Source organism: Prionailurus bengalensis, chromosome D4, assembly GCF_016509475.1.
Source record: "Prionailurus bengalensis isolate Pbe53 chromosome D4, Fcat_Pben_1.1_paternal_pri, whole genome shotgun sequence".
Classification (NCBI taxonomy): domain Eukaryota; kingdom Metazoa; phylum Chordata; class Mammalia; order Carnivora; family Felidae; genus Prionailurus; species Prionailurus bengalensis.
The window spans coordinates 67,231,888-67,376,066 of NC_057359.1; the positions used below are offsets into that span (position 1 = coordinate 67,231,888).

At 39.1% G+C, this 144,179-nt stretch overlaps 1 protein-coding gene across 2 annotated transcripts; it reads left to right on the forward strand.

Annotated features, from left to right (window-relative positions):
* Positions 1–12,533: 12,533 nt before the first annotated feature.
* On the forward strand, positions 12,534–64,677 carry TMEM38B (transmembrane protein 38B). Of its 2 annotated transcripts, XM_043567147.1 has the most exons (7): positions 12,646–12,760; positions 21,650–21,797; positions 23,808–23,964; positions 36,700–36,884; positions 37,697–37,784; positions 41,461–41,578; positions 62,702–64,677. In XM_043567147.1, exons 2-7 carry the CDS (start codon positions 21,788–21,790, stop codon positions 62,912–62,914), a joined length of 771 nt encoding a protein of 256 aa, XP_043423082.1. In that variant the 5' UTR covers positions 12,646–12,760; positions 21,650–21,787; the 3' UTR covers positions 62,915–64,677. The 2 variants fall into 2 exon arrangements, with proteins under 2 accessions (XP_043423081.1, XP_043423082.1); XM_043567146.1 differs by lacking the exon at positions 21,650–21,797 and having other exon boundaries at positions 12,534–12,760.
* Positions 64,678–144,179: the final 79,502 nt, after the last annotated feature.

Below are 144,179 nucleotides of genomic sequence, written 5' to 3' on the forward strand. Positions count from 1 at the left end.
ATGCTATACAGTCTGTTCATTTGTCTGTGCACCATCTACAGCAAGGCTCCCAAGAGCCTGGAAGTATTCTTCATCTACACACAAAGTTGAATAGATGCATGAACCAGCCTATTGGAATTTTCTCACAAATATCTCACAAGAGTCTAACGTAGGCAGAGATGGTGGTGGTCATTTTATAGGATTATTGAACCATTCGCTATTCTTCTGAATGGCAGTCTTTAGGGGAGTTGATGTATTCTCATCCCCACTCTCACTGGTTCTCATGATCTAGCAGCCTGGTGGAGAATAGATGTTTAATGAATTTGAGCCTGACTTCAGGTACCCTTTCCACTCAGCTCTAAGTTCTAAGTGCCCACTAAAATTGTTATATATGGAGCCCAAAGTATATGTTTGTTCAAGCAACACCATAAGAATCTTACCCCTACTTAGCTGAAAATACTTCCCTTTCAGGAAGGAAAAGAGAGCTCTTGTAGCATCCAGAGGCATACTTCAGGGCCCCACAGTGGACTTGGTATCTGACCCTTCCCCCTACTTTTTAAGTATCTCTGCTCCTGAATATATATTTAAAAAGTAGATGTTATAAAGAGTGAACCATTCTTAAGGCCCAAGATTTTTGGCACCTGAAGATTAACTCCAAGATGATTATTAACTTCATCTTCTCTGGAGGGACTTCTTTAGGAAACAGACTTCAGGAGAGTATGAATTAAGAAAATTGCATGCAATTAGCTATTTTTTTGTCAGGGTTCCAGAAGAAACCTCTGACTCAGCTGGTAACATAATAGTGCCTTTGACTGAATTCGGATAGACTTATACCTTGGCTCATCATGCTACTCCTACAGAGATTGGACTTCTTCTGGAGAATAGAAAACACAGTCAGGGCCAGCCTGTGGCCCCAAGGTGCCTTGTAAGTTTGTTAGAAAATATCATTCTTCCTCTTTAATTGAAAAAAAATTTTGAGGTGTAAAATACACATTGAAAGTGCACAAATCTTAAAAGTGTAACTCTATTTTCAGTAAAGTGAACATACCGATATAATAAAAAATTAGAACTCCAGAACGCTCCTTCTCCTGCCTCCAGGAGAAACTACTCGTCCTGACTTTTAACTCTACAGATTAGTTTTGCCTGTTTTTGATCTCCATTAATTTTATTATTTTTTAATTAAAAAATTTTTTTTAATTTATTTATATTTTGAGAGAGAGTTAGAGAGAGCATGTGCAGAGGAGGGGCAGAGAGAGAATCCAAAGCAAGCTCTGCACTGTCAGTGCAGAGCCCCATGTGGGGCTTGAACTCACGAACCATGAGGTCATGACCTGAGCTGAAACCAAGAGTCAGATGCTTAACAGACTGAACCTCTCAGGTGCCCCTGAACTCCATTTAAATGGAACCATGCAGAATGTACAATTTTTTAAACCTTTGGCTTCTTTCTCTCAACATTATGTTTGATATTCATGATCCACTGATGTTAATGCAAGTAGTAGTATTCCATTCATTTTCCTTGCTGTACAGAATGTTTGTGTGTGTGTGTGTGTGTGTGTGTATGTGTGTGTGTGTATGTATATATATATATATATATATATGGCAAGTGTATATCTGAATTTATTCATCCATATTTTCTTTAAAAAATATTTTTAATGTTTATTTATTTTTCAGAGACAGAGAGAAACAGAGCACAAGTCAGGGAGGGGCAGAGAGAGAGGAGACACAGAATCCCATGCAGGATCCAGGCTCTGAGCTGTCAGCACAGAGCCCAACATGGGGCTCGAACTCAAGAAACATGAGATCCCTGATGGTGATTAACCAACTGAGGCACCCAGGTGCCCCATCCATATTACTTTTGATACACATTTGTGTTGTTTTCAGTTTTATGCTATTTTAAATAATGCTGCTATGAATATTTGTGAATGGAATTTGTAGGTCTGAGGATGTCAGTTTTCCAAGGTGGTTGTGTCATGTTAGATTCTTACCAACAGTGTATGTGAGTCCAAGTGGCTTTATATTCTCACCAGTGCTTGGCGTTGTCTGTCTTTTAAATTTTGGCAATTTTAATAAGCAGTTTTAATTTGATTTTCCATGATGACTGTTGAAGTTGAGCACCTCTTCATATATTTATTATTTGGTTAGCCTCCTTTGTAAATTATCTGTTCAAGTTTTTCCTTGGTTTTATCCTGAACTTAGAAAAAAAACTAATTGACTTCTATTAATTTATATGAATTCTTTATATTTTGAGGGTAAGATTTTTCTGTTGGAGATAAATATATATAGTAAGCATCTTCTGTCACTTTGTGTTTGCCTTTTTATTCTCTTAATGGTATCTTTTGATAATTGGAAGTTCTTAATTTTAATATAATCCAGTTTATCAAATTTTTCTTTCATAGTTCGAGCTTTTATTGAGGAGGTGTGTTTAGGAAAGGAAATCCTTTTTGGTCCAACTCTTCACCCATGTGGGAGAAATCCTTGTGTGGCTCCTGCCAAGTGTTAGCATCAGTAGGGTTACAATGGCTGGTCATCTATACTTTGTCCCTGAGGTGTTTCTTGCTTCATTGGCTTAATGTTTTTCACCTGACATTTCTGTTCTGGTAATGTTTGACTTTGTTCCTGCTTATGTCAGCTGACTAATCCTCACCTGGCCCTCAGGTTGGATTTCTTAGTCTCAGCTATGATCTGACTGACCACACTTGCCAATTATCCACTCTATTACCTAGTCTCAATGTCCCTAAATCTAATTTTATCCCCAGCCTCTCTCCCGGTTATGGATATGCAGCAACTGTTGGCCTAGTTGTTCTACCTCTGTGTGGTAGGGAATGTTCCCAGCCCTTCTTTAGAATATGCCCTGGTTAACCCCGACTTTTTTCTTTTTTCTTTTTTTACTTTGGCACCTCAAAGTTAGGTGAGTTTATAGGATTGGAAGTCCTGTTAAAGACTTTTCTGACTTGAACTGGTAGACTCCAATGTAGATGGCTTCTAGCTGAGAAAATGTGATAAGAGAACCCAAGAAAACCTCAAAAACATGACTTTAGTCAAAGCAATAGCATTGCCTTCATATATTCAGAAATGCATTATTGTTATTACTATTTGGGCACACGTTATTATTACTAGGTACAATGCTAAAGAGAAGGAAATAAGCATAAAAAACAAAGCACAAAACCAAAAGGAAGCAAATAAAGGAGGAATGCCTATTTTTTTTTGTCGTTGTTGGAATGCTAGAGAGAACTTCACTGAAATTTCTAAGTCTGTTACCTAAGGATTCTTTTTTATTGCACACAGATGATTTTGTTCATTATTTAGGTTAATATACTAGATCACAAATTTGAGAGTGTTTTTATGTGGTAGGTATTTTTCAAATAAATTAGGTCCCAACTGAATTATATACATGATAAGAAAACGTTATTAAAGTCCTCATAATGCTGGTTAAGTAAATTCTGAATAATAACTGACATTTATTGAGGGCTTTCTATGCACTAGGCACTGTTCTTTGCATGTATTAATATATTTAATTCTCACAAAACCCCATGAGGTCCACAGTATTATTTTGACCATATTAGAAATGAGAAAACCAACGCACAGAGAAACTTGCCTAAGGTCATTGAGCTAACAAGGGTCAGAGCCAGGATTTGACTCAGGATATCTGGTTTCAGCACCTGCAATCTTAACTACTACGCCTCTGCCTTTGCCTCTGCCTCTAAACTTAGTAGAATCTATATAACTTCAGTAGTAAAGAAAGCAGTAGGAAAGAATGTCTAAGTTCCTTCCAAGAGATCTGAATATCATAAAAGAAGACTAATAGCTAAGATTTATCAAGTAGGTACCCATGTGTTGGGTACTACACTAAGCAAATTATATGCATGTTTTCATAGTTTTGAAAACAACACTGTGAAGTAAGTACTGCTAATCCTAAATTATAGATGAAGGCACAGGATTAGAGAGATTTAGCATGCTTTCTATAAGGTTACACAATAAGTAGTCAGATTTGGGAGACTGTGTGTTTTATGTTACCACTATGCTATACTGTCTCCCAAGATGAAAAAGTTTCCCAGGTGAACTCCTTGGTATAAAACCAAAAATGCAATTTGATATGCTGCTACTATCTGGCTAAGCTTGATAGAGAAGTAGCTAAAGAGGTGGAGGGAAAGACTTTGCTATTATGATTTGATAGGGCCCATTTGAAAGAGGAGATACATATTGAGTGAATGAACATTATAAATAATCTGACAATCCAACTGAGTGTAGTAGAGACAGGAAGAGATTTATATTGGATTTTCCATGCTGGATTTCTAGTTTCATGAACTGCTTGCAGGGCAAAAAAAAATACATTTCCATGTTTAAATCACTTTGGGACATTATTCCCTTCTTAGATCATCATAATGCCTATATTAAGTTGTGCTGTTATTAAAAATATTCTCTTACCTTTTCTTTTTTTTTTCAGACTAAGGAAACTTGTTACTAATTTTTCCATGCAAAACTGCATAGAGTATGGATAATATATACTAATATATCTTCACATTTTACAGATTTTACATCTAACATGACTTACACAGATTTACAGATATTTAAAGAACATTCAGTGATTAAAGCAGTACCTGGAATACATATTCTGTCCACAGAAACATATAAAATTTCACTAATTGACATGGACTTTAAAAATAGACCTGGGAGATATGTAATGTAGATACATGCTGTATGAAAGCTAGACATCTTTGGGCTCAAGCAATGGAATATGGATTTATTGTCAATTGACATATAAGGGCAGCATTACATTGGATTGATTTGCCTCAGTGATTGTTACTGGACAGAGACCACCTGCAACTGCCTTTTACCCTCTCCATTTGTACTTATGGACCCTCCTTATCATTTATTCCCTGTTTGGACACATTCATTCCCTGTTTGAACACATTTCAGAATCTCTAGGTAGGATTCCTTTGGTTTGCTCAAATGTCAGGTGCACATTATGTTCTCATTGCTAATGTTTTGGTTTAATCAACCCATCTACACAGATCACTTACAGTTTGTGATTTCCTAGCTTTAGCTACATGAATTTTCTTTCAAACCTCACTCATTGACCTCATTTTCTAATCTCTCTCTTTTGCCTGTCTTCTGGTATAACAAGATGTTAATTGGGACTTTTCATCTTGGAATTCCAACTAACGCCCCTAAGACAAAAGATGTTACTTTCATATTCTAAAAAGAGGAGGTAGACAATGTAGCCAGGACTTAATTAATGATAATAACTCGTCCAGAGACTTTCACTCCCAACACGCCAAGATGTCAACAATTTGAAAGGAAATTCATAGAAGGGAATTCAGAGGATTAGAGTGCTTGCTTTACTACTCTTCTATGAGAAAGGAGATGCATTGCTCTCCTGCAAGCCAATTCAGTCTCTATTTAAACAGATAAAGGATTACTTTTTCTCACAAAACAGTAAGTCTGAGATAGCTGATATCTTCAGTTATCTGCTATTTTCTTGACCTTTCTCCCATGGTCACAAGATGGCTGCTCTAGCTCAAGGCAGAAAGAAAGAAGGCCCACCTAAAGGGCATAGGTCACACTTGTATAAGAAGCCACATTGTTTTCATTGATCTGTTTGTTCTTTTACCAGTACTACACTGTCTTGATTACTGTGGTTGTATAGTTAGGTCTTAAGGACAAGCAGTGTCAATCTGCTAACTCTGTTCTTCTTCACTTTGTTTTTAGAAGCACTCCAACAGACTCCCTCTTCAGTTTCATTTGCCAAAATTCTAATACATGGCCACCCGTTGCCTAGAGGCTGTAAAAGCAATATTTAATGGTTTAACTCAATGTGCAGCGTTGGATATACCTGTTGGGTTAGTCATCTGATGGTGTCTGCTGTAACCGTAGATGTTGGGAAACCTTGCCATACAGAGGTCCATGGCATCATTGTGGAGTACCGAAACATACCCCATGAATGAGTCAGCACTGGGAGCCTACCTTAAAAAAATAGCAATAGCCAAAACAAAACCCAAAAGTATAATGAACACTTGTTAACTAGAAGGCCTTTGTTTCTTTTCTATAATTTCCCTACCTCCTGCCTTGACCTTGAAGGGCACAGAAAATGGAAAGGGCAGAAGATGAGGAAAGGTAAAAGACCATACCATACCCTTTTCCACCAGTGCAAGTTTCTGGGCTAGGCAGACCTGAGCTGATAGAATGGGAAAAGCTCTGAATTAGATGCAAGATTGACAATTCAACTGCAGCAGGCTTTAATTTTTCATTTAATTTTATTTTTTAGTATCTTTAATGATAAGGAAGCAATGGGATCTGCTGAGATAAAGTTAAAGGATGGGAAGGGAAGATCTGACATAGGATCATAGTTGGGGGAGGTCTTGTATGAAGGAAGGTAAATCCACTTCCTGATTCTGTTCCACCGAGTTCAGCCCCTTCAACAAACTGGTTTTGCTAGAAACGACAAACTCCTTTAATCCTGGCTGTTGACCCTGTGCCCTGACTCCTAGTAAGTCTTCCTGACTCTTATCTGGTGGCCTTTTCATCACTGTAGAGATGTTGGGTCTGTTAGCAAAAGGCAACTTTAAGAGAAGTATCTCCTGTGGGACAGGAGAAAGCCTAGGAGGAATACTTAGGAGAGATTGCAACAAATCCTGGTCTGTCACTGACTGTCTTTGTGATCTCTCTGTAGCCCTGAGTTTCCTACTCTGTAATAAATGGGCTAAAGAAAATGATTGTAGTAGACACCTCTTGTGATGGTTGTTCTCAGGACATTGCCTCTGATACCTAGGGATGCTGTGGGTCCATGTGACCCAGTGTTTCTCCAGAGCTGATTAAGCAGGAGGAGACCTCTGTACCAGCCTGGACAGGCTCTCTCTCCTGCAGTATTGATAGGGGGACACAGAGATGGAACAATGTTGACATTGACTATCACTAGTAACTGAGAGAAACCCACCCCCACCTGCTGCTGCTGGCCCCAGAAATGCCAGCTTCTTGCTCTTCTTGGGGTTTAATGGCTCAACTCTTCCTTGGCTTACATGAGATTCCTGGTAGTTTTTCAGTAAATCCCCCACTTTGTTTAAGCTACCCAAAACTGTTTTCTATGACTTACAGTCTAAGGTAATTTTTTTAAAAGTTTATTTATTTATTTTGAAAGAGAGAGGGGCGGGGAGGGGCAGAGAGAGAGGGAGAGAGAATCCCAAGCAGGTTCTGGGCCATCAGTGCAGAGCCCGATGTGGGGTTCAGATTCATGAACCATGAGAGCATGACCTGAGCCAAAATCAAGAGTTAGACGCTTAACCAACTAAGCCACCCAGGTGCCCCTCTAAGGTATTTTTTTTAAATTTTTTAATGTTTATTTTATTTTTGAGAGAGAGAGAGAGAGAAACAGAGCATGAGCAGGGGAGGGGCAGAGAGAGACAGAGACACAGAATCCAAAGCAAGCTCCAGGCTCTGAGGTGTCAGCACAGAGCCTGATGCAGGGCTTGAAATCATGTACCATGAGATCATGACCTGAGCTGAAGTCGGCACTTAACCTACTGAGCCACCCAAGCGGCCCCCAATGTATTTTTTTAAGGGTCCATTCAATTTCTACAATGTTATTATTCCTTGATTTAATGGTACCTGTTAATCCTTCTTTTTTTTTTTTTTTTTTTTTGAGAGAGAGAGAGAGAGAGAGAAGGGAGGGGAGAGGCAGAGGGAGATGGAGAGAGAGAATCTTAAGCAGGCCTTTCTGCCAGCAGGAAGCCTCACCAGGCTCAATCCCATGCCTTGAGGTCACGCTCTGAGCCAAAATCAAGAGTTGGATGGTTAGCCTATTGAGCCACCCAGGAGCCCTGGTACCTGTTCATCTTTTTCTTTTTATTTATTTATTTTGAGAGAAATAGAGTGTGCATGGGAGGGGCAGAGAAAGAGAGAGAGAGAGAGAGAGAGAGAGAGAAAATCCCAAACAGGATACCCGCTGTCAGCATAGAGCCCAACTCAGGGCTTCGATTCCACGAACCGTGAGATCATGATCTGAGCCAAAGTCAAGAGTCAAACACTTAACTGACTGAGCCACCTAGGTGCCCTGGTAGCTGTTAATCTTGAACAGAGATGAGTTGTAACCTTGGGCATTGGTAACCACAGATACCTGATAGCTGTGCACTGGTGAGTAACTCCCTTTTTGGCATTCCTTACACTGATGGATACTAGAGATATTCCTTTTAACAACATCAGACTTTTAATTAGGTAAATTTGCATTTGTTACACATGAAGAACATTTTTAGTTTGACAGTTTATATTAAAGGGATAAGTGATATTTACAGAAAAGAATTCAGTGCAAGAAATAGGTGAAGCAAATCTTATTTTACAAGTCACCATATCAAAGGTACTATTATTAGATACACACTGAGTCTAAAAATTGGGTGTATACTTGAATTGGTTTAGCACTTAAATCTCATGCACCAGCATCTTGCTGAACTGACTGAATTGAATCTAGGGTATTTTGAGGGCAATTGATGCTTTGTCGTTAATTCTCCAAGGTAATACTGGATATTAAAAAAGTTGAATTCAAATTAAACATATTTTGTAGTAAATGTCATACATTAATACACTATAATTTGATATGGCATAGTTATCCAATACCTATCCAATAACTTTAAATTTTTTTAATGTTTATTTATTTTTGAGAGAGAGACAGAGCATGAGCAGGCAAGGAGCAGAGAGAGGGAGACAAAGAATCTGAAGCAGGCTTCAGGCTCTGAGCTGTCAGCACATGTCAGCACATCTGAGCATATGTAACTGGAGTACCAAAGTTTAGAATTGTAATTAGCCCCTGAAACCTCCTAAGTATGGACTCTATGGTTCTTTTTTTTTAATTTTTTTTTTCAACGTTTATTTATTTTTGGGACAGAGAGAGACAGAGCATGAACGGGGGAGGGGCAGAGAGAGAGGGAGTCACAGAATCGGAAACAGGCTCCAGGCTCTGAGCCATCAGCCCAGAGCCCGACGCCGGGCTCGAACTCACGGACCGCGAGATCGTGACCTGGCTGAAGTCGGACGCTTAACCGACTGCGCCACCCAGGCGCCCCTATGGTTCTTTAAAAAGTTATTGTTAGGGATTTCCCAAAGTGAAAGGCATGCCACTCAGTGGATAGAAAGCAGTACTGCAGCGAAGGAATAGCTAGGATTACATTTTGGAATTTTGCCAATTTGACCTGAGGGGGGGATGAGTGAGCAAGCCAAGACTAAGGAGGTTTATGTGAGTTGTTCTAGAATTAAATTTGATGATTAATATTAGTGGCATGACCATCATGTTTGTACAAATAGAGACACAGACTGCAAAAAATTTATTTGTTTATAACAGTCATTCTGAATGAGGGGCATTTTGACCCCAGCCTTACACTGGGACACTTGGCAATGTCTGGAAACATTTTTGGTTATCACACACAATTGTGTGTGTGTGTGTGTGTGTGTGTGTGTGTGTGTGTGTGTATTACTGACATCTAGTAGGTAGAGGCCAGGATTGCTGTTCAACATCCTATAAGGCATAAATAAGACAGTCCCCACAACAAAGAATTGTTCAGCCCCAAATGTCAATAGTATTGCTGCTGAGAAACATGCTTTTTAAAAATTAGTTTCACATGTTTTTTAACTCAAACGTTTCAAATGGGTTTAGTCAAAACTCTTCCAGATGTTCACACAATTAGACTAGCCTTACTTTCTAATAGATAAGCAATACCTTACAACACAGATTCATTTTATCTGCAATGATTATATAACTTTGTAAACTGCTTCCAAAAATCAGTAAAAGTTTTAATTTTCACATATAATTTCCCCCAATGTTGCCTTTCCCTGTTACCAACTCAAAGCCTTTTCTCCTTTCATTGCCCATTTCCTTCTATTCTGTATTATTTCATTAGACTAAGTAACTGAAGCACTGACCACAAGCAAATACAGTGAGAATATTTAAAATTTGGATAGAACTTATCTTTTGATAAGATTATAATTTCATTTCCCTTAGATTAATTTTTTTTCTTTACAGTCTAGGCAGATGGAGACCCAGCTTATTCTTACAGTTTTGAAATGAAACAAGTTTCAGATTACTAGTAGAGTGTGAGATGATTTCTTTCTTTCTTCTGGAATTAGTCTGTTTAGGGTAAGTAAAATGTTTGATTTATCTTCTTAAAAAAAAAAATCTCTGATGCTTTTTTTTTAAAACATTTATTTATTGTTGAGAGGGTGCGAGCAGGGGAGGGGCAGAGAGACAGGGAGACACAGAATGTGAGGCAGGCTCCAGGCACTGAGCTGTCAGCACAGAGCCCGATGCTGGGCTTGAACCCACAGACTGAGATCATGACCTGAGCCGAAGTTGGACGCCTAACCAACTGAGCCACCCAGGTGCCCGAAATCTCTGATGCTTTTTATGTTGTTCTATTGGTATTAATAATTGATTTAATTATACCTCAGAATGATAGTGGCATACACTATGGAGATGTTATAAAGATTACTTCATATGTACTATTTTTTTAAGCCCACGGACAAAACACGTATTTTGTGAAATTTAAGACTGTTGAAATGTAAAAACTTTTGGGAAATAATATCCAGGTTCTTCCCCTAAATTCTTAACACTATAATTCCAAATATAAAGGAATATATAAAAAGTATGGGAAGAATCAGCTGAAACATGAAAGTATAAATAATCACAGGTATTGCTTGTTTTTCTTTAGTTTTGCTAGAGATCTAAAAAACCTTTCTCTATGGAAAGTACTTACTTAGAAAACTACATATAAAAAGTATTTTAGCAAGTCTGTTCTTTCTTGATAAGTAATGAAATGTAGAGATTTACTATAGTTTTCCCACCTTCTGAACACTTAATGTTTAGGAAGGGGCTTCTAACATCCAGCAAAATGCCTGGTACATAGCAGATACCCAAAAAACATTTGTTAAATGAATGAAAATGAGCAGATAAATATTCAGATTTTTAAAAAATCAATATAAGGCTGCCTTGGTAGTGCACACTCCCATGAGGCTCTCATCTATCTAGCACCTCATTATGTATTTCTAATTTTCTGGTGCCAGCATGATCTGTTGGACACGTCAAATAAAAAATGTGCCAAACTAAACTTGTGTTTTTCTTACCCAAACCTGCTCCTCCTTCTTGTTTCCTATTTCTGTGAATGTAACATAATCCTCCTACTCACCCACTCCCCATATCCTTCTTTGAACAGGTGAGTTGACATCCAGGTTATTCTGCTTCTATTGCATCTTTCCCATCTAGGTCCCTTCTCCTCTTGTCCTCAGCCTCTACTACCTTTTACTTGGACGAAACTACCTTTGGTGTTCCCTGTCCCTAGTCTTTTCTCACCAATCTATTCCTAAACGTGTTGGCTGATTGCACATTACCCCTCACCTCCATCAAAAAGGAAAAATCCAGTTTAGTGTAACAGTTAAGAGACTGGATTCTGGCTCTGATTTGTCTGAGCATAATGTGGTGATCTAGAGCTTAGACTCTGAAGCCAAACCGCATAGTTTATGGTATGCTGTTCAAGGAGTTCTTTTCCAACCTCATTTCTCACTTTGTAGTCTCGCCAAAATACCTCCGTCCGTCTTTCCTCTAGCCTTTAAAGGCCAGTACACCTTATCACTTCCCTGAAATAGTCGTCCTCTTCTCAGAACTGCCCTAGCGTGGCACCGATAGTTCTACCTAGCAGCTTTGTACAAATTGTGTCCTTAAAAAATGTTTTTTAAATCTCTCTTGAGAAAACACAAGCTTACTGAGGGCAGGATATTATTGTATTCTTTTTTGTATCTCCACTAAATCACGTTGTGACTTGCACATTATAGTCGCTTGAGAAATGTTAGGTGAATACCAATTTAGATACATTAATCTGATTCTCAACGTCTCCCCTTCCGACTGCACATATTTCTAAAAAATAAGAGAACTTTGGGGCGCCTGGGTGGCGCAGTCGGTTAAGCGTCCGACTTCAGCCAGGTCACGATCTCGCGGTCCGCGAGTTCGAGCCCCGCGTCGGGCTCTGGGCTGATGGCTCAGAGCCTGGAGCCTGTTTCTGAGTCTGTGTCTCCCTCTCTCTCTCTACCCCTCCCCCGTTCATGCTCTGTCTTTCTCTGTCCCAAAAATAAATAAATGTAAAAAAAAAAAATAAGATAACTTTGTATTAAAAAGGGTGAATAAATGTATGTAACTTAAACCCTTAAAAAATTGAACTTAAAAAAATGTCTTGAGAACCCAAGAGTCAAAACTTTACATGAGTTACATTTACCAAAATTATAAAATTTTTAAATAGTTCTTTAGGTTTTCGCTTTAAAAGAATAAATGTGCTAAATGTTAACATGAGTCATGTATTTTTTAATTCATTATGTATGTTACATTCATCTGCCTATTCTGCTGGATCTGGCACACCCCCCAGCACGACGGAGCCAGACCCTTCCCTACTCGGAGAACCAGGCCCTGCCCCGCAGGAGCAGAAGGGAAGCTGCTCGCCCCGCCCACCCGCTCGCTCGCTCGCTCCCAGGACACGCGGCTCCGCCCCAAAGCGCGTCGGCGCCGGGTCCCAGGGCGCACGCGCAGGTTCCTCCTGGTCGCGCGGGAGGGCGCGCGTCTGCGGCGGCCCCTTCCCCCCACCCCTCGCCGCGCCCGGCAGGAACCCGTCGCCGGGTTTGCTTCGGCTGCCGGGGTCCGTCGTCGTCATGGACTCTCCGTGGGATGAGCTGACCCTTGCCTTTTCTCGCACGTCTATGTTTCCCTTTTTTGACATCGCTCACTACCTGGTGTCTGTGATGGCGCTGAAGCGTCAGCCGGGTGAGTGCGGGGAGTCTCAGACCGGCCCCCTCAGGGTACCTCTCGCGAAGAGGACGGCTGAACGGCCGAGCTGCCGCTGTCCCAGAGTCCTATAGCCGAGCTGGAGGGGAGGCGAGAGCCGATCCGCCTGACCCCTCGAGCGCAGATGGGGAAACTGAGGCCGGGAAGGGTGGTGACCCCGGTACTCGTCAAAGGAGGCGCGACGTAGGGTCCGCAAGGCCGCGCCGTGGGCGGGTGACAGGGCAGCCGCTGCCGCATTTGGGAGCCCGGGCACTACTTGCGTCCGCCCAGGATGTGCGCGGTCTCTCGGCGGTGCCGCCATCTCCTTGGAAAGTACGGTGTTTAAAAGTCACCTGGGGACGGAGCTCCCTGAAACAGCGTGTGGCACTTGGTCGCTTGGGATAATGAGTAGTTAATGGACTGTTCCGCAGTCATGAAAGTTGTATCGACACTTAAAGAGCCTCGGGCAGGCACACCAGTATTCCCCTTAACGCCGCGCTCTGTCATCTTGCTGGACAAAGTGATTGCTGGAAGAGAGTGGATTCCCATTTTCCGTCGTGTGAGTGACCTCGTACCAGAGTCATTTCGCATAGTTTCACTCTCTGTAGCCTGGGGGTATTGTCTTAATACAGGATTTTGAGTCTTTTTTGAAGTCTATACGATCAAGGAGCAGTATTTCCTTTCTTGTATTTTACATTCAGGAGATGTTTGCTCCTATATTGCTTTACTCTTGCAGCCATTCTACCGGCCTTTTCGTTTTATGGATCTCTTCTTTCTTTGTGGTCAGGCATTTATCTTCTTTTTCTCCTTTCTGCCTGCTCATGCTGCCTGGTCCTGTAGAGTTCATGAGTGAGGGCTTGAGGTGATGCTGTACCTTCTACCGACTACTGTTGTCTGTGTGTGGTTTTTAAAACTGTTTGGTCTCAGAAATATTCCTCATTTGCCTTGATGTCTGTAGCTCAGTCAGAATCATTGTTCGTTAGAGGTTTTGACCTGGATAAGGTGAATATTGCATTAAATCAGGACAGATAGCCTGCATAAGAAACGGTTTCCTTGATTTGAAAAGAATTATATTATTATGTCACATCCACGAGTTGAAATTTTCTCGTGTAGGCTAAATCACTTTCTCAAAGTGTGGTCCAGGAACCCTGGGGTTCCTCACACTTCCAGATCAAAATCGTTTTCATAACAACACGCAGATGTTCTTTGTCTTTGTTATGCTATTTTTCTCACAAGTGTACAGTGGGGTTTTCCAGAGGCTACATGACCAGCGATACTCTAGCAGATTGAATCCAGAAGCAGATATGAGAGTCCAGCTGTTTTCTATTTGAGGCCAGACATTAAAAGGGATTTGCTAACATATAAAACAGTGTGACTTTTCTCACTAAATGTTTTTTGCTTTGGGAAACAGTTATTTTTCATAAAGAGTACATAATTTATGTTAACATGTACATTTATTATTTTTAAAATGAGTACATAAGTACTGTAGAATTTTCTCAGTTAACAATCCTGTAACTCACATAAATAAAAGCTCTTTGAGGTCTTGAAGAATTTTTTTCAAGTCTTACTTAAAAATTTTTTTATTTATTTGTGAAAGAGAGAGAGAGTGTGTTGTGTGTGTCTGCATGTGCGCGGGTGGGGGAGGGGGTTGGGGGGAGGGGCAGAGAGAGACACACATAGAATCTGAAGCAGGCTCCAGGCTCTGAGCTGTCAGCACAGAGCCTGACATGGGGCTCGAACTCACGAACCGTAAGATCATGACTTGAGCCGAAGTTGGATGCTTAACTGACTGAGCTACCCAGACACCCCATTAAAAATTTTTTTTAGTGTGTATTTATTTTTGAGAGAGACAGTGCAAGCGGGGGAGGAGCAGAGACAGGGAGACACAGAATCCGAAATAGGCTCCAGGCTCTGAAGTGTCAGCACAGAGCCCAATGCAGGGCTTGAACCCACAAACCATGAGGTCATGACCTGAGCCAAAGTCAGCCGCTTCACTGACTGAGCCAACCAGGCGCCCCTCAAGTCTGACTTTTTAAAGGTTTAAATTACGTATCTTATACTTATGCTTTTAAATATAAAATTCTATGATTTTGGATAAGCACAGATATGTACCTACCACCATTGTCAAGATACAGTTTGATCACCCACCCCAGATTCCTTCTTGCTTGTTTGTGGTCAGCTCTCCCTCAGCCATTCACCTGCTCCAAAGTTTATTTTTATTTTTGAGAGAGAGACAGAGCGAATAGGGGAGGGGCAGAGAGAGGGAGAGGGAGGATCCCAAACAGGCCCCGCACTGTCAGCACAGAGCCCGACACAGGGCTCTAACTCACAAACTGGTGAGACCATGACCTGAGCTGAAATCAAGAGTTGGACCACCCACGCACCCCCAAAATATTTTATATTCCAGTACCAGTACTTGTAAACAGGTAAAAATGATAGAATTCATACAAAGGAGTGCTTCTATTTAAGCATTTACCAGAAGTGTGTTAGACTGCCTGTATCTTCCGCATTATTCACTATTACCAGTTTTTAAAATATGTTGTCATTCTGATGATCAGGAAAATAGTTTTCATTTGCATCTCTCATGGTTACTGAGTTTGTGCTTCTCAAGTTTATTGACAATTTGTATTTCCACTTATTGAGCTGATCATTTTTTTTTTCTGATTTGAATTGTAATACATTTTTTTAAATGATGAATTGGGGTGCCTGGCTGGTTGACTTAGAAGAGTGTGCGACTTGATCTCAGGGTTGTGAGTTCAAGCCCCATTTGGGTGTAGAGATTACTAAAAATAAATAAAAATAAAAACTTAAAAGAATGAATCATCCTTACATTCTTGGAATAAACTGTACTTGTTTGAGGTATTATTTTAATTCATTAGGGATTTTGATTTGCCAATACTTCATATAAATTTTTACTTAATTGGAAACTTTTTTTATCCCTTATTGCCTGATTCTCTAGAACTCAGACCTGTGGTGCAATAAAACTGCAATTCACCTATGTAGTACCAGGATTCTTCTTATCTTTATTTTCTTGAGCATGTTACTCCTTCAGACTCTTGACTTTTTGGGATGTACTCTACCACTGCTAATACCTCACTCCTCACTTTCCTACCATTTACATCTTTTATGTCTCTACCTAGATCTTTTAAAATGCTAGTGGAGACAAGAGGGTAAAGGGGATTAACTTTTTCTTTCTGTGGTGTGGATAAGGATAGCATCCCTTTTTTGTTTGGTTCAGGTTGTAGGCCTTCAAACCCAAGGAAGGTTGATGGTTTTCCTCTCCTTTTCCATGTGACTTGTGCTTCAAGCAAAGACATCAGGGTATTTAGTAAATTGGATTTTTAAAATTTCTTAATATACCTCCGTTTGTCAAATAATTAAATTTTAGTTCTTCCTAAACCCTGGTATCTGATTATGTATAGTTTTAAGTTTTGCTAGTAGGATAGATTTCGTTTGTTTTCCATTTTCCTGGGTATTTTATTAGAAGTTTGAAAACGGTGCTGTGAGGGCTCTTAGTCAGAAACCACTTAGCACAAATTTTATTTCTCTTATCTTACATTAAAAAAAATTTTTTTTAGCGTTTATGTATTTTTGAGAGAGACAGAGTGTGAGTCAGGGAGAGACAGAGAGAATGGGAGATCCAGAATCCAAAGCAGGCTTCAGGCTCTGAGCTGTCATCACAGACCCGGAGGCAGGGCTCGAACTCACAAGCCTTGAGATCATGACCTGAGCCGAAGTTGGACACTCAACCGACTGAGCCACCCAGGTGCCCTTCTTCTCTTACATTTTTAATCTGCCTTCTCGGTCTCTTTTCTTATTTAAATCTTCATTAAAATAAACACATTTCTTCAATCGTACATTCATACCCAGTTACTCTTTTCTGTAAGACTTCGTGAAAATTTAATCTACAATTATTTGTACTTGATTTTTACACACAAAATCTTTTATTTTACTCTTAATTCTCCTACTGCTGTTTTGCTCATCTCTCTCAAATCACAGGGAGTTCAGTTAAGTAAATATTCACGGAAACTCCACTGCATATCAGGCAGTATTTTAGATGTTGAGGATACCAAGATGAAAGATGCTCTTGTAGCCCTAAAGGAACTCAGCTGTGCTGTTGTCGTCGTCTTTTTTTTTTTTTGATAGTGTCACATAAGGTTGCACTACCTTCCTATACGATCATAATATTCATTTCAGATACATGCAAAAGCATTTTAGTATCTTGATTGTAATCCTCAAACATCCTTTTAAGGTAGGTATTATTGAACTCATTTTACAGATGAGGAATACACTTACAGGAATAAAATAACTTTATTTAAGTCACATAGGTTAATAAATTATGGAGCTAGTTCTTCAGCTAATTCTAAAGTTCTCAAATATTCTGTGCTCTCTTTTTGCAGGTCCATTTAATGTTTCTGGTTTCTCAATATTTAGCGATTTCTTAATAAGCTTTCATTTGACATGGTTATTTTCTCCCATGATTTCTGTCATTTCCTTATCACCAATGAGGTTTTCCTTTGCTTTCAGGAATTAAATCCAGGAATAAAGCTTATTAGTGTTCCTTCTTCTAATTTGTGGGAGGTGAAAGTATTCATGTATCAAGAATTTGTCAGTTCTAAGGATTCTGTAAAGGTGGCAACATTGTTTTGCTATCTTTATGAATCCACACATAAAAACATACAGAAAAGTACAAAAATCATAAATGTACAGCTCAATGAATTTCCAAAATGAACACATCTATTTAATCAGCATCCAGATAAAAATAGAACATTCATGATACTCCAAAAGCCCTTTTTGTTATGTTATGCTTTACAAAGCCAAAATATGTTCTGCCCAGTGTGGGATGGAAAAAGCATGTTTCAGAAATGACAGTTTATAATTTACTTCTATTAGTTTAAAGAGTCTTACTTAAATATTTTTAATAATTTTTAAGTGAAAGAATATTTGATTGACCTGACATAAATTATAGGCCAGAGTGTGGTGTGGTAGAAAGAGCTCATAAAATCAGGAGACCAGTGTTAAAACTCTGTAGTAGCTTGGGATAAGAACTTAAAACCCAGTATTTTATCTGTGCAGTGATGAGTAGGCTGGACTAGAACACCAGCTGAGCGGTGTTCCCTTCTTAGGAGTCTCAGTTTTAGCTCTAAAGAGATCTTTGTTCAAGCTTCTATGTTCTAATAATTTTAATCCTTTGTTTCCCCAGCAGCAGTAAACTACTTTTTCTAGTTGATACCTCTGTGATACTATAGTATTTACTTTTTACATTTTCAACAATCTAGTTAACAATTTTATAATTATGTCTTTATAGTAAATTCTCTGTTAAAATAACTGTGTATTTTCTCTTTCCTGACTGGACTCTGACTGGTACAGAATCCTAGCAATGGAGTTTAACTTCCTACCTTCTGTTTTGCATATGTTATATTAAGATATTTAAACTATTGGCTATTTCCTGCCCATAGATCCAGTCTGTATAATGTCATCAGTATAGTGGGCCAGTGTGATGTTATGTGGATTCTCAACATGATAAAAATTTCTGGACTTTGTTGGAGAGCAGGAGAGTTGACATAGACCTAAGGCAAGACTGTGATAATATACTGTTTACCTAGCCAGATAAAAGCAAAATGTTTCTGGGATTCTTTGCAAATTAATATGGAGAAAAAGGACTTGCTTACCAGGTTATAGGGATTATGTTGATTTGTTCCAGTAAAAATACTGCATCTTGAATACCAGTTGCAACTGGAGTCACTACCTGTCTACATTTATGATAATCCACAGTCATTCTCCAAGATCCATCTACTTATGTATAGACCAAATAGACAAGTTAAATGGGATGTGATAGCTGTCACCACGTTTTCATCTTTGATGTTTTTGATTATGGCAACCATGTTTGTGGTATTGCCTTTTTTTTTAAGTTTATTTATTTATTTTGAGAGAGAGCAGAAGCAGGGGAGGGGCAGAGAAAGAGAGAGAGAGAGTGAGAGAGAATCCCACTGACTCTGTGGAGCCCGATGTGGGGCTTGAACTCATAAACCATGAGATCATGACCTGAGCAGAAACTGAGCCCTGCATCGGGCTCTGTGCTGACAGCTCAGAGCCTGGAACCTGCTTCAGATTCTGTGTCTCCTCTTCTCTCTGCCCCTCTCATGCTTGTGCTCTCTCTCTGTCTCTCAATAATAAACATTAAAAAATTTTTTTAACTGAGAAGAAATTAAAGATATCCTATTATTTTTCTCCTACTGAAAATTACTTATATGTTCTAAAGATACACAAGCTGTTTCTGGTTAATTTCTGTATTTACACAGTTTAAGTTTACAATAAACTAATTCTGGTACTGAAATAACATATACAAATGAACATAACACCTAAAGAAATTTGTCATAAGAGGGGTGCCTGGGCGGCTCAGTCGGTTAAGCATCCAACTTTGGCTCAGGTCAAGATCTCATGACTGGTGGATTTGAGCCTCACATTGGGCTCTGTGCTGACAGCTCAGAGCCTGGAGCCTGCTTCAGATTCTGTGTCTCTCTCTCTCTGTTCCTCCCCTGTTCATGCTCTGTCTTTCCTTCTCAAAAATAAAAACATTTAAAAAGTTAAAAAAAAAAAAAGAAATTTGTTATAAGATTGTCTCATACTTAAAATGTGTGTCCATAATGTGTGTACACAAGAGAACTTTATAGAAACGGCTATTTGAGAGGTGCCTGGGTGGCTCAGTTGGTTGAATGTCTGACTTTGGCTCAGGTCATGATCTCGCTGTCTGTGAGTTCAAGTCCCTTGTTGGGCTCTGCTGACAGCTCAGAGCCTGGAGCCTGTTTCGGATTCAGTATCTCCCTCTCTCTCTGTCCCTCCCCCATTCATGCTCGCTTGCTCTCTCTCTCTCTCTCTCTCTCTTCTCTCTCTGTCAAAAATAAATAAACATTTAAAAAAATTAAAGAAAGGACTATTTGAATTAGAGAAATTTTTCTAATTGACATAATTTTGAAAATTACGCAAAAAAGACTGATCTGAGGGAGACCCTTCAATTCTGTTCTTCTCCTTTCTGTTTTGCTCTAATGAAATCTTAGTTTTCCTGATTTAAGTCTCTTAGGGATATAAGTACTTTTTTAAGGGCTGTGGTATGTCATTTTCTTTTCAGCCTTTCAATAAGAACTCAAAAAATTATACCTTGGGCTCAGAGAATAAAAGCAGCCCAAAGGCTGCATTTTGCTTACTTTCTCTGCTGGTAGTGATCAGTCTATTCAGCAGATAAATCAGCAAGTGTCTGCCAATGTACTAGGTAGTAAATATGTGTTTTGATCTATATTTTCTTATTTTAAATCCTTATAAGTTATGAACTATTCTCATTTAATGAAAGTTGAAACTTAAGCCAAGAGGGTTTAGTGTTCCTACCAAGAGGTCATGAAACTGGTCAAAACTGGTGTTTCAGCTGCTTCTTTGACTTATGACAATACAAAGGGAAATTAATGGTAGTAAAATCATAATACTTGAACTCTTGAAATGTTTCACATACATTTTTCTGTCATACAGTCAACATTTATAGGGTACCTACTCTGCACTAAAGTCTCTTAGAATTTTAACAGGTAAGAACTTTATAATGGAGCTAACATAAACAATCTAGAATGTGATATGTCTTAAGAGGAAAGAATAAAATGTGACAGTTGAGAAAACAGGAAAGTTATTTTGGCAGACTTAATCAGAAATGAATACTACATGAATGAATCATTTGTGTGAAAGCATTTAGTACATTTGATTCGGATTGTTGCAATGGTCAAAGGAAAACCTGAATATATTTGAATTTGGCTAAGCCAGTGAGTGGTATCAGATGGATGTAGGTAATGCTAAATCTTCATTAGAATAATATAAGGAAAACAGAGGACAGATAGCAGTGAGTATTCCTTATTGTATGTTTATCAGAAGTAATTAATTACCTTGGAATGTGATCTTCATAGTGACTGTGCTATGATGGGCTTGTTTACCTTTGTTACAGCTTTCTTGCAGTTAGAACTCCCATTTCCAGAATGTGTTGCTAGAGCTCACAGGGTATGCCTGTGAGAGAAATAGGGACACACACACACACACACACACACACACACACAGTAGGGTTGGGAGAGAGTTAAGAATAAGGGGGAAAAAAAAAAAGAATAAGGGGGAAAGTGGTGTGTATATGTAAATTAGCATAGGAAAAAAAAAAGTCTGGAAGTTGTCACCTCTCAAGATAGTAATATAATGGAATGGGAAAAGTAGAAAGGAAAGGGTAATTTGGCTTTTATTTTTACTTATGTGGTAATAGCGATAAGCTAATACTTATTGCTTACTATGTGGCAGACCCCCGTTCTAAGTGATTTAAAAGTACTCACTTGTAGTTGATCCTTAGTGGATCCTTACAGCAACCCTGTGATGTAGATTACTTTATTTCTTTTCCTCTTTCGTGTGTGTGTGTGTGTGTGTATATTTTTTTTCAAGATGTAGGAAAACAACTTGTTGAGTTCACACAAGGATTAAGTGCTGGTACCAGGATTTATACCTGAGCAATTACACTCTAGAGTCTATACTCTTAAGCAGTCTATATTGCTTTTTAATGTGAAGATGATGCAGTATGGAAGCTAGTGACCACTGACCAAACGATAAGATTATACCCATTTATTAGGCTGACTGACCAATGTTGTAATCACTTACACTGTGTGGGGCACTAGTGCCGATACACATATCCAGGAAGATTATATATACATATTAGAGACATAGTAGTATTACATCTGACATAGGGTTTGGCTGTAAAGATAGCATGATCATGCATTAAAATAATTCTTGAAAATTCTTAGGTTTAGAGGAAATTGCTACACTGAAGATTGATGTCCTGCCTTTTAGTACATTTCTCATAACTGATTTTTCTTCCAGATTGGAACAGGTCACCATTTCTTGAGTTATCACCAGTTGCATATCATAAAACCTTGGCATCACTTCACTTGACAGGATGTGTACAGCACAGAAAATGCCCATCTGCCAACTCATTTGCACTCCTGGGCACATTTTGTTATGTGGAATGGTGGGTTGCACTAATTGACTTTTATTTCCTCCTTTTATTTTTCCTGAGCACATATGGGTGATTTCCATGTTAATTCAAGTATGATGATATTACCCTACTGAACTCAACATATACATTTGTGTAGTTTTGTTTTTGTTGTTTGTTTTTGCATAAATGGGCCTTTTCCTAAGAGATAACAACAGTGAGTATTTTGGTTATATGTTCTTGCAGACCTTATTTTATGTATTAGTTGCATGTATATGTACTAATAGAAATATATGGTTTTCTGTTTCCCCCCGTAAATTATTTTTTATTGTATGTATTGTTTATATACATATGATTTTCTTTTTGTCATATAAGTGCATGTAAAGCACTTTACCCAGATTCACCAACCACTTACATTTTGCCCCATTTATTTAATTTTTGCCAGCTTTATTGAGGTACAGTTGACAAAATTGTATATATTTAAAGTGTACAGTTTTATGGTTTGATATGCATATGAATTGTTAAATGATTTTCACAGTCAAGTTAATTAGTACATCCATCATCTCACAATATTTAAATAACTTAAAACATTTTTTTTTTTTTTTAGTTGTGACTTAAGGTCTACTGTCTTAGCAAGTTTCAAGTGTACAATGCAGTATTAACTATAGTTGCTGTGGTATACATTAGATCCCTAGAACTTATTCATCTTACAACTAGAAGTTTGTACTTTAGCATCTCTCTCTCTGAATGTTTTTATTTATATGTATTATTTTCTCAAAACCACTTGAATGTAAATTGGAAGCACTTGCCCAGTTACTTCAAATTACTTAAGTGTGTTAATATTAGAAACCACAGTTTAGTTATGAAAGTCAGAAAGTTTAACAGTGCTGGATCACCTGGGTGGCTCAGTCGGTTAAGCATCGACTGTGGCTCAGGTCATGATCTCACTGTTTATTGGTTTGAGCCCCATGTTGGACTCTGTGCTGACAGCTCAAAGCCTGGAGTCTGCTACAGATACTATATCTCCCTCTCTCTCTCTGCCCCTCCTCTCTCTCTCTCCCTCTTTCTCTCTCTCTCTCTCTCTCAAAAATAAATGAACATTAAAAAAAAACTTTCAGAAAGTTTAACAGTGCTATGACACTATTATTTATGTAAGCCACAGCTCATATTTAGATTTCATTAGTTATCCCAAAGTTCATTTATAAATATTCTTTCCCATTCCAGGATGTGATCTAGAATACACATGCATTTAGTTGTTGTCTCTTTAATGTTATTTAATCTGGAGCATTTCATCAGCCTTATATTTGGTATTTCTTGACTTCAACATTGTTAAAATATAGGCCAGTTTTTTGTTTTTTTTTTAATTTTTTCCAGAAGAGCCCTCAATTTGGGTGTGTCTGATTGCATTAGTTCAGGTTATGTATTTTTGTAGAAATACTGTAGAAGCAAAGATGTGTTCTTAGTGCATCATCTTGGGAGTCACCTTATACTGTTTGTTTACAGTGATGTCTGCAAGGTTTCTCCACTCTAAAGTTATTATTTCCTTCTGTAATTAATAAGTTATTTGTTAGGAGACATTTTAAGATGATGTGTATACCTGTTCCTCATCAGCCTTTCACCTCTAGGTTTATTTTATTCTGTTTCTAGCCAGTCATGTTAAAAGCTTAGATTATTTATTTCAGCTTTTATTTGCTAAAGTGCTTAAGATGATAAATTTTTCTTAATATATTGCTTTGATATAGAACTGGAAGTACCTACAGTAGGGCTGGGAATGAAAGGAAAGAGTAGATAGGGAGATTGTTTATAATAATGTGATTAGGAAACTGGTTGTAGGAGCTGGACAGAGTATTTTAAAGGTGCTTCAGATTACCTCTGTCATAACAAAATGCTTAGAGTTTATGATGATCGTGATTGTCATACCCATGAGTAATAGTAAGTTTTTGAAAGTTATGAAATTAAGAAGTTTATTTCTTTAGTGACACTGGTACCTCAGGATTTGTTTAATATACAACTATCTCAGACCGCATTTTTACTTTACCATTTCAGGAGCTGTGGCAGTGGCATGGAAGAATCCTCTTTCAAGCTGGTTCACTGCTATGCTCCATTGCTTTGGTGGAGGAATTTTATCCTGTGTATTGCTTGCGGAGCCTCCGTTGAGGTTTCTTGCAAACAACACTAATATATTACTGGCATCTTCGATCTGGTAAGCTGCCATTATGGTGAACTATGAGACATTGTAAACTTTGTTCTGTAAATTATTAGTAAGTGAAAGTTTTTTCTTTAAAAAATATTTTATGTTCTTGAAAAGTTAATGCATGTACAAAGGAAGGAACCCAAATAAAGCCAGTGGTTTTAAGTACAAACTTTGTCTCTTTCTCACCCTTCTCTTTTATCCTCTCCCAGAGGCAAGTATTGTTACCATTGTCTTATGTATCTTTAGGGGAAGCTTTTCAGATATGAAAGGGCATCAAATATTTGGCCCCAAACAGTTTATCTAACTAACTCAAACACATAGATGTACAATAGGATAAAATCAAGAATGTGACCAACTACGCAAGAAGTTCCAAGTGATTATGATTCATATATAATCATTGTTCTTGTCTTATTCCTATTGAATTTTTCAGAGTCTTAAGAGATTCAACACTAACTTTGTTTTTAATTTAGTTCTGAAGAAAAAAATGTTAGCAGGATTTGCTTTGGATTCTTGCAAATCCAAATTCAGTTATCCTTAAGAAGATTGATTCATCAAGCTAAAAAGAAGTATAATACAAATCAGAGTGCTTTGATATATCTGAAACGAAAACTATACTTTTAACTAAAAGCCATATCAAATATATAATATTAGGAACACTTAAAAGTTCACTGTTATTTTGATAAATTTCAAATGAATATGTAATCAGTGATAAAAGGGAACATTATAAATAGTAGTGAGGTGCCTGGGTGACTCAGTCTTTAAGCATCTGCTTTTGACTCAGGTCATAATGGACAGTTCGTGGGTTCAAGCCTTGCATCGGGCTCTGTGCTGACGCTCAGAGCCTGGAGCCTACTTCAGATTGTGTCTCCCTCTCTCTCTGCCTCTCCCCTTCATGTGCGCTCTCTCCCTGTCTCTCAAAAATAAACATTAAAAAAATTAAAAAATAAAATAAAACAGTAGTAGCAATGGGAAGAAGTAATAATGGGAACCTGTGGCAGTGGAAACAAGTTGGAGTAGAATGATAAATGTGATAGCTAATATTTACTGATGTTCACTATATATCAGCTAAATTCTTTATATTCATATTTAATCATAAGGGTCCTATAAGGTAGCCATTATTTTTTGCATTTGACAAGTGAGAAAACTAGGGCATAGAGAAATTTTGCTAACATTTGCATACTTAGTAAGTGATTGAGCTAGGATCAAAACCAGGAAATTTGATTTTAGAGGCTTGACATTTAACAACCACTGGTTCTCATAGATTTGGGGTTTTTTTTGTTGTTGTTTTTTTAAGTAAACTCTACCACCAATATGGGGCTCGAACTCATGACCCTGACATCAGGAGTTGCATGCTTTACCAACTGAGCCAGCCAGGTGCCCCTATCTCAGATTTTGTTTAACCATCTCTTAAAGTATAGTCTTTCACTTCTATGGGTTTTTTTTTTCTTTTTTTTTTAAATTGAAGTATGGTGAACATACAGTGTTATATTAATTTTAGGGGCACAATATAATGTTTCAACAATTCTATACATTACTCATTGCTCATTAAGTTAAGTGTACTCTTAATCCCATTCACCTATTTCACCCATCTCCCTACCCACCTGCCATTTGGCAATCAGCAGTTTGTTCTCTGTATTAAAGAGTGTTTTGTTCTCCTTTTTTTTTTTTTTTTTTTTTTTGCGAGAGAGAGAGAGTGCAAGTGAGCGAGGGACAGAGAGAGAGCCCCACAAGGGGTGGGGGGGGGGGAGGGAGAGAGAGGGAAAGAAAGAAGTGGGGCTCACCCAAAGTAGGGCTTGTACTCACCTGAAGCAGGGCTCAAGCTCACCTGATGTGGGACTCAAACTCACAAATTGTGAGATCATGACCTGAACCGAAGTCAGATGCTTAACGGACTGAGCCACCCAGGTACCCTGTTTATCTCTCTTTTTTTTCCCCCCTTTGTTTTGTTTCTTAAATTCTACATGTAAGTGAAACCGTGATGTATTTGTCTTTCTTTGGCTGACTTATTTATTTAGCTTTATACCATCTAGGTCCATGTTTAACATCTCTAATTATCAGGGAAATGCAAATCAAAACTATAATGAGATATCACTTCATGCTGTCAGAATGTCTAAAATGAAAAACACAAGAAACAAGTGCTGGCAAGGATGTGAAGAAAAAGGAACCCTCATGCACTTTTGGTAGGAATGCAAATTGGTGCAGCCACTGTGGAAAACAGTATGGAGGTTCTTCAAAAAATTAAAAATAGAATTACCATATGATCTAGCAATTCCACTATCAGGTATATTTACCCAAAGAAAACAAAAAGATACATCCATTTTTTATGTTTACTGTAGCATTTTATATAATAGCCAAGATGTGGAAGCAACTGAAGTGTCCATCCATAGATGGGTGGATAAAGAAGATATGCCATATATATATAGTGGAATATTAGCTGTAAAAAAGAATGAGATATTGTCATTTACAACAACATGGATGGACCTAGAGGATATTGCTATATGTTTTAAAAGGCTTTCTCAAGGACTTTTATTTCTATAACAATATTTTAAAAAGATATTGGCATAGCATTTATTACAATTTTTTAATGTGTGGAGATGTTAAAGCTATATAAAAAGTAGGATATCCAGAATCTGACTCTTACTGTCACTTCCACTTCTGCTCCTGTGTACTAACCACCATTCTTTTCTTGCGTGGACAAAATGATTATTTAAAAATAAGTTAGAACATATTACTCTTATGCTTAGTAGTTTCTTATCCGATTAAGAACAAAATCTGGGGGACCTGGGTGGCTCAGTTTGTTGAGCGTTCCACTTTTGATTTTGGCTCAGGTCAGGATCCCAGGGTCATGGGATGGAGCCCTGTGTTAAGCACTACACTAAGCATGGAGTCTGCTTAAAATTCTCTCTCTTTCTCTCTTTCTCTCCCTTTCTCTCCCTTTCCCTCTCCCTCTGCCCCTTTTCCCTGCTTGCACACACTCCCTTTCTCTCTACCAAAGAAAAAAAAAAGAACAAAATCTAAAACTACCATGGCCCATAAAACTCTATAATCTTCTCTTTCATTCTTTCTGATGTAATCTTTCCACAGTTCTCCTGTTCAGTCTGTTCTAGCCACATTGGTTATGCCATTTCTTGAACACAAGGTGTTTTTCTACCTCAGTGCCTTTGTGCTTGCAGTCTTCTCTTTGTAATGCTATTTCCCTGGAAGGCTCATATTTTCTTTTTCAGAGAGGCTTCCCTGACTGAAATAACACCTCCTCTCTCTTGACTATCACATCCTCCTTCCTTCCTTCCTTCCTTCCTTCCTTCCTTCCTTCCTTCCTTCCTTCCTAAATTATTTATTTATTTTGAGGGGGAGAGAGAATCCCAAGCACACTATGCACTCACAGTGCAAAGCCCAATGTAAGGCTCGAATCAACGAACTATGAGGTTATGACCTTAGCAGAAGTCAGATGCTTAACTAACTAAACCACATCATCCTTCTTTATTTTTCTCCTTAGACTAATTATTATCTGACATATTATCTGTTTATTTCTTTTTATGTTGGTCTGTCTCATTCCACTAAATAATAGCTTCTCAGAGCAGAGACTTTGTTTTGTAAACTATATGATAATTACTTTTCTTGGTTCAGTAAATATATTGCTAAAGAAATGGACTGCTGTGTATTGTTATATTATAAGGCATTTCTGTAATTGAGTAGCAAGGAAGTACAGGTCTTGATTTTTGATCCCTTAAATGAAATAAACTTACTTGTCTGGGGTGCCTGGGTGGCTCAGTTGGTTGAGCATCCAACTTCAGCTCAGGTCGTGATCTCAAAGTTTGTGAGTTCAAGCCCCACATCGGATTCTGTGTTGACAGCCCAGAGCCTGCAGCCTGCTTTTGAGTCTGTCTGTGTCTGTTTCTGCTCCTCCCCTGCTCGTGCTGTCTCAGAAATAAATAAACCTTGACATTTGTGGGGAGTCTGATTACAGTTGTAGGAGAGTATTGATCCTGGTGATGCTGGGCTCGCCACTCCTGGATTTACACCTTCTGATAGCTCTTGCAGGGAGTAACCGCTAACCTGGCAACAGATTTTGAAGTCACGAGTCTTGAAATCCTTCTGTCTCCATGGGCCATCTGACTTCGGTCTTTATGCTGTGAAGCCCCCCCCCCCCTTTAGATGCTTTTCCTTTAATATTCTATCATTAAAAATATATGTATGTCCCATGGGCACCTAGGTGGCTCACTTGGTTAAGTATCTGAGTTTGCTTCAGGTCATGCTCTCACGGTTTATGAGTTCAAGTCCCTCGTCCCAGCTCTGTGCTGACAGCTCGGAGCCTGGAGCCTGCTTTAGATTCTGTGTCTCCCTGTCTCTGCCCCTCCCCTGCTCTCTCTCCATCTTTCTCAAAAATAAATAAAACATTTAAAAAATTTAAAAAATATAAAAATAAAAAAATATAAACCTTTAAAAAAATTACTTGCCTATAAATGTATGCTTTCTTGGATTAAATGAAAAGGTGTGTTAGAAATGGAAAGTAAGAAATGCATTTTTATATAGTGAATAGAATAATATTTAATTATTTGTTAACCTTGAATCTTTTATTATCCCAATTTTATATTGGAAGAAATTGAGGCTTAGAGAATTGGTGAATGGCAGGGTCTGACTTCAACACCACAAAAAACAAATATTTGGCCTAATGAATTATTATAAAGTATAACCTTGAAACCACTAGCCAAGTCAAGAAATAAGGCTTTGCTATTCGTCCATTCTAGAAGTCTCTTATGTGTGTCCCATGTTCTAATCACAATGATATTCCCACCTTATATAACCATTACAATAGAACACCATTGTCCTGACTTTTATGGTAATCACTTCCTTGTATATTTTTATAATTTTGTCATCCAAATCTTCATCCATAGACACTATAATTTAGTCTTGCCTATTAAAATATTTGAGGTCTCTTAAGTCACTTTTGTTTTATAGATTCCCTCTCCATTCCTTTTTTTTTCCTTATAATTTATTTCTTGAAGAACCGTGCCATTTGGCATGCAGAGTTTTCTAAAGTCTGGAATGTGCTGATTGCATACTGATGGTACAGATCATTATATTCCTGTATTCTCTGTGTTTCCTGAAAATTGGTAGATTGATCCAGAATACAAATCTGATTTAGGTTAGATCTCTTTGGCAAGATCATAAGAGGCCCAAAATACTTGATTTGCTTTCTCTTTTGTTGACCTTAGACCTCTTACACTTAATGACTATTTTAAGTAATTGGGAAATGCAGAATGATAATAGTCTAATTCTATCCTCTTGTGTATTAGATGGAATAGTATTATAAATAGATATTTCCCACTAATCTATTATTTAGTTACTCAGTTGTAGTATTCATGATAAATCCTTGATTCTTTGTCTGTCAGTTTTCATGATAATTGGTCCCCTGTCATCCTCCAAAGGTAACTAGTTTTTTTTGCTTTTTGTTTTTTGGGTAATTATGAACTCATGGATTTAAGCGTATTTCATAGGTTTCAATAAATTGTAGTTGTCATTATTGAGGCTTAGATTATTTCATCTTTGGCTGGTGGGAGCTTCTTCACATTGGCTCATCAGACTGATTAGCTCCTTGCAACTTAATATTAGGTTGATTGATCTTCTTTTCTTTTGGAATCACTTATTTCTCTAAGGAGCTCTAGTGTCTCTTAGTGAGAAATGGCATTTCAAGACCACAATTTGAGGTAGAAATAGTCATTGTTATTGGATTGATTACTGTTTCTAAGCTTTCTCAGTGGACAGAGCTAAGAAAAATAAGGATAAAATTACTCGAGTTCATATTGATATTTCTAATTTAAATTCAAGAGCCTTTATTAAACTTTTCTCTGTTACATATATATCTCCTTTCTTCCACACTAAGAATTTTGTTTCTTGAGGGCACAAGACATAATAGAATTAGAATACTCCAATGTTACTCATTGATTTTACTCTGTATTATACACATAATACACAATAACTTTGGCGTAACGGTACTAATACTACCAGTGATGTGATTACTGAAAATATATATATTTTTGCATATATACTTCTCTATTCCCATTTTAAAAATAGATGTACTATTCTATATTGTCATAGTTACAATTATTGCATGCTATTACTCTTCCCTTCTTACTCTTCATTCAGTCTTAGTTTTACAGCTAATTGTATGTTTAATGCTTTTTACCAGTCCTTATGTCTGTGTCTCTCTAGTAATTTTGGTTGTTTGAAGTTGATTCTCTAGGAGATTCATCACTGAATTTCGTATGCTGGTGTCTGTCTCTTTTGTACTTGAAAGTAGGTATTACTGGATATAAAATAATTGGATCATACTATGTATCTTTGAGGATTTTAAAGTGTTACTCTATTTTCTTGTGTCATAAAGCATTGATGTGATAAAGTCTGATGATCATTTAATTTTCTTTCCCTTAAAAGTCATATACTCTTTTTCTCTAGATGCCCAAAAGATTTTTTTCCATTAAAGCCTAATAATTTAAATAAAATAAGTCTTGGTGTGGATCATTCTGAGTCAGTATTTTTAGGTGTGTGGTATGTTCTTTATAGTAAGTACACATTTTTTTTATTGGCCAACTTGTTTTAGTATTTGTACTCTTCTTCAGGAACTCCGATGATTGGTATATGACTCTTTGTCTTTCTAAATCAGTGGACTTTTTAAATCTTTTTTTAAATTTAAAATGTTTTTCCCTTTCCCTTTCTATTTCTTTGAAGATAGTGTTATATTTATTTCTCTTTGTTTTCATTCTGGTTTGGTTTTCATTAATGAGGTGATTTCTTTTCCTTAAAAAAAATTTTTTTTTAATGTTTATTTATTTTTGAGAGGGAGAGAGACAGAGTGTGAGCAGGGGAGGGGCAGAGAGAGAGACACACACAGAATCTGAAGCAGGCTCCAGGCTCTGAGCTGTTAGCACAGAGCCCAACACAGGGTTCAAACTCGCAAACTATGAGATCATGACCCTGAGCCAAAGTTGGACGCCTGACTGAACCACCCAGACGCCCCTTCTTTTCCTTTAACAATTTTTTTTTCCCGAAGGATTATATCTTCAGTTCTCACTTTTTCTAAATCTGATGTTTTTCTTTTATGTGTTGTATCAGTTTTCTTCATGTCTTTAGCTTGTTTTGAAATAGTGGGTTACAGTTTTGATCTGTTTGGTGGACACATTTTCCTGAGTGCTTTCATTGTCTATAGGGATTTATTCTGCTTTTCTTTCTTATAATAAACTTGTGTGTGATTTGACCTTGATACTTTTCCATTGGGCATTTTATGTTGAATTAGGTTTCTTAAACTTTTAGGATAAGGTGGAATTCAGGAAACATTTTCTGACTTCATAGATCTCCTGCTTCTGTTGTTTTTATAGTGTTCAAAAGATGAGGACCTGCTTTCTGAGATTTTCTGTCTTTTCCCCTTCCCCAGTTTGGTCTGAACCTTCTCTTTCTTCTTTTGCTCTGTATTGCTCAGTTTTGATTCCACACCAGTGTTTTCTTCACATGGGGCTTATTCTGGGGGAAAGCTTGGGTGGATCAGTTTTGCAAGTTCACGGGGACTAAATTGCTTCATCCCCTTCAGACCTTCTTACTATGGATCCTTTGTGTCACCTGGTATTGGAGAATGCCAGAATATCTCCCAGTTTCAGCTGTTGTTGTTTCCAAATGGGCCTGTTGTGCTTTCTAGTGAATACTCATGAACTGTTTTAGAGTTGTTTTGTTCTTGGGTCCATTAGTTGCCACCTACTGCATTCTTCTTTCTGCCAAACAATATAGGTCTTGTGGGTGTTGGTGAATTGTCTCTGCCCGTTTGCATTTTGGGATTTGAAGGGATACCTTGTCACATAGTTTTATTTTAAGTGTTGAAGATGGGATTTTGGTTTTGCCTTCTAGTTGTCCCGTTTTTATGTTGGGTTTTGAAGAGTTCTAAATCTGTGCAGACACTGGTGCCACCATCTTCCCCAAACCCTTGCTGTTAGTTTTAATGTCCCTTGTATGCAACCCCCCAACACCTGCCTGATCCCGTTTCCTTTCTTCCTTTCTCAGAGGTAACCATTAGCCTTAATTTTGTGCTTATGATTCCTTTACTTTTTTGTGTACTTTTAGCATATGTGTATATCCCTAAACTATAGTTTTTGAAAGTATTATATATGGAATTATACGTTTGTATTCTTTTTAATATATTTATTTTTGAAAGAGAGAGAGAGCATACAAACAGGTGAGGTGTAGAGAGAGAGGAGTACAGAGGATCCAAAGCAGGCTCTGTGCTGACAGCAGAGAGCTCTGCATGGGACTTGAACTCACGAACCGTGAGATCATGACCTGAGGTGAAGATGGGTGCTTAACCGACTGAGCCACCCAGGTGCCCCCATATGTGTGTATTTTTTAGTGACTTGCTGTTTTTGGTCAGCCTCTTTTCCTGAGATCTGATCTTATTGTATATGGTTGTAATTTATTAATTTTCACTGTATAGCATACTAGAATTAACTGTTATAGTTTATTCATCTATTCCTCTGTTGACAGAGACTTGTTTCCAGTTTTTCCCCCCCATTACAGTGTTGTCAAGAACATTCTTGTATGTACTTACTGGCACATGAGCAAGGTTTTCTCTTGGTATTTGCTTAAGAGTAGATTTATTGAGTTACAGGGAAAGTGATTCTTAAACTCTGCTAGATAATGGCAAATCATTTCTCATGGTAGTTAATTATTTTACATTTCTGTTGTATTGCACCCAACCTAAGAACTGGACTTTACCAATAATTTACGTATATTTCTTTTCCCCTATCCCATTTCTCTGCACTTTTCCTACATATAACCTCTATGTTTGTGTTTATCTTACTTTTCTAAAAAGTGTATCATACATATGATTATCTACACAGTAAGTTTTTAGTTTTACTTGTTTTTGGCCCTATTTTAAAATGGGGTATTGCACTGTATATAGTTCTCTGGGACTTGTTTTTTTGTTTTCACTCAACATTATGCTACTAAGATTTACATGTATTTACTCATGTGGTCGTTCATTCCTTCTCATGCTGTATAATTTATTATATGAATATTTATATTTTATTCTGCTAATGAGCATTGTTACTGGCTGTAAAACAATAACAGCTGCTGATGTAGTATTCACTATGTCCTAGACACTTTTCTTATTGCTTTGTATATATTACCCTGTTAAACCTTACAAGAACCTTGTGAGATAGGTACAATTTTATTCTCATTTTTCAGATGATGTAACTGAGGCAAGATGGGTTAAGTCACTTGCCCAAGGTGTCACAGATATCTAGTAGTTGGGGCCAGGATTAAAATCTAGGCTGTCTTTAGTTGGCTCTTATTGTTTTGGATTCTGGAAATACAGGCAATATCTCTGTCTTTTCAGACTCTTAAATATAAAAAATGATACTTGTTTAAAGACAGTATTTTTTACTGTTTTCTTTTTTAAGGTTTTAATAGTGAGAAAAAATGTTATAATGTTTGCTTTATTTGATTTTAATTTGAGAGATGAAATGATGTTTGGAATGTACTTCAAACTCTAGCAAGCTAAGCTACGGGATTCTGTGAATGCCCTTATTGGAAAGGCCATCTTTATTTAGCACAATAGCTCACAGTGCTCACATGTGGATATTAGCACCATCTACTGGCAACGGGAAACAATAACTTGTTATGTCATAGTACAGTATTGTTTGGAAGAGATGTATATACCTTTATAGGATTTTTCTTTTTGAAAACTATTTCTGGGGATATTAATATTTTGTAATTTTTCTGTGTATTGGGTTTTGTGCCCCAGTTTGATTTCCTTCAACTTCCAAGTATCAACTATTAAATATTGCACATTTGCATAACTGAGACTGCATTATTTTGAGGAAAAATAAAAGAAAAGGTATGGCTTTATAGGTCTGTAATTCTTTGTCTTTTTCAAAGCATACACAAAATACATAAACTTATTAATTTGTTGGAATAATAAGAGCAAGAGCAAAGCTGTCATATTGGACTAATATGAACTTTATTTAGTTTGTCATTCTGTTTTGGCTTAGTTAAGTAAAACTGTCTTTTGTAGTCAGAGGAGTGGAATTAGTAGTAGAATGAAAACAGAATTCTCTTACTAACTGTGGGAAGCTTCTCTCTGCTAAGCTCTTGGTATTAACCTAAATTCTACTTTTCATCTTTCAATTGTTTATGGCTTGGCATCTTATTATATCCTATTTAGACTAACTTCTATTATTTTAAACTTCTATTGTTTACTATTTTTCTCTCTCTTTCAACTTATGTGACTTAAAAATGTTTGAGAAATCAGTTGCCTTCTCATTCTATTTCTTGTCTGATATGTTCCATTTATTCCTCTTTTCCAATATGTTTTCTTTAGATACTTTACAAGTAAAGTATAGAGGAAGAATGGCTGTTTAGGGAGCCATTGGTCTGATACGTTTACTTGTGAATCTACTGAGAACAGCAATCAGTTGTTTTTTTACCCTGTGGCTATTTAACACTGTAAATGAGAACTGTTTTTTGTTTAAGATGTTAGATTATTGTAGGTATACTTTAGAAATATATGAATAAATAGGATAAAGACTTGTTTATTTGAAAACAGCAGTAATTACAGATTTTAGACCATGTACCATAATGTCACATAGTTGAATATAAAAGTCCAAGGTTGCTAGTAGTTGAGGTTTTTAACTTATTGTAAAGATAGTCTTGGTGTAGAGAATGAAAATGGGGTCATTTGTATTCTCTTTTAGCTTTTATTGTTTCTTTGAGTTGTTTACTTTGGAACATTCATTCCTGCTAAAGTGAAATCTAATTTCCTTTTCTTAATATGATCTGCGGTGGATACCAAAGTATTTTTATTATATTTTAAAATGTTTTTTAAAATTACTTAAGTGTAATTTTTCCCTCCAATACATAACTGACTAACTTATTTTATATTTAAAAAAGTTTTTTTCAACGTTTATTTGTTTTTGAGAGACAGAGACAAAGCATGGCGGGGGGGAGGGGCAGAGAGAGAGAGGGAGACACAGAATCTGAAGCAGGCTCCAGGCTCTGAGCTGTTAGCACAGAGCCTGATGCGGGGCTTGAACCCACAAACTGTGAGATCATGACCCGGGCCGAAGTCAGACACTTAAGTGACTGAGCTAATGAGGCGCCCCCCCCCCTTATTCTGTATTTAATGAGAGACGTGTATAGAGGCTCTCAAAATACATGAACATGTAAAATTTTTAAATTGAGTTGTTTCAAAATGATTTTTATTACCCTCAGATAATTTATTCCTTTCTCTCAAATTCTTTAATTATCAACTAATTCTTTGACTTGATATATTTTGTATTTTGTCTCCAGATTAACTGCTAATAAATGGTTTAATTTAGAGCTGTTTTTCATCGTGCTGAGTTTTAGGTGAGGGGGTAACAAAATGAATGATTACTGCCATCTAAGGACTATTGTAACTTATTATGTTATAGAGAAAAATGTATAAAGAGATACATTGAGGCATAAGAACTGATTTGTTTTAGTTGTACAGAGCCAGCAGAATTTAGTCTGAACTGAGAATATTAAAATGAAACTCCCAAAGTCAATGTACATGGTAGTATTTGACTGGGACCTTGGAGAATAGGAAGGAATTGGTAAGTGGAGATGAAGAGAGGGTGCTTCAGCCTGAACAAACCATTGCATCCTGCATTGGATCTCTGAGGTAGTATTTATAAAATTTCACATTCCATGAATACTTTTGGGAATTCTGACTTTATGAATCATGAATTGTGGTAAGGCTAACAACTTCTTTTGAAAGAGATAATACTTCATTCACGTCGTGTCTTCTGTATCACTCTGCTAGAAAGAAGATTATGTTCTGCTTTAAGCACACAATTGTCTGCCAGAGAGTATTGTAGGAATGGGAGGAAAAAACTAGTGTGTTTCCCAGTTGACACTATTGGTAAACTGTTTGAATGGATGCTTAGAATAAATGAGGCTTCAAAAAGTAATTTACCTGAGGAGTTATTCTTAAACTATTATCACAATTTAATTGAAGAACAGTTTCACATACCTTCACCTGTATGAAAAAATATTTTTCCTCAACACAAATCTGTCTCCTTGAGAGCTATGACTTTTCTTTGCATAGGTCTTAGTTTATGTAGAACACAAAAGGACACAGGTGAAGATGTTAATAGGGTTGAAATGCAGGGCTCTTCTGTAATTCCTTTTCCCAGAAAATGACACTCTAGTGCTAGAAAAGTCCCTATCCTAAAAGCGATTGTACATTTCCTTCATTTTGTTAGTGGATTTAGCACTTACCTTCTAGAAGAGTATAGGCACAAATGAGGCACTCCGTAAATACTTTTTGCATATATACAGTATTCAGAAGTCTAAATAAGATGAAATTCCCCTTTGATCATATATTTTGGGCAGATTATTACATATGCCTCCTATGATTAGAAAAATTGACTCTACTCAATCTGTGGTCTTCTTAGGTCAAATTCCTTGTTTATGTGGATAATTCAGTTTGTTGCATTTGCCACATTGTTATTGCATATATTCTGGGTTGTTCTTCTGATTTAATTGTTTAAAATCCAAGCTTACTCAACTAAATTGAGTATATATTTAAATATTTGTTAAATAATTTGTACTTACATTTATGTATCAAAACGTTTATATATTAACATTTATTTAAAATTTATAAAATGTGTCTTAAAATATTTTTATTATAAATATTTATATTTTATTTATATATTAAATCATTTAAATTTTTCATTTCAGGTATATTACATTTTTTTGCCCATGTGACCTAGTTTCCCAGGGCTATTCTTTCCTACCTGTTCAACTCTTGGCTGCAGGAATGAAGGAAGTGACCAGAACTTGGAAAATAGTAGGTGGAGTCACACATGCAAATAACTATTACAAAAATGGCTGGATAGTCATGATAGCTGTTGGATGGGCCCGAGGTAATATTAACAATATGTGTTTTTAAATAATCTGTTATTGATATACTACTGCTACTGAACAATTCTGTATTTACATTAATGAGGACAACATACTTTAGTAACTGTAGTTTTGGAAGTAGGGAGTCTTTTTTTCTGTTGGCTAGTAAAGTAAATTCATAACTGGCATTTTCACTAGTACTAGTCATCAACCATCATTTTGAGCCTATCTTACTATATAAAATTTTTACTATTGGTTTGATTAGTAGTCCAGAACCAGAGGGATTCATAGTTAATTAAGGTATAGTATAGTGCCAGTATAAATAAATTTACTTCAGATATTATGTAAAGAAATTATATAAGAAATTTCTTTTTTGTGTTTTTTTCCATCCTGAATAACTAAAAATAGTAAATAGGCTTGGTTATGGGTTCCTCTTCACTTTACATCACTTACCTTCATTGTTGAGTTCTTTTGTATGTAGAAATTGAATAAGTTTCTCTAATCTCTTGTTACGTTGTACTGCACCTAAAACTGATATCAGGGAAGGAAATAATAAAGCAGAAAATTTTATTTTTCAGGCAAAGAACATCTTTGTGCTTGAGGCCCCATTTTTTAACCTTAATTATGGTGCAGTAGACAGTTGCCACACTGATGAACAGGAAGAATTGCAATTGTCTCAGTACCATAAATGTACAAGGAAACTTTTTCTCCCTCCTCAAAATTATATTTTGAGGATCTTCTTGGAACTTTACATCAGGAGATAGAATTACAGCTTTGTTTCAAATGTTTTCTCCATAAAATTTGACTAAATATTCTTGTTTTATTTTATTTTTAGGTGCAGGTGGTAGCATTATCACGAATTTTGAGCAGTTGGTAAAAGGAGGTTGGAAACCAGAAGCTAATGAATGGCTGAAGATGTCCTAGTGAGTTGGTATAAACTAGACCGAGACCAGCTTTTTATCTTTAGATCTTACCAGATTTCTTAATGTGGAGACAATGGAACTGAAAAAAATTAACAGTCATAATAATGGAAGACAGTCAGGAAACTTGTTCTTTCAAGAAGTCTGCTCTCTCAGATGTAGTTTTTAAAATAAATACTGATTCTTTTCTCTGGGGATTCTTCCCCTTAGAAAATAAAACTAAACAAAAACTTTTGGATTGTTACAGGGTTGTGGGAATGGTGTGTATTTATGAAGAGAGAACTACATAGGAACCCACTTCTGTGGATGGAAATGAATCCATTGCAGGCTCTTGTCATTTTCATTAATGACTACAATATCACTCAGATTTCAAATTACACGTTCTGGTAGTAAAATGTCAAGCTTATGGGAACAAATCAATCCATTATCAACCCAAATCAATCCCCTGTTGCTTTAAAAATGAGAGTTGAGCTTAATTACACATAAGGAAAGATTAGAGGAAATAAACTATAATTGTTATAAATGGAGCAAACAAGGCCTTGATTGATAAGTTATAAGTAAGACATTAGTGATATTCAAGGGAAATTTTTCTCCTTTTGAGTATATGTCTCAAAATGTCTTCCATAAAACATTTCTTGGTGTTTTATAACCAAAATCAAATTGTTTCTCCTTTGTTCAGAACTTTGGAATGACTCCCCAGATGGCCTGTAAAACCCTCCAAGATCTGCCTTTCCCTCATACCGTATTTGCTTTGACTTCATTTCTTACTATTCTCTCCTCCTTTGCTTATATCCTTGAACAGGCCAGGTAACCTGCACGTATTCTTCAACAAATCTATGAGTAGACAATAAATATTAGATAAATGAATGAATGATCAGTTGGTCAAGTGAGATTGATCATTAGTTCATTATGCTATTTTGTGTTATGTGTGTGTATATATCTATTATCTATTACCAAATACTTTTGCATAGTAGAGAAAGCCTATATGATGTTAGAGAATACATATATTGTCATAAACAGAACATTGGTAGAATTATGAACGTTAAAGGTGCTGGTGAGTGCTCAAGGAAATGAGCATGATATTGGAAAGTGGAGGAGATGTGATACAGTTATATAGTGGCAGAAAAATTACTTGAATTGTGTGCTACAGTTGTGTGGAAAGTGTAATTTGTAAGCAGTGAACTTGTCTATTTGGCTGAGGAGATTTTGAAGCTGTGTTAAAGGTCTGACTGGTTTCTTCTTGATGCTTATAGTAAAGTGAGAGATGAAAGAGTTGAACTGCTGAACAAAGAAACCAAGACTGTAATAATTTGGAAAATTCTCAGCCTATCCAGATTGCAAAAGATGATAAAATTAAGAGATTGACTTTTAGGACAGTCTGTGGTGGGAGAGAAGGTAAAGGGTCTGTCTGGAAAACTTTTGCTAGTGTTAAAGAAATTAGGTGTGTGACTCATGGATCCATTCAGCCAACACAACACAAGCCAGGAATAGACATGAGATTATCCAGGAAAGGTATGTGGAGGACCATCTTAACTAATGGCATGGATCCCTGTGTCATATGCTGGAGACCCACAAGGTTTTTGAAAACATTGTATAGTAGAAACACTGTCAGCTTGCACTGAGAAGGACAGAGATAAGATGAAATAAAAGAAGGCTGTCAGCTCCGAAAATTCTATAGGCAGGAAACAGGCTTGATAAAACTGTTCAGCTGCAAACATGAGTTACCCTTCAAGGAAAAGGAAGAATGGATTTCAGCTGGGAGCCATGGGCCTATTTTAGTGTATGTGCTGCAGAAGCAAGCACTGAGAGCCGTGAGCCTAGAGCCCTGAGGTCAGACCCGTAGGCTGGAGTCCAGGTGCAAAATCCAGAGCCCTAAGTGCAGAAGTTCGAGTTGCGGACTCAGATGGTGGAGCCTGATGTCACAGAGGATTATTCCCAGGCTTTGAAACCTTGAAACCTAATTGAATTGGCTCTGCTGGGTTTTGAAATTGCATAGGACCAGTGACTTCTTTCTTCCTTTCCTTTCATTTTCTCCCTTTTGGAGTTGGAATGTCTCTAATTATTACCCTATACCTATTCCACTATTGTATTTTGGATGCAGATAAGCTCATTTTCTAGTTTCATAGGAAACTAATACAAGAATACTTTTTAAATGCATCCTGATCTTCCAAACCAGTCTCATTGACATTTTCCTAAATCTCAGCCCTTCTCCAATCCCCTGCCCCATTTTATTGTCTACAAAATCATTGCTTTTCAAATTCAGTGCTTCTGAATTTATGCTCTAAGGGAATGCAATCCAAAATGGAATGTGAGTGTGCTCAGAGGATACCCATGATGAGGCACTGTGGTACAGAATCTAAACTATTAGAAACAAAGATTAGTAAAATGACATAAGATAAAAGTAATTCCTTTTACCTCATCCTTTAAAAATGTTCATTTGATAAATAAATAAATAGTTTGGTGTACATTTTTAATACATTATATGTATATTTAATTTATAAATTAATTGATAAACATGTATTAGGGAGTGTCATAAAACTCCCTTTTTTTAACCAGTAGGGATGTGCAGTTAATAAGTTTTAGAGACCAGGTGGCCTGGTGGTTTCAGTCAGTTAAGTGTCCAACTTTGGCTCAGGTCATGATCTTGTGGTCCATGAGTTCGAGCCCCATGTTGGGCTCTGTGCTGACAGCTGGGAGCCTGGAGCCTGCTTCAGATTCTGTGTCTTCCTCTCTCTCTCTGCCCCTCTCTCACTTGCTCGCTCGCTCTCTCTCAAAAATAAATAAATATTAAAACAAAATTTAAAAAAAAGTTTGAGAGACCATTGTTCCAGAACATTAATGCTGCCCAGTCAATTGTTAAGCAAGGTCTAAAGCCCTGTTGCCCAAACCTAACCCTATTTTGAACTCAGTCCTTAGCTTGTAATAAATAAATAGGTAATTTTTCATAAAATGGCTTATAGTGACTTTTAAATTTGCCATATTTTGCAGTATGGCATTCTAAGAGTTTATCATTTATATTTCTCTAGTTGTAAACATAAGCTAAATAATGATCTGTTACTGAGATATACTTTAAATGTGTGGCAAATATATAATATGAAAGTAATGCTTTGTGCTGAAGTTACCCAAGTAATTGTGCTGGATGTGGCTTATACTGTTGTATGAGAGCTGGTTGTGTGTGTCTGTCTCTTCTCCATTCTGCACAGCAGCCTGAAATTGACTGCGATGGGAGTGTCTACACCATGGAAATGGGAAGATACTATGTAAATCAGGGCTTGCTTTTTTCCTTCTCCCACCTGACTGAAGGAGCTTTTTAGCACTATAAGGACTAATCTGCTTTTTTCTAAGTCATACTGTGGAACATGGGACTTTCATGTCTTTGTAAAAAAGTAGTATATGGTCAAATGTGTTTCAGAAGTACTGTAAATAGAAATGAACTCTTTTTATCAGAGTCACAATATGTGTGAACATTCTAAGATCTCTGATACTTTATCAGAGTGAAATTATACTTTATATAATGTAGCACTTGTAAAACTTGAGAAGTATATTCATAGAACTCTTTTTCATCTATTACTAACTCATGGGTATATTAAATTAATATTTTTCAGAGTACTCTTTGAGAAATCTAGAGATGGATCATGAATGTTTATACTTACTGACTTAAAATGCATTTTATTTTCAGCCCTGCCAAGGTAACCCTACTGGGGTCAGTTATCTTCACATTCCAGCACACCAAACATCTGGCAGTATCAAGGCATAATCTTATGTTCCTTTATACCATGTTTCTTGTGGCCACAAAGGTAAGAATTCAAAGTAGCTATAAATCCATATTACAAATGCTTTATAACCAGAATTCTGCATATTAGGCAAGTAACAGGAACATTTACTTTTTACTGTTGTTACAGTCTAAAAAGGTAAATTTTGGGTTGTTTATTCAGCGCATCCATGACTTTTTGAAACATAGCTCCTGGATGATTCCACATTTGATTTATGCTGAGGCTATCATGAAAGATTTGCAGATAGTCTAATAAATGTTGGAGGCCAGAATAGTGGAAATAGCTATAGCTGATCAGAGTGCAGACAGCAATGTCTCATTTGTAAAATGGGATACTTAGATGTTCTCTGAGGTTCCTTAAAGCTTTAACATTTCAAAATTTTATAGTGGGGCATATTTGTGTGTAGTCTCTTGTATTATTATTGCCTTGTTGGAAGCTTTATTCTGTCTTGAAGATAGGAGGTAGTGTGGTGTAAGATCACAGGTTTTGGAGACAGGCAATCTTAAGTTCAAATCCTAGCTTTGCTATTTAATTCCTGAATAGGCAAGTCACTTAATGTCTCTGAATCCTGATTTCCTCATCTTCATTATACGATTGTTGAGAGGATTGGAGATGGTGCATGTCTTTCTATTACTGGGACGTATCGTATGAATTTTATTGGCAGCTGTATCATGAGTCTAATTCTGATTATTGTTACTCTTACCATTATTAAATATTGTTCCCTATTCAAAAGTAGACAGTTGGTTTAAAAATACGAGTATTATTTAAATGTAGAGGAATTTTATAGCTAACTCTCAGCCCAGGTATTTTTGGGTAAAAACTTACCTATTGGATTCTTAAAAGGAAGACAGTATATATTAAATAAATTTATATCTTAGAAAGAACCAAGTCATTATAGGGATAGTTTATTGTTGTTTTAGTAGTCCTACTATGGAGGTGATCTGTGGCTGTAATTCAAGTACTTCAAATATCTGAGGCAAAATCTCTTCATATGTGTCCTCTTCCAGTCCTCAACATTTTGAGCTGTATGTATTTTTTTGTAACAGCTTATTGAGATATATGTTACATACTGTAAAATTCCTCCATTTATGTGTACATTTCAGTGTTTTTTTATATATTCACAGAATTGTGCAGCTGTCACCACAATCAGTATTAAAACATTTTCATCACTCCAAAAAAGAAACATCATGCACATTACCAGTTACTTCACATTTTCCCTCAGTCCCTCCAAATGTAGGCAACCACTGATCTGTCTCTATAAATTTGCCTATTTGACATTTCATGTGATTGCTATCATACAATGTATCCTTGTGACTTATTTCTTTCACTTACCATGTTTTTGAGGTTCATCCATGTTGTAGTATGCATTAGTATGTTATTCCTTTTTATTGCCAAATAATAGTCCATTGTATGGATATACCACATTCTGTTTATCCATTGGTTGATGAATATTTGGGTTTTATTTTTTTGGCTAATAGGAATAATGAGCTGTGAGCATTCATGTAGTTTTTTGTGTGGATATGTGTTTCATTTCTTTTGGGTGTAATATAGAAATGGACTAGATAATATAGTAATGCTGTGTTTAACCTTTGAGGAGCTAACAGACAGTTTTCCATGGTGGCTTCATCATTTTACATTCCCACCAGCAAAGTATGAAAATTCTGATTTCACATACCATCATCAATGCTTGTCTTTTTTATTAGAGCCATTCTAGTGGTTGTGATGACTGATGACTAATGGTATTGAACATCTTTTCATGTGTTTGTTTGTATATCTTTAGAAAAATGTCTATTCAGATCATTTGCCCATTTTTTAATGTGTCATTTATCTTTTTAATGTTGAGTTGTAAGAATTCCTCATATATTTTGGACCCTAGACCCTTACTAGATTTCTGATTTATAGATATTTTCTCCCATTCTGTGGGTTGTCCTTTCACTTTCTTGTTTTTGGAAGTGCAAATTTCTAAAATTTGATGAAGTCAAATTTACATATTTTCTCCTTTGTTGTATATGTCTTGATGTCATATCTAAGACACTGTTGCCAAATCCAAGGTCAAAAAGATTATCTCTATGTTTTCTTCTACAAGTTATATAGTTTTAGCTCTAATTTAGCTCTGTGATGTATTTTGAAATAATTCTTGGGTATGGTATGAGAAAGGATTCAATTAAACTTCATTCTTTTACATTCTGTGGCTATGTAGCTTTACATTCTTGAAGATTCTGTGGGTATCTATTCATCCTAGTATTATGTGTTGAAAAGACTGTTCTTTCCCTCATTGAATTGTCTTGGTACCCTTGCTGAAAATGAATTGTAAATGTGAGGGTATTTTTCTGGATTCTCACTTTTGTTCCCTTCGTCTATTTACTTATCCTTCTGCTAGTACCACATTATCTTAATTATTTTAGCATTGTAGTTAGTTTTGATATTGAGAAGTGTGAATCCTCTGAGTTTGTTCTTTCTAAGGATTGTTTTGACCATACTAGGTCATTTGCATTTCCATATAAATTTTAGGTTTAACTTCATGATTTCTGCAAAGAAGGCCAGATCATATTTTCATAGAGATTGCCTTGAATCTGCAAATAAGTTTGGAGTATTGTTGTCTTAACACTTTTAAGGCTTTCAAACAATCAACACAGATGTCTTTACATTTATTAGGTCTTTTAAAGTATTTTTTTCATGATGCTTTCAGTGTATGAGTCATACATATCCTTTTGTTAAATTTATTCATAAGTGTTTTATTCTATTTGATGCTATAGTAAGTGGAATTGTACATTGCAAACATGTAGAAATAAAATTGATTTTTGATCTTTCATTCTATAACCTTGCTAATAAACTTGTTTGTTAGCTCCAGTAGGTTTTATGGGGTTTTTTTTTTGGTGTGGATTCCTTAGGGTTTTGTATATTCAAGATCCTGTCATCTGCAAATAGAGGATAGTTTTACTTCTTTTTTTTTTTCAGTCTGCATGTCTTCTATCTAATTTTCTTGTGCAGTTGCCCTGGATAAAACCTCTAGTACAATGTTTAATTGAAATAGAATGAACATCCTTTTCTTTTTCCTGATTTTAAGAAGAAGCCAGTTAGTCTTTCACTATCTTAAGTCTTTATCATATTAAGTATGATATTAACTATGAATCTTTTATTGGTGCCTGCTATTAGATTGAGGAAGTTAGTTCCCTTCAATTCCTAGTTTGTTGAGTGTTTTTATCATGAAGGAGTATGGGGAGCTGTATAATTTCTGAAATTTTCTAACTTTAATCTTTAGAGAAAATGAACTTGTATTGTGGATTTATTAGAATAAGTACTACTGGTGTCTGTTGAATTTTTTAAATTACAAACATCAGTTTTTGTTGAAGTCCTAATTTGTGGAGTAAAAAGGAATTTTTCTTACAATTATTGCTGGATATATACTTCTTTATTATAATATTTAAACACCGTATTGCAGTATGATAATAACGTACAGTATTAAACTTGTCTCATAATATTTCCCAGCATTTTCCTATTATCCACCAACTTACTATTTTTAAAAATTTGTTTATATTTATTTATTTTTGAGAGAAAGGCAGAGCAGCAGCAGGAGAGGGGCAGAGGAAGAGGGAGACACAGAATCCGAAGGAGGCTCCGGGCTCTAAGCTATCAGCATAGAGCCTGATGCAGGGTTTGAACTCATGGACTGTGACATCACGACGTGAGCCAAAGTCAGATGCTTAATCCACTGAGCCACCCGGGTGCCCTTGTTATCCACCTACTTGTAAATAGAATGTGCATTTTTAACGCATACTTTTGCCTAAGTTCTGTTTAGATTTATACTGATTTTTTAAAATATTTATTTTTGAGAGAGAGAAAGAGAGCGCACTACTGAGCTGGGGAGGGGCAGAGAGAGAGAGGGACAGAGGATCCGAGGTGGGCTCCCCACTGATAGCAGTGAGCCTAATACGGGGCTCAAACTCATGAACTGTGAGATTAGGACCTGCTGAGCCACCTAGACATCCCTTACACTGATTTTTGAATGGCTTGTCATTTGTTTCTGAGTAGCTACTATAGTTTTTTTTTTTCTTAGATATAAAAAAATGAATTGACAGAATATTCAGGGAAAATTTGGCAGTAATTATTTTTTCTTTACTTCACTCTTTTCCTGTGGTATTTATATAGTCAGGAGATTTGCATTGGCTGTTTTGGATAATCAGTGCTTTGGCCTATACAAAGATACTAATAAATATGATTTCTCTTTTCAAAGAGAATAGCTCCCCAAAAGTAAAATAAGCACACAGAAAACTATGATGTAAGTATAAAAATAGTTCTGTAAGAGAAACAGAAAGTAAATGCCCCCAGCATTGCTCACCCTGTGGTATCTCTGATGGTATTGCAATCCACCAAAAGCCACTCTGTGCTAAGTCACAGTAGTCTCCCTCTTGACATGTGCAGGCTAGCCCTAAGCCAAGGACTTGTGGTACCATATAGATATCTGGAGTCTCCTCCTGGACCCCCAGAACATGCCCAGTTTCCTCCTCTTTGATACCTTACCCTGGTCAAGTCTATTTAGATTCACCAATACCAGTCTCAGCTACCTCAGTTTCAGTTCTAGCTCCCTGCTTGAGAAGTTGTCCTGAGACAGAAGTGAGGGTAAATGTTTGAGTCACTTTATCAGTTTGTCTCTTCTCATGATCAGTCTTACACTCTCTGTCGGCCAGTGCCCGAAAGTGTTTGCCTCATGTATTTTGTCAGGTTTATGGCTTTTATGCCTGGAAGGCTAGTCTAGAATCAGTTCTTGTGTCATAGTCAAGGAGAAAGTTCCTCTCTTCTTTTTTGATCAGTCTTGTCAGAGGTTTTTGTATGTTATCCTTTTCTGAGGACCAACTTTTTGGTTTTGTTGTTCCTCACAACACATTGTTTTACATTGCTGTGTCTCATATCACATGTTTTCGTGTATATTATTGTCATCCAATTTACATTCCTCTTAACTTACACTACAGTTTCTTATTTGACAAGCGTGTTTTAAAATTTCAAACGTTAAAAAAATCTTTAAAAATTTTTTCTTTAACAGCATTTTAGACAGTGTGTGTGGTATTCTATGGTGTTTGTTGAGACTTCATTTCTCTACTAGTATTGATGAGATTTTATAATTATTTGTATGTATGAAAAGTAAATATATTCTTTTGGAGGTGTAAGGAGTCTACATATATCTACACATATGCTTATGATGTTTCTTAAATTTTTTTTTTAATGTTTATTTATTTTTGAGACAGAGAGAGACAGAGCATGAATGGGGGAGGGTCAGAGAGAGAGGGAGACACAGAATCTGAAGCAGGCTCCAGGCTCTGAGCTGTCAGCACAGAGCCCGATGCGGGGCTCGAACTCACGGACCGTGAGATCATGACCTGAGCCGAAGTCAGACACTTAACCGGCTGAGCTGCCCAGGTGCCCCTATGATGTTTCAAATATAGTATATAGTTACTAATTTTTCCATGTCTGGTCTATTAATTTTTTTCCTTTTTGAGAGCATTATGTTAAATTTCTTCCTCTTTCTCTTGTCTCTTTCCCCCGCTCTTTTAAAAAATGTTTATGTATTTTTGAGAGAGAAAGCATGAGAGTGCACGTGAACAGTGGAGGGACAGAGAGAGAGAATCCAAAGCAGGCTCCAGACTGTCAGCAGAGAGCCTGATGCGGGGCTTGATCTCACAGAGTGTGAGATCATGACATAAGCAGAAATCACAAGTCAGTCAGTTGCTTAATCTACTGAGCCACCCAGGCACCCCATCTTTCCCTCCCTCTTATCTTTGTTTTCTTTCTTCCTGTTTCCAGAATGCAAGCAAGCTGAACATTCAGTGATGCTCAGTTCTTGTATGATCCCAGTTTCATTCAAGAAGGACTCTGTTCTCCTTTTCCAGCTCTCACAAGTCTTTTGTGATTGTTAAAATCCAAGTCTCAGAGGAAAGAAATATGTGCCAACTAAGACTGTTAGTATAGGGCAAAGCACATGGACTTTGGAGTAAGAATTTGAAATCTAGGCTTCACAGTTTTAAGCACATCATTTATCTTTCTTTAACTAGAGTTACACATATCTTAAGGGATATATGGCTTTTGTTTGGCACTAGCATACAAAGTCACATTATAAATGTGAAGCATTATGTACCAGTAGTTGATTTCAGTGTTAATGATTATAAACATTTTAAAGTTAAACAGGAATATATTATGGAACAGAATTCAAAATACACTTTTTTTAAAAGATAAAATAAAATATGACATTTTGTATTTGGCATGTCTTCATTTGAGGTTCTGCTAAGTTCACTTTCTTCCATCAGAGATGATTTGAGAAAGGTTTGAGAAGCATGGATTATCTTTTGGCTCCTCAGGATAAGGAGTTATCATGAAATAGTGTTATTGTGAAATGAAGCACAGGGAGACTTGAGTGGTTAAGAGGGATTAAAACTGAAAGGAGTTTGTTGGATTTTGAAATGGAGAGGTATTTGGTGACCTTGGTAAAAGCAGTTTCAGTGGACTGGAAGAGAATAGAAAAATGATTGTAATAGACTGAGGTGAATAAGAGAAATTGAAGACAAAGCATATAAACTATTTTAAAGGGATTTAGAGGGAGTATAAATAGAAACAGCCCAGGAGAGCAGTTTGGCAGTATCTGACAAAGTTGAAGAATCATATATCTTGTGAGTTGTTAATTCCATTTCTAGGTATAACCTCTATCAGTCTCCCAATATGTGATACAGAGACCAACTTCATCAGTATCTCTTTAAAAAAAATGTTTTAGTGAAGTAGCATTTTTTTTTTTTTTAAGATCCCTCCAATACCCAGGCCACCAACTTACTCTTTCATGTAAATACTCTGATTTCTCATCTTTATTATATGTGGTCTTTTATTCAGGGCCTCAGATCTGAAAAAATTGGGCTAAAGGATCTTATACAGAAAGTTAATCTGACAGTACATTTTCCAGAGATACAAAGAATAACTTCAAAGGGCTGTGAAGTTTGCAAAACACTTAAGAACAAGCTCTTTAAAAATTTTTAAAAAGTTTTTCATATAATAAAATATACTCATTCTAACATTATGGTTTGATGAGTTTTGACAAACTTATGTACCTGCATAATTATCACAATCAAGATATGGAACATTTCCATTACTTCAAAAAGGTCCTTGTGCACTACTCCAGTAAATCCCAACTACTGATTATAGCGACAGGGTACCACTTACCTACTTTCAATCACTATAGATTAATCTTTTTTCAAGTTTCATATAAATGGAATGATATAGTATGTATATTTTGTGCCTAGCTTCTTTTGTTCAGCATAATGTTTTTGAGATTTACCTATGCTGTTGCATATTCCTTTTTATTGCTAAGTAGCATTATACACCCCAGTTGGTTTATCCAGTTATCTGTTGATGGATTTTGGATTGTTTCTAGTTTTTGATTATTTGAGTAAGGTTTTTATGAATAAAGTTGCTATGAAACATGTACTTCATGTGAACATGTATTTTCATTTTTCTTGGATAAATAGCTGAGAGTGGAATTGCTGGGTTATATGGAAAGCATATGTTTAACTTTAAAAAAAAAAAACCTGGCACACTGTTTTCCAAAATGTTTGTACCCATCATCATTACTACCCAGCAGTGTATGAGAGTTCCACTTGTCCTACATCCTTGCTAATATATGTTATTGTCAGTCTTTAGCCATTTTATATGCATATGGTGGTATCTCATTGTAGGGTTTTTTGTTGTTTTTTTTTTTGTATTTCTCTGATAGCTAGAGATTTGAGCATCTTTTCATGTGCTTACTGGTCATTTTTTTTTTCCCGTGATTTTATTTTATTTTTTAATTTACATCTAAATTAGTTAGCATATAGTGCAACAATGATTTCAGGAGTATATTCCTTAGTGCCCCTTACCCACTTAGCCCATCTCCCCTCCCATGACCCCTCCCATAACCCTCAGTTTGTTCTCCATATTTATGAGTCTCTTCTGTTTTGTCCCCCTCCTTGTTTTTATATTATTTTTGTTTCCCTTCCCTTATATTCATCTGTTTTGTGTCTTAAAGTCCTCATATGAGTAGAGTCATATGATTTTTATCTTTCTCTAATTTCACTTATCATAATACCCTCCAGTTCCATTCATGTAGTTGCAAATGGCAAGATCTCATTCTTTTTTGATTGCTGAGTAATACTCCATTGTATATATATATACCACATCTTTATCCGTTCATCCATTGATGGACATTTGGGCTTTTTCCATACTCTGGCTATTGTTGATGCTTACTGGTCATTTCTATTATCAGTGTTCAAATCTTTGCCCATTTGTGAAAATTGTTTTTCTTATTATTGACTTGTAACAGTTCTCAGTATGTTCAGATACCAATTCTTTATGAGATATCTGAATTGCAAATATTTTTCTCCTAGTTTGTGGCTTTCTTTTTTTTCCTTAATATTGTCTTTAGAAGAATTGAAGTTTTTAGTTTCGATGAAATTCAGTTATCACGTTGTCCTTTTATGGTGTTGCTTTTAGCATCCTATGTAAGCAGTTCTTCCATACACCAGGGTTGTGAAGATTTTTTTACCTGTATTTTCTTCTTATAGTTTTTGCCTTTATATTTAGGTATCTGATCCATTTCAAATTAAGTTTATGATTGATACGAGGTAAGGGTCAGTTTTATTTTTTCCACATGAAGATGAATTTGTTCTAATACTATTTGCTGACAAGACTGTCCTTTCCCTTGTTGAATTATATTGGCATCTTTATTAACTATCAGTTGCTATTATATTTGTGGGTCTATTTCTGGACTATATTCTGTTCCATTGATTGTTTGTTCTGGCTCTGTGAAGAATGCTCATGATATTTTCATAGGGATTGGATTAAATGTGTTGATTGCTTTGGGTAATATAGACTTCTTTTTTTAATGTTTATTTATTTTTGAGAGAGTGAGAGAGAGAGAGAGAGTGTGAGCTGGGGACGAGGCAGAGAGAGGGAGACACAGAATCCAAAGCAGGTTCCAGGCTCTGAGCTGTCACCACAGAGCCCAATGTGGAGCTTGAACTCACAGCTGCGAGATCATGACCTGAGTCGAAGTCGGACACTTAACTGACTGAGCCACCCAGGCGCCCCTGGGTAATATAGACATTTTTAATAATGTTTGTTCTTCTAATCCATGAGCATGGAATGCTTTTCCATTTCTTTGTGTCCTCTTCAGTATCTTTCTCAAGTTTTCTTGGTTTTCAGAGTATAGATCTTTTACCAATTTAGCTAAATTTATTCCTAGATATCTTCTTGTTTTTGGTACAATTGCAAATGGGATTGATTCCTTGATTTCTTTTTCTGCTGCTTCATTATTCGTTTATAGAAATGCAACAGATTTCTGCATGTTGATTTTATATTCAGCTTTGCTGAATTCATACATTGGTTCTAGCATTTAAATTTTTTTTTAATGTTTTAGTTTATTTTGAGAGAGAGAGCAAGCGAGAGTGTGATCAGGAGAGGGGCAGAGAGAGAGATAATCCCAAGCAGACTCTGTGTGTCAGCGCAGAGTCCAGTGTGGGGCTCAAACCCACAATCTGTGAGATCATGGCCTGAGCTGAAATCAACAGTCATATGCCCAACTAACTACCCAGTTCCCCAGTTCTAATAATTTTTTGGTGGAGTCTTTTGGGTTTTCTACATAGAGTGTCATGTCACCTGCAAATAATGAAAGTTTGGCTTCTTCCTTGCTGATTTGTATGCTCTTTCTTTCTTTTTCTTGTCTGATTACTGGGGCTAAGACTTCCAGTACTATGGTTAATAGAAATGGTGGGAGTGGATATCTTTGTCTTGTTCCTGAGCATAGGGGAAAGGCTCTCTATTTTTCCCCCTTGAGGATGATATTAGCTATGGGTCTTTTGTATATGGCTTTTATGATGTTGAGGTTTGTTCTTTCTGTACCTACTTTGTTGAGAGTTTTTATCAAGAATGCATGCTGTATTTTATCAAATGCTCTTTTGCATCTATTGACAAGATCATTTGGTTCTTATCCTTTCTTTTATATTAATGTGGTGTATCATGTTGATTGATTTGTGAATATTGAACCAGCCCTGCAGCCCAGGAATAAATCCCACTTGGTTAGTGTGAATAATTCTTTTCAGGTACTGTTGAATTCGATTTGCTAGTATCTTGTGGAGATGTTTGTATCTAGGTTCATCCAGGATATATATTGGCCTGTAATTCTCCTTTTTAGTGGGGTTTTTGTCTGATTTTGGAATCAAGGTAATGCTGACTTTGTAGAATGAGTTTGGAAGTTTTCCTTCCATTTCTATTTTTTGGAACAGTTTGAGAAAAATAAGGATTAACTCTTCTTTAAATGTCTGGTAGAATTCCCCTGCGAAGTCATCTGGCCCAGGACTAGTGTTTGTTGGGAATTTTTTAGTTATCGATTCAATTTCTTTTCTGCTTATGGGTCTGTTCAAATTTTTTATTTCTTCCTGTTTAAATTTTGGTAGTTTGTGAGTTCCTAGGAATTTGTCCACTTCTTCCAGATTGCCCAATTGGCTGGCACATAAATTTTCATAGTATTCTCTTATAATTTATATTTCTGTGGTGTTGGTTGTGATCTATCTTCTTTCATTCATGATTTTATCTATTTGGGTCCTTTCTCTTTTCTAAGTCTTGCTAGGGGTTTATCAATGGTTTTTATTCTTTCAAAGAACCAGCTCTTAGTTTCGTTGATCTGTTCTACTGTTTTTTGTTTGTTTTTACATCATTTATTTCTGCTGTAATCTTTACTGTTTCCTTTTCTTCTGATAGTTTTAGGCTTTATTTGTTGTTCCTTTTCTAACTCCTTTAGGTATAAGATTAGGTTGTGTATTTGGGACCTTTCTTGCTTCTTGAGAGAGGCCTGAATTGCAATATACTTTCCTCTTAGGACTGCCTTTGCTGTATCCCAAAGGGTTTGGACTGTCATGTGTTCATTTTCATTGGCTTCCATGTATTTTTTTGTTTCTACTTTAATTTCCTGGTTAATCCATTCATTCTTTAGTAGGATGTTCTTTAACCTCGATGTATTTGTAGGCTTTCCAAATTTTTTCTTGTGGTTGATTTCAAGTTCCATAGCGATCTTTATGGTATGGTGTGATCACGATCTTTATGTACTTGTTGAAGGCTGATTTGTGACCCATTATGTGATCTACTCTGGAGAATGTTCCATGTGCACTAGAGAAGAATGTGTATTCTGCTGCTTTAGGATGAAATGTTCTTATTATATCTGTTAAGTCCATCTGGTCCGGTGTGTCATTCAAAGCCATTGTTTCCTTGTTGATTTTCTCCTTAGATGATCTGTCCATTGTTGTAAGTGGGGTGTTAAAGTCCCTTACTATTATGGTATTATTATCAATGAGTTTCTTTGTTTGTGATGAATTGATTTATATATTTTGGTGCCTCCAGGTTGGGGCCATAAATAATCACAATTGATAGATCTTCTTGATGGATAGACCCCTTAATTATGATCGAATGCCCTTCTTCATCTCTTGTTACAGTCTTTGTTTTAAAGTGTAGTGTGTCTGATATAAGTATGGCTACTCCAGCTTTCTTTTGACATCCATTAGCGTAATAGATTGTTCTCCATCCCCTGACTTTCAATCTGCAGGTTTCTTTAGGTGTAAAATGAGTCTCTTGTAGGCAGCATATAATTGGAACTTGTTCTTGTTGTTTTTTTTATCCATTCTGGTACCCTATGTCTTTTAGTCCATTTAAATTCAGAATAATTATTAAGAGATACGAATTTAGTGCCATTGTGTTGCCTGTAGAATTGATGTTTCTGGTGATATTCTCTGGTCCTTTCTAATCTTTGTCACTTTTGGTCTTTTTGTTTTGTTTTGTTTTTTTCCACTCAAAGAGTCCCCCTTAAAATTTCTTGCTGGACTGGTTTAGTGGTCACGAACTCCTTTAGTTTTTGTTTATCTGGAAACTCTTTATGTCTCCTCCTATCCTGAATGACAGCCTTGCTGGATAAAGAATTCTTGGCTGCATGTTTCTCATATTCAGCATGTTGAAAATATCCTGCTACTCCTTTCTGGCCTGCCAAGTTTCTGTGGACAGATCTGCTGTGAACCTGATCTGCCTTCCCTCGTAGGTTAAGGACTTTTTTTCTCCCTTGCTGCTTTCAGGATTCTTTCTTTGTCTGAGTATTTTGTGAATTTGACTATGATATGCCTTGGTGATGGGCAGCTTTTGTTGAATTTAATGGGAGTTCTCTGTGCTGCTTGGATTTTGATACCTGTGTCCTTCCCCAGGTTAGGGCAGTTTTCAGCTATAATTTGCTCACAACCTTCTGCCCCTTTTTCTGTCTCTTCATCTTCTGGGATGCCTATGATATGAATGTTATTCCTCTTTAATAAGTTGCTGAGTTCTTTAAGTCTTGTATTGTGATCTTTGGCCTTTGTATCTTCTTTTCAGCTTCATTATTTTCCATAACTTTATCTTCTGTGTCACTGATTTGCTGCTCTGCTTCGTCCATTTTCGCTGTCATTGGATCCGTTTGAGATCGCATCTTGGTTATAGCATTTTTAATTTTGGCCTGACTAGATTTTGGTTCCTTTATCCCTGCAGAAAGGGATTCTCTGTTGTCTCCTATACTTTTTTCAAACCCAGCTAGCATTCTTGTATTCGTGGTTTTAAATTCTAGTTTAGACATCTTACTTATATCTGTGTTGATTAAATCACTGGCTGTGATCTCTTGCCTATTTTTTCTTTTGGGTGAGTTTCTCCATCTTGTAATTTGTCCAGAAAACAAAAGAAATACACACAAAGAAACAAACAAAAAAGCTAGATCCTGAGTGTGTTTTGATCTGCTTGTTAAAAGGACGTAGATCCAAAAATAAAATAATATAAAAATAGGTATATATAAAAATAGTAAAAAGTAAAACAAACAAAAAAAAGGAATTGAAAAAATTAGAAAACAAATGAAAAAAAAAAAGAAAGTAAAACAGAAGTTGGATCTAATTTCCCCTAGAGTTGATACTTTTCAATACTATGGTAGTAGACTTGGTGCAAAAGAGTTATTTGTGCTGGTCTTCTGGGGGGAGGAGCCTGCCCCACTGATTCTCAGGCTCACTCCTTTTAGTGGAAAAGAGCCTCAGGGGTTCAGGGGTGCAGGTCTTGATGTAAGTGTCTCCGGCCTCCTCTGGGTGGCACTGTTTTACTCCCTGAAGGCTTTCAGCTATGAAGGACGGAATGAATGTGGCCAGCTTCCCCTCCCACTCTTGAATCTGGAACTAAATGTTGACACGCTTCAGGGAAGCCTCACAGAAGAGCAATTAATCACCCCTCTTGTGTCCAAGATTTTTTTTAAATTTCAGGTGCATGACTGAGTTTCAAAACTCCAAATTTTAGGGATTCCCTGAGCCGGGCCTGTGCTGCTCCTCTGGGGAAGGGTCTCGCCAGGCTTTTGTCTGCCTGGTGAAAAAAGCAGTGGCATGACTGTGCTGCTGTTCAGAATTCATGTCAAAACAGCAGAAAGCAGGCACCCCAGCTTGCAGCCCTCAGCCTGACTAAGCCCCTTCTCTTATGCCTGGAAACAGCACAACTTTTTGGTGCGACCACTCTTTCTTGTGACACAAGCGATCCTCAGACCATGCTGTCACTCCTGGGATTCTACCTGCTTCACCACTTGAGCACCCTTAAGTCAGGCACTGCTCCCACCATATGTTCTCTGCTGCTTATAATACTTCGTGATAGCCTCCTTAGGCTATTTCCCTCCCCGGCTGGACCCAGAGCAATATCTCACCCTGTAAACTCTCTGTACTTCCTACCTTCCAAACAGTGTTCCCCTTTCTACATGTAGTCTTGCAGTTTTTTTCATTCAGACCTCCAGTTGATTTCTTTGGTGTTTAGAATGATTAAATATCTAGCGGAGTTCAAGGGATGAGACAGGGTTAGGGTCTCCCTACTTTTCTGCCATCTTAACTCCACCCCCTCCTCTCTTTCTAAGTCAGCCCTACTAGATGTTTATAAGTTCCATTGATTTGTTTGAAAGACCCAGCCTTTGGGGCGCCTGGCTCAGTCGGTTGAGCGTCCAACTTGGGTTCAAGTCCTGATCTCACAGTTCGTGAATTTGAACCCCACATTGGCTCTGTGCTGACAGCTCAGAGCCTTCTTCAGATTCTGTCTCTCTCTCTCTCTGCCCCTCCCCTGCTCATGCTCTCTCTCTCTCAAAAATAATAAACATTAAAAAAAAAAGATGCAGCTTTTTGTGTCATTGTTTTCTGTTTTGTATTTCACTGATTTCAGGTCTATATTGTGTCCTTCCTTGTACTTACTTTGGGCTTACTTTTTTCTTTTTCTGTAAAGAAAAGGTTGACAAGTTTGACTGTAACATTTTTCAAAAAGTTGCCTGGATGGAAGCACCATGGACAAAATAAAAGTACAGTTGTCAAACCGTGATAAAAGTACTTGCAACATATATTATTGATGGTTTGTATTTGTAATACATAACAACCTCTTAAAATTAAAGGTTACAGGGTCAAAAACCTGATGGAAAAATTAAAAGGAAGCTGTCAACAGGCAATTCACATGGAAAAGATATGAAGATGTCTTTCAAACATATGAAAAAATCGAAGCATTCATAATTTGAGAAATGTTAATTAAAATAATCCTCAGATGCCATTTCTCATGTATGTTCTGTTTACAAGGCTATGGAGAATCAGGCATTCTTTGAATTTTTCATTTTTAGTGTTTTCTGAATATTCCTGCATGTTTGTTTTTCTCCTCAAAATTTTCCCAGCTATTTTTGTGTATGGATATGAACTTTAATAGCAATTTGTCTGATTCCGTAAAAAAAAACCTTGTTAGTATTTTTTTTTTTTTAATTTTTTTTTTTCAACGTTTATTTATTTTTGGGACAGAGAGAGACAGAGCATGAGCGGGGGAGGGGCAGAGAGAGAGGGAGACACAGAATCGGAAACAGGCTCCAGGCTCTGAGCCATCAGCCCAGAGCCTGACGCGGGGCTCGAACTCCCGGACCGCGAGATCGTGACCTGGCTGAAGTCGGACGCTTAACCGACTGCGCCACCCAGGCGCCCCGTTAGTATTTTTTTTTTAATTGAGATTGTATTAAATTTGTAAATCAACTTAGGGAAGCAGTTATACAGAGAAACAGAGAGAGGAGTGAAGACAGAGCCAGGAGATTCTTTAATATTTAGAGAAGGAAGATTCAGAACGGGAAACTGTAAAGAAGTTGTGAATGAAGCAAGGGGAAAACTGAGATACAGATTTAGGAAGGATGGACTGGGGAGTTGTGCTGAATGCTCTTGAGAGGTATATTCAGATGGTATATTATTGAAAACATGAATGTGGGACAATATTATTAGGCCCTTTGAGGGATACACATGAGCATATAAACTTTAAATAAGACCCAGACTTTGTCCTTAAGATGTTATGAAGAAACATATGAGACATGTACACTATGCTTTTAAACTTTATGAAGATAGGCACTAAGTTTGTTTTATTTATTGCTGTATCCCTATCAGTGTGTCTAGTGTATGTGGTAGATTTTAAATTTATATTTGTTGACTGATAAATGATCAAGATAAATACAGAGGTCTCTCTGTATTTAATTCCCTCATACTTAATTATCTAAGATTGTACTACCAGAAATAATTAATTTACCCAGTTTATTGAAAATGACATTTATAAAATGAAAATCTTGAGGCACCTGGGCGGCTCAGTCAATTAAGTGTCTGACTCTTGATCTCAGCTCAGGTCTTGATCTTCAGGGTCATGGGTTCAAGTCCCACATTGGGCTCTGCACTGGGTGTGAAGCTTACTTAAAGAATTGGAAATCCTAAGATTTTAATTTATTTGGTAGCCTCAGGTTAATGCTGACGAATGAATGAGTGGTATCACCGACGAAGAAAGTATAGATTAACAGAAAACATGGTTGAATATGCCACTTGCCATTGGGAGTTCATTCAGGGGCAAGGAGACTTTCACTGGAAGGTGTCCAAAAGGTTTTGGAGTTGACACATGAGTTGCACTACAAAGGGTTGTTTGATCTAGGCAGGTAGAGACAGAAAGAAGTATATTCTAGGTGGAGAGAGATTAATAATGTAGATATTATTTTGCCAGTGTAGATATATTGTATGATAGATTTTTTTTGCCTATGTAGATACATTGTATAATAGTTTTTCAGTTGCTCCTGAGAGGTAGAAGTTACGTTTATTGGTTGTACTCTCCATTCTAGACACTGTGAAGGATCTAAAGAACATTAAGTGCTGTTTGTGCCCTTAAAGACCTCAGATTGTATGTCACATTTGGGCATCTTTGAAATGATATGACATGAGATATTACATAAAGAATATGGTGGAGCTTTAAACAGTTTCTTTACTTGAATTAGTTTATATCTTAGGATATGTTGTAAATATCAGATTGTTGTTAAGGTTTCTACTTTCTTTTCTTTATTTCCCTTTTTAAGCAAGAGACCAGGAAGTCAAATGCTATTTAAATTATGTAATACACTTTTTCTGTTAATAGTTTACTAAATAAGGAGACAATTTTGTATTTTATTTGTAAAAGAATAAAGATTCGTTCCATTTGTCACCATTATATTTGTGTCACCTTGCTGAATCAAGACCTGATAAGAGGCTGAATTCACAGAAGTTTGTCCTTGAACCTCGTAAGTCTATCTCAGCCGTAATTTCTGATGCCAGCAATACTTCTCAGCTGAGTGATGAGTCTACTGGGAGTAGAGATTCTATTAAAGCACTCGACTTTGAAAAATACTATATAGTTCATGTTCTCAGGAAATACTTTAGATCCTGACAGTCTTTTCTTTAAGATTTTGTAAAAAGACATTGCTGTTTTCCTGATAGTGGACCATTGTTTTTATCTGAATTCTTTTATCTTTTATTGGCAGTTCACGAAGTCAAGTTATGACCAAGATAATTTTGCATTATAACTATTTATGCTAAAGAATAATTTAATATAAGGAAGTTCTTCTTATATCTTGTACAATAATGGCATAAACTTGTAGATTAACATTATATTAGACTCTCCTTTCTGTATGTTTTCTCTCCAGGTGATCACATTCATATTCATGCCTTTACCTTTTACTTGTATGGTAATGACTTCCAAATCTATATCTCTTACCTAAAAATTTGTGGCCACACCTCCATCACTGCATTTACTCTTTACTGTTCTGTAATTACTGATTTACTCTGTCTCTGACTAGCTTATCTTTGACTAATCTGTAAGGACTTTAAGGGCAGGGACTATATTCTGACATTTTTCTGGCAACCAGGTTTAATGCACAAGCAGATTATTATAATCCTGTTGATAGTTAGTTTTAGGTTTTGTTAATGCTGTTCTCTTTGGGGTTTGCCCTTCTGGAATGTGACCCTTTTGGAGTCTTAATTTAAGCCTGAGATGTATCCCTAGGCAGTTCCACTTTGGCTGGCTTTGTACTCTAACCTTCAGCTGGCTGCTGAAGTGTCTGCTCAGCTTTTGGCCTTCCAACTGTTGCTCTGCACTAGGTTTTTGAAATCTCTTCCTGTGTGTGCACAGTTTAGGGTAAACTTCTCCAGAGTTAAGTTATGCGTGGATCTTTGGGCTTAATGTTTTTCTGGTTCTCTCCTTTTTGAGCTTTCTTTCTCTCAAGTCCTAGGTGCTTTGGCCTTCTCAGACTGCAGGCTCTGTCTCCTTAGCCCATTTGGGACTTCTGTTTGCTATTCTCCTATGCTGTAAATTGACACATTTCATTAAAACAAAAATGCCAGATTGAATCTGGAGCTCACCTTGTTCAGTTAACTTTCTCTTAGGGATAGCCCCATTAGGTTCTGCCTGATTTGTTGTTCTCCAGTGCCTTTGTATGGTTGTTTTGTGTATTTCTGTTTTTAATACTGATTTTGGTGAGAGACTGAGTCTGATATAAGGCATTTATTTAGTCATGGCTAGCTTGAAGCCTGTGTGCATGCATTATTTAAAAAGTTTGTTATTTTTTTTGTTTCTTTTTATTGAGGTCAAAGTCACATAACAAAATTAGTTATTTCTTAGTATACAATTCTGTGACATTTTGTACATTCACAGTGTTGTGTGTACATGCATTTTTAATTTATCTAAATGATAGCACACTATAGCTCTTGTTCTGGCTTTCACCTAACAGTTTTTTTAAGAATTTCCCAATTACTTTTCTATTTATTACTTCTAACAATTGCACAGTATGGGTTTCACTTATCCATTCTCCTTGATGGAACCTATTCTGTCTCCTCACTACCTAGACCGTATTGCAGTTAATAAGAATTTTTTTTCTTGATTCCATTTTCTTCAAATAAGTGGATTAAGTAGGGGCCTCTTGTGGAGATTTGATTCCATAAATTTCTAATTTGATTCATTATCTTAGATTTGCTGGAAGAATTGTCTCTTAGAAATTCTTGGGCTTTTTGGGATCATTCTAGTCCTTAAAACTCTGTCCCCAGATCCTTTTGTACCAGTCTAATTTTTTGAACAAATCTGAACATCTCTGAACACTGCATTTTGCCAAATAAAGAATTGGTAGCACTTTATATTCTACCTCCTAATGTCTTAGTGCTTTGTGTATATATGTATATACATATACATATACATATACATATAGAAAGCATTGGATGATTAGAGACTTTCTACAGTCTTTCCTAAGGGTAGTATTCTGCATTTACTAAAAAATCTGTGACTTTAGGGGCGCCTGGGTGGCACAGTCGGTTAAGCGTCCGACTTCAGCCAGGTCACGATCTCGCGGTCCGCGAGTTCAAGCCCCGCGTCGGGCTCTGGGCTGATGGCTCAGAGCCTGGAGCCTGTTTCCGATTCTGTGTCTCCCTCTCTCTCTGCCCCTCCCCCGTTCATGCTCTGTCTCTCTCTGTCCCCAAAATAAATAAATGTTGAAAAAAAAATTTAAAAAAAAATCTGTGACTTTAGGTAATGATAGAATACAGTGTATTTAGTGATTGAACTCAAAATCTGGGTGTTCCAAACTGCTTTACTGCTTATTAGTTCTGTGACTTCAAGCAAGTTACTGAACCTGTCAGCCATGGTTCACATCTCTGTGCTGAGAGTAATAATGGAGTAATTGTTGGATTACACTTAAAGAGGATAAGATGGGGATACCTGGGTGGCTCAGTTGGTTAAGCATGACTTGGGCTCAGGTCATGATCTCGTGGTTTGTGAGTTCAAGCCCCACTTCGGGTTTGCTGGTGTCAGCTCAGAGCCCACTTCAGATCCTCCATCATCTTCTCTCTGCCCCTCCCCTGCTTGTGCATATGCTGTCTCTCTCTCTCTCAAAAATAAACATTAAAAAAAAATAAAGAAGATGAGATAATATAGAACACTTATTAAAGTTCTGGCACATGTTAAGGGCATAGTAATGACAGCTGTTATTGATTGTTTGGTGTTGACTGTAGATGATATTTTTTCTTCCTATTTCCTTTGAATACTAGATATATTTTTATGGTTGTACTGCTCATTTCCACCCCAAAATATGGTACCTTGTGTTATTGTTAACGAGTTATGTTCTTTTCCTTTGCTTAAGTATAAACTTACAGAGAACAGAGATTTTCTAGAACCTAGCTTAGGTTTTCTTCTCCTAAAGATTAAACAATAACATTTTAGCTCAGAAATAAACCCATGCACATGCGGTCAATTTATTTACTACAAAGGAACCAAGAATATATGATGGGGGAAGGATGGTCTCTTCAATAAATGGTGTTGGGAAAACTGGAGAGCCACATGGAAAAGAATGAAACTGAAATACTGTCTTATACCATACATAAAAATTAACTCAAAATGGATTAAAGACCTGAAACCATAAAACTCCGGGAAGATGAAAACATACTGGTAAGCTCCTTGACATCAGTCTTGGTGATATTTTTTTGGATCTGACACCAAAAGCAAAGACAAAAAAGGCAAAAATAAATAAGTGGAACTACATTAAATTGAAAAAGTGTACAGCAAAGAAAACTGTCAGCAAAATGAAAAGGCAACCTACTGAATAGGAGAAAATATTTGTAAATCATGTATCTGATAAGTGGTTAATATCCAAAATACAAAAAGAACTCATACAACTCAATGGCAAAAAGCCAAACAATCCAATTTAAAAATGGACAGTTCTGAATAGACAGACATTTTTCCAGAGAAGACATACAGATGGCCAGCAGGTACATGAAAAGATGCTCAGCATCACTCATCCTCAGGCAATGCAAATCAAAACCACAAGGAGATATCAGAATGTCAGAATGGCTGTTATCCAAAAGACAAGAAATAACAAGTGTTTATGAGGATCTGGAGGACGGGGAACCCTTGTGCACTGTGGGTGGGAATGGAAGTTGGTGCAGCCACTGTGCAAAACACTTTGGAGGTTCCTCAAAAAATTAAAAATAGAACTACCTTATGAGCTAGTAATTCCACTCTGGATACTTATCTGAAGAAATTGAAATAATTCAAAAAGATACATGCATCCCCATGTTCACTGCAACATTATTTACAATAGCCTGGATAACAGAAACAATGTGTCAGTTGGTGGATGAATAAAGAAGATGTAAAACACACATACATACTGGAATATTGCTTAGCTGTAAAAAGAATGAAATCTTGCCATTTGCAACAACATAGTCGCATCCTGAGGGCATTATGATAAGTGAAAGAAGTTAGAAACAAATAGTACATGATTTTACTTACATGTAAAATCTAAAAAAACAAATGAACAAACAAAACAAAACTCATATATAAGGAATAGATTGGTGGTTGCCAGGGGCTGGGGGTGGGGGGAGTGAGGGATGAAGGAACTCAAAAACTACAACCTTCTAGTTAACAAAATAAGTCATGGGGATACAATGTGAAGCATGGTGACTATAGTTAATCATAGTGTATTGCATATTCAAAAGCTGTTAAGAGAATAAATCGTAAAAGTTTTCATCACACAAAAGCTTTGTAACCATGTATGGTGACCTGTTGTGGTGATCGTTTTGCAATATATACAAATATTGAAACATGTTTTACACCTGAAACTAATATGTCCATTATACCTCAATAAAAAAATGTTTTAAACAGTAAATAAGAATGTGTTTTTAATCTTTCTCTCTTTTAAAATTTACTTTCTCCTCTCAGTTTTGAGAAACAGAAGACATTTGTGTTTAAATTCAAAATTGAACTTTCTTTTTCCAGATAACCATGATGATTACAGAGACTGCTACTGTGCCTTTTGCTCTCTTTGAGGACGCATTGAGCCGGATGCTGTTTGGTTGGCAGCAGCAGTTTACACCATGTGAAAAGAAAAGTGAAACAAAATCATCTTTTAATGGTACTGGTTCATCGACCTCAAAACCTATAGCTGTTGCTTCAGATACTGTTAAAAAGAAACATACCAAGAAGACTTAGTAAATTTACTGTATGAGCTCTAAAGGCAGAATTTTTTTTCTTACCTACCTGACAGATGGTGATAAATATTTGTATGTAAATGATGTGAAATAAAGTTTATATAAGGAATGGAGGTGACAAAAAGAAAGAACTTCTTTCTGTTTTAGGGAGATTGTCTCTTTCTGGATTGTAATTTCTGAGTGTTATGAGTGTATCATGTGAAATTGTTTTTCTAAGTTATATATAAAAGATTCTATTGTGATTATTTAAAATTTTTTATATTGATAAAGGGGGCTTGATTTTTTTTCCTAATGTTAGAAAAAGTAAACTTGCTATGATTGCAAACTAATAAAAATTAAAGCCTTTGTTTTATTTAGGTATTTTCAAACACATTTTTTATTTGAATCTGAGCTCTAGTTCCGCAAAATTAAACTTTTACTTTATGTGATCAGTATAATTCCTAGATATGGGAAACAATTCTTATTTAATTTTGAGCACTGGGAAAAGTAAACCTTCCCTAAATCACTTTATATTATGAATGAAAATAAATGACTAGTTTATATTTCAGGTATAAATACTGTATTTTTTAATGTACATTAAATGGAAAATATTTGAAATTTTATTTAATTTTTTAAAATAGTTCTATTTTTCATTGAGAACAGAGTATTGGTATGAGTCTCAATCTGACGTCTATTTCATGCCCTTGTTTATAATGTTCCTTTTTTTCAAAAGAAAATTAGGGGTGAAATTTTTAATAAATTACTAAACCCAAGTTTTGTTTTGTAAGTTTCATTTTAGAAAGTTATTTTTTCTCTTTAAAACATTCATTTTAATTGTAGAATAAATCATTCTTGTCAGCATTTTGCATATTCTTAACTTCTTTCTGATCTTAGTTGATCTATGTTGATGGTAGTAGCTTAATGATTCAGCAAAAAGTATTATTTCAGTTTAAAATTTTTCCCTATGTCTCCTTTCTAGTGGATACTTTTCAGTTTTCTAGGTGAATGTCTCTTACTAGTTTGCATATGTTTATGTTGTATTTTAATCTACATGTACATACATATGTTATTAACTTTATTTTAAATTAAATCTAATTACCCTTATGTGGAAATGTTCAGATCTAATGAGAATTGTCCTTGGGCATTTGATATTAACCAGCTAACAAAGAAGAACCATAAACTAAAACCTTGTATAATAGTCCATTTGAATGAAGAATGATGTTAAATCAGTCCTTTTTGCCCCCCCCCCCAACAAAAAAGAGAGAGAGGAGAAAAGGTACTAACTAAATAAAGTTAAACTTTCTTGTTTTATTTTATAGTTTAAAAGTCTAGTTAGAATTTTAAAACACTGTAACTAACATGATTTTTTCTACCAAGACCATGAACCTCCTACCTGCAAAGAGTTAGTATGTATATAAGGCATTTGGGGATGGCATAGAAGTATTCAAATCACACTGAAGTTAGACATTAAATTTTTTTTTTTTTATAAATATAAGCACGAACAGGGTACTATGCTTTAACTTATTAAATAAATAAATATTTGGGGGGAGGACCTTTGATAGCCTTGGGATGCTAAGAAGTTTATTTTTAATACTGTGTCAGCATTAAAATATTTGAGTTTTGTAGTATATTTGATACTCTTGTAGTTAAAAACTTTTCAGAATTAACGTGTTACTAATTATTGACTTAGCTTTGAAGTCTGGGTTTAACTGTAGTTGAAATGATAGGAATATTGTTTTATACTTGTATTAAAGACAATTTATTAAAGTAAGTTATTTAGCACCAGTGGAGTATTATATTATTTTTATGTTTTTGTTTTATATTTTTCTTGAGTTAGTAGTTCAGAACTTCTCTGGCATTTTGACTGATTTCAGTATATATTGAATGATTACTGTCCAAATGGGATATTGTTGCAAGCTTTATTAATCTAGTCATGCATCCTGTAACCTTCATTTCAAGTTTCTTAGGAAAAAGCTGTACTGGAGAACATGGCTTAGGCTTGAAACCTCCCACTCTGAATCTACTCATGCTGCCTAGAGACGTGACTAGATTTGCAAAGCAGATTGTTTAAACTTCTTTCCTAACGTGTAGCATGAAAGAGGCCTGTGGGCCTGTTTCACACAGCCAGTCATAGGGAGTTAGTGAGAAAGTCAAGACCTAGTAGGTCTTCTTAAGTAAGAGGAGACAAGATGCTGGCAAGAATATGGGCTGACTTAGCTCCGTGGTTTCATCCTTTAGTAAAATGTGGCCAAATTAATATCCAATTCTGGTTTATCACATCAGTCACTCTTTGCTGAGGGAGTAAGGGCTGGAGAGGGACCAGGTGTATGGAGTAGATGGATTTCAGTAGAAATTCCAGCTTCCCTCTAGGCAGAGACCAAAAGGTGGAGATGAGAGAAGAGGGGAGAGAGTCCCTCTTTACTGTGTTTATCTATTCCTTTGAGACCAGACACTATTCCATTAAAATCTCCCTCAAAGCACAAGTGGATTGCAGTTGAGTGATATATTGGAAATGGAATAATGTGTTCACTAATGCTCTCTTCCTCTCTACTGCTTTCTTGGAGTTTACATTCCACTGGTGGAGAGACATGAACAAACGAATGTGCTCTTGTGGTACTACAGGTTATGAATAAATACTAAGCAGGATAGAAAGTGAGGGACTTGGGGGTGTTTGTTGAAATAGTATTGCTAGAGAAGACTTCTCTGTTAAAATTGCGTTGTAGCAAGAGACCTGAAGAACACATCAGGGAGCAGGCCAGGAAGACATCCAGGTAAGTCCAGGGTCTTTCAGTTTCTGTATATACTTGCGTTAGATTATGTACTTTTTTTCCTGAAGATTATCAGATTTATTTTTCTTAATAAGTACAATTTCACTCTTGTTTTTAACATATATATTTCTTTAATTTGTTTTTGTTTTTACATTTTTTTCTTGAGGTAAAATTTGCACACAATGAAATACACAAATTGTAAGTGTACATTTAAATAGTTTTGACAAATGCATACAACTAGATATCCTATACTATCAAGATACAGAACATTACCAGCACCTTGGGAAGTTCCTTTCCAGTTAGTCTGCACTGCACCCCCCCCCCCCCCCACACACACACCCCAAACTGAATAGAATAAATAGAATCAGGTAATATATTCTCTTTTACATAAGACTTCTTTCATACTCAGCATGTTTTTGAAATTCATTCATCTTATGTTGCATTTATCAGTAGTTCATTCCTTCTTAATTGCTTAGTAGCAGGCATTCTACTGTATGAATATGCCACATTTTGGTTATCCTTTTGTTATCCTTTTGAATAAGCTGCTATGACCATTTTTGTATGATTCTTGCATTAAGCATGTTTTTATTTCTTTTGGGCAAATACATGGGAATAGAATTATGTTTAGTTTTTTTTTTTTTTTTTTTTTTTAACATTTATTCCATTTTTGAGAGACAGAGATGGTATGAGTGGGGGAAGGCCAGAGAGAAAGGGAGACAGAATCCGAAGCAGACTCCAGGATGTGGGTGCTGACAGCTCAGAGCCCAACACAGGGCTTGAATTCACAGTGAGATCGTGATCTGAGCCTACTGGGCCACCCAGGTACCCCGAATTACATTTAGTTTTATAAAAAAAAAACTGCTAGACCTTTTTTCCAAAGTGGTTGTACCATTTTACACGCCATAACAGTGTATGAGAGTTCCAGTGCTCTACATCCTTACCAAGGATTAGAGTAGTTAAATATTTTAATTTTGTCCACTTTTGATGGGTAGTTTGTGGTTTTTATGTTTTTAATTTGTATTTCCCTGGTGATTAATGATACAGAGCACTTTTTTGTGTGTGCTTATTGGCCATTTGTTTATTTCCTGTGAAGCATCTCTTCAGATCTTCTGTCCATATTTTATTGGGTTTACCTTTATATTATTAAGTTATAGGGGTTCTTATATATTGTGGATATTGATCCTTTGTCAGATATGAATTTTGCACATATTTTCTTTTTGGTCTGTGGCTTACCTACTCATTGTTATAATGATGTCTTTTAATGAGCAGTGGTTTTTAATATTGAAATCTAATTTCCAAGTATTTATTTTATAGTTACTGTTTTCTGTGTCTTAAATTTTTGCCTACCTCTAAGTTATGAAGGTATTTGCCTGAAGAACTCCAAATAAAGTAGTAGTGCCTAGCTTTTATTGTGAGAAACACTTAGAGGAGAAACACTTTATGTTGTCATGTAAAGTAATAATTTTGTCATTCAGCAAGGCAGTTGGGCCTAATTTTTGGTTCTGCTTGTTGAAAATTATTGGACACCTTCTGTGTGTGGTCACTTTTTCTGTGCTTCTACTAGTTGATATATTACAGGAGATCAGTATTTTTCTCTTTGTGTCTGTTTAGGGACTTGCTGCAGGCAGGCTTGACCTTGTTTCATCACAATCCTGATACATAGAAGAGATGGTGAATAAGAATGTGATAATAGAAAATATTTTAAGAATGAAATAAATCTCTAAGCTCAGTGTAGGTATGGGATTGGAATATATAATCTAAGTGTATATTTGTGATGACTTTCACATGGCAGTGATCTGGTATGCAAACTTTACATTAATTTACATGGCAGACTGTCTGGTGACCCATGACAGTAGTTCTCTGGCATGTTTAAAGATAAAAAGTATTACTTTCTTCTGTGTGTAATAAAGATATTTAAGGTTTAATTGGGATCAAGAAAAAGTCAATTCATATGGCAGGATTATTAGCAGCAGCAGTAGTTCGGTTGCGGAGACAGGATTGGAAGGACTTCTGCCTGACAAATATAGTAACTTCGTATGTATTTTTACCCCTGTAGAATTATAGTATTGGTAAAGAGGATAAAGTTGATAACGGGCATTTGTATTTCTATAAACATTTTGTGTGATCATACAAAGTTTGACTTAGAAATCATTCTAATCAATAAAAATAGACTCTAAACTGAGACTTTCCTTGAGAATAATACAAAATGAAAGGCTTCTGTTACAGTGGCTTTTAAATAACGTTTCTATATTTGGCATCTTAGCTGTGAGAGGAGGTACAGTGTATCTTAATTAAGTTTGCAAAGGACATTAGGTATTATGAAAGCCCATAATGACAGGAAAAATTCAAAGGACTGATAGTTCTGTTTGGTAAATGATTTGGCTTAAAAAAATACAAGTATGTAACAGGCGAGAATTATATCAGAACCAAATCTAAGGAAATATATATGCATTTTGTAAGAAACTTTGAATGACAACAATTAATAAAACATTAACTTGGTATAGCCTTTGTTTTGAGTAGTCTGACACTTTGAGGGGTACCTTACTGAGGAAGAGCAAGAAATTCATTTTAGAGGACAAACGGCAGTCTTTGCCATGATTGCTTACCTTAAAAGATGGTCTTGAAAATAGTGTATGTGAAACTGTTTTTAAAACATTATTTCACAAGAGAAGAGTCTAGTTAATTTATAGGTGAAACTGGAGCTCTGCACCTTTTCGAGAGCAAATAATGTGCCTCAGTCATTTCAATGTGTAATATTTGAATCCCACAAGTCAGAGTGAAGTTCAGAAGTCTATTCTCATTACGCTGTTCCTATGTTTTATTATTATTATGATGCTGTGGTGATGTAATGGTATTATTATGAAGAAGCTGAATCACTCTGCATGGCATTCTGACTCATGCGTTTCAATCCATCATGTTTATCACTGTTCTACTATGTCAGTTACCACATTCACATTCTTTGTCTGATCTTTCAATATTCTCAGTTGGATACATGTCCTCCCGGCTTCTGTTATTCTTCCCTATGACTGCAGATTATGTATTACGACAAGTTTTGTGGTAATTAAATCCACTTGAATACACTATTTGAAAAAAGTCCCTTCTCTCTCGCTCCAATCTTTTCCTCTATGTGGTAGTGTGTTCAACGGGCTTCAGGTTTGGTCCGGACTCCTTATCTTGAGCAGTGTTATAATGTTACTCCTAGTAAAGGAGACTTCAAGCTGAACTGTCCAGAATTGTTAAAGTACTTTCCAGTCACTCTCTGAACTCAATCCATATGATGCTACGCCACCCAAGGACAGTGGGAATGGCACAAATTGAGTTGATGGTCACTAATTTGAGTCAATAGGCGGTGGGTGAAGCAGTTGAGAAATGCGTAGAAGGTGTGGGCAGCAGGAACAAGGTTGAGAATTTTCTAGGAAGATGTGAGACTCATTAGAAAGGGCAGTGATTTCTGTGCTGGCACAGTTATCCCCAAATATTAGGTCTGAAGTAAGGTGGCAGAGAGGCTAAATTCTGCTCTACCTGTTACTAAGGCTGCCAAGGTAAAGTTCTTTCACAGCAGCTATTTAAAGGACAATCATCCTGGGGCGCCTGGGTGGCGCAGTCGGTTAAGCGTCCGACTTCAGCCAGGTCACGATCTCGCGGTCCGGGAGTTCGAGCCCCGCGTCGGGCTCTGGGCTGATGGCTCAGAGCCTGGAGCCTGTTTCCGATTCTGTGTCTCCCTCTCTCTCTGCCCCTCCCCCGTTCATGCTCTGTCTCTCTGTCCCAAAAATAAAATAAAAACGTTGAAAAAAAATTTTTTTAAAAAAATAAAGGACAATCATCCTGCGGTCTTAATATCCTAATAGATGTCTTAGAAATGAACTCTCTTTCGTTTAATACTACCTTCCAGTACACAAACCTAGAACCCTTATTTCCACTTCCTTCTCAGTGACTACCTCCACAAGAGATCATACTTAAAGCCATTCAAAAACTGTTAGTTTTGTTAATACGTAGTTTTCTAAGCCTTTCTCTGAGTACAGGAACCCACTGAAGAGATTCTTTGCAGAAAAGTGAAGATCTGCTTCAAGGTGACTTTTAATCCTTGACTATATCAAAATGCAGTTGACACCTCACCATGGAAGATAAATTAAACACACATTTCACCTCTGACAGAGCACTCCCCTCAGAAAGCACCCTACTACCTAAAGGAGGCAGATGAGTTCAATTCAGGTGAGGATGAGAGGAAACTGGCAAGGCAAGTAATCTATTAGAAACAGGAACATTTCCTCAAAAGGACATCTATCAGATTTGCGTTTAAACATTTTAATTGATGTAGAACATTCAGAAAAGTGTAAAGATTGTGTTTGTCTTGTTAAATTATCACAGAGACCATAGCCATGTAGCCAAAATGAACTGAAGCATTATTAATATCCCCTTGTTTTCTTTTCTAATCACTCCTCTTCCCTTCTCCTCACAGGTAACCAGTATTCTGACTTCTAAGATCAGATGTTTGTTTTGACTATTTCTGAATTTTATAAGAATGGAATTACACCACATTTGTCCTAGTGTGTCTGATTTGTGCATATGTTTGTGACTCATCTGTGTTACTTTGTGTAGCTTGTAGTTCACGTATCTTCATTGCCAGTGCTGCACTGTATGGCTACACCTCAGTTTGTGTACCCAGTCTATTGTGTTGATGGGAATTTAGATTTTTAGTTTTTAACTATTGCAAATATTGCTGCTACAAAAATATTCTTTTGCTTATCTTTTGATGCACATGTGTATACATTTTTGTTCCGTATGTTTTTAGGAGTGGGTCATAGAGTATGATGAACATAGCTTTTACAGATGGATCCAAAAAGGTTTACCAAATAGTTGGCTTAATTTGCACTCCTACCAGCAGTGTTTTGAGAGTTCCAATTTCCCTGCTGCCTTGCCAATACTAGGTATTCTCCATCTTTTACATTTAATAATTCTGGTGAGGTTACAGTAGTATCTCATGTTTTTAAATTTGTGTTTCTCTGGTAACTAGTGAAGTTGAACATGTTTCAAAGTAAGTTTATTGGCCTTTTGGATATCCTCTTTTGTGAAGTATCTGTTCTGGTTTCTTGCCCATTTTTTTCTGTTGGGTTGTCCTTTTGTCTATGTATAGGGTACTGTGTGTGTGTGTGTGTGTGTGTGTGTGTGTATGTGTTACATACACTGTGGTTATGAGCTGTTGGGCAGTTTTATGAATAGCAAATAGTATATTCTTTCACTCTGTCAGCTTGCATTTTCACTCTTAATAATTAAGTACCATGAACAGATGTTACTAATTTTAATGTCCAATTTAATAATATTGCCATTATGAATGATTAATACCTTTTGGTCTTACTTAAGAAATCTTTCCCTGTCCCATGATCATGAAGATATTCTCCTATATTATCTTCTGGAAGCTTTATTATTGTATCTTTTATTCTGAAAGCTTCTAAAATTCTACCTGGAGATTTATTATTTTTGTATGGTGCGAGCATGGGGTCGTTTTTCCTTCTTTTCTTTTTCTATATAACTATCCAGTTCATTCACGATCATTTGTTGAAAAGTGCCACTTCATCCCTAGAAGAAATATGGATCGAGGCACAATTGATAGACATTCTGCCTTTCCTCTGACAATATTTGTCTCTTTAAAGTGACAGACTGTGAGAAAAATTTTTGGCTAATTGAGACACAGAGAACAGCTTGCTTTTACCCAATATACCAGAGGCCCTTTTTGGTCGGGAGGGGTATGTTTGTTTCAATATTCAATAAATCATAAATTACCAGGAAAACAAACAAACAAAAAAGGCGCCACTTTGTCATAAATTGGACAGATGTGCATTAAAATATTCTGGACCCTGTTTGTTATATTGTTTTATTTGTCCTTATCCCGTATTACATATATGCTATATATGTATTATGTTAACTACAGTAGCTGGATTAAGTCTTCACATCCAGTAGAATAAATCCTCCCACTTTGATTTTTTTCATCTTCAAAGTTTTCTTGTCTATCCTTCCCCCATCCTTTTTTTCTATATCAATTTAGAGTTATCTTGTCAGGTTCCACAAAAATAACTTGGAGTCATTATTGAGATTTTTTTTAATTGGGATTAAAACATTTGTTGGGATTTTTATTTTACTTATGCCTTCTTGAATGCTCTTCCTTTCTTTATGTAGAGTTGAGTTTCTGACCTATTTTCTTCCTCCCTAAAGAAGTCCTTTTAACATTTCTTGCAAGGCAAATCTATCTACTGGCAACAAATTCCCTCCATATTTACTTATCTGAGAAATTATTTATTTCTCTTTCATGTTTGAAGAATAATTTTTCAGGGTACAGAAGTCCAGGTTGGTGGGTTTTTTCTCTCAACATTTAATTATTTCATTCCATTCTCTTGTTGCTTGCATAGTTTCTGAGAAATTAGGTGTAATTCTTATCTTTGTTCCTCTACAGGTAAGGTGTTTCCCACCACCCCCCACCCCTCATTTCCTTCAGGATTATTTGATTTTCTGTAATTTGAAAATGATATGCTTACTTGTAGTTTTTTTGGTATTTATCTGGCATGGTGTTTTCTGACCTTCCTGGATCTCTGGTTTGGTGTCTGACTTTAATTTGGGGGGAAGTCTCAGTCATTATCATTTCAAATATTTCTTCTGTTACTTTTCCCTTTCTCTTCTCCTTCTGGTTATTTGCATACATGTATGTTATACTTTTTGTGGGAGCAGTACTTGAATAATCTTCCTTTTTTTCAGACTTTATTCTCTTTGCTTCTTGGTTTCTAGGGATTTATTGATAATATCCTCTAGCTCAGAGATTCTTTCCTCAGTCATGTCCAGTCTACTAAAAAAGCTCATCAACGGCATTCTTCATTTCTGTTACAGTGTTTTTGATCTGTAGTATTTCTTTTGGTTCTTTTTTACAATTTCCATCTCTCTGATTGCATTGCTTGCCCATCTGTTCTTGCATGCTGTCTACTTTATCCATTATGGCCCTTAGCATATTAATCATAGTTATTTTAAATTCCTGGTCTAGAATTCCAACATCCTTGCCATGTCTGGTTCTGAAGCTTGCTCTATCTCTTCAAAATATGTTTTGACTTTTGGTATGCCTTCTAATTTTTTCTTTTTTTCTATTTTTTTAAATGTTTAATTATTTTAGAGAGAGAGAGAGATACAGAGTGTGAGTGGGGAAGGGGCAGAGAGAGAGGGAGACACAGTATCTGAAGCAGGCTCCAGGCTCTGAGCAGTCAGCACAGAGCCTGATGGGCTCGAACCCACGAACTGTGAGATCATGACCTGAGCTGAAGTTGGAGGCTTAACCAACTAGGCCACCCAGGCACCCCTCTAATTTTTTCTTGATAACCAGATGTGATGTATCAGGAAGAAGAAACTGCTGGAAATAGGCCTTTAGTAATAGAGTGGTGAGGTGTAGGGAGAGGGGAGGCTTTTTATAGTCTTGTGATTAGGTCTCAGTCTTTCAGTGAGCCTGTGCCTCTGGACTGTGAACATCACTCAAGTGTTTCTCAGTTTTTTTCTCCCCCTTTAAATAGGACAGAATGGCTAGCATGGGCTTACATTAGGTATTTCCCTTCTCCAGGTCAGTTAGGATCTGATTAATACTCCAGCAGTTTAGGCTCTGGTTAACTAGATACTCCTTAGGGCAGGCCTCATTAAGAACAAAGTCCTCTGACTTATATCAAAATGATTCCCCTCTCTCTGCTGGAAGCGCAAGGAGATTTTTCCCCAGTATTTATACTGTGGGAATCTAGTTGAGCGTCTGCAGGTAAATCTCACAATATTGTTGGGGCCCACTTATTACTGGGTACCCCTGAAGATTTTAACACTCAGAGTTGTCCCCACTGAGCCTTCAGCAATTCAGCAAGTACAGTTTAGGTTTTACTACTTAGCACTGATTTTGTTGGCAGTTTCTGCTGGTGAGCCCCCACTCTGGTAAACTGCGACTCCCTCTGTTTGTCTGTTTGTTTCTGCAGTCTTGGGGGCAGTGGTTTACTCTCTGTCTTCTCTTTTCTTATGGATCTGAGATGTGTTAACTTTTCAGTCTGTTCATCCTTTTACTTGTTAGGACAGAGTGGCTACTTCCAAGCTCCTTACATGTGGGATGGAAATTGGAATTGTCTCATTTTTTTTATTGTGTAAGATAAATGAAACATAATATCTACCATTTTAACCATTTTTAGTTGTACAGTTCAGTGGTATTAAATCTATCCAAAATGTTGTGCAACTGTCACCACCATCCACCTACATAACTATTTTAACTTGTAAAACCAAAACTCTATATCCATTAAGCAATAACTCCCTATTTCCCCCTTCCCCAGTCTTTGGCAGCCACCAGTCTACTTTATGTCTGTATGATTTTGACTACTCTACCTTGTATGTAGGTAGAATCATACAGTGTGTATCTTTTTGTGACTGGTTTATTTCACTTAGCATAAGGTCCTCTAGATTTATCTATGTTGAAGCATATGTTAGAATGGCCTTTTTAAGGCTAAATAATATTCCATTGTATGCATATACCACCTTTTATTTATCCATCCATCTCTAAATGGACACTTTGGTTTCTTTCACATTTTAGCTACTGTAAATAATGCTACTATGAACATGGGTGTACAGATATCTCTTTGAGACCCTGTTCTCAATTCTTTTAGGTATATACCCAGAAGTGGAATTGCTGGGTGATATGGTAATTCTATTTTTAATTTTTTGAGGATCTGCCATTGTTTTCCATGGTATAGTGGCCAAACCATTTTATATTCCTGACAGTGGTGCATAAGGGTTCCAATTTCTCCACATCCTCTCTAACACTTATTATTATCTGTTTTTAATTTTTCCTTTTTTTTTATAGTAGCCATCCTAATCAGTATGAGGTGATATCTTATTGTATTTTTGATTTGCATTTCCCAAATGACTAGTGATACTGAGAATCTTTTTATGAGCTTATTGATAATTTGAATATCTTCTTTGGAGAAATAATCTATTCAAGTCCTTTGTCCATTAAACTTTTTTTTTTCATTGAGTTTTAGGAATTCTGTATATATTCTGGATATTAGTTTTTTATTTGATATATGACTTGCAAATTTTTTCTTAAATTTTTAAGTATATTTATTTTGAGAGAGAGAGAGAGGGAGCAGGCAGGGGAGGGGGAGAGAGAGAATTCCAAGCAGGCTCCACACTGTCAGCACAGAGCCCGATGCGGTGCTTGAACCCATGAACCATGAGATCGTGACCTGAGCCTAAACCAAGAGTTGGTCGCGTAACCAACTGAGCCACCCAGGCTACCCTGACATGCAAATATTTTATCCTATTACTCTGTTGATATTATCTTTTGATGCACACAATTTTTAAATACTCATGAGGTCCAGTTTGTTGATTTTTTTTTATTTTGTTGCCTTTTCCTTTGATGTCATATCTAAGAAATCATTGCAAGATTCAGTGTCATGAAGTTTTTGCCCTCTGCTTTCTTCTAAGAATTTTATAGTTTTAGGTGTTACATTTAGGTCTTTGATCTATTTTGAGTATATAGTGTTAGGGGAGGGCCTAGCTTTTTTCTTTTGCTAAGTGGCCATTTAGTTTTCCTAGCACCATTTGTTGAAAAGATTGTCCTTTTCCAACTTAATGGAAGATCTTAGCACCCTTGCCAAAAATATGAGTTATTTTTATTTTGGGGCTCTCTGTTCTATCCAGTTGATCTGTATGTTTTTTATGCCATTACCACACTGTTTTGATCATTGTAGTGTTGTAAGTTTCGAAGTGAATGTCCTGGCTTTGTTCTTTTTCAAGATTGTTTTGGCTGTTTGGGGTTGCTTGAGCCTCCATATAAACTTTAGAATGTGTTTTTCTGCAAAAAAAAAAAAAAAATCATTGGAATTTTGATAGGGATTGCATTGAATCCGTAGATCTCTTTGGGTAGTGTTGACATATTAACAATATTAGGACTTCCAATCCATGAACATGAGATGTGTTTCCATTTATGTCTTCTTTAACTTCTTTCAGCAACATATTACAGTTTTTGTTGTGAAGTCTTTCACCTTCACGGTTAGCTCCTATTTTATTCTTATGCTACTGTAAATGGAATTGTTTTCATAATTTCCTTTTCAGATTGTTCATTGTTAATGTACAGAAATGCTATTTGATTTTTGTGTGTTTACTTTGTGTTTTACTACCTAGATGAATTCATTTATTATTTTTAACCTTTTTTTGTGTGCAATACTTGTGATTTTCTACATATAAGATAACCTGAGAGGGGTGTCTGGGTGGCTCAGTCGTTTAGGTGTCTGACTCTGACTCAGATCACGATCTCACAGTTCGCGGGTTTGAGCTCCACGTTGGGCTTTGTGCTGACATCTGAGAGCCTGGAGCCTTCTTCAGATTCTGTGTGTGTCTCTCTCTGCCCCTCCCCTGCTCATGCTCTGTCTCTATCTCTCAAGAATAAATAAACATTAAAAAAAAATAAGATTCCCTGAGAACAGAGATAATTTTACTTCCTTCTTTCCAATTTGAATATCTCATTTATTTATTTTATGTAAATCATTTTTATTTTTATTTTTATTTTTTAACTTTATTTTTTATTTTTTAAAATTTACATCCAAATTAGTTAGTATATAGTGAAGCAATGATTTCAGTAGATTCTTTAATGCCCCGTACCCATTTAGCCCATCCCTCTCCCACAACCCCTCCAGCAACCCTCAGTTTGTTCTCCATATTTATGAGTCTCTTTTGTTTTGTCCCCCTCCCTGTTTTTATATTATTTTTGTTTCCCTTCCCTTATGTTCATCTGTTTTGTCTCTTAAAGTCCCCATATGAGTGAAGTCATGTGATTTTTGTCTTTCTCTGATTGACTGTTTCACTTAGCATAATACCCTCCAGTTCCATCCATGTAGTTGCAAATGGCAAGATTTCATTCTTTTTGATTGCTGAGTAGTACTCCATTGTGTGTGTGTGTGTGTATGTATGTATGTGTGTGTATATATATATATATATATATATATATATATACACCACATCTTCTTTATCCATTCATCCATTGATGGACATTTGGGCTCTTTCCATACTTTGGCTATTATTGATAGTGCTGCTATAAACATGGGGGTGCATGTGTCCCTTCGAAACAGCACACCTGTATCCCTTGGATAAATGCCTAGTAGTGCAATTGCTGGGTCGTAGGGTAGTTGTATTTTTAGTTTTTTGAGAAACCTCCATACTGTTTTCCAGAGTGGCTGTACCAGCTTGCATTCCCACCAACAATGCAAAAGAGATCTCTTTCTCCACATCTTCGCCAACATCTGTTGTTGCCTGAGTTGTTAATGTTAGCCATTCTGACAGGTGTAAGGGGGTATCTCATTGTGGTTTTGATTTGTATTTCCCTGATGATGAGTGATGTGGAGCATTTTTTCATGTGTTGGTTGGCTATCTGGATGTCTTCTTTGGAGAAGACATTCATGTCTTTGTCCATTTCTTCACTGGATTATTTGTTTTTTGGATGTTGAGTTTGATAAGTTCTTTGTAGATTTTGGATACTAACCCTTTATCTGACATGTCATTTGCAAATATCTTCTCCCATTCTGTCGATTGCCTTTTAGTTTTGCTGATTGTTTCCTTTGCTGTGCAGAAGCTTTTTATTTTGATGAGGTCCCAGTGGTTCATTTTTGTTTTTGTTTCCCTTGCCTCCGGAAACGTGTTGAGTAAGAAATTGCTGTGGGCAAGATCAAAGAGGTTTTTGCCTGCTTTCTCCTCTAGGATTTTGATGGCTTCCTGTCTTACATTGAGATCTTTCATCCACTTTGAGTCTCTTATTTATTTTTTGCCTAATTACTCTTGCTAGGACTTCTAGTACTATGTTGAAGAGGAGTGGCAAAAATAGGCATCTTTGTCTTGTCCTTATCTTTGAGGAAAATATTTTAGTCTTTCACCATGGAACATGATCTTCTCTGTGGGTTTTTTATATATGGCTTCCAGTTTGTTGAGGCAGTTTCCTTCTAATCCTAGCTTATTGAATGTTTTTTATCCTGAATGGGTGTTGAATTTTGTCAAATGCTTTTTCTGTGTCCATTTAGATGATCATGTGTTTCCCCCCGCTTCTGTTAAGATGGTGTATTAAATTGATAAATTTTCATATGTTGGGCCATCCTTGTATTCTGTGAATAAATCTCGGTTGGTCATGGTGTATAATCATTTTAATATGCTGTTGAATTTGATTTCGGAATGTTTTGTTAAGGATTTTTGCATCAAAGTTCATAAGAGATAATGGTCTATGGTTTGTTTGTTGTTGTTGTTTTTCCTTGCAGTGTTGTAGTCTAGCTTTGGTATCAGGGTAATCCTGGCCTTATAGAATGAGTTAGCAAGTGTCTCCTCTTTGTTTTTGTTTTTGTTTTGGAAAAGTGTGAGAAGGATTTGTAAAGATAAGTATGTAGTTAACCACTTAACTCTAGTATAGATGTTAAAGAACAATAGTATTAAAAACTATAGTTACAATAATTTGTTATGAATACCCAATATAAAAAGAGGTAAATTGTGACATCGATAAAAGGTGGGAAGTAAAAGAGTAGCATATTTGTATGTGATTGAAAATAAGTTATTATCAGCATAAAATAGGTTGTTGTATCTACAGTGTTTTATGTGAACCTCATGGTAACTACAAAACAAAAACCTATAATAGATACATGAAAGACAAAGAGGAGAGAATCAAAGCATACCAAAAAGAAAAATCATCAGTTCACAAAGGAAGGCAGCAAGAGAAGAAAGGAATAAGGGAACTACAAAATGGCTAGAAAAACAATAAAGTGTCATTAATAAGTTCTTATATCAACAATTAATTCTAAGTATAAATGGATTAAATTCTCCAGTGAAAAATCAGAGCGGCTGGATGAATAAAAAAACAAGACCCAACCATATACTTTCTATGGGAGACTTAAGGATACACATAGACTGAAAGTGAAGAGATGGAAAAAGATATTCCATGGAAGTGGAAACCAAGAGAGCAAGGCTAGCTGTATATCAGACAAAATAGACTTTAAGCCAAAAACAGTAACAAGAGACAAAGAATGTCATCATATAATGGGGGTCAATATATTAAGATATAACAGTTGTAAATATATATGCACCCAATATTGGAGCACCTAAATATATTAAGCAAATACTAATATATCTGAAGGGAAAAATAGACAACAATACAATAATAGTAGGGGAACTTCAATCCTCTACTTTTCACAATGCATAGATAATCCACGCAAAATCAGTAAGGAAATGGTGGATTTGAACAACACTAGACCAAATGGATCTAACAGACATATACAGAATATTGCATCTAACAGCAGCAGAATACACATCCTTCTCAAGTGCACACGTAATATTCTCCAGGATAGATCATGTTAGGCCACAAAACAATTTTCAACAAATTAAAGAAGGTACAAAACATTGCTGAAAGAAATGAAAGGAAAACTGAATAAATGGAAAGATATCCCATGTTCATGCATTAGAAGACAATATTGTTAAGATGGCAGTATGTCCCAAAGCAATCTACAGATTCAATGCAATCCCTATCAAAATCCCGATTTTTTTTTTTTTGCCAAAATGGAAAAGCTGATCTTAAACTTTAATGGACATTATGAATCTATTAGCAACAAATGGATATCTACTTCTCACCAAAGCAACCTGACTGTAGCCTCTGCTGAGTGTCCAATCTGCCAACAGTAGAGACCAACACTGAGCCCTCAATATGGCACCAGTATGATCACATTGGACTGCTTCCAACATGGAAGGGGCAGTGATTTGTTCTTACTGGAATAGACACTTTGGACACAGGTTTGACTTCCCTGTACCATGCTTCTGTCAAAGCTATCATTCTTGGCTTACAGAATCTGCTTATCTATCTATCAATCTATCTAAATTATCTATCTATCTATCTATCTATCTATCTATCTATCTATCTACCATTATAGTATTCCACATAGCATTGCTTCTGATCAAGGAATTTCCCTCACAGAAAGTGAAGCCATGGGCCCATGCTCACAATAATTCATTGGTCTTACTATGTTCCCCATGTTTCTTGTGTCTCATCTCTTCCCTGTGCTGGTTCAGGGGCTCAATATTTAAGCCTCTATTAAGCATTGTAAGAAGAGCACATATTTGGGTAGCAACTCAGAACACCCCTGACAATGCTTTTAAACTAGGTTAACTGAAATTTTATCTGGTTTCAAGAGTTCTAATTACCCTAAAGAAGACAATTTTCACATTTCCTATCACAACAACCAATTAAAGGGAATCTGCTCCAGAAAAGTAAGGGAAGTCAATGATGTATTGGCATTCTTTTGAATCCTCTCATCTTTCACAGAGGGACACTGAAGTTGTTGACTTAGACTCTTCCTTGCTGAGGGATACCAGTCAAGCCATCTGGATGAGGAGACTGGGAGAAATAGGCTCAGAGCTGTGCATGTATGTGTATACTCTCACCTGCTTGCCATGAATCTAGCTTTCTCCATCCATGAACCCATAGGGTACTGTGCTTACTTAGAAGAGATTGGCAGATAAGATGCTGGGATCTCAGCCATACATGGTAGGGAAAACCCAGCAAGCTGGGATTGAGCACATGGCCAGGGAGGTTAACTCATCAATCTGGAGTGTCTTTGTGGAGGATTCTCTAGAGGATATTAGTGGATTGATACTTGATCCACTTCTATTAGCTGTATAAGCCCACTGCAATAACTGAAGTCCCTGGAATATATAATGGCTCAAATACACTCAAGTTTATCTTCATTCATATGAACAGTCTAAGACCTTCAGTGGTGGGGGAACTATGTTCTGCACAGGCATTCAGTGATCCAGGTTGATAGGTTCTGCCACCTTTAATACATGGCTTTCAAGTTTTCCGTGGAAATCAACACCTTGCCACTGGAAGGGGGAAAGAGGCACCTATAAGGTTTTGAAGGGCTAGACTTGGAATGCCATTTCTTACTTTCCTTGGTGGAGCTGAATTATATGGCCACGTCTTACTGCAAAAGAGACTAGGCTATGATCCCAAGAAGAAGGGAAAATGAATTTGGTGAGGACTAGCAATGTTGGATATATAGCATCTATATCAAAGGGATAGGGATGTGGTATCTGGAGCAGGGCAATAGGGTCTAAAGTCAAGCATTTGTTGGACTTCAGATAGGAGGCAGTATTCTCTTTGAACTGTTCTGGCCAATTTGAAGTAAGCCATTATCCACCTGCATGCATGGAGGTGGTTTTGGTGGTGGAAGTATTATTGATGCTAGACCCTGGGAAAAGGGGCTCCAAGAGGGTGGTGTCCTAGGACCTGAGCCAAGAACTAAGATGTAAGTCCAAGTTCTAATGGTGATATTGAAGGCCAGTAATAAGGACAGAGATTTGGGAGTAGGCTTACATGTGAGGCCTTGCCTTGGAGATTCTTTGCCCTTGACTGCAACACTTAATCCCAGGTCACTCCTGCTGGTGGGCATGGAAGTGTTTGGGCCAGGCATAGCTCTGGGACAGTATGAGGATGGTCATCTTCCTGAAATTTTCTTTAACATTGTCTTTTCCAGAGGGCGCTCACTTAAATTCTTCAAAGAGCTTAATCTTAAAAGAGAGCTGTCCTGCTATCTGTGGCCTCTTCAAACAGCCATATTCATACTCCCTAGCTTTTATGAATTTCCATTAAAACAATGCTGGGACACAGGTCTGAATTTCTGATGTCCTGTGATCTCATAGGACACATTCTGTCTCATAGTTTAGGCATGTAACCTACAGGCTAAATAATTACTACATTTTAAATAATGAATAGATTCTTTACAGAAAACTTACATGAATTACTTGCTTTGTTTGCTTTCTTCTTTGGAGGTAGCCAAAAAAAAAAAATCTTAACAATTGTTTAGGGCTTTCTGAAAATTGTCTTTTAAGGATGATACTGCATGTACTGTCTAGAGATGTTGTTGGAACAGATGTTGTGAGGCTCTTACACTATAATATGCTAAGAATGCCCATGTATCCCCCAGGTGTTATCACAGAAAGTCTGCAAACATATTCATTGCACTTCAGGGCGTTGCCTTCCACTTGACCCTTCCATTCTTTTGATTGTTCAATGCACAAGAGTTATTAAGAAGCTGAAAGATGATTATTATACTCTGTTGTGGTTGCCAGCCATATACTGGCAGATTTTTGAAAACATTCAGGAAACCACCGTAGGTTAATGACATAACAGAATATGAAGGTTCTAATCTTGGAATAAGCTAGCCTATTTCATAGAACAAAATATGGGCTAGGAAAGGAGGCAGTATATCAGAGTAGTTGAGCACAGACTGTAGTACATCTACCATTTTTTATTATTAGTTTTTAAATAGAGAACAGAGAAGAGGGGCAGAGAAGAATCTTAAGCAGGCTCCACACTCAGCACAGAGCCCAATACAGGTTATGATCCCATGACCCTGGGATCATGACCCAAGCTGAATCAAGAGTTGCGTGCTCAGCCAAGTCCCCCAGGTGTGCTGTAAATCTACCCTTTAATGGCAGCTTGATCTTGGGCTAATTTTAACCACTTCAATATCTCAAGTTTTCTCATCTGAGAAATGGGGATTATAGTAGTATTCCCCTCTGTAAGATTATTGATAGAACGAAATGAGACAATGCATGGACACTGCCTATCATGATGCCTGGCATATAGTATGCCTTTGAAAGATATGTTACCTATCATTATAGGATAAGGTTTTTAAAAAATCTATCATCTGAGTAAGAAAAAAATGGGAGATTAATCAGCCAATCCAAACATTTGTTCTTAATGGTTAGCAGTGAATCCTTGAAGTTCTGCTGGTAAAAGGGAACATCTTTGATCATCTCCACCTGCATCAGCCCTTCTAGTTACCCTCTCAGAGAAAATATCAGACCAAATAGGGAGAATAGCCCAAATAAAAGTCTAGAGCAGAGGTTCTCATAGTGTGAGCCTTAGGTCAGTCACATTAGCATCACAGGGAACTTTCTAGGAATACAAATTCTTTGGTCAGGTACCTTAGACCTACTAAATCTGAAAATCTGGAAGTGGGGCCCAGCAATCTGGGTGTTGATAAGCCCTCTAGATGATCCTTAAGCGCAGATTTGGGGACCACTGGCATAGAGCCACCAGCGGTAAATTTGTTGGTAAAACGCAGCCTGCAGTCATTGCAGAGAACTCATGGAGGGTCGTGAGCCCATGCCTGCACTTCCAGCTGCCTTCACTAATCTCCACCTGAGCCCTTCCTGCCCCAACTCTGCCTCCTGTGGCATCTTGGTTAATGGTCCTGCGCCACGCCATCTCTCTGCCCACTCTTCTGGATCCTTCTCTCACTTTTCATCCATCCTGGCTCTAAGAACATGTTGATCTCCCTGCCTGAGTGTTTGTGGCTGTCTGCTCCTCTCACACTGCCTCTCACTGGGTTTAGGATGACAGTGTCACATTTTTGTTGTTTCTGACCTCTTTTTCTTTGGTTTCCCCAATCTTCTCTCTGCACTGCCATAGCGTGGCTTTACTAAAACATGGTCTTATTCCACCTCTTGAAAATCTTCAAATGCTATAGATAAGCTCCTTACCATGATATTCCAGACTCCTCACAACCTAACCAGAGATTACATTTCCAGCCTCCTCTTCCTGCCTGAGTCTCTCATACCATATACTCTAGCCACCTTACCTTTTAGTCAGTTCCAAGCTCTTCCATGACCCCTTGCTCTGCATATGCATTTGTCCCCTGCCTCGCATATTCGTCTTCATTATCTGCTTATTGAGGTTCTATTTAAAAGCTCAGTGTTGGGGCGCCTGGGTGGCTCAGTCCGTTAAACATCTGACTTCGGCTCAGGTTATGATCTCACGGTTTGTGGGTTCAATCCCCACATCGGGCTCTGTGCTGACATCTCAGAGCCTGAAGCCTGCTTCCGATTCTGTGTCTCCATCTCTCTCAGCCCCTCCCCTGCTCGTGCTCTGGTTCTCTCTCTCTCTCTCTCTCAAAAATAAATAAACATTAAAAAAATTTTTTAATAAAAAAATTAAAATAAAAATAAAAAAAAACCAAAAGCTCAGTGTTAACATCACTAGTCCCAGAACCTTCCTTGACTCTTCTAAGGAGATTTAGAATCTTTCTTCACCAGGAATATTGCATTTTTTTTAAAAGCATTTACTACTCATATTGATGGTTTTCTTACTAGACTTTGAGTTTCTTAAGAGCCAGAAAAAAAAAGTATTACCTTATTTACCTTTGCATATCCAGCACTCAACACAGTACTTAGGACTTATTAAATAGTTGCTTAATAAATGTTTGCTGATGGAATGAAGGAATGAAAATAAGCATATTGTTATAAGAGAATTTTCCTTCTAAGGAACAAAACCTCAGCTGCCAAGGCATAGAATACTGCTTCTGAGAGAGTGTTTATGTTCTGGATCACAGCGGCCATGGAAGAGGGATACATCTCTCAGGGGAAACCATGGAAGAGTTTGGGCAGGTGAAATGTAATTATCCAAGCTGGCCCCAGGCCAAGGATTCTAGGAGCCACCGAGAGGCCAGGGCTAAACACAAATGGGTACGACCTTCATCTCGAATCCCTTCTGAAGTGCTGCCCCTCCGGCAGTGTGGAGCCCCCTAACAGCTTGCCGGGGCCTGGGGTCAGTCTCACTCACAGGGAAAGGGCAGCAGAGCCCTGTGACCCAGCTGAGCCGGCTGCTTGGCTCTTGGCTGCCTTTGGTCTAAACACAGCCTGTTGTGGGAACGGAAGCTGGCCTGTGATCTCTCTTTCATTCTTCTGGGCTGCTCTGCTGCATTCCTTCCAGCTGAAGTTAGCCACATGCACTTGCCTTTGAGGACACAAGACCCCAGCGTGTAACCATAGCTTGACCTCAAGTTACCGGCAGCCAATTCCCTCACCTTGTGTGTGTGTGTTTGTGTGTTTGTGCTTATTTCTAGAAACAATAAATCCCCTTATCCAAATGATCAGGCAGCACGTGCACAAATGCACACAATTGAAAAGCCTTATTTTGCAGATTACTTCAAATCTTTTCTGGAAGGAGGCTCAGGTTACACAAAAGGTGGCTGAGCTGGTATTTAAACACAAACTCAACTCCAGCCAGCGTCTGAGCTGTGAGACCCCCTGACTTTGCGGCGAGTTGGGCTCTCAGAGGATCTCCCTGGGAGGGGTGGCAGGTAGTAGAGGCCAACAAGCATAGCCAGGACGCCTGGCCCCTGGGTTTTAATAGAACTAAAATCATAGAGCCTAGGAGATTCTACAAGGAAATGACCTTGGAGGTGGCCACAGGAGACAGGCAGAAGAATGCAGAGCAAAGAATGAGGCACGTCCTTTATACAAAGCAATCTCACATTTAGTCCGTATTGTGCCTCTCAACCATTCTCCAGACAAGATTTTATGCCCAGAGCAGAGACTTTCCCCTAAACAGCAATATTCCTGTATGTTCTACTTTTCATTTCCTTGATTCTCCCTCCAAAGGTCTCCAAGCAATTTACAAACTATAGGTTGTGTTTGCAATTTGGACTCTTAAAGTTTATCCATCTTTCTCTCCCCTCTCACTTTTCCTTTGTCTTTTATGATTGTGATTGAAAAAGAGGCAGAGTTGGGAGACCAAAGCTCATGAATGTATATGAAGCCATTACACTGGTGGGTGAGAGGCATGCCCAGGCACTCTCTTTTAAGTGGTTGTCTCCGCATCACCAGAACTGCTTTGGAGCTTTTCCCTCCAATCCCACAAATTCATTATTTACTCTTTTACTGCATCTATTTACAAGTCCACATGGACCCTCTGGGAGCCCAGTTCGAGCTCCAGTAATGAAGCCTGGCTCACTCTACTTTGATATATCTCATTGCTACTGCTGCTTGGGGGATAGAGAGTGTGCCCATCTCTTTTTTGGAAGGTCAGCCTGACTGAGGACAAAGACTTTAAATTGTGCTCTGTGGAATCCTGGAATCCTGAGGAGGCTGCCAAGGATTCTAGGAAATACCAGTAATAAAATCAGCATGGGTGTTTTTTTTGTTTTGTTTTGTTTTGTTTTGTTTTGTTTTGTTTTGTTTTTATTTTTCAAGGCACTGTGATTTTGGTGTGGTTGTTAAACTTTTTCTGAGGTTAAAATATATATCTCGTGCAAACAGACTGTGCTCCCTGAAGCTTCAGCGTTTATCTCAGGGATGGATCAAGTGTGTATGGAGGAGCCAGGGAAGAGTGGCTACTGGGGACGTTCTGTGGTAGTAACTTGTCCCAAATAGAGGTTTGCCTATTTGGCTGGGATGTCAGATCCAAGAGGAAGAATACCTGGCCGTCCTAGACACTCAGTAACTGTTAGCTGAGTGAATGACTTTTCTGGGTGCTCTGTGTCCTCTGATAGCCCTACTTGCAGGCTTCATTATGCTCCAGGCCTTGTGCCCATTTTGACCAAGGGAGGAGTTTTGTCAGCAGCTTTGCTGTATATGTGCCTCACATGCTTAGAGTCACGATCCTCAGGCCTGACTGGGACTGGATGATCCCATCAGTGCTGCCCAAGTCTCCTTTGCCGTGCAACACTTGTCCCCCAGGGGAATCCCTGGTCTCATGGCTCACCTTCAGTCCTAGCTCTCCCCTCTCCCGGCTAGTGATGACTCGGGTGGTAATTCTGGTCCCTGCTCTCTAATCCCCCTGATTCAAGGACAGGAGCTCCGGGGTCCTGTTACCACTGAGTTTTTCTCCAGATAAATGCCTACTCTAACTCCAGAGTCTTGGCCACCAGCTGAGATGATCAGGTTCCTGGAACTGACAGCTTTGTAGCCTGGCTGTTCCCTGGAATATGCTTCTCTAGCTAGTGAAATCTCCCTCTTAGAGCTGAGCACAGGAGTATGGGGACTCTCTTCACCCATATGCTCTAGTCCCCCAACCTCTACTCTGCAGAAAGGTCAAGGTTCTCAAACTAGAGAGAAGGGAATTCCCTAACCTCTACCCAACTGGCCATACGTAAGTTAACAATAACACATGGGCCTCAACTAACACACATCTAGTGACTCTTTGGGAAAATATTGAGGCCCTTGGCCTGTTTGTTCTCTGAGGTTGCATTTGTAACAAATGGGCAAAATCACTACCAAAAAATTTCTTTATTATAATTGCCTTGGGAAAAGCACTCAGGGTGAAAGAGCCCCACTTCTTGGAGGATTTGGTCCCGTTCCCTCCATAAGGAGTGAGGAGGAGTCTCATTCTACTGTGGTTCAGTGATGGGGGAAGCAGAAGTCCTGGCAGTGACTTTTGATGAAGATGGGTAGAGAATGACCCACAAGGATGGACAAGTAAAGAGCCTGCATGGACAAGACATGTGGGAAAGGTTCAGGAAGAGACACGGAAGTTTTTAGGGGAAACAGCTGCTGGAATCTAAGAATTACAAAAGAGTACAAAGGAAATTTTGAGAAGATTCACTTGGGTTATGATTATAATCTTCTTTAGTGGTTTTTAAGAGCACAATAAAAGGTTTCAATTATTTTTGGCTGTTGAATTAGTTTACTTGAGTGAGACACCATGCTGGAATCCAACTACTTGAGAACCAGGGATTTCATTCAACAAATATTCACTGCCAACTACTGGGCACAGAGCAGTGAATAAAACAGACCCAAACACCTTTCTCATGGAACTTATTGGAAGAGATAGAAAGTAAATAAAATAAGTAAATTATGTCATAAATTGTAAAGTGGTAATTTCTATGAAAAAAATAATAAAGTGGGGGTGGGGGAGAGAGAGAGAGAGAGAGAGAGAGAGAGAGAGAGAGAGAGATAGGAAGTCCCAAGGGAGGAGCATGTTGAAAATTTTAAATATGGTAGTCAGGGAAAGCCTCCATGAGAGAGTGACATGGGAGCAAAGCTTTGAGGTCTGCAAAGGGTGAGCCAGGCCAGATATCTAAGGAAAAATCTCAGAGTTGGTGCCAGGGCAAGTTTGTTTTACAGCAAGGAGGCCATGTGGCTGTAGTGTAGGGAGTAAGGCAGTAGATGAGTGCAGAGGCCTGCTCACCAAGAGTTTGCAAGTCATTATAAGCCCATGGCTTGTCCTCTGGAGAGCTTGGAGAGGAGGAGCAATAAATATGACTTAAAGACGACTTAAGTTTTAGAAGGAGGAACTTAAAAGGTGGAAGGGGAGGCAGACATAAGGAGAACAGGTAAGAATTATTACAAACCTTCAGAAGATAGTCAAAGATGGTAGCAATGTCTATAGTAAGAAATGTATGAATTTGTTAGCACTAGGCATCCATTTATTCATTAATTATTTAATTTAATCATTTTATAAATGGTTTAATGAATATTTACTGAGTCCTCCCAGAGAAGACAAATAGTTAATCATAGGAAGCCCATCTATCTTCAGAATTCTAAAAGTCTAAGGAACCAAAGAAGGGTTCCTAACTCACACTTTTCCATCATAGAATCTACAGACAAACATAAACCAGAAGTGTTTGGCAGATGCCATTCACATTCTGTATGGGCAGAGGACTGAGCAGGGGCAGAGCCTCAGAGCCAAGAAAGCAGAACGCTGAAGAACACAATGTGGTTGGGGCCTGGTGTATGGGAGAGGCTGGAGGTTATGCCCCAAAGGCAGGTGGGAAGTGACTGTGGAGCATGGTGGTGAGAAAGCTGCAGGCTAGGTTGGGGTATGGGGGTAGGAACTCCCCTTGGCAACAGACATAGCAGTATACGAGGATTTGCTTCCCTCCTTCCCACCTGCTCTGGGGAAGGATACAGGTAGTGTGCCTGCAACCAAATATGATACTGAGGCACTGAGGCAGATAGTCAGCCAGAAGAGCACCCAGACATCACCCAGCCACATCCACTCATTATCTAGAAGATGGTATGGAAGCCCAGAGAGGGGAGGAATTTTCCAAGGTCACCAGTTAGAAAATGGCAGAGTGGGCTCTTAAGCCTGGGAAGAGTTCTCTCTTACTGCCCTTGAGTGAGCCAGACAGTGTTTTTCAGTCTCTTTTTTCTCTCCTTTATTCATTGGCATGTGGCCCTTTCTCTCTGGCATTTACTGGTCAGGACCCATCCATGCCAAGGATCTAGTTTCTGTCTTGGTAGGCAAATCATGGATAGCACAAACATTGCCTCGGAATCATGCTGGTCTTGGCTCTTTCTCAGGAGTTTTGACCTGCGGCCCTTTCTCACCTCTTGTCATCTGTTGGGACTCATGACTTGCTCTATAATCTCTTTCTTCTATGACAGCACATCTCTACCTGATGACCCATTTGAGGCTGTGCCCAGTTCTGTTCTCTGAATCTACCCAAGTCTCATTTTTCCCGATCCCAAAGTCTAAAATATTCTCTTCTAAACCCAGCATGTAAGGTGTCTTTCATCTCTGCATTATTTCTTTTTCTCTTGTCCTTAGTTCTGTTAGGGCCTTTTCTGTTTTAAATACTGATATCTTCTCCCTCTTCTTGTTTATCTTTCTTGTTGATTATCCCACTATTCATAAAAACACCTAGGGATTGATTGGATAACTGGGCAAGAAAGAATCTTTTTGGGAATGAGGGGTAAGGAGGGAAAGAGGCTATAAATAGTCACAGCTTATTATTTTTGTGTCAAACCTGTGTCTCTCAAACAGGGGCCTGAATTTTAGGTTTGATCTGGACCGTGTAGAGTGGAACTGTTATGCCTCCTCTCCTTCCTCCTCCTCCTCCCTCCCTTCCTTCAGATTGTGACTTCAGACAGCCAACAGTGTGAGCTTCCTTATCTTTCTTTTATGTACCATTGCTAAATCATACCCTCTTGGTTTGTTGATTGGAATCCCTTTGTGTCATTTTCATGTTTCTAAGTCTTATCAATCTATAACTTCAAATACTACCTCTACTCTGATGGCTACCAATTTTGTACTTCTAACCCATATATCTTTCTAGATCTAAGACTCTTTAGATGGTCACTTCATTCTCTTATAACTGTTACAAGTTTGGGGTTGAGTCCCAGTCCCATAATTTTTTGGCTATCACCTAAGGTAAGTTCCTTAGATTTTGTGCTGCTTTTTTCCTCTGTGGAAAAATGGAGAGAATATGAATATCCATCTGTGAAATCTGGTGGGAGAATAAAATGAGATAGTGGATGTAGAATTGTCTTATAACTTGCAGTGGATGTTAAAAAAGCCCCCAAATAGATGGCCAACAGACACATAAAAAAGTTTTTCAACACCACTAATTGTCAGGGAAATGCAAATCAAAACCACAATGAGATACCACTTCACAGCCATCAGAATGGTTAAAATGAAAAAGACAAGAAATAACAACTGTTGATGAAGATGTGGAGAAAAAGGAACCCTTATTGGTGGGAATATAAATTGGTGCAGCCAGTATGGAAAATAGTATGGAGGTTCCCCCCAAAATTAAAAATAAAAATACCATATTATCCAATAATTCCACTATTGGGATTTACCAAAAGAAAACAAAAACACTAATTTGACAGATATATGCACACTTGTGTTTATTGCAACATTATTTACAATAGCCAAGATATAGAAGCAACCTGTGTCTATTGATAGATGAATGGATAAAGAAGATGTCACACACATACACACACATGCACACACACACACAGTGGAATATTGCACAGTCATAAAAAAAGGATGAGATCTTGCCATTTGCAAGGTGGATGCACCTAGAGGGTATTATGCTAAATGAAATAAGTCTGACTGAGAAAGAAAAATACCATATGAATTTACCCATATATGGAATCTGAGAAACAAAACACATGAATACAGAATATAAAAGCAGAACCAGACTTATAATATAGAGAACAACTGATGGTTGCTAGCAGGAAGGTGGGGTTGGGGATGAGCAAATGTGTTAAGGAGGCGGGAGGTAAAGGCTTCCAGTTATGGAATGAATAAGTCAGGGGAATAAGAGAAGTTGAATCACTGAAACTAATTAACATTGTGTGTCAACTATAATAATAATAAAAAAAAGCCCACTACAAATCATAGTCTTATGACTTGTATTTGCAACTTCAGCAGATACCAGCTAAATTTAGAAATTGCCCCTGCAATAGACAGGTGTTGCCACCAGGTGGCAGGAGAAACCCGTGATGCAATCACAGAAGGAAACGCTCCAAGAGAAAATAAGTTCTGATTGTTAATGGCAGAGAACTCTTCAGTGATTATTAAATAAAAAACAAAGCCTATTTATAAATCACAGTATACCTGAATAAACCAAATATAAATCCTGTAATACAATGTGTTTCAAATAGTTTTTTAGGCAATGGTGTTCATTTTCCAGATAAAATCTTATACAAAATTCCAAATATATAAAATAAATAAAAGTGGCAAGGATACTGGGAATCTGCTCCCTCATGCTCCTCTTTTATTCTTGAGCCACCTCTGCCAAACCTGAGATCTTCATGGGACATAGTTTCATTTTATTATGGTATTTTTGAATTTATTTATTTTATTTTTGAATTTTATTTATTTTATTAAGGTATAATTGACATACCTATTAGTTTCAGGTGTACACATAACGATTCAATATTTGTACATATTGCAAAATGATCACCACAATAACATCTGTCACCATACATAGTTACAGAATTTGGGGGATGGAGTTTTAAACCACTGTTTTTATATTTTCCCAATGCCTTGTTAAAACATTCTTTTATCATTATGAAAAAATACATAGTACTCTTTAAAAATATAGTTTTAAAGTTTATATAAAATTTAAATCATAAATATATAAAGTGTATATAAATTATAAAATTTATAGAGTTTGGGCCACCTGGCTGGCTCAGTCAGTGGAGCATGCGACTCTTTTTTTTTTTTCCTCTTAAATGTTTATTTATTTTTGAGAGAGAGCACGTGAACAGGGAAGGGGAAGAGAGAGAAGGGGACAGAGGATCCGAAGCAGGCTCTGGGCTGACAGCAGAGAGCCTGATGTGGGGCTCAAACTCACAAATTGTGAGATCATGACGTGAAGGAAGTCAGATGCTTAACTGACTGAGCCACCCAGGTGTCTGCATGCCACTCTTGATCTCAGGGTTGTGGGTTCGAGCCCCATGTTGGGTGTAAAGATTGCTTAAGAATAAATCTTTTAAAAATATATAGAATTTATAGAATATACAAACATATAGAATGTTTATAAACTCTATCTAGAATTAGAACATATAAATATAAATTTTTACATTTTGGAATAAAAACATTTTAAGACACTTAAGGAAAGTTTCTTAAAACAATATTCTTAATATTCTCAGCTGCTCTCAACCATTAATTGTTGGAAAATTTCTACTTAGCTTTCAGTCCAAGAGCAGACTGAGGACAAACGTTCAATCCCTTTCACCCTCAAAAGTATCAATATGATTTCACAGAACTAGAACAAATAATCCTAAAAACTGTATGGAAACCCAGAAGACCCCAAATAGCCAAAACAATCTTGAGAAAGAAGAACAGAGCTGGAGGTATCACAATCCCAGATTTTAAGTTATACTACAAAGCTAGAATAATCAAAACAGTAAGGCACTGGCATAGAAATAGACACAAAGGTCAGTGGAACAGAATAGAGAGCCCAGAAATAAACCTACATTTATATAGCCAATTAATCTATGACAGAGGAAGCAAGAATACACAATGGGAAAAGACTGTCTCTTCAACAAATGGTGTTGGGAAAACTGGACGGCTACATGCAAAAGAATGAAACTGGACCACTTTCTTACACCATTCACAAAATAACCTCAAAATGGATTAGAGACCTAAATGTGAGATGTGAAACCCTAGAAATTCTTAGAAAACACACACACACACACACACACACACACACACACACACACACAGGCAGTAGTTTCTCTGACATGACCTTTAGCAACATTTTTTAAAAACAATTTATTTGTTTTTTTAATTTACATCCAAGTTAGCATATAGTGCAACAATGATTTCAGGAGTAGATTCCTTAATGCCCCTTACCCATTTAGCCCACCCCCCCTCCCACAATCCCTCCAGCAACCCTCAGTTTGTTCTCCATATTTAAGAGTCTCTTATGTTTTGCCCCCTTCCTGTTTTTATATTATTTTTGCTTCCCTTCCCTTATGTTCATCTGTTTTATATCTTAAAGTCTCATATGAGTGAAGTCATATGATATTTGTTTTTCTCTGATTGATTTCACTTAGCATAATACCCTCTAGTTCCATCCACGTAGATGCAAATGGCAAGATTTCATTCTTTTTTTTTTAATTTTTTACATTATTTTTGATAGAGAGAGACAGAGCACAAGTGGGGGAAGGGCAGAGAGAGGAGACACAGAATCTGAAGCAGGCTCCAGGCTCCGAGCTGTCAACACAGAGCCCGATGCAGGGCTTGAACTCACAAACTGCGAGATCATGACCTGAGCCACAGTCGGATGCTTAACCGACTGAGCCACCCAGGTGCCCCAAGATTTCATTATTTTTGATTGCTGAGTAATATTCCATCATATATATATATATATATATATATATACACCATATCTTCTTTATACATTCATCCATCTATGGACATTTGGGCTCTTTCCATACTTTGGCTATTGTTGATAGTGCTGCTATACACATTGGGGTGCATGTGTCCCTTCGAAACAGCACACCTGTATCCCTTGGATAAATACGTAGTGGTGCAATTGCTCGGACTTAGGGTAGTTCTATTTTTCATTTTTTGAGGAACCTCTGTACTGCTTTCCAGAGTGGCTGCACCAGTTTGCATTCCCACAAAAGAGATCCTCTTTCTCCCCATCCTCACCAACATCTGTTGTTGCCTGAGTTGTTAATGTTAGCCATTCTGCCAGGTGTGAGGTGGTATCTTGTCGTGGTTTTGATTTGTATTTCCCTGATGATGAGTGATGTTGAGCATTTTTTCATATGTTGTTTGCCCATCTGAATGTCTTCTTTAGAGAAGTGTCTATTCATGTCTTTTGCCCATTTCTTCACTGGATTCTTTGTTTTTTGAGTGTTGAGTTTGATAAGGTCTTTATAGATTTTGGATACTAACCCTTTATCTGATATGTCATTTGCAAAAATCTTCTCCCGTTCTGTCAGTTGCCTTTTAGTTTTGCTGATTGTGTCCTTTGCTGTGCACAAGTTTTTTATTTTGATGAGGTCTCAATTGTTCAGTTTTGTTTTTGTTTCCCTTGCCTCTGGAGATGTATTGAGTAAGAAGTTGCTGTGGCTGAGGTCAAAGAGGGTTTTGCCTGCTTTCTCCTCTAGGATTTTGATGGCTTCCTGTTTTACTTTTAGGTCTTTCATCCATTTTGAGTTTATTTTTGTGTATGGTGTAAGAAAGTGGTCCAGTTTTTCCAGCACCATTTAGCTTTAGCAACATTTTTAAAGGTATATCTCTTCAGGCAAAGGAAACAAAAGCAAAAATAAACTATTGAGATAACACCAAAATAAAAAGCTTTTGCACAGTGAAGGAAACCATCAACAAAATGAAAGGGCAACCTGTTGAGTGGGAGAAGGTATTTGCAGTTGATATATTGATGAGGGGTTGGATAATTAATGATCACAAAACTAATGAAGGGAGTAAGAAAGAGGAAATGAAAATGAACCAACAGAACTGACTTCAGAGGAAATAAGGATAATTCAAGGAAAAGAAGAAAACTTTAAAAGGATTACTAAAGATGTGAATTAGTCAAGATCATATTTTTAAAATTTTTTTTTCAAGTTTATTTTTGAGAGAGAAAGAGCAAAAAAAGCACAAGCGAGGGAGGGAGACAGAGAGAGAGAAACAGAGACAGAGACAGAGGATCAGAAGCAGGCTCTGCGCTGACAGCTTTGATATGGGGCTCGAACTCACAAGCCATGAGATCATGACCTGAACCAAAGTCAGGTGCTTAACTGACTGAGGCACCCCTTGGTGATATTCTCATTTTGTAAAAATGTCTGTTTATTTATTTGTTTTGAGAGAAAGAGCACGAGTGGGGAGGGGCAGAGAGAGGGGAGAAAGAGAATCCCAAGCAGGCTCAGTGCAGAGCCTGATGTGGGGCTCAAACTCACAAACTATGAGATCATGAGCTGAGCTGAAATCAGGAGTCAGACATTTAACTGACTGAGCCACCCAGGCACACCAAGATGATATTCTTATAAAAGGAGAAGAGTGTATTATGATAAAGAGGCAATCAGTGGCCAAAAAAATTCCAAGGATTTAAAAACCGTAGTTCTTAAATCAAAGCTGCCACACTGTACGATTCTAGGGGTGTAGCTGTATGAGTGGAGCTCTCTCAATGGCAGTGTACCGCCTGTACGGCCATATACAATGGCCTGAGTTTGGAGGTCAGGCACCTGGATGCAAGTGTAGACTATGTCACAGCCAGGGAGATAGCTTGACTTCTCTGGGCCTTAGCTTCCTTCTGACCCTGAAATAGTGTGGGGCTAGAAATATATTCAAGGAAACCACAGCAAGAGACCTTTTCCTGTGTTTGGTTCCTACAGACGTTAAGAGACTCCTACAGGTGGTTCTGCCCCTTTCAAGGTCATTTAATCTCTGCATTTAGAACCTGGTGCAACTTTTCTCTCCTTTGGATCTGAAGCTGGAAATGTGAAGGAGTTGGGAGGGCACCCTCTTCCACTATCCCTTGCCCAAGCTCTGATTAGTCCAGAAGCAATTCTTTCTCAGCAATCCTTCAGTCCTGGATGAGGCAATATCTCCTTCATAAAGATGAGAATGGAACAAATTCAATATAAAGTTTATGGGAAAATTCTGTTGCACAAGAGAAGCATAGTAATGTACTGTGACTAAGCAAATTCACTTTCCCCTGAGATAGATTTCTTATAAGAAACTGAAAACACATTAAGTATATATATATATATATATATATATATATATATATATATATGTATATATATATACACACATATATATATGTGTCTATATGTGTATATATATATATATACGTATATATATATGTGTGTATATATATATATACGTATATATATATATATATATATCAATTCCTAAGAAGGCATGCAAAGATACTTGTTTCTATTAAACTGACCCAGCTGTTATGGGGTAGGAAGGGAATAAGAAAATAAAAGGATGCACAGAAATGAGCAAATATAGTCGCTAAAATAAAATCTACATACGAATCAAGAAAGTGGAGACAGGATGCTATTTTAAAAAGCAGTTAAGTGAGGTAGAAGACAAACTCTAGGTGTTCTCAGAACACAGAGGAAATGGGCAAAGATATTAAAGCAATATCAAAGAAGATGGCAACTATAAGCAATAGAAAGCAGAAATTAGCTTCATGATTAATACCCATTTGAGGAAAGAATCCACAATAAATGGAGTAGAGACAGTAAATATAGGAAAAAATAAAAACAGGATTTCTGATCTTAAAAAAATCTTTAAAAATTAAAAAAATTTTGAATTATAAAGAAAAAGAAATAACCCAGCAAACATCCTGAGAATAAAGTAAAAAACCTATTTCTGACAAATGAGCAAAAAGCAGATTGATGCTAGAATTCTTGGCAACACTGAATGCCAGGAAACAATGTAGCAATGTCTATAGAATTTAGTGGAGAAGGCTGTGGTTCCTATGTGAAGGGAATAAGAAGATACTGTCGGATATGTTTGGTATCTGGAGAAATACCCCACCCACATAATATTGCTTAAAAAATTGTTCACATGGTGTCCCAGATCCTTGAGATGTGATATACTGCAGTGAGCATTGACACAGGTATCATTTAAGTAATAGTGACAGAAGGCAAAAGACTATATATAAAGAAATTATACATATTATATATATTTAAATGAGAAAATAATATTATCTGGATTCAAAATAAAAGAAAGCAGAATGGAAAGAATAGAGGCAAGAGAAAATGTCGGTGCTAATTTTCATATTTTCAATAGATTACAGTAAAAATTACAGTCTCAGTATTTGATACAGATTTGAGAGTGCTTTGAAAATTCTCTGTGCAATTTATTACTAGAATTCCAAATTTTTATAGAAGAGTAAAACAAAGATTAGCCTATAAAGAAAAGTGGAACATAAAGGAAATATCAAAGAAAGAAACAAACAACAGAAAGCATAAAATGTCATTAGAAAGATGAGCATAACAAGTATGAGAATAAATATAAATAGTTTAAAATTTCCTATTTAAAAAAGTTAAACTTTCTCCAATTTGATCATAAAATTCAGTGGTTTGCTATGTTCAACAATAAACTAAAAGGCAAAGATATATTAGGAAAACAAAAAAGAAAGGAGAGTGGTTATAGTAGTCACTACTCAGAACCGTTTTATTTTATATTTATTTTTAATTTTTTAATGTTTATTTTACAGAGAGATAGAGCATGAGTGGGAAGGGACAGAGAGAGAGAGGGAGACACAGAATCTGAAGCAGGCTCCAGGCTCTGAGCTGGCAGCACAGAGACCGGCTCAGGGATCAAAGTTACGAACTGTAAGATCATGACCTGAGCAAAGTCGGTCACTTAACTGACTGAGCCACCCAGGTGCATCTAGAATCATTCTATACTGCTAGAACTGCTAATACAGACCAGTGGTTCTCTAACTCTAAGGTGCATCGGAATCACCTGGAGGGTCTGTCAACAAACAGATCCCTGGGCCCCACCCACAGGGTTTCTGATTCATTAAGTCTGGGATGGGACATGAAAATTTGCAAATTTAACATGTTCCCAAGTGAGGCTGATGCTGTCAGTCACCAAGAAACACTGATTGAGAGTGGAGATTTAATAGTAACACAAATGTTATGTACTAAGGAACAGTATCAAAATATACATAGCAAAAAACTATGGCAAATACAAAAAGATAAGAGAATAACAAATCTCAACATATTTTTAAAAAATAAAATTACTAAATCTCCAAAAAAAAAAAAAAAAGAAAAGAAAACACACTCCAGGCTAGAGTAATTATGGATAATCTCCCCCAGTTGACAAGAATTGGAAAATTTTCCTATCCTTTGTATTGTTCTAGAATAGGGAAACTAATGAGTTTAAAGCCCATTAAAAAGTAGCATAATCTAAATATTCTCAACAGAGATGGATGAAAAGGAAACCTATAGACCATTCTTAAGAATCTTAAGTGTTAAAAAGAAAAAGTGAGTGGAGAATGACACCTTAGAACCAAACGAGGTTTATCCCATTAAGGGAAGGATCATTTTTAGGAATTTATTATAATAAAACATTATATTCATATAGTCACAGTGAGATCCCTAAAAAAAGATAAAATATTTTTGCTACCCATTTACTAGAAAACTTAGCCTTATTAAGGGTTGCTGTGTAAACCCAAATCATCCTTGTTAGTGATCAATAATGGTGATCTAGAGTTCCCATTAATCTCACAACATGAGTGGGAGCATTTACAGTTCTCAAAATAGAGGACTTGATTAGGTCAGTTTGCCCCCATTTATGTGGAATATATCTCTTTCCCCTTTCTTTCTTTCTTCTTATTTATTTTTTTGGCAGGGGGAGGGTTCATCACTTACACATAACACCCAGTGCTCATCCCAACAAGTGCCCTCCTTGATGCCCATCACCCATTTAGCACCACCCAACACCCTTCCAGCAACCCTGTTTGTTCTCTGTATTTGAGTCTCTTATGGTTTGCCTTCCTCTCTTTTTATCTTATTTTTCCTTCCCTGCCCCTATGTTCATCTGTTTTGTTTCTTAAATTCCACATATGAATGAAATCATATGATATTTATCTTTTTCTGACTGATTTATTTTGCTTAGCATAATATACTCTAGTTCCATCCATGTCATTGCAAATGGCAAGATTTTTATCTCCAAGTAATATTCCATTGCATTTGTATACCACATTTTCTTTATCCATTAATCTGTCGATGGCCATTTGGGTTCTTTCCATACTTTGGCTATTGTTGATAGTGCTGCTATAAACATTGGGGTGCATGTGCTCCTTCAAATCAGTTTTTTTGTATCCTTTGGATAAATACCTAGTAATGAAATTGCTGGGTCGTAGGGTAGTTCCATTTTTAATTTTTGGAGGAACCACCATACTGTTTTCTGGAGTGGCTGCATCAGTTTGCATTCCTACCAGCAGTACAAAAGGGTTCCCCTTTCTCCATATCCTCACCAACAGTTGTTGTTTCCTGAGTTGTTCATTTGAGTCATTCTGACAGGTGTGAGGTGGTATCTCATTGTGGTTTTGATTTGTATTTTCATGATGATGAGTGATGTTGAGCAACTTTTCATGTGTGTGTTAGCCATCTTGATATCTCCGTTGGAAAAATGTCTGTTCATGTCTTTTGCCCATTTCTTCATTGAATTATTTGTTTTTTGAGTGTTGAGTTTGGTAAGTTTTTTATAGATTTTGGATACTATCCCTTTATCTGATATGTCATTTGCAAATATCTTCTCTCATTCTGATGGTTGCCTTTTAGCTTTGTTGGTTATTTCATTTGTTGTGCAGAAGCTTTTTGTCTTGATGAGGTCCCAATAGTTCATGTTAGCTTTTGTTTCCCTTGCCTGTGGAGACATGTCTAGTAAGAAGTTGCTGCAGCTGAGGTCAAAGTTGTTGCCTGTTTTCTCCTCTAGGATTTTGATGATTTCTTGTCTTACATTTAGGTCTTTCATCCATTTTGAGTTTATTTTTGTGTATGGTGTAAGAAAGTGGTCTAGGTTCATTCTTCTGCATGTCACTGTCCAGTTTTCCCAATCCCATTTGCTGAAGAGACTTATTTTTTCCATTGGCTATTCTTTCCTGCCATGTCAAAGATTAGTTGGCCATCCATTTGTGGATCTATTTTTGAGTTCTCTCTTCTATTCCATTGGTCTTATGTGTCTGTTTTTGTGCCAGTACCACACTATCTTGATGATTACAGCTTATAATACAGCTTGAAGTCTGGAATTGTGATGCCTCCAGCTTTGGCTTTCTTTTTTAACATACTTTGGCTATTTAGGGTCTTTTCTGGTTCCATACAAATTTTATAATTGTTTGTTCCAGCTCTGTGGTGGACTATGCCTCTTAAATAGTGTCTGTATCAAACGATCTTAAAATGTCCTGGCCAAAAAAAGAGGTTCCTGGCTTTCTTTCAATCCTTTGCAACTGCTCCCTGGTGCCATTAGCTATGGCTCAAATGGTAAGATTGTGTATGTGACACATATGGCTCCAACCAGGGCATGCATGTGGGAAAACCTGCTTGGGTTCCCTCTTCTCAGGAGGAAGGTGACCTGGAACACATTCCTAGGACTTCTTTTGCAATGTAGACAGTTCATGGATATGACTTTCTGGGCCATACAGCATCTATGATAGAAAAGAGTTAGGAAGGAAGAATGATGGAACATGACACATTTTTCCATAGAGGAATCCTTAAAAATACTGGTGATGGCACTGAACCTTCTGCAGCTATGTGGGTTGAAGTTTTGAACTATTTATCTTGCATATGAAATAACACAGTGACTCAAAAGGCCAGAAGAGGGTCTGGGACAACTAGATACCCAAATGCAAAAGTATGAAGTGAACTCCTGTTGCACAAAATTAGGAAAATCAAAACAGATTAATGACTGAAATGTAAGAAGTATTCCTAAAAGATTCTTGAAGTAAACATAGATATAAATCTCCATGATCTCAGATTTGGCAATGGTTCCTTAAATATGACACTAAGAGTACAAGCATGCAAAGAAAATATAGATAAGTGGGACTTCATCAAAGTTAACCATGGTGCTTCAAAACATTTCAGAGGACACTATCAATAAAATGAAAAGATAATTCACAGAATGGAAGAAAACATTTGCCAATCATATATTTAATAAAGGATTTATAGCTAGAATATTTAAAGAACTCATAAAATTCAATAATAAAAAGGCAAAAAAATTAAAAATGGGCAAAGGATCTGAATAGATATCTCTCCATAGAAGATCTACAAATGGCCAATAAGTACATGAAAAGATGCTCAACATCATTAGTCATCAGAGAAATGCAAGTTGAGACCACAATGAGGCACCGTTTAATACCCACTAGGATGGCTCTAATTAAAAGGACAGATAACAAGTATTGGAGAGGATATGGAGAAATTAGAATGCTCATATACTGCGGGTGGGAATGGAAAATGGTGCAGTTGCTTTAGAAAACAATCTGTCAATTCCTCAAAAATTTAAATCTGCAACTGTCATATGACCCAGCGACAACTCCACTCCTAGGTATAAACCCAAGAGAAATAAAAACATACATCTGCCAAACACAAACAAACAAACTTGTATGTAAATGTTCACAGCACCATTATTCATGATAGCCAAAAAAGATGAAAACAAACCAAATGTCTATTATGTGGTCATGAAAAGGAATCTTGATACATGCTAAATGAATAAATCTCAAAAATATTATGCTATGTGGAAGAAGCCAGTCACAGAAGACCACATATTGTAGTATTCCAGTTATATGAAATGTCCCAAATAGGCAAATCCATAAAGACAGGAAGTATACCAGTGGTTGCCTATATTAGGGCCTGGTGGGGAATGAGGAGTTTCGGAGCTAACGGGTATGGAATTCTCTTGAGGGTGATGAAAACATTCCAAAATTGTTGGGGATAATGGTTCTGTGCATATGCTGAAAACCACTGAATTGTGCACTTCAATGGATGAATGATGTGGTATATAAATTATATCTCAATAAAACTGTTATAAAGTCTAGAATACTATGGACACTGGGGTCTTACATAGATTGAATATCTTCAATGTATTTTCCATATCTTCTTACATTTAAAAATATGTGTATTTTTCCTGCTTACACTTTTAAATTCTCATGTCCCTTCCACTCTGGTAATCCAATTTTTTGCAGTATCTATCTGCTCCCATTAAAGCTTTAATTCCAGTTTTGTTTTCATGTTCATCAAATCTTTCTTGATGTCAAACTGTTACTTCTTCATGACTCTGTTTTAGTTTCATAGATTCAATATATTCTTGAATATTGCTGAGCAGATGACTCATAAATGCTTCAAAATTTCTCCTCAATTTCTACTCAAAATTTCAAAATTTTTGGAGTAAATCTATTTCATAAAAGCAATTTAAAAAAAAGATTTCCTCTTCTTCTGACCTGAAGTATTCTTATTTTATAGATGTGATGATTTTATTCTGTTTCTTCACTTGGGGCATCCCACCTCCAAGACTCAGCACTCTGCCTGTCTTCCAGAAAGTAACACAAATCAGCCATTTGCTAAATGTAGTACATGCCCTGGGGTAATGCCAATGTTAGTGGTCTTCATTGGGGTCAGTCTACAAATTGCTAATGGAGCGTTGACTAAATTTGCTTGTTTGCGAATGGAGACATCAAATGTTTGCTCTAAGTCACCATCTTAGCCAGGCCCCTTTCTGGTCAAAAGGAAATTTTTATTTTAAGCGTAGACTTGTTTTATTTGGAAATTTCAAATAAGAGTAAATTTTTTATATCAATGAATCCTTCAAAAGTCTTCATTTTGCTGTTGGCCAGCTTGGGACCCTGGTCACTCAAGCAGTGTGTGCTCTCTTCTTTCCGGTCAAATTTATTTGCTAAAAATTTAATGTTGAATTACCTATACATAGTTTAGAGAGATTGAGACTCAAAGATGTATTGATAGGGATTCAAATAATTGGAAAATCATTTGGAAACTTAAACTTTGAGAAAAAACCAACTTATCTTGTAATAGTAATTACAGGAAGAGGCAATAGGGAGGATTTTGTCAGAAATAGTGTTAGTTAGACCAGTGGTATAAATTCTGATTACTATCATACATCAAAATGAATTCCAGATGGATTCAAGAGTTAAAACAATGTACAGTCAGAAAACAGACCAATGTAAAATAGAGTTGTTATCACCTTTTCCCCAAAGAATACCTTACTGAAGCCCTGAAGTCACAGGAAAATAATAAGAGAAAGGGTTCCAGGTTCAGACCCATGAAATGAAAAACTTCTGTTCAACAACAAAAGTAACCAAAAATTTTAAAGGCAAACATATTTTGGATGTATTTGTAACGATAATGACACAGTCATGGTCATGGAATTTCATATCTGCATGGAACCTTAGGAACTACTTTGGTCAAATTTTAATGAGGTACAGTGTGGGATATTAGGTCCACACCGGCCTTGTGGCTAATAGGTGTACTGGTTAAGAGTGTGGCCTTTGGAATCTGTAGGCCTGAGTTGGGTTTCAGCTACTTGCTGTGTTACCTTGGGGAACTCATTTCTTCCTGAGCTTCATCTTCTTCATTTGTAACATGGAGGATAATGACAATCTCTATTTCACAAGGTTATAGGAAGAATAAAATAAGGTAGAGGATTTGGAGTACGTAACAGCATATGGAAAGATCTCAGTAGGTGGTGCCATCATCTTACTCATCACCTTCATCATTGATCATTACCATTCTCATCCACCTCATCCTCATCACTACCTGTGTTTGAATCCTGAATAAGCTTTACCTAAAGCTTTCCAGAAGCTTTTTGGAGTCTTCAAGTTACCTTGGAGGAAGTCAGTGCAACAGGTGGATGAAATGAAAATGAGGTCAGGTAGGGCAGAACATCACATGTCCCTGCTGTTGGTCTGTTCTGGTTCTTCTTTTCTTCTCTCTGCCGGTTTCCCGGTTTGGCATTATTCTCCCTAATTCAGACACTCCATCCCCTGGCCAATTTTGATGTTACATGACACTGTGCAACACTGGAAAGGTTATGAGACTTTTCTTTCTTCCAGTTTCCTCACTTGGAAGTTGGGAATAACAATTCCTACATCCTCATGGTTGTGATGAGAATTTTTTAAAGTGCATGATTATGAAACTTAGCATAGCAGCAGACATACTGTGGGTCCTCCAAACTTAATTAATTTTGAGAGAGGGTGACTTGATTAGTGTCACATATGTTATTGAACCAAGGAATGCCCTTGGGCACAGCATCTAACTATTGTTAGATTTATGGCCTGGTCTCATGTTAAATACGGAAGGACAGGCTGTTGCTTGGATATGCTCTGCTTGACCCATTTTTCTCAGAGCTCCATATCCATCTACTTTTGAAATTCCTGGAGTGGCGTTTCCTCACCCAGTAGAAATAGCCTTTTGGCTTTCTGTGATAGCTTTCTTTTCCTTTTTTTTCTTTCCAAATTACTTATGACCACTTGTTTTTTATACATAATTTAAAGAACCAAAGCTGACACCCCTCCCCCATGTAACAGTTGGCAAAAACACTAAAAATATGCCAAAACTTAATTTTATGTGTGTACTTTTTTTTTACCCCCTAAGAAATAATAAAAAAATTATACTTGCAAAACATGTAGTGTGGGTCTTGAATCAAGTAATCAAGTTACTTCTGCCAGATGCCTTTGACAGCACCCAAAAAGGTCTAGATTCCTGGGAATTACATTCCCTGTGTGTACCCATCCACATATCTTCTCTTTGTGTGCATGCAAGGTGCAGGCTGGATGTGGCCCGCCCCTGAGGATACAATCCCTGGTATTAAAAGGTGATACTAAGGACATTTTTTTGTGTGTTTCAAACAGCATATTTTTGTCTCAACAGTCTGATGCTGAAGCAGACCTCTGGAAAAGCAAGTCTGTTTCTTGTGCAATTCCTCCTCAACCCCCTCCCACCCTAGCCATATGCTTTTTCTATCTAACTCCCATCTCTTGGATGCCATAAGGTTTGGCAGAATCTTGGCATGGGGCTCAGAGATTTGAAATTATGTTGGGTGTGATGTCTGACCATTCTCCCCTTGTCTGTCCAGCTTAACTTTTTGTGGTAATATGGATGCACATGGTAATATGGGTTTTCATGTATTCCTCTGGTAGTTGGAATCAATCACATCTCATTGATATTGATATGCTCACTCTGATTTAAACACCGCCTCTTAATTTAAAGAATTTTATTGCAAAGGTGTTCTTAGCATATGTTCCCAAATGACATTATTCTTCTGTAACTGTAATTCAGCAGGAACTGGATTCAGTAGGAGCTGCATCATTGCCCCTTGGTTGTGATTTCTCTGCCTCCAAGTCATAGTACCACAGTACCAAGCACCATTGACGAATGGTTGCCCTTGAGTTATATAATACCGAAGATGTACTCACATTGTTATGGTCCCTATGCTGCAAACACTCCAGGGTATGTTGCGAAACACTCTAGAAAGACCACAGTATCAGCTGCCATGTTGATATTAGCTGCCATCTTCTTTCCCTGAGCTCTGCCTTCCTCAGTAACTTCCCATTGGATTTCCTGATATCTTCCCCCTATAGGATCTCTCCTTCCTCAGGTCCTGAGCACATAATGATTGAGAAAGCTCTTGTACTCCCTTCCCTTAACACTACGACCCTTAAAAGGAATTCAACATCTATCCTAGATCCAGGCCCACCAGCTAGCCACCACTCCTTAGTATCTGCTTTACCCACACCTTAACATACCCGCTCAAGTCTGTCTGGTGCTAACCAACTTTTGGACCTTTGTACCACCAGGAGCTAGTCCAAGGCACCTATGGAGCTTTTCATTTATCCATTTATCCATTTATTCACTCATTCATCTATTCATTTACTTTCTCATTCATTCAGGAAACATTTACTGAATCCCTGCTCCTAGATAGGCTCTTCTCAGGCCCTGTGATGGGAATAGAAAAATAAGGGGGCAATTATACTATAGTATGATACAGACTAAATTAGAGGGAAGCACAGAATGCTATGAAAACAGACAAAATTTTACATCTGGGGAAGAGGGATGTAGTTTCTGCCTTAGTTCTCTGCCTTGTACTTTATTGGTTGTACTACCTAATTCTTTAGTTCCACCTTTGGGTAGAAGTCCCTCCCTGAAACTCAGTGAATTTGGTTGGAATCCAGGTACCCTGCTTGACTGCTTTGGGCATTCCCTTCCCCTCTGGGAGATGGACTATGCCTGGTCCCCTGTCCATTCTCTGAAATCTTCCATAGCCCGGTCCACCACCTCTACATTTCCAAGTGTTTGACCTCTGAGTCTTGGACCCCAACCCAGGTGTGTAGAGGACCGGACTTTGGGAGCTGGGCTGGGACCTACATCCCGGTCCACACCAACCTGATCCTGAGCCAGGTTAGCTTCCCCAGGCCTCTTCTGTCTGGCCTCACCTTCTGGCTTCTTCTCCCATCTCAGAGTCCACACTTAATACCTGTCTCCTCTAAGAGTCTAGTATGCCTTGCATCTGAGCATATCTGAATTACAAGTAGAATGGGCTGAACTTGGTAGAGTGAAATCCAAAAATAATTTTTTTTTTTATCAACCACTGCTCTTTAAAGCAGCTCTGTTGGGAACCCTTTTCCTATTCCTAGATAATATCTCAGAGATACTAGCTTTTCTGGCAATTTCAGGCATCAGAACAGACTAATTTGGGGAGTATTAAAAAGCTCAATTTGATTTAAATTAGGTTGGACTCATCTTCCTGCCTTGGAGAAGAGAGACGTGGTCTGTTCTTTTACCTTGCCTCTCAGCTCCTTCTCTACCACTTCTGGATGAGTGGGAAAGAGGAATAAGAGGGAAATCTTAATTCTTATTTGACAGCTGCTGGCATAATTGGCCTTGATGCTGTCTGTGTGGCAGATGCCCAAATGCTCAAAGAGAGACTCTGTGAGTCCTTGAAGCCCCAGCCCTGGCCCTCCCGGGGATCTCTGGCGTGGGCGATGCATCCTCCGGCTGGCAGCCAACAACCCCTCCTCAGCTCTTTCTCAGAAGGAATACCTCCAGACTCTTCCTGCTGGCATCTCTTCAGCCATCCTCCTGTGTGGGCTCTTTTTAAGATGGCTCCAGCTTAGATACTCTGGGTGAAGTCCATTTGACCCATGGGAAAACCTATGTCTGCCCTTGCTTCACCTTCTGAGGAGGTGGAGCTCACCCCTGCTGGGGCATTCCTTCTCCGCAGGGACTCACGGGCCACTCCCTGTGGGTTGAGGTGGGGTGAGTACCCCCCCCCACACACACACTTCTTTCCTTTGTAGAGAGGGGACAGGGATGTCAGACACTTCCTGCCAGATGGGCAACTCTCTTCAAAGAAACCCTGACTCTGACTCTCATAAGCTTGGCGAGGCTGATGGGGGGTGATGAATTAAGAGATCCGGACCCTGCCAGTTTTGGGCTTCAACAACAAATCTGAGATATCAGGGAAATGCCCCTTTAACAGAGCCACACTATGGGGTGTTTTTAACTGAGAAAATGTACCAGCAGGAATAATGACAGACTTGGGGGGACTTGAACTTCAAGTTGAACTACATGGATTCGTGAACTGAGATTCCCTCACTCCTCAGTGAAACTCCTGTAGCTATAGCTGATGTCATAGTGGACCCTGTTCACCCAAGCTGGTATGAGTCTCCCCCAGAACATTTTGAACCCATAGGCTCTGGAAGGAAACAAGTGGCAAGCAGGAATTGAATAGAAAGATTTTTAGGTGGATCAACCCTAAACAACACTTGTTGCCCACTATGGGCCACAAACAGGCTCATTGGCCAAAGGTAGTCATGGTGACTGGCAGTGTGTGTGCCACCAGGAAACATCAGGTGGGACTCATCTCTCACCGGGGCCTCAACCTGTGATGATGGGGAGGGTGTGTATTTCAGAGAGAGAGTTTGAGAGAAACAACAAGAGACGCTCTCCTGGAAAAGAATTTGAGTCTGTGAAGGGAAGTTGGGTGTAGGGAGAGAGGAAAAGGAGGAGAAAGAGAGACAAAGAGAAAGCTAGAGAGAGAAGGAGAGAGAAAGAGAATGCAAATCATAGCAAGAGAGCCAGAGAGTAGGTGAGGAGGCGTGAGGTCTGGCCAGCCTCCAGGAGCTGGGTGGAAGGCAGCCTCACAGAGCTGAGCCGCTCCGCAGTGGGTGTCGAGACCACATTTGTGCCACTTCAGTGGGTCATTCAGTTCTGAGCTGCAGGGTTGTGTCTGGCTTCCTGCCCACCCTCATGAGACTCATAGTCTATGTCCCAAAGAACATTAATATGAGGGGTTCGGTGCCAATTGCTTCAAAGGAAGTGTGGATCGGCAGGGGCTGGGGGAGGACCTGGGAGGTACCGACAGGGGAAGAGCCGGTATTTGGCCTGAGGCTCCAAGGGAAGGCATTAGGAAATGTGGTGCCAGGAGAGTGTTTCAGGAGGAGGGAGCAATAGCAGCTGCAGATGGCATGTCAGTGGAAACAGAACCCCTCACATCCAGCAGGAGAGTAGACTGGACCAAGGCCACGAGTGGTCAAGGGGCCAGAGCTCACCGTGGACTTGGTTCCTTGCCTTCTCTGACCTTTAGTGATTTCCAAGCCACCTGGTTTAGTGGGAGTTCAGGTGAGTAGCCGGTCCTATTGTCTCCTACAGTGAAAGGAATCTGATTGTCACCACTGCCTGCTTCCCGCTTCTGCCTGGCTCCTCAGCCAACTTCCCTAGCCGCATCTTTGCCTCTCCAGCCCACCTGCCACAGGTGGATGGGATGTCACAGAAGCTTCGTGGCTTTTTTAGTCAGCGTGGCTGCCTTCCCACCCCTGCCATAGCCACAGGCAGATAGGAGGCCCAGAAGGAACATTCCTTGAATGATGGAATGAAGGATAATGGAGGGGCAAGAGTGTAACTTTGGAGTCAGGAAGCCTGGGTTTGATCTCAACTTTATCATTTCCTCCTGGATGAGTTTGGGCAAGTCACTTAGCTTCCTTGTTTCCAGTTTCCACTTAACCCCCTTGGTGACTGTGAGACTTGTATGAAATCACTGTTAAGTAATGCACAAATATCAGTTGTTAACAAGACTCTAGGACAAGGTGTTTAAAAAAACTATATAAAATTGTATTTTTGAGCTAAGAAACTTTCAGAAATTATTTACCATGGCATATGCATGACATCAGTGTTTTCCAACCTTTTCTGAAGGTAAGAATTACCTGAAGCTCTTAGAAAATACAAGTTGCCGGGGCACCTGGGTGGCTCAGTCAGTTGAGCATCCGACTTTTTGGCTCAGATCGTGATCTTCTGATTTGTGAGTTTGAACCCCACATCAGGTTCTCTGCTGTCAGTGTGGACCCCTCTCTCTCTGCACCTCCCCTGGTCACATTCTCTCTCTCTCTCAAAAATAGAATAAAACATTAAAAAAAAGAAAATACAGATTGCTGGGCTTCTTTCCAGAATTAGGATTTTCAAGGGAGAGGCCTGGTGATCTGCATATTTAGCAAGTGTTCCAGATAATTCATATCAGCAGTCAAGTTTGGCAAACTGGCCCTATGATATTATGTAATACTCAGGTGATGGGAATCCAGTAGAGGCAGTAAGAATGAGAAATGGAGGTTGAGGGTGGGGAAAAGAAAGGCATTCAATAATTATTAGAGGTGAGTGCCAAAGCCTTATTTTTTAAGTATTGGGCATTATAGTTATCATTTTTAGTCCTGGTTGTGAATCAGAGTCTGGAACCTTTGCACCAAGGAGGCTGACCTTCTTCTGTCGCTCTCATCCTGAAGATTAACAACTCCATTCTGCAGCAGCTGCACCTGAAGTCTGGGGCACTGAAAGCACGAAGACAGGGAAGGACACTGAGAACTGTTCACTTTAGTAGTTGCTGAAGACAGGGGCTCCTGCCCGTAGGAGAAGGAGTCTGACAAAGAGCAGAATCCTTTAGTCAGGGTGGGCTTCAGCTTGACCCAAAAGGAGAGCTGGTCCAGCCCTTTCTTTCCCTTGTGGGTACAGAACTCACTTCACTGTTCTGGAATACATAGCCTGACCACTGAGGACAGAAAAACCACCTCTTTTTCTCTTGGGTTGTTGGGCTGGAGGAAACTGGCCCTCCTCATGAGGAGGAATATCACACTCTACTCACCTCTTGGGGAATAAGACACCTGCTGCTTTGTTTTCCAGTTACTTCTCTACCACAGCCTGGCTGTGTCTGCTCTTCCTAGGTATCCTGTGGTTGGAAATGATGTTTGCCACATCCAGACCTGGGCATTACAACTTCTCTGCAATATTCTTGGCTCTCTTTTTCTTGTCTGAGACACTAGAGGTTAAAGACGCTGATTTGGTGGAATGACACAATGGAAGGATCCAGATCCCTGATCCTGGCATGAACAAAACCTCATAGACCTGCATGGGACTATGAGAGCAGTAAGAAATACACCACTGTGATTTTAGGGTTGTCATCATGATTAATACATCCCTATAGACTGGAAATTTTGTGATGGTGATTGATGTCCAACGCATCTGTATAGCCTCCATAGCTAGAGACAGTGCCTGGAATTGAGTACATGCAAATGAAAATACTGTAGGTTGAGGAAGGGGAGGAGTCATGAATACTTTGGCCACTAAAGCAAAACTGATGAAACTCTATTCTTTGGATAAAATGATATAATATTAGGAGCACAGATTTGGAGCCAGATTTACCTGAGTTCAGATTGCCACTCTGCCGCTGATAAATCAGAAACTTTATCACCTCTGGAAGCCTGTTTCATCATCTGTAAAATGGGCCTGAAAACTACCTAACCTGATTGTTTTGAGGATGAAATGAACTGACATTTTTGACACAGCTACAGGCTATCAGAATGTTCATTAATGTAATATATGCAGACTGGTTCCTACCTGTGACAATCCCTGCATCCATGCATAGATTTTTTTTTCTGGTTAGATTTATATAGACATAAATGTATTGGACCTGTCTTATGCCCAGAGAGGAATCTGTTATAACAGTGCAAAAGTTACTCATGGAGGCCAGAGTGCAGTTAGACTTCAGGGGCCTCTCTCTGCTCTTTAGGAGAGAGTGGCCCCTGTTGGGGCCACTGCTTTATTCTTCTCTCATTCTCCAGACCAGCTTACTCTGGTTCCTGGACCACAGCTTCTGCTGCTAGAGTTCTCTATCCTAGAGATCAGCCAGAACAGACCAGTCTAAAGTTTTGGGGAAGGGAGCTCAGTTCACTTTATTAGAACATAAGCTCTGAGACGACAAAGATGCCATTGCAACTATTTGGTACTTGTCTCCCAGATACACAAAATTCATGCTATGACTTAGAAGAATTAATGTTGTTAAAATGTCCATACTACCCAAAATAATCTACATATTCAGGGGATACCTATCAAAATCCCAATGATGTTTTTCACAGAAATAAAAAAATTAATTCTAAAATTTATATAGAATTACAAAAGACCCAGGGTTGCCATAGGAATTTTTGAAAAAGAAGAATAAAATTGGAGGCACCACACTTCCTGATTTCAAATTATATTATAAAACTAGAGTAATCAAAACATATGGTACTAGCATAAATACAGACACACAGATCAGTGGAACAAAATCAAGAGCCCAGATAGAAACCCAGCCATATACAGTCAATATTCAACAAGGGCACCAAGAATATTCAAAGGGGAAAGTATAGTTTCTTCAATAAATGGTTGTTGGGAAAACTGGATATCTACATGGAAAAGAATTAAATTTGACCCTTACCTTACACCAAACATAAAAAAAAAACAACTCAAAATGAATTAAAGACAAATGTAAGAGCTGAAAGCATAAAACTCCTAGAAGAAAACATAGGGGAAAAATCTCTTTGACGTTGGTCTTTATTGATGATTTTTTGGATGTGACACCAAAAGTATAGGCAACAAAAGCAAAAATAAACAAATGGGACTACATCAAACTAAAAAGCTTCTGCCCAGCAAAGGAAACAATCAACAAAATGAAAAGGCAACATATGGATTAGGAATAAATATTTGCAAACCGTACATGTGATAAGGGGTTAATTTCCAAATTATATAAGGAACTCATACAACTCAAAAACATAAAAGCAAATAACCAAATTGAAAAATGGGCAAAGAAGTTGAATAGACATTTTGTATATGGAAGACATACGAATGGCCAACAGGTATATGAGAAGGTGTTCAGTATCAGTAATCATCAGGGAAAGGCAAATCAAAACTACCCTGAGATATTCCCTCACACTTGTTGGTATGGTATTGCCTATACACGCACACACACACACACACACACACACACACACAATTGTTGGTAAGGATATGGAGAAAGGGGGACCCTTGTGCACTGTTGGTGGGAATGCAAATTGGCACAGCCATTGTGGAATACAGTATGGAGGTTCCTAAAAATTAAAAACTAAACTACCATATGACCCAACAATCCCATATACTTGTGAGTATATATCCAAAGGAAATACAATCAATATCCTGAAGAGAGAACTGCACTTCCTGTTCACTGCAGCATTATTCATAATAGCCAAGATATGGAAACAATCTAAGTGTCTGTCAATGGAAGAATGGATAAAGAAATTGTGAAATTATATATACATATACATATATATGTATATATATAACTTTATATTATTCTATAAATATACATAATATAAATATTATCTATATTATTATGTGTATAGTATATATATATTATTTAGCCGTAAAAAAGAAAGAAATCCTGCCATTTTTGAGAACATGGATGAACCTAGAGGATATTACGCTAAGTGAAATAAGCACAGAAAGCAAAATGCTGCATGATCTCACTTATATATGGAATCTGAAAAAGTCACAGCCATAGAAGCATAGAGTAGAATGGTGGTTACCAGAGTGGGGAAGTATGGCAGGAATGGGAGATCTTGGTCAAAGGGTACAAAGTTTCAGTGTATGCAAGATGAATAAATTCTAGAGATCTAAGGAACAGTATGATGACTATAGTTAATAATACTGTATTATATACTTGAAATTTGTTAAGAGAGTAGACCTTAAGGGGTGCCCGGGTGGCTCAGTCAGTAGGCGGCTGACTTCAGCTCAGGTCATGATCTCACAGTTTGTGAGTTCGAGCCCCACGTCAGGCTCTGTACTGACAGCTCAGAGCCTGGAGCCTGCTTCGGATTCTGTATCTGCCTCTCTCTCTGATCCTCCCCCACTCACACACACACACACACACACTCTCTCTCTCTCTCTCTCAAAAATAAATAAACATTAACAAAAAAAACGTAAAAAAAAAAAAGAGAGTAGACCTTAAGTGTTCTCATTACAGGAAGAAAAAACAAAGAGGTAACAGTATGAGGTGATGTTAATTAATCTGGCTGTAGTAATAACCATTTCACAATGTGTAGTGTATAGCAAAATATCATAGTATACACCAGTGAGATAATAGAAAATATATATTGGTGTCTATCTTTGGTTCCTGGCACAGAGTTCCTGAAAACCTTGTAATTTCCTAGGTGATAGGAGTATCAATTTGTTCTAATGAGGCAAGTCTGGGTGGGCTCCTGGATGAGGGCTGGTCCCTGGCAAGACCCAGCCATGATTAAAAGCTTGGAATTTTTAGCCCCACTCACCATTCTCTTGAGAAGGGAGAATGGCTGAAAATGGAGTTAATAATCTGTCATGCCTACATAATGAAGCCTGCATCAAATCCTAAATGAAAAGAATTTGGAGAGCTTCTAGGTTGGTGAATACATGGAGATTTGTGGAGAGTGGGGTGCTCCAAGAGAGCATGGAAGCCCTGTGCCCTTCCCCCAGACTCTGCCCTGTGCATCTCTCCCATCTGTCTGTTCCTGAGTTATATCCTTTTATGATTAACTGGTAATCTAGGAAGTAAAATGTTTCTCTGAGTTCTGTGAGCCACCCCGGCAAATTAATCAAATCCAAAGAGGGGGTTGTTGGAACTCCCAGTCTATAGCTGGGCTCTCAGAAGCCCAGATCTGACTTGTGACTGGCATCTGAAGTATGTGTGTGGAGGGGGACAGTGTTTGAGGGCTGAGCCCTGAACCCGTGGGATCTGATGCGATCTCCAGGTAGAGAGTGTCAGAAGTGAGTTGAATTGTGGGATCCTCAGCTGGTGTCAGAACAATGCTTGCTGGTACCTAGACCCCATGAACATGGTGGATTTGGCACAGAACCTTTTAACACCTTAAATATATACAATTTTCATAGAAAAAAAATAGAGATTCCCCAGTACTGACAAGAGTATCTGGCTCATAGAAGGCCTTTAGCAACTGTTGAACAAATGAACAACTAGTATATGGAGACACAAAGTTATTTTGTGATGGCTGGGGGTCTGTCCTGTACTAGGACAATTCCTAGCAAAGGATGGGCTGGGTGAACACTCCGATTATATCTCCCAGGGTTGGTGTTTTACAGGGCAATAATGATGGCCACCACTTACTGATCAAGTGCCACTTGGCAGGCATTGCACTACGTGCTTCACTACAGTCTGTGAGGCAGGTGCTATTGGTGTCATCATTATCCACTTTTTAGACAGGAAGCTCAAAGAAGATAAGTAGCTTCTTGAAGATCCACAGCTGGTGGGAGGGGAGCTGGGTCTTGACCCCAGGCAGTCTGACTGTAGTGTTGGAATTATTAACTGCAACACTTACCCATATCTCAGGTAGCCTGTGAGTTGCTGAATGTCTTTTACCGGAGGAATTAGTTTGGATCCTGAGGTTGCAATTTGAAATGGCACCCACCTGGGTGGCTCAGTCGGTTAAGCGTCCAACTTCGGCTCAGGTCATGATCTCGCGGTTGGTGGGTTCGAGCCCTGCATCAGGCTCTGTGCTCACAGATCAGAGCCTGGAGCCTGCTTCAGATTCTGTGTCTTCTCCCTCTCTGCCCCTCCCCCATTCACGCTCTGCCTCTCTCTCAAAAATAAATAAACATTAAAATAATTTTTGAAATGGCACTTTGTAGACAGCAGAAGATACTGGGAGGAGGGAGACCAGTCAAGAGACCAGGGGAGAGATGTAGTACGCATCAGGCCTGTGGCCAGGGTTCAGAGCGGAGACCCGGGAGGCAACATCCAATCTCAGACCCAGCAGCTTCTGGCTCCACACTCTTGGATGTGTGTCTCTGATGCAAGATCTTCAGGTCTAGGGCATCCCATTCAGCATGGTGGCCCTGTGGTGATCCCGTGGGTTTGCTGTACTCCCCGTGCTCTTGGGCTGGCACCTGGTGACGAGTAATGGAAATATTCTCCCTCTTGCAAAGGACCTTTCAGTGTTGGGTCTGCCCTGACAAACTTTCACTCAAGCACAGCTTTGGAAATTTATGATGTTGTTTTGCTGTCATTGGTCACAATTCCTTTCTGAACTCTCGAATGCTCTCTCTCGACTTCCATTAGAGTCCTTGTCCTTTTCTTCTACTTATATTTTCTCCTGCTTGATTTATAACAGTTGCCCTCCTGTTCCGTTCCATCCCAGAAACCCCTTCGCTCTAGTTCAATACTGTCTGCCAATATTGTCAGCTCCAAGTGTTGAAAGAGCCAGGAACCTAGAATCTGGGAAAACCCAGTGTTCAGGGACAATTTGATAATTAGCTTGAATTCCTTGACCGTAAAATGAGGATAACTTACCTCACAGGGTTGTTCTGAAGGTTAAATGAGAAGATATTTGTAAAAGGGCTCTGGAAATCCCATGGCGTTATGTAAAGGCTCATCAGCTTAAGTTCGATAGTTCATAATTTCTTCGCCTTTAGTAATCTTCTTCCTGGCTCTGTGGACAGGAGCTTCTAAAGTGCACAAACACCTACCTGTATGTCAGGTAGGACCTAATTTAAATCACTTGGTCAAGGAGATCCACTGGAACACTTTATCTTCCTGATTCAAGGTTGGGGCGCCTGGGTGGCTCAGTCGGTTAAGTGTCCAACTTTGGCTGAGGTCATGATCTCACAGTTCATGAGTCAGGCAGACTCTGTGCTGACAGCTCAGAGCCTGGAGCCTGCTTTGGATTCTGTGTCGCCCTCTCTCTCTGCCCCTCTCCCACCCCCTCAAAAATAAATAAACATTAAAAAAAAAATCAAAGTGGGCTTCTCCGTTTTAATGCAGTCCAAATACTTTCTTTACTGCTTAGATGGGCAGACGGCTTTCATTTCTAGTAATGCTTTCTTTTCTGAAATTAATTATAGCAGTACTTTATTAAAAGTTAATTGTCAGTCACCTTAGGGAGTTGTTTAATGATGTGGTGGTTGCGCTGGCCAAAAATACTTGAGGCCAAAATTAGTAGCCTCACAGGGAGGTGAAACATCTTGAAATTTGCAAGATGGGTTTGAATAGTATCTTCCCAATTTGCCTTGTTTCAAGAATAACCTGGAGTGCTCTGTGAAAGCACAGTTTTCTTGTCCCCACCCCAGAGCCAATGAATCAGCAGGCAACTTTGGAAAGCACTGATTTTGTACATCTGGGAGATATTTTTGATACCCTTATTAGGATTCCTACCTTAATCCCAAATAATAAGTCAATTTTAGAAGCTAAGAAGCTAAACCTATATATTATTTTAACAAATCCAGTGTGTGCATTTTTTTTTTTTTTTTTGCATATCCCCTCATATATAGCAAAAGTGAAACGTATTCTCTGGTAGGTAAAAATAAAAAATTTATAATATTCAGTTATGAAGTTCATTCAGTGTTTACTTTCTTCCTGTTTATTCTCAACCTAGAAAAAGATGAACTTCCTTGCTTTTTTAATTCCACAAAAGAATTTATCCAAGGAAATATTTCCTTACATCTACAAAAGTAACCATGGGCATTAGAAGTTAGATTATCACTTCAATGGTTTCTGACAGTACGGGATTTCCAAACTATTTCCATCAGGCTGATTTGAAGATTCAGATTAAAAAACAGGCACTTTGCTGGGTGATTTCCCATATATAATCTCATTTAATCTACATGGTGATTTTGCAAGATATTATTATCTCCATTTTGCAGGTGAGCAAATAAGGGCTGAACATTTAGGGAATTCACCCCAGGTTCTGACACTAGTAAGTGCTGTGACTCTCTTGAAAACCTCATTAATAAGAATCACCTTTATCCCTAAAATGAATTAATATTGAGTCTGGAGAGTTGACTTCCAATGTGCTTCTTTGGGAGATTAATGATTCACGTTAGTATTAAGAATAATAGCAAGGATATTGGTAACATGCAGAAATATTTTTTCTGTAATAGAAAGAGAGCAGGTTTTTGCAGTCATAAAAAAAAAATACCACTTAGTAACTAAGTGACCTTGAGCAAGATACTAAACTTGTCTGAAACTCAGTCTCTGAAAAATGAAGACAACAGTGCCCAATTCACTCTTCGGAGATGGTTGTGAGAAGTGAATGAGACAAAGGATTTAGGGTCTGTGAGTGTCTGTCACATGGTTAATGCTTAATAAAGTTGAATTGTTTCTTCTTTTCTCCTTCTGCTTGCGATTTGAATATCTTCAATTTAACCCATCCATTATATATTTTCTTCTCAGACTTTCCACCAACCCCTTTCTAACTGTAGTAGGATTCTTAATAATAGTACTTAAATGTATGGATAAGAAGTAACATTTATTGTGTGTTTCACGTGCATTATCTCCTTGAATTCTTACCACAACTTTTTGAGGAAGATATTATTATTTTTTTAAGTTATAGATGAGGAAGAAGGCAGAGAGAGGGAAGTGGTTGTCCAAGGACATTTGAGTAAATGATAGAGATGAGATGAAAACCGGATCTGCCTTTATTATTAACTGCCATGTTGCCATGTTACCATATTGCTTCTGTAAAAATAACTACTTGCCATTCTTTCCATGCCTGGAGAGATGGCTTCCTGGAGGGGCAGCATGGGTTCTCTGCTTTTCCTGAGACCAGGACTGTCAACGTTGGTTCTGAAGGATGAGTCGTCTTTGTTATGTCTTTCTTTGGGAATTGACATCTTGTGATGGTTAATTCTATGGATCAACTTGACTGGACCATGGGGTGCCTAGTTTAAACAATAATTTCTATGAGAGTGTCTTTGGATGCAATTAGCATTTGCATCAGTACACTTGATAAAGCAGATTGCCTTGCTTAATTTGGGTGGGCATCGTCCAATCCATTGACGGCCTGAATGGAACAGAAAAGCAGAGGTAGTGGGAGTGAATCCTTTCTCTGACTGACATCAGTATTTTACTCTCAGGCTGGAACTTATACTATCAATGATCCTTGTTCTCAGACCTTTTGGAACTTATACCAACAGGAATTTATACCATGAGCTTTCCCGGGCCAGGCTCCAGCTTGCAGATGGCAGATTGTGAGACTTCTTGGCTTCCATAATCACATGAGCCAACTCTTCATTATCTGTCTCTCCTCTGAAAAGTTCTATGTCTCTGGAGGACCCCCACTAATACATATCTAATCAGGCTAATTTCTAGTATGATGCTTAATCTCCTATCATGATTTTTCCTGGAGTTTTCTTGTGACTTTTCTAGGTGACAATAGTAGCAATGGCAGCAGAACCAACAACAAAATGGTTTTAAGCATTTACAGATTCTACAACTTCACCCAGTGTTTCCAGAACAGCAAAAGGGCTTATCAGAAAAAGCCCGCATCTGTGTTATTAATGCCAATGTTTTATCACTGATTTCTTTTCACCTTTCATAAAGGTTCTTTTTCCCAACAAAGCTACCTCCCAGATTCTTCAACTTCCCTCACCATTTGCTCTAATATCTTCACTATGTCTTCTTTATGCATGGTGGGTAATAACAACAAGTAATGTGAATGGAGCCCTTTATACTTTATAAAGTACTTTCATCCATATAATTTCATTTTGTCCACATAATATCATTGCCCCTGCTGTGCCTTCTATCTGGAGCACCCCTTTTAGGTCTGGCAAACTCCTATTCATCCTCTGTAGCCTAGATCAAATATCCTCTGTTTGAGGGTTCTGGACTTCCCAACATTCTGACAATCTGACAGCTTTGCTGTTCCTGAACATGCTAAGCACATCCAGCTTTAGGACATTTGTGTTAGCTGTTGTCTCAGGTTAGAGCACCCTTTTTCCAGATTTCTGCCTGACATCATTTCATTTCAGACTTTGCTGGAAAATCACCTCCTCCAAGGGGCCTTCATGACCACGTGTTTAAAAACATTACTAATGTTCATGAATATTGCTTTCGATTACATTTCAGTGAAGCTGAAAAAAAAAAGGCAAGATAATATTGGTGTCTTCTCAAGTTTTGTGGGTTTGAAGACTCACGTTCCCTGAGTTCTGGAATTAGGTGGAGCTGCTGACTAGTTCTGGCCCATGGGCAGGGAGCAGAAGTGCTGTGTGTCACATGGGATTATGGGTGCTTGCTTCTTATTTCTTTCCTCACCTGCTGTGGTGGACCTTGAAGCCTCATGTTGAGGTGGCAATATTTTAAATTGGTGGACCCTTAGCGGCACTGTGTGGAAATGCCCATCAGGGTCTCCTAAAGCAGAGGGAGGAGCAGAGAAGATTGGAGGAAATGATTTCTCAGCTGAGTCTGGAAGGCTGAGCAGGAACCACGCATTCAAACCTCCTAGTCCACTGCACAACAGACCTCAATGAGAGCAAACTATAAACCTATGTTGGGCTAAGCCCCTGAGACATTGGCATTGTTTGTTTTCACAGTGCAAGCTCAGTGTATCCTGACAGGTCCGACAGCTCCCATCCCCACTTTCTCTGATTCCTTATTCTGTTCTATTTTTCTTCATAACACTTAATATTACCTGGTATAAAGTTATGTGTTTATTTGTTTGTTTATTTACTTGTTTATCATCTACATTTCTCTAGTAGAATGAAAATTGCATCAGGGCAAAGTTCCATGGAGACTTTGTTTTCTCTACTGCTGTGTTCTTATGGTCCAGTATAGTGGCTGGTACATAATAGATGCTCAATAAATAATTTTGAATGAATAATTGAATAAATGGTTACCCAGGCCTGTCATACACTTACCACACAGCCTGATGGTGTTTTAATTTACATTTATCCATTTAACACACATTTCTCATTCATGCCTGTTATGTGCCCAATGGGCCCTGGGGGATAGAGTGTATTATATGACTGTCTCCCTTACAATGAGCACTGGAAGGCCAGAAGCTGTATTTTTCCTATTTGTGTCCCCAGTTACTGTATTTAGCAGATATCCAGTAACATTTGTTGAGTAAAGGAATGACTCAGTGCCCATGAGGAAGGCACTGTTAGCATCTGCAAAAGAGGACATGGGCTGAAATGACTTTCTTGGGCTCACATAGCCAGTAAGAATAAAGAGCAACCTTGACTCTTGCCCCTGTATCATCCTGAAGTATATATTCTTACAAGGAGACATTATTCTCTTCAGTTGTGACTCAGATAAAGTATATAGGTCATTATGGACATCCATAGGGGCTGTAAGCCCCATGAGGGCAGGGTCATGTCTATTCTTTTCATTGGTGTTTCATCATCTGTGCCTGCACAGTACCTGGATAATAGCAATAGGAGTTCAGTACATGTATGGAATTAATGAATGAGTTCAATTTAGCAACTTTTATAAATGTGTCCCTTTCTTTATGATAAACTTCCTTGAGCATTTTACCTTGTGAGATGTTAGAAGGCCTGCACATGTCCTAAAGAATGTGTCAGAGTATGACAGTCCTGGCCTTTTCGCTTAAAAGCTCATTTGAACTTCTTTCTTCTCTTTTTGGGGTGTGTAAGTTCAGCACTCACAGGTGGCTGTCCATCTTGCAGCTACAATGGCACATTGCCCTGATGATGATGGGGCTTTAAGTTCTGGGATATGAGGGTCAGTCTACTAGATCTTACCCATCCAGAGAGGTCTTTGAGAGAAAAACTAGCTTGCTTTCCTCTCAGTATATTTTTGTATCAAGAAACACAGCGTATGATGGGGTGCCTGGGTGGCTCAGTCAGTTAAGCCTCTGACTTCAGCTCAGGTCATGATCTCTCAGTTTGTGAGTTCGAGCCCCGTGTTGGGCTCTGTGCTGATAGCTCAGAGCCTGGAGCCTGCTTCAGATTCTGTGTCTCCCCATCTCTCGGCCCCTCCCATGCTCATGCTCTATCTCTCTCTGTCAATAATAAATAAACATTTAAAAAAAGAAAAAAAGAAACACAGTGTATGAAACTTGCAGACTGCCTGGATTTAAATCCTTGTTTCAGCAATTATTAGCTGTGTAATCCTGGTTTGGAAACCAAACTTCTCTGTGCCTCAGTGTTCTCATCTGCAAAATGCATATAATAATTATATCTACATAATAAGTATAGGTGTGTGTGTGTGTGTATCTCACATGGAACAGTGCCAGGCACACAGTAAACATAAAGTAAATGTTAATTATTACTATAATCAAGCACATAACTACTATTTAATTAAATTTTACTCGTGCCCATTAGGGCTCAGGTACTTTGTTCTGGGAATAAATGAGTGAATAAATGAGTAAGACACAGTCGCCGCCTTTAAATTGTTTGCAGTCTTAAGTGGAAAGACAGGAAAAAGGGCACCTGTTGCATAGTTGATATGTGCTGGGACAACAGAAGTTGAGGCTATCTTGGAAGCATATGACAGGGGCTTCTAACCTGGTTGGTGGAATCAGGGAAGACTAGAGGAAATGATTCTAAGTTGAGTCCAGAAAGTTAAGAATTCAAAGTGTTGTGGTGTAGGGATGGGTCTGGGCATTCCAGGCAAAGGACTATCTGGTAAAAAGACTTTTTGGAGGCTGGAGAAAGTAGGAGGCACTTTCAGAGGAATGCACGTGGTTCAATATCGTTGGAGTTTGACTTCCGGGGTGGGGAATGGTCCAAGATAGGGCTGGAGAGTCAGGGGCTGGATCAAAAGGATCCTAAAGGTCAATGTTTTCCAAAATTTAATGTGTTAACAAACCATCTGGAGATTTTGATAGAATGCAGATTCTGGCTCAGTGAGTCAGTGATGAGGTCTGAGATTCTGCCTTTCTCACAAGCCCCCATGTGCAGCAGGTGCTGCTGAATCACTTTAAGTGGTAAGGGGGTATGATTTGATTATATTCTGTAAAAATGAAGGATTTTAGGCAGGAGCATGAAGCTGTTGGAAAGAAAATAAGGAAAATGAGCAAAGGAAATCAAAAGAAGACCTCTTTGTTCTAAGCCCCAAGCCTTGCCTTTTCCCAAATGAGCTAGACTCTTCCACACCCCAGGCCATTGCAAATGCTGGTCCTTCTTGCTGAGATGTGTTTGTCCTACAGATGAATGCCTCCTTATGCATGAAGTGGAGATGCCTTCTAGTTTTTATGTTTCTGAGTTGGACTAACTTATCAGAATGTTTCTTGGAGAATTTAAGGGAACTTCCTGCATCTAAATCACTTGGGGATGCTTATTAAAACCGTAGGTCCTCCTTGCTTATGGTAGCTGACGAGTACCAACTGGTGAAGTTGGAGGGGGGCAACCATGTGGGCACGGCAACATTCTGCCACCCTCACAGTGAAGATTGGTTCAGGCAAGACACATCAACAGGTGGTAAATCTAGGGGAATTTTAATTAGGTGCAGGATATTTACTTGATCTTTAACAGATGGGTTATTAGAAGCAAGGGAAAATAGTTTCTATACAGTGGAGGAGGACAGTACCTTGACTGGATGTTTATAATTAACATCACCCGTGTGAGGCAGATGGACAGTGTACAAGTGTGTCTTTAGATATGATGCTTTGAGAAGGCCACAACTTTGCTTAGATGTGAGCACAGCTGGGAATGCGTAGCCTAGATCTATTTAGGAGAAAACATCAGCACACAATAAAGAATTTGGCCTTACCCAAAGAGGTGTGGCTGTTGCCCTCAGTTTTGGGAAATAATCTGTATCATAACTGACAGGAGTGTCTTCGTTTAGGATGGAAACTAGCCACCTCAGAAAGACCAACCTTGTGACTAGAATGGGGGACCTGGGTCACGTGACACAGGTTGACCTGGGGACTCAGTTCAACCATGTGGGCGATCAATCAATCGATCATGGCTCTGTGCTGTGATGGAACTCCAGTGCAAGCTCTACGCACTGAGGCTTGAGTGGGCTTCCCTCACACAACACTTGTCTATTGTCACATATCAATTCTGGGAGGCCACTCTATGCTAATTCCTGGGGGAGAGGAAGACAGAAAACTCCTGTTTGAAGCCCTCCAAGACTCTGTCCTATGCATCTATTCTTTTTGCTCATTTTAATCTTTAATCCTTTCCCTATAATAAACCATAACTATGAGTAAAACAGACTTCAGTGAGTTCTTTGAGCCTTTCTAGCCAATTATTGAACTCAAAGGTAGTTTCGGTAATCCCCTGACTTTGCAGTTGGTATCAGATGCGAGGATAGACTTGGGGACTGTGCCTTCACACTTCACAGTTTGGTCAACTCTGGACAGTTGGACAAATCCCCAATGAGGAACTTTCCATTTAAAAAAGGAGATGATGTTCATTCACAAAATGTCAGTGTCATAAAAGACAAAGCGAGGCTGGGGAACTGTTCCAGATTAAGGGAGGTTTATTTTTTTTATTTTTTTATTTTTTTTAACGTTTATTTATTTATTTTTGGGACAGAGAGAGACAGAGCATGAACGGGGGAGGGTCAGAGAGAGGGAGACACAGAATCCGAAACAGGCTCCAGGCTCTGAGCTGTCAGCCCAGAGCCCAACGCGGGGCTCGAACTCACGGACTGCGAGATCGTGACCTGAGCCGAAGTCGGTCGCCCAACCGACTGAGCCACACAGGCGCCCCAGATTAAGGGAGGTTTAAAGGGGCATGACAACTAAATGCAATCCCTAATCTTAGACTGGGACTCTACTAGAAGAAAAAAAAATCCATAAAGGATATTGTTGGGTCCATTGATAAAATTGGAAAAAGGATGGTAGTTTCCAAAAAAGAATTATACATCTATGTTAAACTTGAAGTAATCAAAACTCTTTGTGGTTATGTAAGAGAACATCCTTATTCTTTTTAGCAAAAACACACGGAAGTGTTTAGAGGTAAAGAGCCATAGTGTCCAAAATGGTTTAGAAAAATTATATACAGAGAGAAAGAGATCAAATGACATAGCAAATGGCACAAAACACAATGCTATATTGTAACTTCCTTCTAAGTTTGAAATTATTTTCAAATAAGAAGTTTCATAAAATGCAGGCTCTACACCTAGCACTCAAGTCTTTGTTTCTAAAATCATTCTTCAATAAAAGGTACCAAGGCTCCTTGAAGAAATGGACTAGGACTGGAACACGAAAAATGTAAGATAGGCCTGAAGCATCTTATATTGCTAGAAAGTGAGGACATGCTTAAAAACAAACAAACAAAATCCTAAATTGTTGGGCATGTGTCAAAGGGACACAGAGGCCAACCGGGAGAGCTTCCAATGGCCAAAGCCGGAATAATTTGTGCAACCAAATACAACAGAATTGAATTATAACCTAAAGTTTAAAGTAAAGAGCCATTTATTCATACTGACATAAAAATGACTGAATAAATAAATAGGGAGAAGAGACAAATCTATGCAGAAGTATTCCAAATAATTTGTGTAGGTACTCTGCCCTCAAGGATGGGGAGGGAACCTTCCCATTTCTTAAGTGTGGGCTGCACATTGTGACTTCCTTCCAAAGAGTAAAGTATGGAAGTCATTTAAGAAAGAAAGAAAGAAAGAAAGAAAGAAAGAAAGAAAGAAAGAAAAAAGAGAATAGCCTTACAGTGGAGAAAAATGACAAACACAACTTCAGTTAGTGACCAAAGTCAATGTCAACAGTGATAAGTCATGTTGATTGATATGATAAAACGGCACTTCACCCTGTGGTCGCCCTCCCCAAACCCACAACCCCAGTCTAATCATGGGGAAAACATCACACAAATTCCAATAGGGGGCATCCTGCAAAGCACCTGACCAGTACTCCTCAAAATCCTGAAGGTCACAAAAAACGAGGAAAATCTGAGGAACTATCACAACGAGGGGGAGCCTAAGGAGACACGACAACTAAATGTAATGTGGTGTCCTGAATGGGATTCTGGAACAGAAAGAGGCATTAGGTAAAAAGTAAGGAAATTTGAATAAACTACGGACTTTAGTAAGTAAAAGTGTATCAATATTGGTTTATAAATTTTAACAAATGAACTGTACAAATCTATCAGTAATAGAGGAAACTTGGGAGAGAGGGCATATGGGAACTCACTGTACTATCTTCTCAATTCTTCCGTAAATTTAAAACTGTTCTAACAAGTAAAGCCTAAAAAAATGCAGGACCTGGGTCTCAAGCACTGAGAGTGGGGCTCAGCAAGCTACAAATTTAGAGTCAGATTAATTACTATCAGTCAACATTTAAAGATCACTGGCTGATCACACATACTTGGTTGCTCTGTTGCTTCCCCAGCTAGACATGATTTAATCAAAGTCGTGGAGCCTGTCTCCTAGTTTCTGAGACCCCAGCTAATAACAGAGCCTGGCTCAGGGAAGTACTCCATAGAAGCCAACTGAATAATTAATATTAACGACCAGTTCTGCGTGTGTGATAGCACCCGGGGAGAGTAACAGTTAAAACAATAACCCCCTAGGTTCAATTTCAACTAATCTTAATGACTGAGCACTTGCTATCCATCAGGAGTCAACAGATATTTACCTTGGGCAGCCCTGCGATTGTTAATGATTCCAGGTTCCCATCGACTGGTCTTTGAAAGGGAGGAGTTGGGGCTTCCTGGCTCTGGGGTGTGTTCTCTGCTCCCGCTGGTGCTGGGGAACTGGGTGAGGGGATGAGGGTGAGCAGTCTGCAGACATCCAGGGTGCCTGCTGGGGGAGCTGCTTTCCTCGGTGTTGTTAACTGAGCAGAGCTGGGAACAGAGCCAGGCCACCGCCTGGGTGACCTCTCCCTGCTCATTCACAGACACTTATGGGGCACTGGCTCCCTGCTGCTTGGCTAGATGCTGGGGCCAGAGAAGCTCAGCGACTAGCTGAAAGCTTCAGGAGTGCTGGTATCTCCTCCCTCCTCTCCTGGCTTCCCTGTGTTTCTGGTCATTTTCTTCCTTGATCGGCTGTCTTTTCTTGGCTATGATCTTTGGCTCTGGCTCCGGGTCCCGATTTTGTTTTAACTCTGGGGCAGCAGCGTCTCTGCAGATTGAGCCTTTGCTAACAACGTTCTTTGGCACTGCTGTGGGACAGCACATCATGTTCTGCCTTTGTAGAGACCAGTCCTGGAGACCGTGTGGACTATTAAGGCAAATCAAAGAGCAGCTTTTGAAAAGCACTCCTAGAAGTGAAACAAGCATAGCAACTGTTTCACTCTGTGGCAGGCAGTGTTCTGGGTGCTTTGCAAGTAGATAACCTTAAAAAACAACCCTCTGAGGAAGTATGAGTAGACCCATTTTCCAGAAGAAGAAACTGAGGGCAGGGAGGTTCGGTCCCTTGCATCTAGTAAGTGGCAGAGAAGGCTTTGCATGCAGGCAATGTTACGTTTGTTGGTTAACAGAAATGTATGCATTCAGAGAGACTCAATAATGGTGACTTAAGAAAAGAGAAGGTTTATTTTTCTCTTTCATAAATGGCTAAGCTAGAATGCAGGGATGGAGAGGTGGGTAAGTGCAGCAGACACATCTGCCCTGTGGGGTGGGCCACATCCCCTGCACAGTCACCATTTCTGTGCACGCGGACCATCCATCTTCTAGCGCCTGTGCCTCCCTGAGGGCACTCTCTACCCTCCAGAGCACTCTTTGCCTGGAGTGAGGCAGCTCAAGGTGCTGGCAAATGAATGCCCCCTTCTTCCAACATTCCTATCAATTTCTGCGGGTGTTGCTATAAAATCCCTCAGCTCCCTTGCCCTTGAGGCAGGATAACTCTGGGTCATGTTTTACATGCTCCCGGTATTCCCATTGTGATTGAGTTCTAACTGCCCATGGTGGAAATGTCTTGGTAATATACACTTTATTGTTTCTTTCCCTTATCTGCTTTACTCCCCCACTCCCTCCTGATGTTTCCTGGAATCATCTCTGAAATAAATGCACTCAAATCCTTATCTTCAAGGAAGCCAAAACCAAGCACAACAGTGGTGTAGTCTGTAAACCCTCAGGGACCCAAGTTCCTTCTATCTTGTTGCTGTATCATTTCCCAGGGTGTTGTTTTCATCTGCATGGTCAGAGCTGGTTTATTACCAGCACATGTATTTTCTTACCCCTGAGAAAGAATGGAAAGTGGAGAGCAACAAGCTTCTCTTCAATGCTGTATCCTATAGGTAGCAAACATCACTTTCCCTTACATCTTATTGGCCGGAACCTAGTCATATGGTCACACCTAGCTGCAAGGGAGTCCTTGTGCTCAGCTGGAGTTCCAGGGTTCCATTGTCAAAAGGAGTACTTGGAGAATAAATTAGCATTAATTATAGGCCCAGTACTTCATTGTCTTGTTAAGCAATTGAGTAGGGGCAGGGAGCGGTCTTGGGGTGGAATTGATATTAGAGAGGTGGCCTGGATCAGAATGTAAAAGAGGTTGTTCTGCAGGTTGAAGGATTCTGGCTTTCTTTGGGGGATGGTGGGATGTCATTGTAACATTTCATCAGGTATGTGATTCCATGGCATTAAGTTTTTGAAAAAGAGCCCTCTGTTGACAGCAAGGAGTTGGGTTGATGAGGCAGGAGATTTGGAGATTTGGTCATTAGGTGGCTGACTTTTGCCTAATGGCAAGGGGAGCCATTAGGTGGCTCCCCTGCTGAGAGCCAGTGGTGGCCCAACCTGGGGCACAGGTCATGGAGACAGCGATAAAGTGACTAATTCAAGATATGTGTAATCAGTATTGAGTTAAGAGTTAAGGAAAGCATTGAGGATAATGCTCCTGAGTTCTGTAATCAGAAGTCCAGAGTACTGTGGCACTCTTTCAGCTCAGTCTAGAGGCAATGTATGCATGAGAGAAAGTTGTTTTTTTGTGCCCGGAAGCCTCACTTGCCAACTGAGGGACCTTAGACATTTAAGTCACTCCCAGCCTCAGTTTCTCCACCTGTGAAACGGGTTATTATTATTATTTGTGGGGCTTCATTAGAGTGATTAAAGAGGTTGAGGTCCTTTGAGGGTGAAAATAATTGGAAGCAGTTTCATACCAAGGAAAAGTCAAGAAAGAAATCGAGATGGCTGAGATTAAAAAGGGGGACACATTACATAGGAACACTTTAAAGAGCGCAATTTCAGAGAGATTTTTTAAAATCATATTTTGTGTGCACTGTTGGAAAAACCCAGACTTTGATATTGAGCACATAAGAAATCCAGATCTGGCTCTCCCACATACTTGGCTGTGTGGCCTCTCAAGTTACTCAACCTCTCTGAGTCTCAGGCACCTTGTTGGTAAAGAAGCAGAGACAAGCGCCTCTCCATTATAGGGTCGTGGGCATTATGTGAGTGTTAGTAAAGTGCCCAGCACAGAGCCTGGCACACAACAGGAACTTTAAAAATGTGAAGTCCCTCTTCCTTTTGCCTAACAGAGATCAAAAGATCTAGTTGACTCTGTTGGTTTAGTAAAAAAGGAGTTAATTCAGAGAGGAAAAATCACCCCATTTGATATTTGGAATTCAGTCAAGGGAACCTGGTTGTTTGAGACGAATCTTCTTTTTCCACCAGTTGTGTTGGCATGGTTTCGACACAGCCTTTGTCAGAGCCACTTGCTGGAATACCAAGAAAAGGCTCTGTGGAAATACAAGGCAGGATTAATACGGTGGTTTCAGAAATATAAGGTAGGGTGACATGAAACTGATTAAATAACATTTTTCCCCTCCCATCTCAGGGTAATGATTCCAGAATTGAGGGGAATGGCTCCAACAGAAGGAGAGGGAGCCATAGTTTGCGGTCCATATGCCTGCTTCATTTTGCAGCCACTTCTAGCTGCCCATCTGTTTGTGACTGCCTAGTCTAGCCATGGGGCTTATAAAACGGCATCTACATCTATGGATGCCTTCACTCAACAGATGTGAGAGTGAGGGATGTCCACATCTGACACCAAGAACATTCACCATCCCTTTATGCCTCTTTCCACTCTTTTTTCTCCTGTTTGCCTTTCAATTTCACTTAAATATATTTCTCAATTATCGTTATTGCAAAATGTAAAAAGGAAAGGATTCTAGAATTTGTGGCATTCCTGTTCTGTGCTAGGTGTTTGCTGGACATACTGTGTCTATTATATCTCACATAATCATTGCCATTGGATAGGAACGATGAAGAAACTTTGAGCCAGAGAAATGAAGTCGCTTGTCCAAGTTTGTATACTAGGAAATGGTGACCCTGGGATTGAACTATGGCCTAACTGCAGAGATCTGGACTAATGACGAATGATGATTAAAATACTGCCCCCCACCCCGACTCCCACCTTCCACACCACCACCAATAAACCAGCCAAATCCTCTCCTGCTTCCTGTGTCCTCTAGGGGATGACCTCTTGAGAACTTGAGTTCAAATGACTCTGATGCTGAAGGATGAGCTCCCTCTAGTGGAAGAGTATGGTTTGGCCTAACCTCAATTTTTCGGGGACATGGGAACATAAAGATGGCTCTTTGTTTCATGTAGTACAATTTTGTCTAAAGATACATTATTGAGATTCAATACAGTGCAAAACTGGAATCCAAATCTGGGTTGACGCCCACTACAAAGTTAATGCAGGGAGAAAATGTTAACCCCTGTGTACCCCAGTGTAGTAAGAGGACAATGGAATTAGCATTTTCACAGAGCTCTGTGATTTGCCAAGAGCTTTCACATCCCTGTCTCAGGATCTTCACAACATCCCTGGGAGGCAGGTGTTCCTTCTCTATAGTTGAGGGAGCTAGGAATCAGAGAGGTAAAGTGGATTTTCACAGCTGGTCAGTAAAGAAGTCATAATTCTAACCTGGGGTTTCTACTTCTAGACCTTGTTCTCTTTCAACTACACCATGGAAATTTTCCATTACAGAAGTAGATCTACATCATCTATCATGTGAGGGACAGGTAATCATGGTGGTGATGTCAGAATTAAATAAGACAGATTCAATTATAGCCGATAGTTAAAACTTCCTGCCGTGCCCCTCCTTCTCAGGTCCATCCTCTCACTGCTCCCGAAAGATAAAAATTAAAATGACAAATTCCATCGGATCCTTGCCTGAAAACCCCTATTGCTCTCCATGACTCTCAGGACAACATCCAAACTCTTTGGTTTGGCATGCAAAAATCTTGCATGGGCAGAAGCCTCCTTACATTTACAGGCTTACCTTTTTCTGTACCTGAACCTACTGCCACATTGGGAAACTCAGCTTTTTCATTTTTCCCTACAAATATCAGCTTCTGTCATACCTTGCTCCATCTGGAGTAATTCTACTAACCTTTTCTCTCCAGGTGAGATATCGCCTGTCTCTGAAGGTCACAGAATCCCATGGATTATGCCCTGTGCTTCCATCCCTGCTCTTCTCACATTTGGTGTGTAATCTTACTTTCTCTCAACTGTTGCTCCTGGCTTAGTTCATCTTTGGGCCTCCAATGCCTAACACAGCTCCTGGGCACACAGTGAGTTCACTAAATGTTTGCTGAATTTCGTTAGTAAAGGTACAGAGGAATATCTTTGAGAATTGTAGGCAGAATCAAAGCACAGTTGATGTGCGAAATGGGCTTTAGGGCCAATTAAAACTCCTTGGAAACCTGCATTCAAATGCGACTACCATGGTTTATAAAAGAGAGTACTTTTAGGGAAAAATGATTGAAATAGGGGCCACTTGGTTAACCTTGGGGTTTTTCTTCACTATACATGTAGAAACTCTTTTGAGCATGAGGAAGAGAAAGGAGTTTGTGGCTTCTTGAATGACTCCGCCTTGAAAGGTCTGGGTTGTTTTGCAGGCCAAATGCAGATTAGTGGCTCACTACAAAATGGTGCTGGAGGAAAGCTCTCTCATTGCCCTTCTCCATGGGCTACCCTGGACCATCTCACTTGGCCCTCCAAGAACCCATGAAGATCTGACCCAGCTGGTCTCTACCCAACCTTCCTTGAGTTAAGTTTTTAATGGTTTAATTACCATCTATAAAGTCCTCTGATTCAACAAATCAAGGCAGGGTCATTCACCTCCTGAAATTCTTCTACAGCATTCTTGACCAATGATCTTTTTGATGTTAAACAACAAGAGCCATTTATTTTACCAGCAAAATGATTTTATTTGGGAATAGCAGAGGAATTACAATTTGGGACAAACAAACTATGGTGAACCATAGGCAAGTCCAGAGAACAGGGGAGATGGGTTTGCTTTTGTTGGGGAAAGGAGGAAGCTGGGAGAAGCTGTTTTGCTCAGTTCTCATGGCTGGGCTGTTGCTGGGCAAAGAGAAATTCTTCCTTCCCCCTGCTGGGCTGTGTAAAGTAAGATCCTTCCGGTTGGAGAATGGGAGATAGGTTTCTTGCTGTAAGTGGTAGTGTGCGTGAGCTCCCCCTGCAGGGCTTCATGACTCCATTTTGCATGAGGTTTCCTTTATTTATTTTCATAATCTTTTAGCATCTGCTTGAATCCAGTGGGCTCACTACTCTGGAAACAGTCCATCAGTTGTTATTACAAACACTTTGCTTTAAATATTTATCTAAACTCTGCCTCCTTTCACATCCCGCTTACTAGTTGTTGGGTGTGGGAGGCATAAAACCCTCGTTTCTTCCCTCCTAGAAATATTTTTCTCATTGCCCACTTTTGGACCCCTTTTGCTCAGAGACATAGCTAATGGCTGCCTCTGAGCAATCTCTTAGCAGGCTTGGAGGTCTGCCTGCAGTGTGGGCTGCACACAGATGTCACTGTAAGTACGAGATGGGACGTAATGTCTGCCAGCCGCACACCAATACGAACGCATCTGCAGCCTCCTCTGGTGGGAGGTGGTCAAGGCTGGAAAAAAGTATTTATTACAAACTATGATAATAGGAACTAAAATCCATCCATACTCCCTCAATCATAAAAATCAATGGTTCTATTTTCTGTGTTTGCCACTAGTGTCCGTCCGTATGCAGAGCTCATTTTTAGAGTTACACCAATGAGATAGATATTTCATGTGCTTTTCTTTGCTGAATGAATCCTAACTGTTTTTCGTGTGATTTAAAAATTGCCTGAATGATTTTAAAGGATGTGGAAACACGATGATTTTCTCGTCTGTGCTCTAATGTTGGATAGTCAGGTTATTTCCAGATTTTGGCAATTGTGGGTAGTGTACAACTGAGTGCCAACCCTTCCCATTCCCACGTGGCCAGCAGCAGCTGCCAGGGACCCCGGCCTGCACTGAGTCTGTCATCTTTGAGGGCAATAGTCTGCGGGGCTTTGAACACTCCAGTGAGTCTCAAAAGAATCCTGCTGCCCTTGGGCTGGTATCCACAGAGCTTGAGGAAGGCTTGGCTCCTTCATGCCCCTAAAGCCCCCACTGAGTGGCTCCATCTTACACCTGGGCTTTTGTTCTGGTTTCCAATCCCCTCACCAGGAGACTGGCTCCAGCCTTTGTGCTTAACTCTGACACCATCACTAATGGTGCTGCAATGGACACTATGCTGGCCACCCAAATCCTTCTTCGGAAGTGTAGGACGTGGTTCCCTAGCTGCCGGTAGTGTTACCTGCAGACAGTTGTACGAGGTTGCCGCCATTGAAGACAGTTGCCTTGCCAAAGCCATGGCCCCTTCCCTGAGCCACCTCCACGATAGATGAGGGACATAAAGGCCTGGTCCTCTCTCTGCAACCTGGGACAACTCTGAAGGGCCATCCTAGCCTCAGGGCTGAGAGGAGCTTTTCCATTAGGTCTCCATCACAGCCCAACTGCTCTCTCTGCTCATTCTGCTTCCTTTCCCCCCTTCCTTCCACAGGCAGTAATCCCTAGGTCACATCCTAATAAACCTCCTGCACACTAATCTCTATCTCAGAGTCGACTTCCTGGGAAAACCTGTGACACCTCCCTGGTCCCCGCTGCCAGGCTCCACTCTCCCCACAGCAGCTGGCCACTGTGGGGGATGCTGATGCAGGTGGCACGTCCCTACTCCCCTGAGCCACAAGACTGCCCTCAGCTACACTCGGGGCATCACTGGCCCCTGTTGAGGTCGGTTTCCAGATCTTCCTCTGAGATTGTTTTCAATTCTCCTTTCACCCTTAACTCTCCATAAAGAATTACTAAATTCTGGTGACTGGGCGATTGTAGTATGCAGAGATCTCCTGCCATCCCTTCTCCCCCATCCATCTCTTCCTCTCCTCCTACCGTCTCTACTCTGTGGAAGCCTCCATTGTCTGTTCCTCGGCTGGACCGTGGCCACATCCTCCTCGCTGGTCTCCCTGTATCCTCTTATCCATCTGCTATCCACTGCAGCCTGAGGAACCATTTCAAAGTTCACATATGTGCATATCATTCCCTTGCCTAAAGCCTTCAGTGCCTCCTTATAACCTATAGGGCAAAGCCTAGACTCTTAGCAGAATCCTGAAGGCTCTGTGGCATGGACCGACCTGTCTCTAAGCACCTGTAAGCCCTGGCCTCCCTCCTGCAAGCTTCCAAGTCTTTGCTCAAGCATTTTCAGAAATCCTTTCCCTGAACTTCCAGGGAGGGCCAAGAGGCCCTCCTTGGAAGGTGTCATGACCCCCAGTGCTCACCCCTTACCTTTAATGTTGGAACAGGCATTCATTGTCCAGTGCACAGTGAGCTCTTCAAAGGCAGCGAGCAATTCCTGTCTGTACCCGTATTTCCAACACCTATCATAGTGCCTGGCACAAAGTAGGCACTCAGTAAACGACCCAGCCTGAAGCTCTTGATTTATCATGCCACAGTGGTTTGCAAACTATTATATCAATTTAAATTGTTACATGCAATGTGCAGATGAACCAGTTTCAGTATAACCTCACCCAAATTGGGTGTTGCTCGCCTTAAACTTGACGGCTATGAAATGTCCTACATTGTTTTGATTGCGTTTTAAAAATAGATATTAGAACTAAATTGCTGATTAATAGCATCTCTTCTTGTATGGATCTTTGCATTATAATTTACAGTTTCCCATTGGTTTCTTGACACTGGAGTGGGCTTGTCCAAATGTGAGCTGGTTTGAATAAGGCTGTGTGATTTTGAGATAGTTGTGTCCCTCTATGAGCTTCAGTTTCTTTCTGTAAATTAAAAAAATTTTTTTTAACATTTTATTTATTTTTGAGAAACAGAGAGAGACAGATTGAGAGCGGGGGAGGGGCAGAGAGAGAGGGAGACACAGAATCTGAAGCAGGCTTCAGGCTCTGAGTTGTCAGCACAGAGCCCAACGCAGGGCTCAAACCCACGAACTGTGAGATCATGACTTGAGCAGAAGTCAGAGGCTTAACCGACTGGGCCACCCAGGTGCCCCATTCAGTTTTGTTTTTTCTTTTCTTTTTTCTTTTCTTTTCTTTTCTTTTCTTTTCTTTTCTTTTCTTTTCTTTCCTTTCCTTTCCTTTCCTTTCCTTTCCTTTCCTTTCTTTTCTTTTCTTTTCTTTTCTTTTCTTTTCTTTTCTTTTACCTTGCTCTTGACAAAAATCACTTGGTAACTTTTAAAAAAAATATGGGGTCGTGGGTTTATGCCCACTCATTTGGACTCTCCCAATGGAATTGGGGATTTTTAGAGCCTCTGGTGACTGTGACACAGCCAGGATCCACAGGCTGAATTTGGGAATCTCTGGTCTCCCAGGTCTGTAGTATGCAGCCTTCTGTTGGTCCCATGTATCTGTCAGGCCAAGGAAAAAAGAAGAAAGAGGAATCTACTCTTTGTTCTTATACCTGAAGGTATCTCGTAGAGCCCAAAGCCTCCTTACTCCATGTGGCTCCAGAGGGAGAACAGGCACGAACGTGTGGAAACTCCACAGAGGCAGATTTGGCTCAGGAGACACAGAAACTCTCTGAAGACCCCCATCATCCAACACAGGGAAGGCTGCCTCACGGGCCGTGGGGGAGAATCGGTGCAATAGTGTGTGGCCCAGGCACTCCCAGAAAGCAAGCCCTCTCGAAGTGGCAGCTACCCTCAGAGAGGCAGGGGAGCTGCGTGAGAGACAGGTGTCTTGGCTCTGCTCCCTGCTAGCCGTGTGACTTTAGGGCGTTATCGTACCTGCCTGAGCCTTGGTTACTTCATCTCTAAAAAGGGGAGAATAGTAGTTCCTGTTTCACTGAGCTGTTTTTGTTTTTATTTTTTAGAACAGCTTTATTGAGGTACAATTCATATACCGAACAATTCACCTATTCAAGGCCCACAATTCAATGGGTTTTAGTATATTTGCAGAACTGTACAACCATCACCCCCTCGCTGACTGATCTGGGAGATAGAGTGAGACCGTGCAGGGGAAACCGTTAGCTCGGTGCCGGATGCATAGGGCATAACGGTAAATGGCAGATATTATTGTTCTTGATGGATTCCTTATCTAGTACAGATACTCACGGTGACAGCCTCGTGGGCCTAGTGCAGGGGACATACACTCAGGCATCAAGGGTGGGAGCTTCAGGTCTGTTCTCTTGTGGTTCGGCATGTCTAGAACAATAACTATAATGCACACACGTGTGAAAATTGTGAAAATTCTCTCATCCCCACATTAGCTCTGTGAGCCGGGCTTTTATCCTCATTTATTCCTGTTCTTCAAAGGTGAAAAGTGAGGCTAAGGGAGGCCGTGGCTTTTCCAAGACCACCACCGTAGGATCTCTTTATTACAAGAGCAGATAAATAAGTCTGACTATTTACCCCCTACCTTTTTGTTTCTTGGCCACCATTTACATTTGCAAGTTTCCAGAAGAGATAAGATCAAGTAGGAAAAAAAAAAACCCAAAAAGAACTGACTTTAAGTTTATGTGCTGATCAGGGACCAGGGAGGTCCCCTCTCCCTGCACCAGGGACCCAGGGGGCTCCCTCTCCTCGTACATCCTGCTTTCTCACCTTCTCCACTGACTGTCTCACATGTGCTGCAGGTCAGGGAGATGCGCTAGACAATGATCTCGAAGACCAGAGACCGCTCTTTAATGAGAGAACAACAGTGCAGGAAGGTCTGGAGGTCGCATTCCAAACTCACTTGGGCCCTTTGTACGCATTTGGTTTTGGGGCGTTAAAATCCCAATGCTTGGGAATCCCTGATCACCCAGTTTCCACCAGGTGGGTTTGAATCAGTCCCAGCCTCACCTTCTGGGCTATTTTCCTCTTTGTCAGCTGCCAGCTGGATGCACTGGTGTCCTCGTGTGGGTGCTTTCTTGCCGCTGTCCCATCCCCATCCCAACGGAAGCAGCGGGGAGGCAGCTGTTGTAGGCACCACCCCTCCTCCCAGGTGGGTGTGCTCAGTGTCGCATCAGCCTCCTTGTTAGAACAGGGAAGGGGCACCACGTTTGGGCTCCTGGGACCCCAGACTGTGGCCTGAGATGTGCCCCGCCACATGTCTCCCTGTCCCTAAATCAGGAGAACTACTTCAGGCAGTGGTTTTACTATTCCTGAGTTTGCATGAACCTTGGCAGGTCCCCTATCATTGGCCTGTGTCCTGTGCTGGGTATTCTCTGTTCATAGGGCTGTCTTCCTCTTCCCCTGCACCTGCCCCCCAGTGCCAACTGTGGACCCACCTTCTGTCTGAGCATCATCTATTTTTGTTTATGGTTAAATCCTGCCTTATGCCTGGTGCATAGCAGGAACTGAGTGAATACTTACTGGATACATTGTAAACCTTCAAGGGAAATGGATATGCAGGAATGGATGGTGATCAGCTGTTTGTTTTCAAAGCCAGGATGATCTGAAAAGTTTGAATTATTTATTCTCACCAAAATCTCACCTGTTAGAGAAACAAAAGACTGATTTCCTTAGGTTTTAAAAGATGTCAAAGGACTTAATTTAACATGCTGAAACTCTTCAAATTTCAGAGCAGTTACCCTGTATGCCGTTGCTGTATAATCCTAAATCCTGTTCACAATTCTGCCATTTAGATTTGATGTGTATTCCCACCTACTTGGGCTTAAATTGCTTTTTAATAATTCTGTAATAAAATGATTCCAGCCATCTTTGCTGTTCAAACCCAAATTTATCCAGATATTTATTTATAAACACAACCCCTCATCCATTTCGAAGGGATTCACATACTCTTTGGAAGTATTTCAAATCTAAGAATTCACTGTTCAAAAATGAAATTTTGTGGTTGTTTCCCTATGGGGAGACCAACGACTTTACTAATGAAGTAAAGGAGAATAATGGGGTGTCTGGGTGGCTCAGTTGGTTGAGCGTTGGACCATGTTTGGCTCAGGTCATGATCTCACGGTTCCCGAGTTTGAGGTCTGTATCAGGCTCTCTGCTGTCAACATAGAGCTGCTTCAGATTCTCTGTCTCCCTCTCTCCCTGCCCCTCCCCCACTTGTGCACTCTCCCCGCCAGTCTGAAAAATAAATAAACATTAAATTTTTTTTTTAAATAAAGGGGAATAATAGTGGCCCAGCATAAACTGCCTGCGAGGCAGACTTGAGAAGGTGACTGAAGGCATAGGGAGTTTTCCTCCTGGCCCTACCTTTGCTGTTCCCTGTTCTTGGGGCCCCATTCTGGGAAATCGGCTTGTGCGTCAGAATACTTCCATTTGCCATAGTGGAGCTGAATTTATTTGCTCTGGATTTTAACACATTCTTCAAACGGGCTCTGTTACGGACAGAAGTGTATTCTCCCTCAAAATTCATATGTTGAACGAAGCCCTGACCCTCAACATGGCTGTATTCAGAGATAAGGCCTTCATGGAGGTAATTAAGGTTCGATATAAAGGTAGAGCTCTAATCCAAAAGAACTAGTAACTAAGAAGAAAAGACACCAGAGTTCTCTCTCTCTGAGCATGCACAGAGGAAAGGTCCTGTGAGGACACAGAGAGAAGGTGGATGTCTACAAGCCAGAAAGAACATCCTCACTAGAAGTGCCATTTCCTCACACTTTGACCATGGACTCCCAGCCTCCAGAACTGTGAGAAATACATGTCTGCTGTTGAAGCCCCCTCGTTCTATGGTATTTTGTTATGGCAGCTCATGTTTTTTGGTTTTTGGTGTTTTTTTTTTTCCTTTTCTTCCCCCAGGGACAATGCATTCATTTCCTAGAGCTACTGTAACAAAGGGCTATCAACTTGGTGGCTTTATTAAAGCAACAGAAATTTATTCTGTCAAAGTTTCAGAAGTTAGAAGTCCGAAATCAAGGTTTCAGCAGGGTTATTATCCCTCTGAAGTTTGTAAAGAAGGGCCTTTCCTTGCCTCTTCCCCCTTCTGGTGGCCCCAGGTGTTCCTTGGCCTCTGGCTGTGTTCCCTCAAATCTCCCCTCTGTGGCTTCTGCTTTTCTCTGAGTGTTCTCCTGCTACTAATAGGAACATCTATTGTTGGATTTAGGGCCCACCCGGATAATCCAGGATGATCTCATCTTGGGATCCGTAATTTAATTACATCTGCAAAGATCCTTTTTCCAAAAAAGGACACCTTCCCAGGTTTTGGGGATTAGGATGTGGACATATGTTTTTTTTGGTTCCCATTCAGGCTACTATAGATAGGCTATTCTATGCCATACAAGTGATGACCACTGTGTGTGTGTGTGTGTGTGTGTGTATGTTTCTTGATAGATAACCATGCCCCTTTGATACATGTGAGCTTATGTGTTCTCAGTAAATGCTGGGAGAGGTAGCTCTTATTACAATCTCCATGTACAGAGAAGGAAAGAGAGCTAGAAATGAATTGCTCAAGGCCACACAGTGAACAAATTATGTGGCTACATTTTCACCCAGGGTTTCCTGTCTCCAAATTTCATCTTCTTCTCACAGTGCCCCATTGTCTCTGAATCATTGTTAATGAAACGAAGATGATAGTGTTAAAAAGAATAGCTATGACCCTGTATGGGATGCTTACCCTGGGCCTGGCCCTGTGCAAAGAGTTTTATTTGCACTAACCCATTTCATCCCCACTGCAATGCTAAAAGGCAGGTGCCATTATTATGTCCATTCTAAGGTTGAAGAAACTGAGGCACAGAGAGCTGAAGCTGGTTGTCCACGTTTCCCTGCTTGGCAAATGGCAGAGCTAGGATGTGAATCCAGATCTGTCTTAATCCAAAACTTAAAATCTTAATCCATGTTAGTACTTCCTTGAGAGAGTGACGTAGTACCTTGGCATTTCCAAGTACCTATGGAATGAAAACCCAAATGACGTACAAATTAACAGTCCAGATTATGGAGTTAAACCTGCATTCTAATCTGTTTGCTTTTTAAGCCCAGAGAGGCAACCCAACACAACATAACAGTTAAGGGCACGGATTCTGGAGCCAGTCTAGGTTTGCATCCTTGTTCTACCAATTAGTGTCTACACAACAATGAAGTAACTTCCCTCTGTGGTCATCTCAGTTTCCCCATCAGTAAAATGGGAACGATTCATAGTACCTACTTTATGGGGTGGCTACATGGATTAATGAGTTAATGTTTGTCAGGCTTTTGAAACGGTGCCTGGTGCGTGGCTAGTATAATGTGAGTGTCAAACTAAAGCACAAACAAAAACATCAACCTCCCTAGAGTCTCAAGACAGGGATAACACATACCACAGGAAACTCGTGTGAAGGTTAACTATGAAATCTCACGACACAGGCTTGCTTTGGTGTAGCGGACAACAAATGGTGGCTATGGTTTTTATTGCATGCGGAGAGTTGAAGTTTGCCCTGATCTTTTCCCTGTCCCTTCTTTGGCAAAACCACCGCAGCCAGGGTTCCGGGAGATGAAGCCCTCCAACTTCCCACGCCAGCTGGCCCAGAGAGGCACAATCTTTTTGGGTGATTTTAAGGAAGGTGGTATTGCATCAGCCAAAATTCCTGTTAAAGGAGTGTACTTTACTGTCATGGAACTGCAAAGGACCTCAAGGGGACATCTGGCTCTCTAAAGACCGTCATTTCCTTGCAGCACTGGGCTAGCTGTCTTTAGCCCGATTTTCTTGAACTCTGCCTGCCTCCCCCCACCCCCAGCCTTTTGCAGAGTGAGTGAGGTAATTTACAGGGCACTGTGCATGAGATGGTCTCCAGGGCACATTTGCACTTTAACAGGTCATTGTTCACCCCTGAGATTCTGGGATCTGGAAGGGAGCCCATCCTCCTCGCAAGCCTGCAGGGGAGTAAAGATACACTGAGTTGTTTTTTTCGGATATGCACCGGCTGCTTTTCCACTGTTAGGCTCTGAGCTTCATGAAGGCAAGAACAGGGCACAGGTGAGGTGTTTAGTGAATGGATGTTTCTAGCACTGAATTGCGTGGGGGTAGTTCTGGCTTACCCAGCTTTCCAGAGTGAAGGAGCAGGACCAGCTTCCTGGATGTAGTCATACGGAGAGGCCCTGAGCTTGGCTAATGTTCTGCTATCACTGTCTTGAAATTCTTAATAGTTTTAGAAGCGGCTCCACAGATTGTGTATCTGCTCTAATGAAGGAAGGCTTGTCTACCTTAAGAGTTCTCTGACCACAAGCCCTCAGGAGCTCCGAGGGCCTGATTTGTCTCTGGGTGGTGAATATCTTAAAAGATGTGCAGAAGTTTAACATTTTTACTTGGCCGATGCTTTCTTTAATATGTATGCCCTTGGTACCACAATTAAAATGCTTCTTCCCCTGCCTTCCCGAGATGATGTGCGTATCTGTTGGTCTTTCTCTTTAGTTAGTGGGTTTATTTTCATTTATCCACCAACCAGAGACTGCTGGTAAGCACTGACTCTTGCCAACCAGAGAGTTATTATTTTTCTCAAGAAAGGTAATAGTACAGACCTGCCAAGGTAGAAACAAATGCACAGTCTGGCCTGCTGACCACCAGGGCTGATGGAAGGATAGACTGGCTTGCATCACTTGGACCAGGGACTAACCTGTAATGTCAAGGGTCCTGGGATCCTGAAAAGACTAGTCTTTCTTCTCAGCATTGCCCTGCCAACTTTGTTCCCTCTGGGAGACAGAGACTCTTGTTGAGTTAGGGGATGCCATTTGGAGGCAGAGAGACCTGGTCTGAATATCATCTCTAGCTTATGCAGTTTCTGGGAACTTGGGCATACAAGAATGAGCAAGAGACAATCTCTCTACCCTTGCAGAGCTCAGAGCCTAGGGGACAGAGCAGACAGAGGAAACCACCTAATAGCACAAAGAGGTCATTGCAAGTGTTTTGGAGTATTTAACAGGGAGGAAATGTAACAGGGGGAAAGGGAGGCATCAGGAGGAATCAGTGTGTGAGGAGACAGAGGAAGGAGGATTTTTCTCAGGTGAGGGGATGGGAATAGGGGAGTAGAAGAAAGAACATGTGCAAAGTCCCTGAGATGGGAGGAAGCAGGGGGCATTTGAGAGGATGAAAATGACCAGTGTGGAATGGCAGGAATGAGAGGCAAGAGGTAGGTGAGGGTGCAAAGCAGAGATTCGGATATTGGTGTTGGTCCTGAGAGCAAGAAGTCATTGAAGCCAGTAAGAGACTTTAAGCCTTGTGTTACTAAAATTGGTCTGTTTGAATTATGGAGGGCAGACTGGATGGGACAAGAGTAGGTAAGGGGCCCAGGTAGGAGGCCGCACCACTGGCCCAGACAAAAGCTAGGACGTGGAGGTGCATCACTGGAACAATCTGAGGGATATTTAAGAAGGGAAAGAATGGGACTTGGTGATGCCTTGTTCCAGGGGGTTGTGATGACTCTTGACACTCTTTGCCTCATGGAGACGTAGGAGTGGAGTGAGATAGCCTGCATGGGAAATGGTGCCTGCACACAGCAGATAGCAGGCATTCAGTGAATATTTGTTGCCCTTCTCATCCTTGAACTTGGGTTTCTGAGGCTCTCCCAGCCCTTGAACAAACCCTCGGAGGTGCCTGCCTATAGCTTCACCTTCTCAGAGAATTCAAGAGAAAGACCTCTCACCTTTCTAGATCCCTGTGCAGCGGTGGCCCTACCTCGTCGTGGGACTCAGTGGGCAGCACTCCATGTTGACATTACTGTCCACTAGGGCCCTTGAGTTTTTGTTCTCATGCTGTTGAGGCACACCTCTGTCACCATGTACTTGCTGTCCACACACAGACCACACATGAGGACAGCTGTGTGCTGTCAGGTAAATCTTATGCTGAGGTGGGGCTGAGGCCTTCCGAGGGGCCCCTGATAACTGAGCCATGGAATAAGCACTGCCTACCCTCTAAGAGCAGGAGACCAGAGGGCAGAAACCTTGTAGGCTTCTGTCTTTCCCTAGGTGGTGGCTGGGAGGAAGGGAGGTGCAAAAAGGGCCATGGGGGAGGGTGGGGCTCAGTCAGGGGCAGCGCTTTAATGTATATGCACTTGTGTGCATGAATTTGTGTGCCCATGGGGGTGTGCAGGTGCACGCTTATGAGCAACATGTAATTCTGTTATGTCCGTGTGCTTGCATGCTTGGGTTCATGTCTGCATGTGCATGTATATGTATGCATGGCCCTCTGTGTACTTGGGCATATGTACTTTGGCCTGTGGGATGTTTGCTTTTGTGTGGGTGTATGTGTGCAGACCATGTACCGGGGTGCCTCTGTGTGTGTGTGTCCCTGCAGGAGCCCTGGGTCTAAGCAGCCCTATCCCCAGAGTCACACATGCCCCCAGCTGCCAGCAGGTGGCCCCTGAGCACCGTGTGCTGGGCTCTGGGGAAGGGGGCCAGCAGTGCTCCTCCAGCCCTCTCCTTGCTGAGAATCACCACGGTGAAGACTGCAAGAATCCTTCTCAAATGCTCTGGTCTCTCAGGCTTTATCTCTGAGCCTGTGCCTACCCTGGGTTCCACCCTCAGCCCATCCAGAGCCACATCTAGTAGTCAAGGGAGACAGTGGGCTTAAGGCAGATGATTCTGACCTGTGGCAAGGTTCTGAGAGTGGCAAGTCCTTATCTTTAGGTAGGGTTACTGGGTGACTGCTCTTGGTTCTGTGCTAGACTCTTGCTGAGAGATACTGGCCCTACACCAAGGCAGACAGCAGGTGCATAGGCGAGCCCCTGGCCCAGGCGGAGGCTGGGGAGCAGTGCAATCTGAGTCAAGAGCTACTCCCTCTGGGCCACAGAAGGGACAGAAGACAATGCCTAGGGATGCTTGCTAACCTTTGCTTGAAGTGGCATTGAGCCCAAGCAAGATAGACAGATGGCATTTCCCTTTCTTGGAGGCGGGGTGGTGCCATCATCCATATCTCATAAAGACAGCAACTGAGTGCATGCACAAAGACAGCCAGTCTTTATTTAATCTTGACTGTGTGGCCTCAGGACTATCAGGAAGGCTTGAAAAAGAACCAGGCGTCCAGTTGGTCTTGACCACATTCCTGTGAGAGCCACTAGAATGCCAGGGACTGTTTTGGAATTGACTCTGGCCTGGCTTATCTCCCACATGCAGCTCCTGTAGGACAGGCTCCTGGTCTGCTTGTCTCTGGGTCCATTGTGCCCAGTGCAGGGATGAGTGCCTCCTACATGCAACTCACTGTTCCAGATTCCAGAGCTACGTGGAGAACAAGACATACAACATCCCTGTTCTTGCCATTATATTCCAGTAGGGAAGACAAGTAAACAAATAGACAAGTCAGTTTTGGGCTGTTAAGTGATGTGAACACAATAAAACAGGGTATGTGACAGTGACTTGGGGGAAGGGAGCAGTGGAACTCCTTTAGATCCTGTGTTAAGGGTGGCCTCTCGGAGGTGATATTTGAGCTGAGGCCTGAATGATGACAGTGGGAAAAGCATTCTGGATAAGATTTTGTTTGAAGAAAAAGCTCTGCGGAAAAATGTGAAAATCACTCAGTCTTCTTTTATTTATATTCATTTATGTAAATTTCAAAGGTAATACATATTCATTGTAACGATTTCAAACCTTATTAATGTATATAAAGTCAAATGTAGAAGTAGCTTCTTTCCTCTTCATCTCCCCTCCCCCAATTGCACTTCCTGGAGAGAATCCCTTTATCAGTTAGGTGGATAACCTCCCAGATTTTTCTCCGTGCATTTGCAAATATATATGTTAATTTCCCACTTTATCTCTACTTGCCTGTCTCATAGGACATTCAAGCTTAACAGTTCCAAAATGGACTCTGGACTTTCTCCACTAAACTTTCTCCCCCTGGGCTTTCTCATCTTAGTAAATAATACCACCAGCCCACCCAGTTGTTCAGGCCCCAAGACTTGGTGACATCCTCAATTCCTTCTTTACTGTCAGACCCCAAGGCCAATCCACTAGCAAATCCTGTTGGCTCTACCTCCAAAGTATGCCCATATCTGGACACTTCTCACACTGTCCCCTGCCAGCAACCTATTCTAAGTCACCAGTACATCTTGCCAGGGACTCCTAACTGTTGGCCATCCTCTCATTGGTATTTGCTGTAATTCATTCTTCACCCAGCCACCAGAGTGTTTTTTTTAAATGGTAAACCTGGTCATGTCTCTCCTTGCTTAGTACCCCAGTGGCTTCCCAAACTCTCCTCTCTAGTCCTATTTTATCCCTTTCTCCTCCTTACGCGTCATCCTTTGTCTCCCTCATACAGTGTTTTGGGGCCTCACATCTGCCGGGCTAGTTCTTTGTCATTATTCTGATCTTAACTCAGTGTCACCCTCCAGGGGAGACATCCCCTAATGGCTCCATGTACCATAGTCTTACTTCTGCTCTGCCCACTCCTGCACCCCCAACGATGCTCTATCACATCACCTTGTTTCATTTCCTTGTAGTACATATGTAATTGGAATGTATCTTGACTATTTGTTTCCTTGTTTATCGGTCTGTCTCCTCTGCCGCCCACTGAATATGGACTGTCAGGCAGAGATCTTGACTCATGTTCTTGTTTGGAGCTCTACTGATGGATACATAAAAGCATTTCCAGGTTGTTGCTAATGAACAAGACTCTAGTGAACATTTTTGCACATATATCTTCCAGTAATTGTGTAAGGGTTTCTGCGGGACAGATGCCTAGAAGTGGAATTTCTAGGTTGAAGATAGCATATTTTAAATTTGATGGATATATCAAATTACTGGCCAAATTATTGTACCAATTTACACTCCCATTGACGTTGATGGAGAACGCCTTTCTCCAAGTCCTTGATGACACTGGATAATAGAAATCTTTTTCTTGTTTTTGGTCT

Coding starts and splice junctions, on each gene's coding strand:
- TMEM38B (XM_043567146.1), top strand. CDS start 12,649: ATGGACTCTCCGTGGGATGAGCTGACCCTTGCCTTTTCTCGCACGTCT. Junction 23,965..36,699: donor TTACTGGCATCTTCGATCTG/GTAAGCTGCCAT, acceptor TTTTCATTTCAG/GTATATTACATTTTTTTGCC. Junction 37,785..41,460: donor GAATGGCTGAAGATGTCCTA/GTGAGTTGGTAT, acceptor TTTTATTTTCAG/CCCTGCCAAGGTAACCCTAC.